The sequence below is a fragment of the Nerophis ophidion genome, linkage group LG09 (assembly GCF_033978795.1).
Source record: "Nerophis ophidion isolate RoL-2023_Sa linkage group LG09, RoL_Noph_v1.0, whole genome shotgun sequence".
Classification (NCBI taxonomy): Eukaryota; Metazoa; Chordata; class Actinopteri; order Syngnathiformes; family Syngnathidae; genus Nerophis; species Nerophis ophidion.
Window position 1 is genome coordinate 3,629,429 of NC_084619.1, and position 121,896 is coordinate 3,751,324.

Sequence of the window (121,896 nt, forward strand, 5' to 3'; positions counted from 1 at the left end):
TTGAGTTAAAATAATACACTTATAACCCAAAAAATTTATTTTTATTCATAAAAATAAATCTAAAATTGAACCCAACACTAGCAACTCATAAATTGGGTTATCAAAAAGTTGAGTTATGCTCACTCAATGTTGGGTGATTGTAAATATTGTTAATGAGATTATTCCATAATAAAATTCCCTTCAAGAAAAAAGTAACTTTTTATTTAAAAAAAAGCCCTTTAGCCAAACATGCGTTACTCGTTGAAAAAGACCTAAAAATGATTCTGAATTTTGAAAACCCAGAAATTGAGTTGAAATAATACCCTTATAACCCAAAAAATGGATTTTTATTCATAAAAACAACTCTAAAATTGAACCCAACAATAGCAACTCATAAATTGGGTTATCAAAAAGTTGAGTTATGCTCACTCAATGTTGGGCGATTGTAAATAATGTTAATGAGATTAATCCATAATAAAATTCCCTTCAAGAAAATACTAACTTTTTAATTTTCAAAAAGCCTTTTACCCAAAAATGTTACTCATTAAAAAAAAAAAGGTTCTTAATTTTAAAAACCCGGAAATTTTGTTAAAATACCCCCCTTATAACTCAAAATTGGATTTTTATTCATAAAAATAACTCTAAAATTGAACCCAAAAATAGCAACTCATAAATTGGCTTATCAAAAAGTTGAGTTATGCTCACTCAATGTTGGGCGATTGTAAATATTGTTAATGAGATTAATCCATAATAAAATTCCCTTCAAGAAAAAAGTAACTTTTTATTTAAAAAAAAGCCCTTTAGCCAAACATGCGTTACTCGTTGAAAAAGACCTAAAAATGATTCTGAATTTTGAAAACCCAGAAATTGAGTTGAAATAATACCCTTATAACCCAAAAAATGGATTTCTATTCATAAAAACAACTCTATAATTGAACCCAACAATAGCAACTCATAAATTAGGTTATCAAAAAGTTGAGTTATGCTCACTCAATGTTGGGTGATTGTAAATATTGTTAATGAGATTAATCCATAATAAAATTCCCTTCAAGAAAATAGTAACTTTTTAATAATAATAAAAAAAGCCTTTTACCCAAAAAAGCGTTACTCGTTTAAAAAAAAACTTCAAATGGTTTTTAATTTTGAAAACCCAGAAATTGAGTTAAAATAATACACTTAAAACCCAAAAAATTGATTTTTTTTCATAAAAATAAATCTTAAATAGAACCCAACAATAACAACTCATAAATTACGTTATCACAAAGTTGAGTTATGCTCACTCAATGTTGGGTGATTGTAAATATTGTTAATGAGATAATTCCATAATAAAATTCCCTTCAAGAAAAGTTACTTTTTAATAAATTAAAAAAAGCCTTTTACCCAAAAATGCGTTACTCGTCGAAATTTTTTTTTAAATGGTTCTTAAATTTGAAAACCCAGAAATTGAGTTAAAATAATACCTTTATTACCCCCAAAAATGGATTTCTATTCATAAATATAACTCCAAAATAGAACCCAACACTTGCAACTCATAAATTGAGTTATCAAAAAGTTGAGTTATGCTCACTCAATGTTGGGTGATTGTAAATATTGTTAATGACATTAATCCATAATAAAATTCCCTTCAAGAAAAAAGTAACTTTTTAATTAAAATAGCCTTTTACCCAAAAATGTGTTACTTTTTGGAAAAAAAAGCTAAAAATGGTTAATATTTTGATCAGGAAACATGGAATTTCTGCGATTTTGACCATGAAAATGATCAAAATATACAGGAACCACACCAAAATCACATAGAAAGCATAAACCAAAAGAGAAATATTAAAACTTATTTTATTTTATTACTTTGTTTTGGAACATCTCGTGGTTAAGCCACCTGATTGATTGATTGATTGATACTTTTATGAGTAGATTGCACAGTACAGTACATATTCCGTACAATTGACCACTAAATGGTAACACCCCAATAAGTTTTTCAACTTGTTTGAATCGGGGTCCACGTTAATCAATTCAGTGCCTCACCTGGCGGCAGGTGAGGCACTGTCTCACTAGCCTCCCCTGACATCACGTCACTGAACATTAATCACATTACAATTGGTGTAGTGTTAATGCAACAGTTTTTTCATAATAAGGGAAGTCATTTATGATGTGATAAATAATATTTTAGTATTTTTTTTTTACTCAAGTTCAAGACATTTACCAGTAATGATTCCTATTTAGTGGAAATTAATAAATCGCGGTCATGAATGGAACCAATTAAGAGCGCTTGACATTGTGGATGGCTAGCAACATTTTTGTATTGGTAAAAAAAAAAAAAAAAAAAATATTGCATTTTTAAAAATCCAGTTATTCAATTACATGAATTTTGTGTGGAATTAATTTGCCAGATGACTCATTCCTCTGTTACATAAAAAAACGGTCCTAGTTTTAGACACATTTTCATGCTGCTGAAAGACAAGGTGCCCTACACCAGTGGTTCTCAAATGGGGGTACGCGTACCCCTGGGGGTACTTGAAGGTATGCCAAGGTGTACGTGAGATTTTTCAAAAATATTCTAAAAATAGCAACAATTAAAAAATCATTTATAACAAGCAGCGTTGGTCGGGCCCGCCTTTGGCTGCTGCCCCCGCGACCCAAACCCGGATAAGCGGTAGAAGCATGGATAGTAGCTACTATTATTATAGGGTATTGTGTGTAGAATTTTGAGGACAAAAAAGATTTAATTCCATTTTACATTGTCATTGTCTACTGTTAGCCATAAGTGTCCCAATACTTTTGCCTAATGTTAGTCCTAAGTGTCCCAATACTTTTATCCAGTGGTAGTAGCCATCTTGAGACAACAGCAGCGCAGCAGCATCAGCGCAGTTGATCTTTGAAGGGTCATAAAATCAAAACCGGAGCAGTAATCAAAACTCTTTCTATAACTTTTAATCAGAAGGGTTTAAACTCTCTCCTGTGCGAGTTTGAAGCCGAAACGACAAACGGGCTCAGAGGAGATAACGTTTGAAGAAAGGTGACGGGTTTTTACAAAACTTTTGTTTTGAAGGGGTATTTGCCAACTTCCTGTTGATTTTTGCTGAAGGATGTTAATTATTAAAATGTAGGTCTAAGTGAGACCTACATAGAAGTTTTTGTTTCATGTCTCTCCAACATTCCTACCGGAAGTTGCAGGCAGTTTTGTTTGTGTTTTCTTCCTAGGAGCAGCAACAATTAAAAAATCATTTATAAATATATTTATTGGATAATATTTCAACAAAATATGAATGTAAGTTCATAAACTGTGAAAATAAAAATATCCAGTGTTGACAGCTAGATTTTTTGTGGACATGTTCCATAAATATTGATGTTAAAGATTTCTTTTTTTGTGAAGAAATGTTTATAATTAAGTTCATGAATCCAGATGGATCTCTATTACAATCCCCAAAGAGGGCACTTTAAGTTGATGATTACTTCTATGTGTAGAAATATTGATTTATAATTGAATCACTTGTTTATTTTTCAACAAGTTTTTAGTTATTTTTAAATCTTTTTTTCCAAATAGTTCAAGGAAGACCACTACAAATGAGCAATATTTTGCACTGTTATACAATTTAATAAATCAGAAACTGATGACATAGTGCTGTATTTTACTTCTTTATCTCTTTTTTTCAACCAAAAATGCTTTGCTCTGATTAGGGGGTACTTGAATTAAAAACATGTTCACTGAAAAAGGTTGAGAACCACTTCCCTACACTGTATATCAATGCATATTGTTTTAATAATAACAACAATACTGCAGTATTTCAGTGTTGACCAAACTTTACATATCAATCGTCGCCATCGTGATGCGTTGTTGGGAGCGGGAAAAACAAAGGGTAATATCCCATCGATTCATAGCCGCTGTCTGCTGGTGCATTTCAGGTTATTCGGGGGGTCATCGGGTTGCAAGAAAATGTTGCTCGGACGTCAACAAAAGGAAAAATCTTAAGTTTATTAAACGGAACAGGCTGGCAGTCCCGACTTTGTTAGGCGCTAAATGAACAGAGTGGTTTTGACAGGCCTAACCTCTTAAGCTTTGGGTCCCACTGAGTTCGGCACAGCTAGAGCTAAATGCCATCTGTCCCAAAATCATGAACGCCCCCCCCCCCACACAAACTGTCTCTTCACACAGTTTAGCATAGAAATCATGTAAAACTAGAATCAAGAAAGTGGAGCACTGGTGGTTTACATCACTGAATAATCTTCTGAGTTGCGCAGACAAAGTCTTATGTGCGGTGAGATTGAACAGTTGGTAGGGGATGAAAACTATCTCGAAAAGTTGGTAAATGTAAAGTTCATTTTTGATTTCACAGCCGCGGCCCGCTTTGTCGCCCATGTGCCACACAAGCTTCAATGACGGTGGATAGTGAAGCGTGATGAGCATGTAACGTCGTCCGAAATACACTTCAAATATTGCGATTGCTCTAAAGCAGGGGTCGGGAACCTTTTTGGCTGAGAGAGCCAAATATTTCAAAATGTATTTCCGTGAGAGCCATATAATATTTTTTAACACTGAATACAACTAAATGTGTGCATTTTTAAGTAAGACCAACATTTTTAGAGTGTAATAAGTCTCTTATTCTTTTTAATAACATTGTTATTATAAAGTTAACCAATAATAAATATAATACTTCTTACCAATAATGCGACACCTTGAACAGGTGTGGTAGAAAACGGATGGTTGGATTAAAATGCATGAGAATGTTTTATAATTTGAACGTTATTTTTAACACTGTGATTACAAGTGGAATTAAAGCTGCAAGCAGCGTTGGTCGGGTCCGCCGTTGGCCGCCGCCGCCGCCGCCGTGTCCCGAGTCCCGATCTTAGTCCGACCAACATAGAGGTCTTTGTTTCATGTCTCTACGACATTCCTAACAGAAGTTACAAGCAGTTTTGTCTGGAAAAAGGTGACGGCTTTTTACAAAACTTTTATTTTGAAGGGGTGATTGCCAACTTCCTGTTGATTTTAACTGAAAGATGCCACCTATCAAAATGTAGGTCTAAATGAGACCTACATAGAGGTTTTTGTTTCATGTCTGTCCGACATTCCTACCAGAAGTTACAAGCAGTTTTATCCGTTTCCTCTTCCTAGGAGCAGTTTTTTCTGTGTTTTTTTCAAAAATTGCAATAGAGCGCAATTTTGAGTTTTAAGGTTTGGTTTTTTCACTAGATCGCAATTTCTGCCAGTCCTGATGTGTGTGCCAAGTTTTGTGAGTTTTGAAGCATTTTAAGGGGGTCAAATTACAGCTCAAAGAGGCAAAAATAGCATTTTTTGCATAAATGTTGCTTTGAATGAGTTTTTGCAAAATTTCTGTTGATTTTGGGTATAGATGTTTTTTATTGGAAATGTAGGTCTAAGTCAGACCTACACAGAAGTTTTTGTTTCATGTCTTTACGACATTCCTAACGGAAGTTACAAGGAGACCAAAGCAATCAGACAGAGCATGTGGTTTAGTATCGTGGCCACTGATTGGCTCAGCCTCAGACAGCATTACGATATTGGATTAGTAGAGTTTAAAAGTGACCAAAGGGTGTGATGCCATGTCTAGACCAGTGGTTCTCAAATGGGGGTACTTGAAGGTATGCCAAGGGGTACGTGAGATTTAAAAAAAAATATATTCTAAAAAGAGCAACAATTCAAAAATCCTTTATAAATATATCCATCCATCCATTTTCTACCGCTTTCTCCCTTACGGGGTCGCGGGGGGCGCTGGCGCCTATCTCAGCTACGATCGGGCGGAAGGCGGGGTACACCCTGGACAAGTCGCCACCTCATCGCAGGGCCAACACAGATAGACAGACAACATTCACACACTAGGGCCAATTTAGTGTTGCCAATCAACCTATCCCCAGGTGCATGTCTTTGGAGGTGGGAGGGGCCTATCCCCAGGTGCATGTCTTTGGAGGTGGGAGGAAGCCGGAGTACCCGGAGGGAACCCACGCAGTCACGGGGAGAACATGCAAACTCCACACAGAAAGATCCCGAGCCTGGATTTGAACCCAGGACTGCAGGACCTTCGTATTGTGAGGCAGACGCACTAACCCCTCTGCCACCGTGAAGCCCCTTTATAAATATATGTATTGAATAATACTTCAACAAAATATGAATGTAAGTTCATAAAGTGTGAAAAGTGTTGACAGCTAGATTTTTTGTGGACATGTTCCATAAATATTGATGTTAAAGATTTCTTTTTTTGTGTGAAGATGTGTAGAAATCTTTATTTATAATCGAATCACTTGTTTATTTTTCAACAAATTTAGTTATTTTTATATCTTTTTTTCCCCAATAGTTCAAGAAAGACCACTACAAATGAGCAATATTTTGCACTGTTATATAATTTAATAAATCAGAAACTGATGACATAGTGCTGTATTTTACTCCTTTATCTCTTTCTTTCAACCAAAAATGCTTTGCTCTGATTAGGGGGTACTTGAATTGATAAAATTTTCACAGGGGGTACATCACTGAAAAAAGGTTGAGAACCACTGGTCTAGACGACAGGTAAAACATGTTTTTCGAAGGTTGTAGGCATTTTCCAAGTTGTAATGATTATTAATGATTCCTTCTTTGCCAATATCGATCATGGGGACCAATTAACAGCAATAAACGAGGGATTATTGTGTACCAAACAGTGGTGTACATTGGGTTCGAACAAAAAGATATGCCTCGGTATAGGGGCGGTATAGCTCGGTTGGTAGAGTGGCCGTGTCAGCAACTTGAGGGTTGCAGGTTCGATTCCCTCTTCTCCCATCCTAGTCACTGCCGTTGTGTCCTTGGGCAAGACACTTTACTCACCTGCTCCCAGTGCTTCCCACACTGGTTTAAATGTAACATTGATATTGGGTTTCACTATGTAAAGCGCTTTGAGTCACTAGAGAAAATCGCTATATAAATATAATTCACTAATTCACTTCATAAGTCAGATGAAACATGAACACCACACCAGAGTACCAGCGATGATAATCATAGAACATAAATACACTTCCAAAGCATTTGAACTGCAGCCATACCTATAAACAAGTTGCTTTTAACTCACCGTTATCTTTCTGTCAAAGCCTGAGTAGTTTTACTATATTGCAGTTTTATTATTATACACCCTGGACCTTTACTTATACTACTGGGAGAAGTGCCATGTTCCTTAAAACACTGGCTGGGACGTTTTATGATGGCGAGAGGTTGAATTGATACGATTGACATCATTTCCTGTGAAATTACTGTTTAAGAAATAGAAATGAAAAAGAGTTCAATGTTAGCTAAAAGAAAAACAAAGCTGTAGCCATAAACCGGGCTCTGGTTGGAATTGTTTTTTTAAGGTCTTAGCTTGTATTTTATTCTGTTTTATAATAGTATATTGATTGATTGTATGGTTTGGTAGATAATGTTATTTATTTAAAAGTTCCACTTGGGATGATAAATAAGCAATAGCTATAAACCAGGCGTGTCAAGCTGTTTTTCATTGAGGGCCACATCGCAGTTGGAGGGCCACTTTTAACAGTGAATAATGTACAGTATGAATATAAATGGGAACGCCTCGGGATCCCCCGGGAAGAGCTAGACGAAGTGGCTGGGGAGAGGGAAGTCTGGGTTTCCCTGCTTAGGCTGTTGCCCCCGTGACCCGACCTTGGATAAGCGGAAGATGATAGATGGATGGATGGATGAATACAAATGTGTATATATAAAACATGTGTATAATTGTGTGTTTTTTTTACGTACGCTGTACAAAACCAAATCTTTAGACAGTCGCCATAATTTTATCGTAATATTTGCAGGTTTTTGGAATTATTATTTTTTCGCAGCATATACAATAAAAAAACATATGGTATTAAAGTAAATGGAATGGATAAACGGTACCGCTGTTTGTTTGTTTTTATGTAAAAATGCATGCAAGTTTTTATACTGTAAAATCTATAGTTATGTTTTATAGCAGTGGTCCCCAACCACCGGGCCGCGGGGCCATGGCCTGATTAGTACCGGGCCGGGGCTCAATTGGTACCGGGCCGCAGAACAATTTTTGATTAAAAAAATAAATAAATAAAAAAATAAATTTTTTACTTTTTTTTATTTTTTATTAAATCAACATAAAAAACACAATATACACTTACAATTAGTGCACCAACCACAAAAACCTCCCTTTTTCATGACAAAAACGTCCCTTTTTCATGACAAAGAAGAAAAAAAAGAAAAAAAAAGGAATAGTATTGTAGTCTGCTAATTACAGTGGTAAGTAAAGTGTTTTTATATTATTTTTTACATTATTTACAGTCATTGAGTGAATAGTATTTTAGTCCGTTAATTACAGTGGTAAGTAAAGTGTTTTTATATTATTTTTTACATTATTTACAGTCATTGAATGAATAGTATTTTAGTCCGCTAATTACAGTGGTAAGGAAAGTGTTTTTATATTATTTTTTACATTATTTACAGTCATTGAATGAGTAGTATTTTAGTCCAGTAATTACAGTAGTAAGTAAAGTGTTTTTATATTAATTTTTACATTATTTACAGTCATTGAATGAATAGTATTTTAGTCCAGTTATTACAGTGGTAAGTAAAGTGTTTTTATATTATTTTTTACATTATTTACAGTCATTGAATGAATAGTATTTTAGTCCGGTAATTACAATGGTAAGTAAAGTGTTTTTATATTATTTTTTTACATTATTTACAGTCATTGAATGAATAGTATTTTAGTCCGCTAATTACAGTGGTAAGTAAAGTGTTTTTATATTATTTTTTACATTATTTACAGTCATTGAATGAATAGTATTTTAGTCCGGTAATTACAGTGGTAAGTAAAGTGTTTTTATATTATTTTTTACATTATTTACAGTCATTGAATGAATAGTATTTAGTCCGGTAATTACAGTGGTAAGTAATGTGTTTTTATATTATTTTTTTACATTATTTACAGTCATTGAATGAATAGTATTTTAGTTCGCTAATTACAGTGGTAAGTAAAGTGTTTTTATATTATTTTTTACATTATTTACAGTCATTGAATGAATAGTATTTTAGTCCGGTAATTACAGTGGTAAGTAAAGTGTTTTTATATTATTTTTTACATTATTTACAGTCATTGAATGAATAGTATTTAGTCCGGTAATTACAGTGGTAAGTAAAGTGTTTTTATATTATTTTTTACATTATTTACAGTCATTGAATGAATAGTATTTTAGTCCGCTAATTACAGTGGTAAGGGAAGTGTTTTTATATTATTTTTTACATTATTTACAGTCATTGAATGAATAGTATTTTAGTCCAGTAATTACAGTGGTAAGTAAAGAGTTTTTATATTATTTTTTACATTATTTACAGTCATTGAATGAATAGTATTTTAGTCCGCTAATTACAGTGGTAAGTAAAGTGTTTTTATATTATTTTTTACATTATTTACAGTCATTGAATGAATAGCATTTTAGTCCGGTAATTACAGTGGTAAGTAAAGTGTTTTTATATTATTTTTTACATTATTTACAGTCATTGAATGAATAGTATTTTAGTCCGGTTATTACAGTGGTAAGTAAAGTGTTTTTATATAATTTTTTACATTATTTACAGTCATTGAATGAATAGTATTTTAGTCCGCTAATTACAGTGGTAAGGAAAGTGTTTTTATATTATTTTTTACATTATTTACACTCATTGAATGAATAGTATTTTAGTCTGCTAATTACAGTGGTAAGTAAAGTGTTTTTATATTATTTTTTACATTATTTACAGTCATTGAATGAGTAGTATTTTAGTCCGCTAATTACAGTGGTAAGTAAAGTGTTTTTATATTATTTACAGTCATTGAATGAGTAGTATTTTAGTCCGCTAATTACAGTGGTAAGTAAAGTGTTTTTATATTATTTTTTACATTATTTACAGTCATTGAATGAATAGCATTTTAGTCCGGTAATTACAGTGGTAAGTAAAGTGTTTTTATATTATTTTTTACATTATTTACAGTCATTGAATGAATAGTATTTTAGTCCGGTTATTACAGTGGTAAGTAAAGTGTTTTTATATAATTTTTTACATTATTTACAGTCATTGAATGAATAGTATTTTAGTCCGCTAATTACAGTGGTAAGGAAAGTGTTTTTATATTATTTTTTACATTATTTACACTCATTGAATGAATAGTATTTTAGTCTGCTAATTACAGTGGTAAGTAAAGTGTTTTTATATTATTTTTTACATTATTTACAGTCATTGAATGAGTAGTATTTTAGTCCGCTAATTACAGTGGTAAGTAAAGTGTTTTTATATTATTTACAGTCATTGAATGAGTAGTATTTTAGTCCGCTAATTACAGTGGTAAGTAAAGTGTTTTTATATTATTTACAGTCATTGAATGAGTAGTATTTTAGTCCGCTAATTACAGTGGTAAGTAAAGTGATCTTGTGCGTGCGGTTTTGTGCAATCGTGATGAGTGTCAATATAGTGATTTCACACATATTCAATTGATGGTTAAGAATTCTGTCAATGGTGTGTGTTATCACCTGTGTTGCTAATAGCAAAATGACTTGCTGCCACCATCAGAGGCCCCGTTATTTAGCCACTTGAGAAGACATGTCAGCTATGTTATTTCTACGTAGTTGCTTGTTAAAACGATTACAATGTCTTGCAAAAAAAATCTCCGTACATCCAATAAATCGTGCATTCCTTCGACCCCCAGTTATTCAAGAAAATGAAAACATCCCTAAAGTAGGGCGAACGCAAGCTATGAATGAACAAGTTCAAGTGTTGTTTGGAGAAGGGTGCAGCTCCTGTAACTCATTCACCGACCCGTTCACATCATTGTCTCTTTCAGTATTTTTGGGACGAGTTCATTTACGCTTTGCTGACCTGGACGTACAGAGCTGAAACAATGCAATAACGATATCATCGTATGACGCGTTCATTCAAGAGCGGTGTCCGATCCGTTAGCTGTCATTTGACGTTAAGAGCAAAAAATGACCCTGGGTGCCCTGTGGGCAATGTGTGTGCTTTTAGCACTTCATTAAGACCTCCGCTGCACAAGCAATTGTCTCGCCCGAACAAAAAGACTGACGCATTGTATCAGCTGGAGGTAGATTTATCAAAGCGGGCCGATACAATGGACAGACCGGCCCGGATTATGAAACAGGTCTGTAAGGGGCCTCCTGGGGAGCCATATTGTGCTGTTTGTTGACGGTCCAGTTGTGGGCCGACATTCAGATGGACGGCTCATGTGAGAATATCCTAGACACTCCACGTCACAATGTATACATGCAGCTCTCGCCCCCCCCCCCCCCCGGACTGAGTGGTGTGGCGTTTTAGCCGGACCCTGCTCAGACTCTGCGAGGTGCACGCTGGCTAAAAACAATCCGGATCTCCGTGAACCGATGTGACATTTGTATTAGCCTCGGACTCTACCGTTACGAGTACTGCTGCAGGAGTGAAAGGAGGAGGGGGGGGGGGAAAGCAGGGCAAACTGAGTCTGACAGAAGAATTCCTCCGTGGGTTCACAAAGTTCCCTCTTCTATGTATGAATGACTGGTGCAAACACCAATTATGCGCACAGGAGCACAGGTAGTCTGATCAGTGGTAGCACTCAACGTCTATATCAGGGACGTCTACACTTTTTCCACCAGGGGCCGCGTACAGAAATTTCAAAGCAGGCTATTTTTTTTTATTTTTGTTTAAAAAAAAAAGACATATGTATTTAAGGACAAAACGTTGTGTCGATGTAGCGTTAAAGACGATAAAGCCCATCCCATCCATCCATTTTCTACCGCTTATTCCCTTTTTTGGGGTCGCTGGCGCCTATCTCAGCTACAATCGGGCGGAAGGCGGGGTACACCCTGGACAAGTCGCCACCTCATCGCAGGGCCAACACAGATAGACAGACAACATTCACACTCACATTCAACCTATCCCCAGGTGCATGTCTTTGGAAGTGGGAGGAACCCACGCAGTCACGGGGAGAACATGCAAACTCCACACAGAAAGATCCCGAGCCTGGATTTGAACCCAGGACTGCAGGACCTTCGTATTGTGAGGCAGACGCACTAACCCCTCTGCCACCGTGAAGCCCAGACGATAAAGCAAATTTTTAATATCAGTATAAAAAAAAAGTAGCTCTGTCTCACACTTTATTGATCCACAAAGAAAATTGTTCCACACAGTACCTCAGTTACAAGTGAATTATATTTATATAGCGCTTTTCTCAAGTGACTCAAAGCGCTTTACATAGTGAAACCCAATATCTAATTTTTACATTTAAACCAGTGTGGGTGGCACTGGGAGCAGGTGGGTAAAGTGTCTTGCCCAAGGACACAACGACAGTAACTAGGATGGCACAAGCGGGAATCGAACCTGCAACCCTCAAGTTGCTGGCACGGCCACTCTACCAACCGAGCTATGCCGCCCCCAAAAGATGGAAAGGGTAAGGATGGAAAGGATAATGCACACAAATGCACAAAAAGAGGGCGAAAACTAAAAGGTATGAAGTAGACTAAAAATGTACCATAGTAGCAATATAAAATATTTACATATTTTATATACAGTATATAATATATACTGATATATTATATTACAATACAGTGGTTCTCAACCTTTTTTCTGTGATGTACCCCCTGTGAACATTTTTTTTTTAATTCAAGTACCCCCTAATCAGAGCAAAGCATTTTTGCTTGAAAAAAAGAGATAAAGAAGTAAAACACAGCACTATGTCATCAGTTTATGATTTATTAAATTGTAAAACAGTGCAAAATATTGCTCATTTGTAGTGGTCTTTCTTCAACTATTTGGAAAAAAAGATATACAAATAACTAAAAACTTGTTGAAAAATAAACAAGTGATTCAATTATAAATCAATATTTCTACACATAATCATCAACTTAAAGTGTCCTCTTTGGGGATTGTAGTAGAGATCCAACTTTAACATCAATATTTATGGAACATGTCCACAAAAAAATCTAGCTGTCAACACTGAATATTGCATTGTTGCATTTCTTTTCAGTTTATGAACTTACTTTCATATTTTGTTGATGTATTATTCAATAAATATATTTATAAAAGGACTTTTGAATTGTTGCTATTTTTAGAATATTAAAAAAAAAAACCTCACGTACCCCCTGGCATACCTTCAAGTACCCCCATTTGAGAAGCACTGTTATAATAAATACAATATATAACAAATCCAAATTAGAATGTACAATATTACAGCTTATGTAACAGCTGCAGCAAAAAAACTAAAGTAAAGAGTAGATCCAACAGCAAATATACATTACAAACAAAGAGGTAGCTAACATAAAAAGGGTCAAGTAATAAACAGAAATCCTCTATTGCTATATGGCGAGTAGACTGTTTATTAGATGACATTGTTCTCTTACATTTTCACTGTTTTGTGTTGGATTTCATTCCAACAATACACTACAGGCCAATAAAACTGGGCCGCAAATGGCCAGCGAGCCACACTTTAGACGCCCGTAAACACACCTGATTGCCGCATGCTCTTTATCCACATTCTCAACTCAAATATGCAGATGTTGACACATTGCCACCTTATTATCTGTAAATATATACTATATCCTACAGTTATGTACATGCAGTTGCACCTGTATATATTCCTACATTTATATATACAGTTATACCTGTACATAGTCTTACATTGCTTGTATGTACAGTTATATCTGTATATACAGTATTCCAAGATTTTTTGTACATAGTTACATCGATACATATTCCTACAATTGTATATAAGTGTTATACCTGTACATATTGCAACATTTGTATATACAGTTAAACCTGTACATATTCTTACAATTGTACATACAGTACCTGTACATATTCTTACATTTGTATATACAGTAATATCTCTACATATTCCTACATTTGTATATACAGTACTACCTCTACATATTCCTACATTTGTATATACAGTAATACCTGTACATATTCTTACAATTTTACATACAGTACCTGTACATATTCCTACATTTGTATATACAGTTAAACCTGTACATATTCCTACATTTGTACATACAGATATACTTGTACATATTCCTACATTTGTATATACAGTAATACCTGTACATATTCCTACATTTGTATATACAGTAATATCTCTACATATTCCTACATTTGTATATACAGTAATACCTGTACATATTCCTACATTTGTATATACAGTAATACCTGTACATATTCTTACATTTGTATATACAGTACTACCTGTACATATTCTTACAATTTTACATACAGTACCTGTACATATTCCTACATTTGTATATACAGTAATACCTGTACATATTCTTACATTTGTACATACAGTAATACCTGTACATATTCCTACATTTGTATATACAGGAGTACCTGTACATATTCTTACATTTGTATATACAGTAATATCTCTACATATTCCTACATGTGTATATACAGTAATACCTGTAAATATTCCTACATTTGTATATACAGTAATACCTGTACATATTCTTACAATTTTGCATACAGTACCTGTACATATTCCTACATTTGTATATATAGTAATACCTGTACATATTCCTACATTTGTATATACAGTAATACCTGTACATATTCTTACAATTTTACATACAGTACCTGTACATATTCCTACATTTGTATATACAGTTAAACCTGTACATATTCCTACATTTGTACATACAGATATACTTGTATATATTCCTACATTTGTATATACAGTAATACCTCTACATATTCTTACAATTTTACATACAGTACCTGTACATATTCCTACATTTGTATATACAGTAATACCTGTACATATTCCTACGTTTGCACCTCTGGTTAGCTGCAAAACGCCTTCCGTTGGCCGTGTATACTGTACACAGACAGAGCACGATGACTCAACTATTACTGTACTTGTGGGCCGGGGTCCAACAAATTATAGTGAACCCCATTCTGGGACTGCTTGTCAGAAATTACATTTGAATATTTAATATACCGGTATGTACAATTATTTTCAAACTAAAATATTTGGATATTTTCCTCCTCAAATATACACAAATATGGGTAAAATATGTATTTTTGCACTTTTAATTAAAAGTGAATTTTACTTACATTTTATGCATGCGGTATTTTATTCACGTTCTTCCTCATTTTCTCAATAATGTGCTGTAAAATGGACATTGTGCATGTAAATATGTGTTTTTAAATGTGGGGCCGTCTTTATTTTGCATCTCAAAAAATAGAGAAAAAGTAAACTTATACTTAAAACAAATGGCTACCGTGCATCCTGTCGTCCGTTTGATTGAAAAGTTAAGAATGCGACGTACACTTTTACTAAAACCGGAGCAGAACTCCAATGAAAAATCTAGTCTGCTGGCATAAGCCAAACTGCGTGGCCTGCAGCAATGACTCGTTAGTTCTCGCACTAATGGACGTGGCGCTGGACAGTGGCGAACATAAAACTTGAAGTAGAAGGACAAAAGTTAATGTGTGGAGTGGCTGCTATTGAGAACTTTGCATGTTTACGTCCCATCTCGGGTATCGACAACACATCATTTTGCGGCGCAATTTTGTATCGCCCGCACGGACGACCGCAATTAAGACTCCGTACGAACCAGTCCATCAGCCAAAGGGGCAATTCTGTGCCGTTTAAAATCAGAATTTATGTACGTCCATGCAAATGAGCGGGGCGTTCGAGTTTGGCCCGTCGGCAGGCTGGCCTTTTGTGTTGAAGGCTTGTGGTCATCTCAAGGTCTCTCTTTCTCAACGACTGCGTGAGGCCTCGCCATACAATCACCAGGAAAATCACAGCGTCTATAAGACTTAGGCTTCCTTTTATTGTCATTCAAATTTGAACTTTACAGTACAGGTAAGAACACAGTTTAGTTGCATTAGCTCACGGTAGGATAAAAGAGAACATTACTGCACACACCGTGATAAGAAGAACAATAAATGTGTATGCATTTCTTAAAAAGGCCGTCAAATGTGAAGTGAAAAAAGTCCCTCTATTTGATGGAAGTCAGCAACAAAAAGCTGAAAATATGACAGAGTATCTAGGAGGGTGTCGCTTCCAGAAGGCCCGCCCGCCTTGGATCGACACCCGGTTAAGAAATTTCACCATCTCAACAGAGAGAAAAAGCGTTCACAAACGTGCGCAAGCGCTTCCAGACAAAGGCAGTCCTATTCCTTCCACGTCTACGCCAGAGAGCACGTGGCTGGCCCGCTGCAGGCTGGGAGGAATCCCCAGCGTCATCGGAGGGCTGAGCGTTGTTTGATATTAACGCGACTTTTATTCCACATTGAATTAGTGCCGTTTGACGGGACCGGTCAATGGCCGTTTTATTGGGCCCCAGCAGTAACTGCGTGACCTTTCCAAAGAGCATTTCTCCACCACAACGCGGGCTATATCACTTCAGCGAGCCGCCATTAAAAGGAGAGGACAACATATTGTCGAGGAAGGTCGACATTTTCCTTCGCATAAAGAGAGAAAAGACTGGCGTTTCTGGTCGGTGCGTTTAGATAGCTTTTTATCACTTTTTGGGCACTTTTCCCACGCTAAACGGAGTAGATAAAGTGAACCTCTCAGCTGCTCAAACTAAGTTGGAAAGACCTTGACCACACCATCCATCACCGAGCGCTCTTATCACGATATCGGCCCCACCTGCCGTTCATCGCACGCCCTCTTCTCGCCTCGCGACATTACGTGACGCCCCGACTCGGCAGCTCTACCTCATTCTCTTCTTATCCAAGGTTTTGACACGCACTTTCAGAACCAGATGGTCTTTACCCATAACGTTTACTGGGGGTGTCCAAAGTGCGGCCCGGGGGCCATTTGCAGCACATCGTTTTTTTTATTTTATTTACTGGCCTCTGGCATATTCTGCTTGGAAAACTAAACCTGGGCTGTATTAGAATGCTATGGAACAGAAAGATTAAAAAAAAAAAATGCATTTTGGGGAAATGCAAAAACTTAAAACCTAGAGGTTTTTCATATGAATAACAATTTTTTGCAGAACAATATATTTTGGACTAATTTGAGCTATAAAACATTACTTATTAGTCAACATTTGAGCTTTCTTCTTACATTGTTCTGCATTTGTTTAGTTGCACACCCCCGTCTTGGGAAATAGGGGCTCAAATCTGCAAACATTCCCTTAAAATGAGCAAACGAAACGGAAAGTTTGATTTGACAAACTTAAGTCATGCTAACTGGCCAAAGTGAGTCAAACTTTCTTGAATTGGTGGAAGATTATTTTGCTTATCTTTACAATTATAGCTCAGATTTGACAACAAATAAATTAAGCATATTAGTCCAAAACATAAAAAAAACATGGCAAGACTAAATATTAATCACTTTGGAGCATAATTTGAGGTATTTAATATATTAAACTGCTTTGCATATACTAACTTATAATGGATTGTTTTAACATGTGTAAAATATAAGGTAAATAAAGTCAAATTGAACCTTAAATCCTCCCATTTTCCTGTAAAAAAGGCTTCAGTGGGGAAAATATTTGGATTTGATTGCCATTACCAATTATGTGACCCCTTCCTTATCCAATTATGAAATGTTTTTATTAACGATGCCCGCCGATTGTGCGACTTATCTGTGTTGCTCTTTGTCTACGATTGAATCACATTTCATCGTTCGGTTTTATCTTTTGTCTTAGGAGTGGAGTCTAAACAAAACGAAAACGCAAGCTTTGCAGGTTAAGTGTGGTTTGAATCCCGCCATGAGAAACTACTTAGGGGGAACGGCGATTTTGTTTGTTTGATTGATGGTCTCTGTCTGCACAAATGCTGACTGGGCAAACACCAACATGCCTTTTTTAAGGCATGGCATACAGTGAGCTCAGCCTCCAAAAGACAGTATGGAGCATCACAAGCCCATTTAAGTGCATGTGGTGCTCACTTGGTGGTGGGCAAACATACCGTTTAGTGATGACATCCCGCGCTGGGGAGTAGGGGGGGGGTGACACTTCCATCTTGGCTCCTCTCCATGTACACACTGTTGAATCACACACAAAAAATCCAAATTAATGCCTAAGAACACGAGATCCGCAACACTTTAACGTCGAATCCCTCGATCTCGTGTTTCTCGTGGTCGAACGCCGGGATGACCGCCGTCGTTCCGGTCTGGCTTTCGGCCACATGGGCAGACGCAGCCAAGCTTAATGCTGACACACCGCTAACAGCGGCCAAGGAGGGGAGACCTCTGGAGACGCTGTAACATCAGCACAACAACACTTTCGGATGGGAGAGAGATATACTGTACTTCTGCAGTAAGAGGAGGCGTGTGTGTTGAAAATGAATCTTAACTGGAGGAAAACTGTACTCAAATAAGGCCCGAGCATTAAAACTAAACAAAATGATTGATACTTTCTTCCACCAGTGTGATCGGAGTTAGGAGCAGCTCATGTTTTTGAGGGGTTCCCTTTCAATGCACCATGCCACTGAAAAAAAAGGTGTGGCTTGTAAGATCTGCAAAAACAATCTCCATGTTGGACGCCTTTGGCGTTTGGCATCATCTCAACGCTATAAGACCATTTTGAACGCATATAAACCCTTTCACGCAGGCCGGACCGGTGCTAAAAGTCAACCCCCGAGCCTTTTTTTTTTTGTCCATATCATAACGTAGTGTTTAGCAAGTCATGCAAACGAGAGGTGCTTCGTCGATATATAAGCAGCAGGGGCCGACTGATTGATGATGCAAACGTTCTCCCTCTACAGCCCTGTTTGTGACCTTTGACTCCCTCGTCCCTCCAGGGGTTAAACTTATTACCCTTTGACTCGCCCGGCTCTCTGCTGTAAAAGAACAAGATTGAAGGATGACCGCAGCTCCGGCCCGTGTCCAGAGGGGGGCTTGACCGTCCAAAACCCAAGAGGGATGTGACCCCGCTGATGCCACACACTCTGTGGATAACACCGTTAGCGGGTCGATACAGAGGGGGGTGTTTTTTTATTCAAGCTAGAATCTTGTTTGATACAGATAATCATCAGCGAAGTTCATGTAAAAAGCTGAACTTTGGAGAAATGGTCAAACTATTCAAGATATAAAGCCGCAGTAACTAATGCGAGAAAAAGACAGGTGGCATGCTGCATTGTAGTAGTAGGCATGTGTAGTAACCCAGTTTCTAATCTGGAGTAAGAGAGGGTGTGTTGGATGCTGGCCAATACAGCACGTTGGAGGCAGCTCAAAAAAAACAAAAAACCCTCAAGCCATTGAAAGTCGTGTTTTTCAGCCAATTTCGGAATTGCAAACATGAAAGTACACTAAGACTGGGGATTATAACAAGTATTTTGTATTACCGAATATCCTGCAGTAAGCCACACATGATGACTATCACTACCATGAAGAAAGTATTTGAGGAATGCAACAAAGCACATATATACATGTAGTACATGTATTAGTACAATACTAGGATGTAGGTTCAAGAAAGTTAACAACCCACACAAACACATCGGCAGCGTTGGCGCATGGATTAGTCGAAGGAAGAAATCCCCAACAATCCCAGAACGGGGGGAGGCAAACTTTAAGGACGGAGTAGAATGGAAATGAGAAAGAGGATAGTACCGTCTTAAAGCATCCAAGAGGGCGGGACACCTGCAGAAGCTGGCGTGCTCTGGTCAGCAGATGCTCCCGCGTGGAGCAGAGCGCATGTGTGAAGGCAGAAAGAGTGGATGTATGTGTGGTCGGCCGGGCTGAGGGAGGGGAATCTGACCCCTCCTCCGTCTTCTTCTTCTTCTCCTCCTTAGGACTGCCTCCTGAGCGGGGTGGAGGGGTAGGTGGGGCCACTGCAATAAAGCAAACACACACACACAATTTTTCAATGCTTCATTTTCCCAATATTTCTTGCCTCTTTCAGGACTTCCTTCCAGACCACCCCCCCCTTCTCTGCAATTTTAACACGCTCTTAATAATCTGGAGTAAGACATATGTCGTTGCGTCTCGTCGGTGTCGTGATTCAGTAAAAGGGGAGTGGGTCGGGTCGGAGGGATGAATAGGGGAAAAAGATGGAAGTGAGATGCCGGGATGTACGGCGGCAAAAGCTTTTAGTAGTTCTGCAAGGGTCACACAGTGCCAACCTTCCCCCCACTGATTTTTTTTCCCCCCTCCACCCCGACATAAATCATTCCCCATATTCCGCGGCTACTCGTTACATTCAAAATATTGATTTTTCCCTCCCCTACCGCAGAGCTGATTGCAAGGAAACCCTTTCACAACGGTCACAAACAGGAAGTAGGTGAGGGGGGGGAACTAACCGCGGGGGTGTTTTTTTTGTCGGACCGCAATAATGGCGGACTTGGAAGCGTTCGGTGACAACATGGAGATGTCAAAGCATCAGCATCTCTGATCAGATTAATCACAGGTTTGCTGCGGATTGATTTTAATTAATCACAAGTATCCATCCATCTTCTTCCGCTTATCCGAGGGCGGGTCGCGGGGGCAGCAGCCTAAGCAGGGAAGCCCAGACTTCCCTCTCCCAGCCACTTCGTCTAGCTCTTCCCGGGGGATCCCGAGGCGTTCCCAAGACATAGTCTTCCCAACGTGTCCTGGGACTTCCCCGTGGCCTCCTACCGGTTGGACGTGCCCTAAACACCTCCCTCGGGAGGCGTTCGGGTGGCATCCTGACCACATGCCCAAACCACCTCATCTGGCTCCTCTCCATGTGGAGGAGCAGCGGCTTTACTTTGAGTTCCTCCCGGATGGCAGAGCTTCTCACCCTATCTCTAAGGGAGAGCCCTGGAAACTCATTTGGGCCGCTTGTACCCGTGATCTTATCCTTTCGGTCATGACCCAAAGCTCATGACCATAGGTGAGGATGGGAACGTAGATCGAGCGGTAAATTGAGAGCTTTGCCTTCCGGCTCAGCTCCTTCTTCACCACAACGGATCGGTACAACGTCCGCATTACTGAAGACGCCGCACCGATCCGCCTGTCGATCTCACAATCCACTCTTCCCTCACTCGTGAACAAGACTCCTAGGTACTTGAAGTCCTCCCCAACCCGGAGATGGCACTCCACCCTTTTCCGGCTGAGAACCATGGACTCGGACTTGGAGGTGCTGATTGTCATTCCGGCCGCTTCACACTCGGCTGCGAACCGATCCAGTGAGAGCTGAAGATCCCGGTCAGATGTGTCAAAGCCAGAACAGGACTCTGAACACAGATGCAGGATTTTAAGAAAATATATTTATTTGGATAAGGGAAAGGGTCCAAAAGGGGAGAAACTAAACAGGCTATCAAAACAGAGCTTACCTAACCTCTAAACTAACAAAAATCTCAATAAACTCAAAGCGCTCCAGCAGCGGAGGGAAAAAAGGTGCTAAGAATACCAAATGCAAAATACAACAAAAAGCGCTCCAACGGAGGCAATGCGAAGAAGCTAATCTTACCTGACAAAAGGTTTACAAACAAACTCCCGTGGATGAAAAGGGTACAAAAACGTGGCAATGGACCGCTGGAGGTACGCACAAAAGATAGGAAAACACTCTGGCACAGGACAAGAGGAGGAAGAGACATTTACACACATGAGGGAGGGCGACACAGGTGGGCACAGGTGGGCAATCAGGAAGGACGTCAGACCAGTGAAACAGGAGGAAGGGCAAGTGATCTGAAACGAGAGGCAGAGTCAGCATTTCAAAATAAAACAGGAAATGAAAAAACATGAAACCAGACGAAACCCAGACAAGACTTCACCCAGGTGTGACAAGATGAAGCCATCAGGACCACATCATCTGCAAAAAGCAGAGACCTAATCCTGCGGCCACCAAACCGGAACCCCTCAACGCCTTGACTGCGCCTAGAAATTCTGTCCATAAAAGTTATGAACAGAATGGGTGACAAAGGACAGCCTTGGCGGAGTCCAACCCTCACTGGAAACGTGTCCGACTTACTGCCGGCAATGCGGACCAAGCTCTGGCACTGATCATACAGGGAGTGGACCGCCACAATAAGACAGTCCGATACCCCATACTCTCTGAGCACTCCCCACAGGACTTCCCGAGGGACACGGTCCAATGCCTTCTCCAAGTCCACAAAGCACATGTAGACTGGTTGGGCAAACTCCCATGCACCCTCAAGAACCCTCACAAGTAGTCTTTTGTTTTAATTTTGCATGACCAAAGAGGGGCTTCACGGTGGCAGAGGGGTTAGTGCGTCTGCCTCACAATACGAAGGTCCTGCAGTCCTGGGTTCAAATCCAGGCTCGGGATCTTTCTGTGTGGAGTTTGCATGTTCTCCCCGTGACTGCGTGGGTTCCCTCCGGGTACTCCGGCTTCCTCCCACTTCCAAAGACATGCACCTGGGGATAGGTTGATTGGCAACACTAAATTGGCCCTAGAGTGTGAATGTTGACTGTCTATCTGTGTTGGCCCTGTGATGAGGTGGCGACTTGTCCAGGGTGTACCCCGCCTTCCGTCCGATTGTAGCTGAGATAGGCGCCAGCGCCCCCCGCGACCCCGAAAGGGAATAAGCGGTAGAAAATGGATGGATGACCAAAGAGACTCGAGAAAATAGGGAATATAAATCCACTTACCAAAACCCTTAATGTTAACAGTGAAGTGAAGTGAATTATATTTATATAGCGCTTTTCTCTAGTGACTCAAAGCGCTTTACATAGTGAAACCCAATATCAATCAATCAATCAATGTTTACTTATATAGCCCTAAATCACTAGTGTCTCAAAGGGCTGCACAAACCACCACGACATCCTCGGTAGGCCCACATAAGGGCAAGGAAAACTCACACCCAGTGGGACGTCGGTGACAATGATGACTATGAGAACCTTGGAGAGGAGGAAAGCAATGGATGTCGAGCGGGTCTAACATGATACTGTGAAAGTTCAATCCACAATGGATCCAACACAGTCGCGAGAGTCCAGTCCAAAGCGGATCCAACATAGCAGCGAGAGTCCCGTTCACAGCAGGAAACCATCCCAAGCGGAGGCGGATCAGCAGCGCAGAGATGTCCCCAGCCGATACACAGGCGAGCAGTACATGGCCACCAGATCGGACCGGACCCCCTTCACAGGGGAGAGTGGGACATAGAAGAAATCTAAGTTACATTTAAACCAGTGTGGGTGGCACTGGGAGCAGGTGGGTAAAGTGTCTTGCCCAAGGACACAACGGCAGTGACTAGGATGGCGGAAGCGGGAATCGAACCTGCAACCCTCAAGTTGCTGGCACGGCCACTCTACCAACCGAGCTATACCGTACGAAAGTAAGTCATCTTCAACTATACGGATGAGTACAATATTTTTGGGGATTAATCACACAAGTTAACACAGTCCAAGACATTTATTTGCCATTTTAAGATGCAAGTGCTTCTCTTGTAAGTGTGCACAACACTTTAGGTCGGGTGACTGTTGCATCGTGGGTTATTTGTACACACATTTCCTATCAAGAGGGAAAATGTGGTGTTTAGCGTCCTCCATAGCCTGTCACTACGGCATCAACTGCCCATTTATGCAAAACACTACTTTTGTCAGGCTTGTGTATTAGTTTTTCCTCGGTGTGTTTAGTATTTCCTGTCCTTAGTTCCTGTCAGCACTCTTATTTTGGTTCTGCTTCCTGTTTGTCTCCCTGAGCGCTTTGTTTCCCCTCGGCTGCGGCTGATTGGCACCTGGCCACACCTGGTGTCAATCAGCCCGCTCCTATTTCTACCTGCTTTGTCTTCCAATCAGTGCTGGATATTTGATTTGTCGATGTCTTATTTTGGTTCTGCTTCCTGTTTGTCTCCCTGAGCGCTTTGTTTCCCCTCGGCTGCGGCTGATTGGCACCTGGCCACACCTGGTGTCAATCAGCCCGCTCCTATTTCTACCTGCTTTGTCTTCCAATCAGTGCTGGATATTTGATTTGTCGATGTCACCTATTGCATGTCGCTTCTGTATTGTCGTTGCAGCGTAGCGGTAAGCTATAATTCATTTGATGTTTTTAGCTTACTGTTTTTTATTCCCTGCTTCCTATTTTGTCTTTGTACAACACATAATGACTTCTGTTCACTGTTTTGGGGCGGTATAACTCGGTTGGTAGAGTGGCCGTGCCAGCAACTTGAGGGTTGCAGGTTCGATTCCCGCTTCCGCCATCCTAGTCACTGCCGTTGTGTCCTTGGGCAAGACACTTTACACACCTGCTCCCAGTGAAGTGAATTGTGAAGTGAATTATATTTATATAGCGCTTTTTCTCTAGTGACTCAAAGCGCTTTACAGAGTGAAACCCAATATCTAAGTTACATTCAAACCAGTGTGGGTGGCACTGGGAGCAGGTGGGTCAAGTGTCTTGCCCAAGGACACAACGGCAGTGACTAGGTTGGCAGAAGCGGGAATTGAACCTGCAACCCTCAAGTTGCTGGCACAGCCGCTCTACCACCCGAGCTAAACCGCCCACACTGGTTTGAATGTAACTTAAATATTGGGTTTCACTATGTAAAGCGCTTTGAGTCACTAGAGAAAAGCGCTATATAAATATAATTCACTTCACTTTTGTCTATGCTAGCCTCCATGCTAAGCCTTTTGTTTTTGCTAGCTTCCATGCTAAGCTCCTTTTGTTTGTTATCCGCCTAGTGCGCGCTTTTTGTTGTACCCCTTTTGTTTGTTTTTGCTTAGTTTTAATTAAATCCTGTTTTCTTACTCAATGCCTGCCTCCTTCTCTTCATCTTGGGGTTCGTCACAAACAAACTTTGACGAACTGGCCGAAAACGTCATTAAAGATGTTTCGATAATTTGCGGTCATTCTGCAGGGTGAAATGCTTTTAAACAAATTAATGATTATTCTGCATTAATGAGTGGATTTTGAAAACTGACCATTAGAGCACATTCTTATGCAACAATTTCAACGTGTAACTTCAGAGCACAGCAAGAGATAGTTTAACAAGAAAATTAAACCTGTGTTTGAAAAAGACAAAAAAAAAGCTGGTCACTGTCCTGAGATCTCAACTGACCATCAGAGTGATGAGCAACCGCTGCCGTTGCCATGACAGCACAGCTGAGGATACTTTGAACTCTGACCTTGGTCCGGCGCATGTGCTCTCAAGCGGTGAGCAAATCAGGGTCAATTAAAACCAAGGTCAGCAGAGGGCAAATGTTAATGACCCCTCTCTCTGGTTACGCAACCAAATGGTATCAAAGTCCCCCAAGACGCAGATCATTCATCCTAATCAGAGCGCTGCACCTTGCAGGAATAAGGGCGGCGCTCTCCTGCGTGCGTGCGATGGGCGAGTGACACTTTAGAAGACGTGGGAAAAGATAAATGGTGGAGGAATTGGAAATGGATTGACAAACTCATCGAGAAGATAGTCCAACGTGGAACAACCGCTTTCAAAGGAGCGGTCTCAGATTCATTTTAACTTGGCATTGACAAAGATGGCTGATGTTTTTTAGGACACATAGGAAGAGATATCAATCATCAATCAATGTTTACTTATATAGCCCTAAATCACTAGTGTCTCAAAGGGCTGCACAAACCACTACGACATCCTCGGTAGGCCCACATAAGGGCAAGGAAAACTCACACCCAGTGGGACGTCGGTGACAATGATGACTATGAGAACCTTGGAGAGGAGGAAAGCAATGGATGTCGAGCGGGTCTAACATGATACTGTGAAAGTTCAATCCACAATGGATCCAACACAGTCGCGAGAGTCCAGTCCAAAGAGGATCCAAGACACAGCAGCGAGAGTCCCGTTCACAGCGGAGCCAGCAGGAAACCATCCCAAGCGGAGGCGGACCAGCAGCGCAGAGATGTCCCCAGCCGATACACAGGCGAGCAGTACATGGCCACCGGATCGGACCGGACCCCCTCCACACGGGAGAGTGGGACATAGAAGAAAAAGAAAAGAAACGGCAGATCAACTGGTCTAAAAAGGGAGTCTATTTAAAGGCTAGAGTATACAAATGAGTTTTAAGGTGAGACTTAAATGCTTCTACTGAGGTGGCATCGCGAACTGTTACCGGGAGGGCATTCCAGAGTACTGGAGCCCGAACGGAAAATGCTCTATAGCCCGCAGACTTTTTTTGGGCTTTGGGAATCACTAATAAGCCGGAGTCCTTTGAAGGCAGATTTCTTGCCGGGACATATGGTACAATACAATCGGCAAGATAGGATGGAGCTAGACCGTGTAGTATTTTATACGTAAGTAGTAAAACCTTAAAGTCACATCTTAAGTGCACAGGAAGCCAGTGCAGGTGAGCCAGTATAGGTATATATGTATGTATATATGTATATAAAGGTATATACAGTATAGGTATATATGTATATAAAGGTATATACAGTATAGGTATATATGTATATAAAGGTATATACAGTATAGGTATATATGTATGTATATACAGTATGTATATAAAGGTATATACAGTATAGGTATATATGTATGTATATATGTATATAAAGGTATATACAGTATAGGTATATATGTATGTATATATGTATATAAAGGTATATACAGTATAGGTATATATGTATGTATATATGTATATAAAGGTATATACAGTACAGGCGTAATGTGATCAAACTTTCTTGTTCTTGTCAAAAGTCTAGCAGCCGCATTTTGTACCAACTGTAATCTTTTAATGCTAGACATGGGGAGATGTCACCTATGACATCACATATAAGGTTTTTCTAATGATAGTTTTTCAACAAATAACATACACAGGCCCATAGAATTCAATTTCTTAAGAGGGAAGTATAAAGAATATAGAATGAGCGAGTTGAATGCCTATGAAAAACTATATTTTGAATTATATTCACGGGCTTCACGGTGGCAGAGGGGTTAGTGCGTCTGCCTCACAATACGAAGGTCCTGCAGTCCTGGGTTCAAATCCAGGCTCGGGATCTTTCTGTGTGGAGTTTGCATGTTCTCCCCGTGAATGCGTGGGTTCCCTCCGGGTACTCCGGCTTCCTCCCACTTCCAAAGACATGCACCTGGGGATAGGTTGATTGGCAACACTAAATTGGCCCTAGTGTGTGAATGTTGTCTGTCTATCTGTGTTGGCCCTGTGATGAGGTGGCGACTTGTCCAGGGTGTACCCCGCCTTCCGCCCGATTGTAGCTGAGATAGGCGCCAGCGCCCCCCGCCACCCCAAAAAAGGGAATAAGCGGTAGAAAATGGATGGAATTATATTCAGCCACTCTCTTACAAAAGCATTTATATCAGTCATACTGTTAAACAACACAACAGGGCGGGAAAAGTAAGTGTCAGGTGTTAAATGTTGATGTCTGATGTAAACGTTGACGTCTTGCCCCAGTTATGGATGCTCAGGTGTGTTTGTGCTCATTATTATGTTGCAGTTCCCCATTGGAGGTAATCATTCTAGTGTTGCCCCAAAACCAATATCTTGGGGCGGCATGGCATAGCGCAGGGGTGCCCACACTTTTTCTGCAGGCGAGCTACTTTTCAATTGACCAACTCGAGGGGATCTACCTCATTTATATATATCATTTATATTTATTTATTTATGAAAGAGACATTTTTGTAAACAAGTTAAATGTGTTTAATGATAATACAAGCATGTGTAACACATATAGATGTCTTTCTTTCACAAAGACAAGAATATAAGTTGGTGTATTACCTGATTCTGATGACTTGCATTGATTGGAATCAGACAGTAATGATGATAACGCCCACATTTTCAAATGGAGAAAAAAAGTTGTCCTTTCTGTACAATACCACATGAGAGTGCTTGGTTTTTGGCATCTAATTCATCCAGCTTCCATACACTTTACAAGAAAAACATTGGCGGCAAATTCCGTAGCTTGCTTGATTGACATTCACGGCACCCGAGGGTCTTGTGAGATGACGCTGGCTGCTGCCAGTTCATTATTATGAAAAAATGACAGAGAGGAAGGCCAGAAACACTTTTTATTTCAACAGACTTTCACACCGTACCTTCCGTCAAAACTCTAAAGGCCGACTGCACATTCCCTATCTTCACAATAAAAGCCCTGCTTCATGTTGCCTGCGCTAACAAAATAAGAGTCTCAGAAAGCTGGCGTGCACAAGTGATGTGCACGCCAGCTTTCTGAGGGATCGCTTGTGCACGCCAGTTTTCCGAGACTCTGTATTTAGTTAGCGCAGGCAGCATGAAGCAGGGCTTTTATTGTGAAGATAGGAAATGTGCAGTCGGCCTTTAGAGTTTTGACGGAAGGTACGGCGCGAGAGTCTGTTGAAATAAAAAGTGTTTCTGGCCTTCCTCTCGGTCATATTTTCATAATAATGATCTTGCAGCAGCCAGCGTCATCTCACAAGACCCTCCGGTACCGTGAATGTCATTTAAGTGACATCTTGGTGAAGATTGATGATCACTCATTTTTAGGTCTATTTTTTTTAAAAGCCTGGCTGGAGATCGACTGACACACCCCCCGCGGTCGACTGGTAGCTCGCGATCGACGTAATGGGCACCCCTGGCGTAGTGGGTAGAGCGGCCGTGCCAGAAACCTGAGGGTTGCAGGTTCGCTTCCCACCTATTGACATCAAAGATGCTGCCGTTGTGTCCTTGGGCAGGACACTTCACCCTTTGCCCCCGGTGCCGCTCACACTGGTGAATGAATGATTGGTGGGTGTCGGCGGGGCCGTTGGCGCAAACTGGCAGCCACGCTTCCGTCAGTTTACCCCAGGGCAGCTGTGGCTACAGATGTAGCTTACCACCACCAGGTGTGAATGAATGATGGGTTCCCACTTCTCTGTGAGCGCTTTGAGTATATAACAATAGAAAAGCGCGATGTAAATCTAATCCATTATTATTATTATTATTATTATTATTAGTTTTTTACCGTACTTTGATACTTTTCTAAATAAAGGGGACCGCAAATTTGCATTGTTGGCTTTATTTCAACAACAACAACAACAAAAATAGTTAACATACAAGACAACTTGCCTTTTAGTAGTAAGTAAGCAAACAAAGACTCCTAATTTAGTCTGCTGACATATGCAGTAACATATTGTGTCATTTTCCATTCTATTATTTTGTCAAAATTATTAAGGACAAGTAGAACAAAATTAATTATTAGTCTACTTGTTCATTTACTGTTAATATCTCCATACTTTCTCTTTTAACATGTTCTATCTTTGTGGTCTTTGATGTTTGATATTTCCCTCTGTGTACTATGACTATGAGTTTTTTTCCCTTGGCCTCAGTCTGGACCCCCTCTCCAGGGCCCAGGCTTTGACCGTTTTTCTTTTATTTTATTTTAATCTATTTTTTTCTCCCATTCCCCCCCACTTGTTTACATGTATTTCACCTTTTTTTGTAAGGGGCGCTGGAAGCCGGCAGACCCGTCAGCCATCCTGTTCTGTCTCCCTGTAACGTCTGTCTGATCTTGAATGGGATTGTGCTGAGAATTTTAATTTTCCTGAAGGAACTGTCCTGACGGAATAAATAAAGTACTAATCTAATCTAATCTAATCCAATCTAATCTATCGACACGTCTGTTAAAAGTAATACAATGTAATAATTAATTACTTAATAACTTATGATGTGGTCCTGATGGCTTCATCTGGCCAGGATCTTCAGCTCTCACTGGATCGGTTCGGAGCCGAGTGTGAAGCGACCGGAATGAGAATCAGCACCTCCAAGTCCGAGTCCATGGTTCTCGCCCGGAAAAGGGTGGAGTGCCATCTCCGGGTTGGGGAGGAGACCCTGCCCCAAGTGGAGGAGTTCAAGTACCTAGGAGTCTTGTTCACGAGTGAGGGAAGAGTGGATCGTGAGATCGACAGGCGGATCGGTGCGGCGTCTTCAGTAATGCGGACGTTGTACCGATCCGTTGTGGTGAAGAAGGAGCTGAGCCGGAAGGCGTAGCTCTCAATTTACCGGTCGTGCTACGTTCCCATCCTCACCTATGGTCATGAGCTTTGGGTCATGACCGAAAGGATAAGATCACGGGTACAAGCGGCCCAAATGAGTTTTGTCTCTCCCTTAGAGATAGGGTGAGAAGCTCTGCCATCCGGGAGGAACTCAAACTAAAGCTGCTGCTCCTCCACATGGAGAGGAGCCAGATGAGGTGGTTCGGGCATCTGGTCAGGATGCCACCCGAACGCCTCCCTAGGGAGGTGTTTAGGGCACGTCCAACCAGTAGGAGGCCACGGGGAAGACCCAGGACACGTTGGGAAGACTATGTCTCCCGGCTGGCCTGGGAACGCCTCGGGATCCCCCGGGAAGAGCTAGACGAAGTGGCTGGGGAGAGGGAAGTCTGGGCTTCCCTGCGACCCGACCTCGGATAAGCAGAAGAAGATAGATGGATGGATTTTGTGATGCTAAAAAATTTTGATGTAATCATAGTAATATCGACTAGATACGCTCATGTACTTGGTATCATTACAGTGGATGTCAAGTGTAGATCCACCAATGGCATGTGTTTACATTGTGACACAGGTGAGCTACGGCCAGGTAGGGAAGCATGTTTAGCTATTCCTCGTCCTGCAGGGAAGATACTTGTAAGAAACTTTGTCGCCATGGAGGCGAGGATTAGTGATTTAGAAGTAGCTAAAACACTGCAGACTGCGGATGGAGTTTAGCCATGAATTGATTTACGTGGACCCCGACTTAAACAAGTTGAAAAACTACCATTTGTTTTCAATTTTATGGATTATCTACCGTACTGTACAATCTACTAATAAAAGAGTCAATCAATCAATCAAAGCAGCTAGCTGGCTAGCCATGTCTTCAAGCACCGTAGGAGTTCCTCTGAACCACAGCTCCACAGTACTGGCAGCACTCGTGTAGCCACAGACCAAGACTCTGCCACCAGGTAAAAGGGGTCACCTGTACTGTGAAGTGAAGTGAAGTGTATTTATATAGCACTTGGTCCTGTAGTTACTCAAAGTGCTTTACATCGAGAAATCCATTTTCTACATTAAGCTACTGACATCAGAGGGTGGCACTGGGGGCAAAGGTGGGTGAAGTGCCTTGCCTAAAGACACAATGGAAGTGATTAGGATTATGGAAGCTGGATTCAAACCTAGAACCCTCAAGTTTCTGGCCAGCCGCTCTATTATCTGAGTCAGGCTGCTCTGTAAAGTATGAACATTTTTTTTTGTGCCATTTAAATATGAAATGTACTTCCAAAAAACTTCATAAACATTAATATAAAATAGATATAGCTGTGAAAGTTGAGTAATAAGGTTGCTTGAATTAAATTAAAAATGTCTAAGGCTAATTTTACCAATCAAAAAAAATGTTAAATAGTTTGTTCCATTTCGCTCAACACCGACATCAAATCTCACCTTTAAATGTTCACACACAGCACGAACATTTAGGAACAAGGAGAGGCGATAGGTAAAAATATAATAAATCCATCATTGTCATCAAAAGAGAAAGATATTTTGCAATTAATTGCCCATAACTGTTGGGCCTTAAAAGACCTTTGATTTAAGTTAGAAACAGAGATGTGGCTCGTTTTTAAAGACATGGGGAGACAACGCCAAAGATATAGATGGATAGTACTTTGATTCCTTCAGGAGAGATCCTTCAGGAAAATACATGCATTAATAATAATAATAATAATCATGATGTATTATGGTATCATATTTCTATTTGACACTTTGAAGTGAAGGAGAACTTGACATATTATAATCATATTTACGGTAGGTGAATAAGGGTAGGTTTAAATTCATATTCTGGCCTTTTGATATTGGATTTTTTGGCAATTTTTGTAAAAAAAAAAATACAATATATATTTTTAAAAAGCCTAAAAAAAAAAATCCGATTTTTTTTTTTTTTAACTTCTTATTTAGGGAGTTTTATCTAGTTATGTTCCAGATATGAAAATTACAAAACTATTTTTACATGTATTTTACATAGCTGCATGATTTCAACTGTGCTATTTCCCTCCACACTTGTGTTGCCAGTCATTTTAGGTGGATAGTAAAACTATACTGCTGTACAAGCTGTACACTGACTAATTTAACTGACTGTCACTTAGGGAAGATATACTGTAATAAAAAGTATTTTATTGAATGTAAATCTTGTATCAACTTCACTGTGCACCTACTCTGTTCACAACTGATTTCATCAACAGAAAAGCACAAAAAAATTGGATTTTTCAAAATCTTATTTAGGGGTTTATCTAGGTATGTTCTAGATATGTTAATAGCATCTTTAAAAATCCTAAACCATTTTTACATAGCTGCATGATTTCAACCAAATCCATGCAATAACTGCTATTTCCTTTCACACATGTGTTGCCAGTTGTTTGCCCAAAAATGGCTGTCATTTTAGGTGGATAGTAAAACTATACTGCTGTACACTGACTAATCTAACTGTCACCTGGGAAGATATACTGTAATAAAAAATATTATTTTATTGGATGTAAATCTTCTATAAAATTCAACATGCACCTACTCCGTTCACAACTGATTTCATCAACAGAAAAGCTTAAGAAATATGGATTTTTAAAAAAAAATCTCATTTAGGGGTTCATCTAAGTATGTTCTAGATATGTTAATACTATCTTTAAAAAGTCCAAAACGTTTTTTACATAGCTGCATGATTTCAACCAACTTTGCTATTTCCCTGCACACTTGTGTTGCCAGTTGTTTGCCCAAAAATGGCTGTCATTTTAGGTGGATAGTAAAACTATACTGCTGTACAAGCTGTACACTGACTAATCTAACTAACTGTCACTTGGGAAGATATACTGTAATAAAAAATATTTTATTGGATGTAAATCTCAGCTACATTCGCGACCCCGAAAGGGAATAAGCGGTAGAAAATGGATGGATGGATGGATGTAAATCTTGTATCAACTCCAACATGCACCTACTCTGTTCACGACTTTAACAGAAAAGCACAATAATTTTATTTTTATTTTTTTATTTTAAATCTTTTATATGGGTTTATCTAGGTATGTTATAGATATGTTAATATCATCTTTAAAAAGTTCAAAACTAATTTTACATAGCTGCATGATTTCAACCAAATCCATGCAATAACTGTGCTATTTCCCTCCACACTTGTGTTGCCAGTTGTTTGCCCAAAAATGGCTGTTATTTTAGGTGGATAGGAAAACTATACTGCTGTACAAGCTGTACACTGACTAATCTAACTGACTGTCAATTGGGAAAATATACTGTAATAAACATTATAATAATTTTATTGGATGTAAATCTTGTATCAAATTCAACATGCACCTACTCTGTTCACAACTGATTTCATCAGCAGAAAAGCACAAAATAAGTTTTTTGTTTTTTTTAATCTTATTTAGGGGTTTATCTAGGTATGTTGTAGATATGTTAATACCATCTTTAAAAAGTCCAAAACTATTTTTACATAGCTGCATGATTTCAACCAAATCCTGTGCTATTTCCCTCCACACTTGTGTTGCCAGTTGTTTGCCCAAAAATGTCTGTCATTTTAGGTGGATAGTAAAACTATACTGCTGTACAAGCTGTACACTGACTAATCTAACTAACTGTCACTTGGGAAGATATACTGTAATAAAAAAAAATGTATTGGATGTAAATCTTGTATCAAATTCAACATGCACCTACTCCGTTCACAACTGATTTCATCAACAGAAAAGCACAACATACGTTTTGTTTTGTTTTTTGATCTTATTTAGGGGTTTATCTAGGTATGTTGTAGATATGTTAATATCATCTTTAAAAAGTTCAAAACTATTTTTACATAGCTGCATGATTTCAACCAAATCCATGCAATAACTGCTATTTCCCTCCACACTTGTGTTGCCAGTTGTTTGCCCAAAAATGTCTGTCATTTTAGGTGAATAGTAAAACTATACTGCTGTACAAGCACTAATCCAACTGTCATTTGGGAAGATATACTGTATTAAAAAATATCATTTTATTGGATGTAAATCTTGTATCAACTTCACTGTGCACCTACTCTGTTCACAACTGATTTCATCAACAGAAAAGCACAAAAAATTAGATTTTTCAAAATCTTATTTAGGGGTTTATCTAGGTATATTCTAGATATGTTAATACCATCTTTAAAAAGTCCAAAACATTTTTTACATAGCTGCATGATTTCAACCAAATCCATGCAATAACTGCTATTTCCTTTCACACATGTGTTGCCAGTTGTTTGCCCAAAAATGGCTGTCATTTTAGGTGGATAGTAAAACTATACTGCTGTACACTGACTAATCTAACTGTCACCTGGGAAGATATACTGTAATAAAAAATATTATTTTATTGGATGTAAATCTTCTATAAAATTCAACATGCACCTACTCCGTTCACAACTGATTTCATCAACAGAAAAGCTTAAGAAATATGGATTTTTAAAAAAAAATCTCATTTAGGGGTTCATCTAAGTATGTTCTAGATATGTTAATACTATCTTTAAAAAGTCCAAAACGTTTTTTACATAGCTGCATGATTTCAACCAACTTTGCTATTTCCCTGCACACTTGTGTTGCCAGTTGTTTGCCCAAAAATGTCTGTCATTTTAGGTGGATAGTAAAACTATACTGCTGTACAAGCTGTACACTGACTAATCTAACTGACTGTGACTTGGGAAGATATACTGTAATAAAAAATATTTTATTGGATGTAAATCTCAGCTACATTCGCGACCCCGAAAGGGAATAAGCGGTAGAAAATGGATGGATGGATGGATGTAAATCTTGTATCAACTCCAACATGCACCTACTCTGTTCACGACTTTAACAGAAAAGCACAATAATTTTATTTTTATTTTTTTATTTTAAATCTTTTATATGGGTTTATCTAGGTATGTTCTAGATATGTTAATATCATCTTTAAAAAGTTCAAAACTAATTTTACATAGCTGCATGATTTCAACCAAATCCATGCAATAACTGTGCTATTTCCCTCCACACTTGTGTTGCCAGTTGTTTGCCCAAAAACGGCTGTTATTTTAGGTGGATAGTAAAACTATACTGCTGTACAAGCTGTACACTGACTAATCTAACTGACTGTCAATTGGGAAAATATACTGTAATAAACATTATAATAATTTTATTGGATGTAAATCTTGTATCAAATTCAACATCCACCTACTCTGTTCACAACTGATTTCATCAACAGAAAAGCACAACATACGTTTTGTTTTGTTTTTTAATCTTATTTAGGGGTTTATCTAGGTATGTTCAAGATATGTTAATACCGTCTTTAAAAAGTCCAAAACTATTGTTACATAGCTGCATGATTTCAACCAAATCCATGCAATAACTGTGTTACTTCCCTCCACACTTGTGTTGCCAGTTGTTTGCCCAAAAATGTCTGTCATTTTAGGTGGATAGTAAAACTATACTGCTGTACAAGCTGTACACTGACTAATCTAACTAACTGTCACTTGGGAAGATATACTGTAAAAAAAAAAAATGTATTGGATGTAAATCTTGTATCAACTTCAACATGCACCTACTCTGTTCACAACTGATTTCATCAACAGAAAAGCACAACATACGTTTTGTTTTGTTTTTTGATCTTATTTAGGGGTTTATCTAGGTATGTTCTAGATATGTTAATACCATCTTTAAAAAGTCCAAAACTATTTTTACATAGCTGCATGATTTCAACCAAATCCATGCAATAACTGCTATTTCCCTGCACACTTGTGTTGCCAGTTGTTTGCCCAAAAACGTCTGTCATTTTAGGTGAATAGTAAAACTATACTGCTGTACAAGCTGTACACTGACTAATCTAACTAACTGTCACTTGGGAAGATATACTGTAACAAACTATTTTATTGAATGTAAATCTTGTATCAAATTCAACATGCACCTACTCCGTTCACAACTGATTTCATCAGCAGAAAAGCTTAAGAAATATGGATTTAAAAAAAAAAAAATCTCATTTAGGGGTTTATTTAGGTATGTTATAGATATGTTAATAGCATCTTTAAAAAGTCCAAAACTATTATAACATAGCTGCATGATTTCAACCAAATCCTGTGCTATTTGCCTCCACACTTGCGTTGCCAGTTGTTTGCCCAAAAACGGCTGTCATTTTAGGTGAATAGTAAAACTATACTGCTGTACAAGGACTTGACTGTCACTTGGGAATATCTACTGTAATAAACGTAATTATTTTATTGGATGTAAATTTTGTATCAACTTCAACATGCACCTACTCCGTTCAACAAAAAAGTAGGACATCTGTGTTTAAAAAAAAGACAAAAATGGATTTGACCGAAACAGGAATGATCCCATGATGAGTAAGACAGGCTGCATTTTTTTAAGAAACGATGACAGCGTCTTGCGAGTAGAGAAACTAGGTTGGGATGGATGGTAGGGGTAAGGACAGATGAAGGGGTGGAGGGAGCGATCAGAGGGGTGCCAGACACAAAGAGGCCAGGCCGTGGCCGGTGGCACGCGATGGGCAGATTAACCAGCGTTTCCGCCCCTAACTGAAGCATTAGGACACCTGACTGAGTCCCGCCAATGGCAGCCAGCCAAGGGTTTGTATGAGTGTGTGAGAGTATGGGGGGGAGCTGGGGTTCGCCTTTCAGCAGCACTCTTCAACAACACAAAGAAGGGTGGGGAAGCTGTAGTCTTCGAGAGTGGGGAGGGGGGAAAAAAAAGGGGTAGCTTGGAGTAGAGAGGTGGGGGCTCCAAGCCTTACCCCCTTCACCATCTGCTGCCCAGGCTAAGTGAGGACAAGGGCAGGGCCCGGCGTGAGTGGCGAAAACACACACCCGTACTGTAGGAGCACCTGTTAGTGTGTCGGTGGGTGGGTGGGTGGGCCTACGCGGCAGATGGACCGGGCGCGGATGGACCTGGCACCCATCAACATCACATATTAAAGAGGGAGTATCCCCACCCCCTTCACCCACATTCCTAACCCGTGCCAACCAATGCCAGCCAATTCTTTACGTTTTGACCCGTTTGATTAAGACGTCCATGATTAGAGACATTAGGGGCTGACTTGGAGGAGGGGGGAGGAAGGGTGTGTGTGTGTGTGTGTGTGTGTGTGTGTGTGTGTGTGGGAGATCACTTATCCATAAGGCTTTTACTGTAAACAAACACCAGCCCTTTTTCACTAATGCCACTTAGCGAGCCAACATGTTATCTAATTCAGACACAACTGATACCATATAATGTACATGCACTTGTCCGCTAGAAAAAAAAAAAAAAATTTGCATACCTGCACAATTTATCAATTAAAAAGATTAACTGTAAGCATGTTATGTGTAATATTAGTAATTATGGAGTTGGGTTTGATATCATATATCAGGGGTCATCAACACAGTGCCCGCAGACACCAGGTTGCCCGTAAGGACCAGATGAGTCGCCCGCAGGCATCTTCTAAAAATAGGTCAAATAGCAGCACTTACCAGTGAGCTGCCTCTATTTTATTTATTTTTTTACGAGCAAGCTGGTCTCGCTTTGCTCCATCCATCCATCCGTTTTCTACCGCTTATTCCCTTTTGGGGTCGCGGGGGGCGCTGGTGCCTATCTCAGCTACAATCGGGCGGAAGGCGGGGTACACCCTGGACAAGTCGCCACCTCATGCTCGACATTTTTAATTCTAAGAGAGACAAAACTCAAAAAGAATTTGAAAATCCAAGAAAATATTTCAAAGACTTGGTTTTCACTTGTTTAAATAAATTCTTTTTTTTTTTTTATCTTTGCTTCTTATAACTTTCAGAAAGACAGTTTTAGAGAAAAAAAATACAACCTTAAAAATGATTTTTAGGATTTTTAAACACATATACCTTCTTATCTTTTCAATTCCTTCCTCTTCTTTCCTGACAATTTAAATCAATGTTCAAGTAAATGTATTGTTTTTGTATTGTAAAGAATAACAAATGCATTTAATTAATTAATTTAAATCTTCATTTTAGCTTCTGTTTTTTCGCCGAAGAATATTTGTGAAATATTTCTTCAAACTTGTGATTATAATTCAAAAAAAGGATTCTGGCATATCTAGAAAACCTTTAGAATCAAATTTAAATCTTATTTCAAAGTCTTTTGAATTTCTTTTTGGGGCGGTTTAGCTCGGTTGGTAGAGTGGCCGTGCCAAGCAACTTGAGGGTTGCAGGTTCGATTCCCGCTTCCGCCATCCTAGTCACTGCCATTGTGTCCTTGGGCAAGACACTTTACCCACCTGCTCCCAGTGCCACCCACACTGGTTTGAATGTAACTTAGATATTGGGTTTCACTATGTAAAGCGCTTTGAGTCACTAGAGAAAAGCGCTATATAAATATACTTCACTTCTTTTGAAATATTTGTTCTGGAAAATCTAGAAGAAATAATGATTTGTCTTTGTTAGAAATAAATCTTGATCCAATTAGTTATATATTCTAACAAAATGCAAATTGGATTTTAACCTTTTTTAAAACATGTCATCAAAATTGTAAAATTAATTTTAATCAGGAAAAATTATTAATGATGTTCCATAAATTCGTTCTTTTAATTTTTTAAAAAAGATTCGAATTAGCTAGTTTTTCTCTTCATTGTTTCGGTTGAATTTTGAATTTTAAAGAGTCGAAATTGAAGAGGAACTATGTTTCAAAGTTAAATTTTCATTGTTTTCCTGTTTTCTCCTCTTTTAAACCGTTCAATTAAGTGGGTTTTTTTTCATCATTTATTCATTACAAAAAACTTTCCGTAAAAGGAAAAAAAATGTACGCCGAAATGACAGACAGAAATACCCATTTTTGTATATATAAATATAGATTTATTTATTAAAAGGTAAATTGAGCAAATTGGCTATTTCTGGCAATTTATTCAAGTGTGTATCAAACTGGTAGCCCTTCGCATTAATCAGTACCCAAGAAGTAGCTTTTGGTTTCAAAAAGGTTGCTGACCCCTGGTATATACTGTTCATGCACTTGTCGGCTAAAAAAAACATTTTTTTTTGCATACCTGCACAACTTATCAATTAAAAAGATGTACTGTAAGCATGTTATGTGTAATATTAGTAATTATGGAGTTGGGTTTGATATCATATATTGATAACTAATTATCTATTTTCCAAACTATCAGTATCTGCTTTGTCTTCTGTGTTGTACTGATACAGTATACTGGTAGGAAGATTTGGGGTTTCATGCATGACTTCTTGAGACCCAAATGAAAAATGTTGCACCCAAACTTACGAAGAGAGGTCATTCATTGGCGCAAAATGAACAAATAGTGTATATAAAGCACGGATGGTAAAGAACAGACTAAAATAACTAAGGATATCACCTGGTCTGGTTTTGGTAAACATGCTGATTGCCAAAATTAATTGGTTTATTGCAGAGGTTCTCAACCTTTTTTCAGTGATGTACCCCCTGTGAAATTTTTTTTAATTCAAGTACCCCCCAATCAGAGCAAAGCATTTTTGGTTGAAAAAAAGACATAAAGAAGTAAAATACAGCACTATGTCATCAGTTTCTGATTTATTAAATTGTATAACAGTGCAAAATATTGCTCATTTGTAGTGGTCTTTTTTGAACTATTTGGAAAAAAAAGATATAAAAATAACTAAGAACTTGTTGAAAAATAAACAAGTGATTCAATTATGAATAAAGATTTCTACACATAATCATCAACTTAAAGTGCCCTCTTTGGGGATTGTAATAGAGATCCATCTGGATTCATTAACTTAATTCCAAACATTTCTTCACAAAAAACGAAATCTTTAACATCAATATTTAAAAAATCTAGCTGTCACCACTGACTATTGCATTGTTGCATTTCTTTTCACAGTTTATGAACTTACATTCATATTTTGTTGGAGTATTATTCAATAAATATATTTATAAAGGATTTTTGAATTGTTGCTGCTCCTAGGAAGAAAACACAAACAAAACTGCCTGTAACTTCCGGTTGGAATGTTGGAGAGACCTGAAACAAAAACTTCTATGTAGGTCTCACTTAGACCTACATTTTAATAATTAACATCCTTCAGCAAAAATCAACAGGAAGTTGGCAATTACCCCTTCAAAACAAAAGTTTTGTAAAAACCCGTCACCTTTCTTCAAACGTTATCTCCTCTGAGCCCGTTTGTCGTTTCGGCTTCAAACTCGCACAGGAGAGAGTTTAAACCCTTCTGATTAAAAGTTATAGAAAGAGTTTTGATTACTGCTCCGGTTTTGATTTTATGACCCTTCAAAGATCAACTGCGCTGATGCTGCTGCGCTGCTGTTGTCTCAAGATGGCTACTACCACTGGACAAAAGTATTGGGACACTTAGGACTAACACTAGGCAAAAGTATTGGGACACTTATGGCTAACAGTAGACAATGACAATGTAAAATGGAATTAAATCTTTTTTGTCCTCAAAATTCTACACACAATACCCTATAATAATAGTAGCTAGTATCATGCTTCTACTGCTTATCCGGGTTTGGGTCGCGGGGGCAGCAGCCAAAGGCGGGCCTGACCAACGCGGGCCCGACCAACACTGCTTGTTAGAATATTTTTTAAAAATCTCACGTACCCCTTGGCATACTTTCAAGTACCCCCAGAGGTACGCGTACCCCCATTTGAGAACCACTGGTTTATTGTGTAACTTCATGTCTTGTGTTACAGTATGTGTGTCGTTGTAATGGCCATACATTTCATATTTTCATTCACCGACCTATTTAGAGTAGACCCAAGCCTGATTTTTGACAACCACCCGCCAAAGGATAATCAGAAGTTTGAGCTCTAGAACTAGGTGTAGTACGGACAAATGGGACGAATTACTGTATTTTCAATGTGTTTTTATTTTTGTACTTGTCTTAATCCTTTTGTATGTGTATTACACTTCTCTCATCTTTTTTTAAAAAGCCTAACCAGGTACAAGGGTTGCAAATTAGTCTGTGGCTAGAAGTCCTGTGTGCTTTGACATCGGCTACCTGTGGATAGCCACGTTTAATTGTACTGTCCCTGTCAAATAAATACAATAAATCAGGGGTAGGGAACCTATGGCTCCAGAGCCAGATGTGGCTCTTTTGATGACTGCACCCGGCTCTCAGATAAATCTTAGCTGACATTGCGTAACACGATAAGTAATGAATAATTCCGCTGGTAATCGCAGTGTCAAAAATAACGGTCAAAATATAAAACATTCTCATGCATTTTAATCCATCCATCTGTCCGGTTTCTACCGCACCTGTTCAAGATTTCGCATTAATGGTAAGAAGTGTTTTATTTATTGTTGGTTAGCTTCAGAATAGCAATGTTATTAAAAATAATAAGAGACTTATTCTCTAAAAATGTTGGTCTTACTTAAAAAATGCAAACATTTAGTTGTATTCAGTCTTAAAAAAATATATGGCTTTCATGGAAATACTTTTTAAAATATTTGGCTTGTATGGCTCCCTCAGACAAAAAGGTTCCCGACCCCTGCAATAAATGTTTTCATTGATATACTTTATCATTATTGTATGACCAGCAAATGTCAATATTATGGCCCAAAAAATACATATTTTCAGTTTGAGATCAAATTTTTTGAAAAATCCTGACTGATGCAACATTATTCTGTGTTTATTAATTCATCCATCCATTTTCTACCGCTTATTCCCTTTTTGGGGGTCTCTGGCGCCTATCTCAGCTACAATCGGGCGGAAGGCGGGGTAGACCCTGGACAAGTCGCAGGGCCAACACAGATAGACAGACAACATTCACACTCACATTCACACACTAGGGCCAATTTAGTGTTGCCAATCAACCTATCCCCAGGTGCATGTCTTTGGAAGTGGGAGGGGCCTATCCCCAGGTGCATGTCTTTGGAAGTGGGAGGAAGCCGGAGTACCCGGAGGGAACCCACGCATTCACGGGGAGAACATGCAAACTCCACACAGAAAGATCCCGAGCCTGGATTTGAACCCAGGACTGCAGGACCTTCGTATTGTGAGGCAGACGCACTAACCCCTCTGCCACCGTGAAGCCCTAATTAATTCATGCAATGTCAATCAATCAATCAATGTTTACTTATATAGCCCTAAATCACTAGTGTCTCAAAGGGCTGCACAAACATTATTTAAATGTTATGGTAACATGATTGCAAACTTATATTTGTGTATGTCTTGGTGCCAAAGTTCAAATTGAAATAAAAAACAAGCAGTAGCTCATTTTGAGTCAGTTTAGGAACCTTTTGTGTACTTTTGTTGTATTATGGTTACCCCGCCTTCTGCCCAAATGCAGCTCCAGCGACCCCGAAAGGGGCAAGCGGTAGAAAATGAATGGATGGATGGTTATATATTTATTTATTTTTGGTAATTGTGAAACCAAGGGGAGAACCACTATCCATTCCGGCCATGAACCCGATAGTAAACCTGGCACCATAAAATGGACATTTACTTAAGCATATTCTGCAGCATTAAAGCAAGATTTGCTTTTTATTAGGGAAGCTATTATGTCTGTCTTTTTCTAAAAAAAAAAAAAAAAAAAAGGGGGTCAGAGCAGCAGACAGTTCAGTCTTGCTGAGCAGTAATCTGAAAATACCAGTAATCCTCCATACACACACACATCCCTTCTGGAGGGTGAGGTGGTACAGTATAGCGTGGAGAGGATCGGCCTGGTCTCCGTTTTAGCAGAGCCATGTGTGTGTGCAGACTTGACACGCAAGCGGAGCCTTACAGCTGCCAGGACTCACACTGAGAGATGAAGCACAGTAAAGCTGCCCCCCGGTCACTCGCTGGAATAATTGCCACTTTTTTTTTTTTCTTTCTTTTTTTGGGCAAGGCGCATACAATGCAGACTTTAGAGTGCAGGTCACTGGGCTATTGTTGATGCTCGAAGGCAGAGGTGGAAAGCAACACATGACTGTACATTTAGTGGAGTTACAGTATTTTTGTGTCTGTATGTGAAGGCCTACTTTTACTGTTTTAAAGTATGTTTTCTTTCAGTTATTGTACTTTACTAACTTTTTCGGGGTGGAATAGGGAACATTTAAAATGGAAGAATGACGTGTAGGACAATAGGCCAGCGATTCACCCAGTAATGGTTACTATAAGTACATTTCAAGTATCCTAGATCCACTGTACATTGAAGCTAGGACATGTGCAGCATGAAACTTGTCTTGAGCTGTGTGGTGTTGGTTACACTTGTTGTAAAGATTTATTAATAGGGATGTCAAAAATAACAGTTAACTAATGTGATTTACCACATTTTCCACTTTGAATCAGTCCATCTTAGGTGGCGTTCCTGGGTGTTGTTGATAAATGGGTTTTGCTTTGCATAGCAGAGTTTTAACTTGCACTTACAGATGTAGCGACCAACTGTAGTTGCTGACAGTGGTTTTATGAAGTGTTCCTGAGCTCATGTGGTGATATCCTTTACACGATGTCGTAATTCCACTGTACATTGAAGCTAGGACATGTGCACCATGAAACTTGTCTTGAGCTGTGTGGTGTTGGTTACACTTATTGTAGAGCTTTAATAATAGGGATGTCAAAAATAACAGTTAACTAATGTGATTTACCACTTTGCATCAGTCCATCTTAGATGAGCTCGGGCCCAGCGAAGCCGGCGGCGTTCCTTGGTGTTGTTGATAAATGGGTTTTGCTTTGCATAGCAGAGTTTTAACTTGCACTTACAGATGTAGCGACCAACTGTAGTTGCTGACAGTGGTTTTATGAAGTGTTCCTGAGCTCATGTGGTGATATCCTTTACACATTGATGTCGTAATTCCACTGTACATTGAAGCTAGGACATGTGCACCATGAAACTTGTCTTGAGCTGTGTGGTGTTGGTTACACTTGTTGTAGAGCTTTATTAATAGGGATGTCAAAAATAACAGTTAACTAATGTGATTTACCACATTTTCCACTTTGAATCAGTCCATCTTAGATGAGCTCGGGCCCAGCGAAGCCGGCGGCGTTCCTTGGTGTTGTTGATAAATGGGTTTTGCTTTGCATAGCAGAGTTTTAACTTGCACTTACAGATGTAGCGACCAACTGTAGTTGCTGACGGTGGTTTAATGAAGTGGTCCTGAGCCCATGTGGTGATATCCTTTACACGTTGATGTCGTAGTTCCACTGTACATTGAAGCTAGGACATGTGCACCATGAAACTTGTCTTGAGCTGTGTGGTGTTGGTTACACTTGTTGTAAAGATTTATTAATAGGGATATCAAAAATAACAGTTAACTAATGTGATTTACCACTTTGCATCAGTCCATCTTAGGTGAGCTCGGGCCCAGCGAAGCCGGCGGCGTTCCTGGGTGTTGTTGATAAATGGGTTTTGCTTTGCATAGCAGAGTTTTAACGTGCACTTACAGATGTAGCGACCAACTGTAGTTGCTGACGGTGGTTTTATGAAGTGGTCCTGAGCTCATGTGGTGATATCCTTTACACATTGATGTCGTAATTCCACTGTACATTGAAGCTAGGAGATGTGCACCATGAAACTTGTCTTGAGCTGTGTGGTGTTGGTTACACTTGTTGTAAAAGCTTTATTAATAGGGATGTCAAAAATAACAGTTAACTAATGTGATTTACCACTTTGCATCAGTCCATCTTAGATGAGCTCGGGCCCAGCGAAGCCGGCGGCGTTCCTGGGTGTTGTTGATAAATGGCTTTTGCTTTGCATAGCAGAGTTTTAACTTGCACTTACAGATGTAGCGACCAACTGTAGTTGCTGACAGTGGTTTTATGAAGTGTTCCTGAGCCCATGTGGTGATATCCTTTACACATTGATGTCGTAATTCCACTGTACATTGAAGCTAGGACATGTGCACCATGAAACTTGTCTTGAGCTGTGTGGTGTTGGTTACACTTGTAAAGATTTATTAATAGGGATGTCAAAAATAACAGTTAACTAATGTGATTTACCACTTTGCATCAGTCCATCTTAGGTGAGCTCGGGCCCAGCGAAGCCAGCAGCGTTCCTTGGTGTTGTGGATAAATGGGTTTTGCTTTGCATAGTAGAGTTTTAACTTGCACCTACAGATGTAGCGACCAACTGTAGTTGCTGACAGTGGTTTTATGAAGTATTCCTGAGCCCATGTGGTGATATCCTTTACACACTGATGTCGGTTTTTGATGCAGTACCGCCTGAGGGGATCAAAGATCTGTAATATCGCTTACGGACCGTAGATGGTAAAATCCCTAAATTCCTTGCAATAGCTCGTTGAGAAATGTTCTAAAGCGGTTCGACTATTTGCTTCCAAATGTATTGTATTATAATGTATAAAACTCATGAGTATGAGTTTATTTGTTTGTCATAATTCCTCCTATTGACACGTTAATTATAGTGCACCTCTAATAAAAACACAAAGTTGACAAATATATTTTTGCCTTAACAAAAATGTTATCACGTTTGCTTTGAAAAGAACATTTAAAAATCAGGCCCCCAAATCTTACAATTTTCCAATTTGCGGCCCTCAGGGGAAAAGGTTTAGACACCCTTGCACTGGAAGGCTATTATGGAGATGATCTTAGATTAGAAGATTTTTTTTTAAAAACAGCATAGCGCTCCTCTGACGAAATAGAACCAAATCAAATGTCTACTGCAGAGGACGCTTTTTCTCTATAATAAAACAAAAAAAATAAGACTAATAGTGATTGGAGAAGTCCGGCACCCCTGTCCTGAGCTCAAACTGGTAATAAATAATTCACCACTATACAATATCCTACTCTAATGTGCAATATTACCCTTGGAGTGCAATACATCTGACACTGATTGTTATTACTTTATTACTCTGATACTCTTGTTGTGTTCTGTAGATTGTATAGTATTTTGTATATTGTACAGGATTGTTTTTATTAGATAGTAGTCTGTTTTTTTCAATTCTTATTTTTTATCTTTTTTAATTCTGGTGTGATTTATTTTTATTCCACTACCGCACCTTAAATTGGTGTCCTTATTCTCGTTATTTGCAAATATGACAATTCTGTTCTTCTTCTATGGAAATGTGGCCCTCAGAACAATTTAGTTGAAATAACGCCACTATAGACGCTTTGGCTCAAGCTGTTTTAAAATGTGTGACTTGTTGTGTGTGTGTGTGTGTGTGTGTGTGTCTATGTTTATATGTAAATCTATTTTTTCATTTGTTACAGATTATCCATGCAATTTATTTGGAGCACACATACTGTACTCCTTCACCTTTACACGGGGCTTCTCGCTTATTTTCTGTTAGACCCCACCCTAGGGAGAAGAAGAAAACATTTTGTGGCCCCCCTCTCTCTCCGCCTCGACTACAAATAAATGATAAATGGGTTGTACTTGTATAGCGCTTTTCTACCTTCAAGGTACTCAAAGCGCTTTGACACTACTTCCACATTTTACCCATTCACACACACATTCACACACTGATGGAGGGAGCTGCCATGCAAGGCGCCAACCAGCACACATCAGGAGCAAGGGTGAAGTGTCTTGCTCAGGACACAACGGACGTGACGAGGTTGGTACTAGGTGGGAATTGAACCAGGGACGCTCGGGTTGCGCACGGCCACTCTCCCCACTGCGCCACGCCGTCCCCAAATAGTATGTTTTGTCTTTAAAATTGTTAAAAGTACACCTCTGCGTAACATTGTATCCTTTTAAACATTTAAGAGAGCAACTTACAACAAATAATTACTAACACTGTTATTAGTGTGAAAATATAAAACATTCTCCATCCATCCATCATCTTCCGCTTATCCGAAGTCGGGTCGCGGGGGCAGCAGCCTAAGTAGGGAAGCCCAGACTTCCCTCTCCCCAGCCACTTCGTCTAGCTCTTCCCGGGGGATCCCGAGGCGTTCCCAGGCCAGCCGGGAGACATAGTCTTCCCAACGTGTCCTGGGTCTTCCCCGTGGCCTCCTACCGACTGGACGTGCCCTAAACACCTTCCAAGGAAGGCGTTCGGGTGGCATCCTGACCAGATGCCCGAGCCACCTCATCTGGCTCCTCTCCATGTGGAGGAGCAGCGGCTTTACTTTGAGTTCCTCCCGGATGGCAGAGCTTCTCACCCTAACTCTAAGGGAGAGACCAGTAATCTTGTCCTTTCGGTCATGACCCAAAGCTCATGACCATGGGTGAGGATGGGAACGTAGATCGACCGGTAAATTGAGAGCTTTGCCTTCCGGCTCAGCTCCTTCTTCACCACAACGGATCGATACAACGTCCGCATTACTGAAGACGCCGCACCGATCCGCCTGTCGATCTCACCATCCACTCTTCCCCCACTCGTGAACAAGACTCCTAGGTACTTGAACTCCTCCACTTGGGGCAGGGTCTCCTCCCCAACCCGGAGATGGCACTCCACCCTTTTCCGGGCGAGAACCATGGACTCGGACTTGGAGGTGCTGATTCTCATTCCGGTCGCTTCACACTCGGCTGCGAACCGACCCAGTGAGAGCTGAAGATCCCGGCCAGATGAAGCCATAAGGACCACATCATCTGCAAAAAGCGGAGACCTAATCCCGTGGCCACCAAACCGGAACCCCTCAACACCTTGACTGCGCCTAGAAATTCTGTCCATAAAAGTTATGAACAGAATGGGTGACAAAGGACAGCCTTGGCGGAGTCCAACCCTCACTGGAAATGTGTCCGACTTACTGCCAAGTTCTGACACTGATCATACAGGGAGTGGACCTCCACAATAAGACAGTCCGATACCCCATACTCTCTGAGCACTCCCCACAGGACTTCCCGAGGGACACGGTCCAATGCCTTCTCCAAGTCCACAAAGCACATGTAGACTGGTTGGGCACACTCCCATGCACCCTCAAGAACCCTGCCCTGATGAAATATTAACATTGCAACAAATGACAGTTCTGCCGGTTTAGTTTACTAAATTACAAACTTTAAATTTCCCGCGGAGTTTTCCTATTGAAAACGTCACGGAATGATGACGCCACGAATTGTAGTGGACATCTTAGCTCTGCTCCACACACGGCTAAAAGTAGTCTCTGTTCATCGCGTAATTCCACAGTATTTTGGACATCTGTGTTGCTGAATCTTTTACAATTTGTCCAATTAATAATGGAGACTACGAAGAAGAAAGTTGTCGGTGGAAAGCGGTGCATTGCAGCGGGCTGTAGCAACAAAAACACTGCCGGTGTTTGTTTACATTCCCCAAAGATGGCGGTGAAGCTTTAAAACCTGTGCACCTCACTACATTTTACAGTAGACAATATAAATGCACCCAAGAATTAAAAAATGGTATACATTTTAATTCACCTTTTTTATTCTACTCAGATTTTTAGACTTTTAGTTAAGTACTGCTCATATAGGCATTATATTATTCCAGACTCCTTTACTTTAAAAAGCAGTAATCAAGACGTTCGAGGTTGACACTTGGTTTGAGAAAGCACGTAAGAACCCTGCCAGGGGATTTCTGTAACAATGAAGTTGCACTGAAGCCCCTGTAATTAAATCACAATAATACAAAGACATGTGCACAATTAAACTTGCCTTGACTCGGTTGCAACATTTTAGGTCAAACTTGCCTTGATTGAAAAGTGGTAAGGACAAGTTTGGGGCATGTTTGTGCAGACCACCGTGCGGACCAGCTCCACATCCAGGAAGTACTTCAAACCAACCACCACCTGCCGGAAAAAAGAACGAGGTATAAAAAGAACAAGCAGCGTTGGTCGGGTCCGCCTTTGGCTGCTGCCCCCGAGACCCACGTTAGAAGACGCCTTGGAGCCACTATTTTGAGAATCTAATGCATTGTGAAAGTAATGCAGTTGTTGTATTGAAGTGAAAATATCAAACTTCCTGTTGATTTTTGCTAAAGTATGTTAATTATTAAAATGTAGGTCTAAGTGAGACCTACATAGTGTTTTTTGTTTCATGTCTCCCTGACATTCCTACCGGAAGTTACAAGCAGTTTTGTCTGTGTGTTCTTCCTAGGAGCAGTTTGTCCGTGTTGTATTCCTAGGGGGGCGGTAGAGCGCAATTTTGAGTTTAGGTTTTTTTTCATCAGATCGCAATTTTTGCCAGACCTGATGTGTGTGTCAAGTTTGGTGAGTTTAGAGGCATTTTAAGGGGGTCAAATAACAGCTCAAAGAGACAAAAATGACATTTTTTAGGAGACTTTGCGCAGGGGTTCTTTGAAGGCGCGTAAAATCAAAACCTGAGAACTTATCATAACTCTGTTCTATACTTTTAATCAGAAGGGTTCAATCTCTCTCCTGTGCGAGTTTGAAGCCAAAACAACAAACGCACTCAGAGGAGATCATGTTTGAAGAAAGGTGACCGGTTTTTACAAAACTTTTGTTTGGAAGGGGGGATTGCAAACTTCCTGTTGATTTTTGTTGGGGGTTGTCAATCTATGAAATGTAGGTCTAAGCGAGACCTACATGGAGGTTTTTGTTTCATGTCTCTCCGACATTTTTACCGGAAGTTACAAGCAATTTTGTCTGTTTTCTTCCTAGGAGCAGTTTTTTCAGTGTTTTATTCAAAAATAGCGCTAGAGCGCAATTTTGAGTTTTGTTTTTTTTCATTAGATCGCAATATTCGCCAGTCCTTATGTGTGCGCCAAGTTTGGTGACTTTTGAAGCATTTTAAAAGCGGTCAAATTACAGCGCAAAGAGGCAAAAATTGCATTTTTTTTGCGAAAATTTTATTTTGAAGGGGTTTTTGCCAACTTCCTGTAGATTTTTGCTGAAAGAAGTGAGTGTATGAAAATTGGGTCTAAGTCAGACCTACATAGGAGTTGTTGTTTCATGTCGCTATGACATTCCTAACAGAAGTTACATGCAGTTTTGTCTGTAATTTTTTCCTAGGGGGCGCTAGAGCGCGATTTTCATTTTGGGGGATTGGTTGCTTAATATGTTGGGAAGGTTTGCTATACCGACGTGTGTGTCAAATTTGGTGAGTTTTGAAGCATGTTAAGGGGGTCAAATTACAGCGCGTAGGTGCGGAATAATAATAAAACACAGCAGTTTCAATAGGGTCCTTGGCCCATGGCAAAGGACTCCATTTCCCAGAATTGCTAGTTTAGAAAGCCACGCCCACCCCGTCATAGAAACAGGCCACAAGCACCTGAAAAGTTACAACTTCACCTCAACACTTTTTACCTGAACTTTGGCCGACGTTATATTGAAAATTCGGTAGAAAAAGTGCTCCTCCGGGTTGACTCTGTTGAATTCTGACACGGCGAAATGAGCCGCCGCCACCACGCCGGGGTCCGTCACCGGAACTCGGCGAGGCTGGCCGGTCATCGCGGCTCCACTGTTGACAATAAAAGTCACCAAATACAAAACACACGCCCAGCCGAACATGGTGCGAACCCAAAGTGTGTCCGTGTCGGCGGAGGCGTGAATATAAGGTAAAAAGATGTTGAAAGAGACTCACCTGTTTGCTATCAGCTCATTTGTGACAAGTTGAAACTGACCGCGCGACCGGAAATGCCGCGTTGCCCGGCAACCGACGTTGCTATGTTGCCATCAAGGTAGCACAAAGTGGCGTAAAAAAGAATTTTTTTTTTTTTTTTACATCCATCCATTCATTTTCTACCGCTTATCCCCTTTTGGGGTCGCTGGCGCTTATCTCAGCTACGGTTGAATAATAAAACAAAACTTTCAAGTTTAATCAAGTTGTTTCCTACTTTTTTTTGGTGATAGTTAGAGCAGTGTTTTTCAACCTTGTTTGAGCCGAGGTACATTTTTTCTGCGTTGAAAAAATGCGGAGGAACGTCGCAGGCAGAAATTATTTAAAATTTAAACTCACTTAACAGTAAAATGTGGTTGTCGCAATTGTTGGATATGACCTTAAAGCAGGTGGCAGAGGGGTTAGTGCGTCTGCCTCACAATACGAAGGTCCTGCAGTCCTGGGTTCAAATCCAGGCTCGGGATCTTTTTGTGTGGAGTTTGCATGTTCTCCCCGTGAATGCGTGGGTTCCCTCCGGGTACTCCGGCTTCCTCCCACTTCCAAAGACATGCACCTGGGGATAGGTTGATTGGCAACACTAAATTGGCCCTAGTGTGTGAATGTTGTCTGTCTATCTGTGTTGGCCCTGTGATGAGGTGGCGACTTGTCCAGGGTGTACCCCGCCTTCCGCCCGATTGTAGCCGAGAAAGGCGCCAGCGCCCCCCGCAACCCCAAAAAGGGATTAAGCGGTAGGAAATGGATGGATGGACCTTAAAGCAGATCAATCTTAGCTGACATTGCTCAACTTTATAAGTAATGAGTACTTCCGCTAATAATCACAGTTTTGATTTATTGATTGATTGATTGAAACTTGTATTAATAGATTGCACAGTACAGCACAAATTCCGTACAATTGACCACCAGAAGGTAACACCCGAATAAGTTTTTCAACTTGTTTAAGTCGGGGTCCACGTTAATCAATTCATGGTACGCGTCAAAACAACGTTGAAAATATAAAACATTCTCCATCCCTCCATCATCTTCCGCTTATCCGAGGTCGGGTCGCGGGGGCAACAGCCTAAGCAGGGAAGCCCAGGCTTCCCTCTCCACAGCCACTTCGTCTAGCTCTTCCCGGGGGATCCCGAGGCGTTCCCAGGCCAGCCGGGAGACATAGTCTTCCCAACGTGTCCTGGGTCTTCCCCGTGGCCTCCTACCGGTTGGACGTGCCCTAAACACCTCCCTAGGGAGGCGTTCGGGTGGCATCCTGACCAGATGCCCGAACCACCTCATCTGGCTCCTCTCCATGTGGAGGAGCAGCGGCTTTACTTTGAGTTCCTCCCGGATGGCAGAGCTTCTCACCCTATCTCTAAGGGAGAGACCTGGAAACTCATTTGGGCCGCTTGTACCCGTGATCTTATCCTTTCGGTCATGACCCAAAGCTCATGACCATAGGTGAGGATGGGAACGTAGATCGACCGGTAAATTGAGAGCTTTGCCTTCCGGCTCAGCTCCTTCTTCACCACAACGGATCGGTACAACGTCCGCATTACTGAAGACGCCGCACCGATCCGCCTGTCGATCTCACCATCCACTCTTCCCCCAAGACTCCTAGGTACTTGAACTCCTCCACTTGGGGCAGGGTCTCCTCCCCAACCCGGAGATGGCATTCCACCCTTTTCCGGGCGAGAACCATGGACTCGGACTTGGAGGTGCTGATTCTCATTCCGGTCACTTCACACTCGGCTGCGAACCGATCCAGTGAGAGCTGAACATCCCGGCCAGATGAAAAACATTCTCATGCATTTTAATCCGTCCATCCGTTTTCTACCCCACCGGTTCAAGAAGTCACATTAAGAAGTCTTTTATTTATTATTGGTTAGCTTCAGAATAACAATGTTATTAAAAAGAATGAGAGACTTATTATACTCTAAATATGTTGGTCGTACTTAAAAATGCACACATTTAATTGTATTCAGTGGTAAAAAAAATATAAGACTCTCGCAGAAAAACATATTAAAATATTTGGCTTTCATGGCTCTCTCCGCCAAAAAGGTTCCCGACCCCTGCTTTAAAGCACTATAGTTCTTGTCTCAAAGTAGGTGTACTGTCACCACCTGTCACATCACACCCTGACTTATTTTCACTGTTTTGCTGTTTTCTTGTGTGTAGTGTTTTACTTCTTGTCTTGCTCTCTTATTTTGGTGGCTTTTCCTCTTTTTTTGTTGGTATTTCACCGTAAACGTTTCATGTCTTCCTTTAAGCGATATTTCCCGATTCTTCTTCAATCGAGAATATTTCAGTTGTTTTCATCCTCCTTTGTGAGGACATTGTTGATTGTCATGTCATGTTCGGATGTACTTTGTGGACGCCGTCTTTGCTCCACAGTAAGTCTTTGCTGTCGTCCAGCATTCTGTATTTGTTTACTTTTGTAGCCTGTGCCTTTTCTTAGGGGGCACCCACCTTTTGTTTAGTTTTGGTTTAAGCATTAGAAACCTTTTTACCTGCACGCTGCCTCCCGCTGTTTCCGACATCTACAATGCAATCAGCTACCGGCTGCCACCTAGTGATATGGAAGAGTATTACACAGTTACTCTGCCCAGTTCTAGACAGCACCGACACTCAACAACAACACATCATTTGCAGACTATAATTACTGGTTTGCAAAAAATATTTTTAACCCAAATAGGTGAAATTAGACAATCTCCCATAGCACACCAGACTGTATCGCGGCACAGTGGTTGAAAAAACTGAGTTAGAGAATCACTTTATATTCTCTACTGCACGCTAGTGTTACCATATCTGAATTATTGTGCAGAAATATGGGGAAATAATTACAATTGTGAGCTACGTTCATTAACTGTGTTACAAAAAAGATCAATTAGAATAATACACAATGTTGGATATAGAGAACATACAAACCCTTTATTTATTGAGTCAAAAATATTAAAGCTCGATAATTTGCTACCAAAGAGGAGAATCAATCATCAATCAATCAATGTTTATTTATATAGCCCCAAATCACAAATGTCTCAAAGGGCTGCACAAATCATTACGACTACAACATCCTCGGAAGAACCCACAAAAGGGCAAGGAAAACTTACACCCAGTGGGCAGGGAGAATTCACATCCAGTGGGACGCCAGTGACAATGCTGACTATGAGAAACCTTGGAGAGGACCTCAGATGTGGGCAACCCCCCCGATTCGAATACAAATCGTGATTCCTAATTTATTATTTTATTTATTTTAAATTGTTTTAATCAATCCAACAAACCACTACACATCAATACCATAACAATGCAATCCAATTCCAAAACCAAACCTGACCCAGCAACACTCAAAACTGCAATAAACAGAGCAATTGAGAGGAGACACAAACACCACACAGAACAAACCAAAAGTAGTGAAACAAAAATGAATATTATCAACAACAGTATCAATATTAGTTATAATTTCAGCATTAAAAATCCCTCATTGACATTATCATTAGACATTTATGAAAATTAATAAAAAAGAACAATAGTGTCACAGTGGCTTACACTTGCATGGCATCTCATAAGCTGGACAACACACTGTGTCCAATGTTTTCACAAAGATAAAATAAGTCATATTTTTGGTTCGTTTAATAGTTAAAACAAATTTACATTATTGCAATCAGTTGATAAAACATTGTCCTTTACAATTATAAAAGCTTTTATTTATTTTTTTACATCTACTACTCTGCTAGCATGTCAGCAGACTGGGGTAGATCCTGATGAAATCTATGTATTGAATGAATACAGAATCCTTTTGATTGGGAAAAATATCGTTTTTGAATCGAGAACCGCATGGAATCGGAAAGAAAAAAAGATATATAATCGAATCTCGACCCCAAGAATCGATATTGAATCGAATCGTGTGACACCCAAAGATTCGCAGCCCTACAAACTATAGTACAGACCTGGGCAAGTTGAGGCCCGGGGGCCACATGCGGCCCTTTAAGCTTTTTAATCCGGTCCGAAGGAGATTCCCAAATAGTTTTTTTTTAGATATTTAAGATGGAAAGTGGCTTCACGGTGGCAGAGGGGTTAGTGCGTCTGCCTCACAATACGAAGTTCCTGCAGTCCTGGGTTCAAATCCAGGCTCGGGATCTTTCTGTGTGGAGTTTGCATGTTCCCCCCGTGACTGCGTGGGTTCCCTCCGGGTACTCCGGCTTCCTCCCACCTCCAAAGACATGCACCTGGGGATAGGCCCCTCCCACTTCCAAAGACATGGACCTGGGGATAGGTTGATTGGCAACACTAAATGGTCCCTAGTGTGTGAATGTGAGTGTGAATGTTGTCTGTCTATCTGTGTTGGCCCTGCGATGAGGTGGCGACTTGTCCAGGGTGTACCCCACCTTCCGCCCGATTGTAGCTGAGATAGGCGCCAGCGCCCCCCGCTACCCAAAAGGGAATAAGCGGTAGAAAATGGATGGATGGAAGATGGACAGAGTAGCTGCCATAATGGCGTGCAATGATGTTTTTTGATGACCGTAAGTCTTCAACTGTATACAAAGTATTTCAATGGTTGGAATCTGCACTTTTGCATGATGTACTAGTTACTATGGTCATCTAATTAGTTACTATGGTCATCTAATTAGTTACTATGGTCATCTAATTAGTTACTATGGTCATCTAATTAGTTACTATGGTCATCTAATTAGTTACTATGGTCATCCAATTAGTTACTATGGTCATCCAATTAGTTACTATGGTCATCCAATTAGTTACTATGGTCATCTAATTAGTTACTATGGTCATCTAATTAGTTACTATGGTCATCTAGTTACTATGGTCATCTAATTAGTTACTATGGTCATCTAATTAGTTACTATGGTCATCTAATTAGTTACTTTGGTCATCTAATTAGTTACTATGGTCATCTAATTAGTTACTATGGTCATCTAATTAGTTACTATGGTCATCTAATTAGTTACTTTGGTCATCTAATTAGTTACTGTGGTCATCTAATTAGTTACTATGGTCATCTAATTAGTTACTATGGTCATCTAATTAGTTACTTTGGTCATCTAATTAGTTACTATGGTCATCTAATTAGTTACTATGGTCATCTAATTAGTTACTATGGTCATCTAATTAGTTACTATGGTCATCTAATTAGTTACTTTGGTCATCTAATTAGTTACTATGGTCATCTAATTAGTTACTATGGTCATCTAATTAGTTACTATGGTCATCTAATTAGTTACTATGGTCATCTAATTAGTTACTTTGGTCATCTAATTAGTTACTATGGTCATCTAATTAGTTACTATGGTCATCTAATTAGTTACTATGGTCATCTAATTAGTTACTATGGTCATCTAATTAGTTACTATGGTCATCTAATTAGTTAGTATGGTCATCTAATTAGTTACTATGGTCATCTAATTAGTTAGTATGGTCATCTAATTAGTTACTATGGTCATCTAATTAGTTACTATGGTCATCTAATTAAGTTACTATGGTCATCTAATTAGTTAGTATGGTCATCTAATTAGTTACTATGGTCATCTAATTAGTTACTATGGTCATCTAATTAGTTACTATGGTCATCTAATTAGTTACTATGGTCATCTAATTAGTTACTATGGTCATCTAATTAAGTTACTATGGTCATCTAATTAGTTACTATGGTCATCTAATTAGTTACTATGGTCATCTAATTAGTTACTATGGTCATCTAATTAGTTACTATGGTCATCTAATTAGTTACTATGGTCATCTAATTAGTTACTTTGGTCATCTAATTAGTTACTATGGTCATCTAATTAGTTACTATGGTCATCTAATTAGTTACTATGGTCATCTAATTAGTTACTACGGTCATCTAATTAGTTACTACGGTCATCTAATTAGTTACTACGGTCATCTAATTAGTTACTTTGGTCATCTAATTAGTTACTATGGTCATCTAATTAGTTACTATGGTCATCTAATTAGTTACTTTGGTCATCTAATTAGTTACTATGGTCATCTAATTAGTTACTATGGTCATCTAATTAGTTACTATGGTCATCTAATTAGTTACTACGGTCATCTAATTAGTTACTACGGTCATCTAATTAGTTACTACGGTCATCTAATTAGTTACTATGGTCATCTAATTAGTTACTTTGGTCATCTAATTAGTTACTATGGTCATCTAATTAGTTACTATGGTCATCTAATTAGTTACTTTGGTCATCTAATTAGTTACTATGGTCATCTAATTAGTTACTATGGTCATCTAATTAGTTACTATGGTCATCTAATTCACAGCAGTTCAGACGAGGCACCAAGCAGTGTGGATGTGGAGCGTTTCCAGCCAGCCTAAAATGAGGGTGTCAGAGACAGACACGGAAGGATATTTTTTACAAAAAAAGTTCTCAAGCTTTGTGATGTATCAGATTGTAGGTGGGTTGTTGTTTTTTTTACCCCCGTGTTCATATTTCCTTGTTTGTTGCATTTTTATTGCGTTTCGCTTGATTGTATGTCAATCAAGAGGGGACGTGACGTTTATATTTGGTCAGTATTCAGTGTTTTATCCTTCATAGTTAATATTGTAAATCCCACATTCTTTATTTTCATGTACATTCTGGGTGTCTCATTCAGTAAAACAAAATACAATTTCATTCCATCATAACTATTTTAGCATTCAATCAGACATTATGAGGTTTTGTATTTGTGTTCCTAAAAATAGATATACCGGCTCCCAGACATTTTTTTCTCTAAATTTGACCCCCTGATTCAAAATAATTGCCCAGGCCTGCTAGTAGAAAGTGTTTCTACAGGAAATATGAATACATTGTGTCAGCTGCCATAAGTTCACTAGCACCCCTAAAGACTGGGAGTATTAAATAACATTTACTGTTTGACAATAATTATTTACCTGGCAAAAGGTGGCTTACTCTGTATTTGTCTACTCATGGATTTTTTTGTGTGTATAAATAAATTACTGTTATTGTGTTTTACAGTAGCTACCAGAAACAAATAGCTCACTTGTGCCCCCTAATATTTGGAGTATTATCGAACTAGCTAATTTACAAAAAATCAAATAGCACATTAAGTGGCTTCATATTAATATTATATACATACTGTGCATCAAAAACAGCAATGTTTAAAGGAGAAATAATAAAACACTTAAAGTTAACTTCACACATTATACAGTATTCAAATTCACCTCTAAAATAGGCTGTAATCGCAACATTTTATCCAAAGGTCTGAATTTTGTACCATGCACTTCAAAAATATCACTTTACAGTTTTTCAACAAGAGAAGTAAGATCATGAGACATTTTAAACAAATCATTTATTTTATTCAAAAGCAAAATACTAACAACACTACACTTAAAAATGTAAGCGTGAACAACTTTTCTTTGTGTGTTTTTTTTTTAAACAAAAAGTGGGCAATCTTCAGAGAGAGTGGAGGCTATATTATTGAAACTAATTTGAAAGTTTGTAGGAGGCAGAGGGACCTTTTTTGGTACATTATCTAAAATGCAAAGCTGCCTGCTACATGCAATGAAGAAGAGAAAACACAAAATATGCAGGGAAAAAACTAACTTAGGGCTAAACCTACATAACGGAAAGGAAAAAAACCTCAATTAGATTTGTAAACAAACATGGTAACTACCGGTAAAAACAATTACTTGGACCATAAAGGAATATAAACGTCGCGCCTTTAAGGGCACATGTCTATTTCCATGACACTTAGGCACATGGATAATATAGAAGAAAAGTTAAAAAATACTTGGACTTACTACAGGAAATTGCTCACTCATCCGACCCAAAGTCAGGACTTTGCATTTCTTACAACTTTAGCTTATTTCCACTTTTTAACAAGACGTTGAAATCTGGTTCCGTTAAATAGCTTTCATGGCAAATGTCCCGAATAACAGATGATCCACATTGAGAGTAGTGTCCATCCAGTTTAACAGAATCATATCAAAATAAGGAGTGTGAGCCTCTTAGTATTGATCAAAGGGGCTATCCACATTTTTTTGGAAACACCCTTTTCTTCCCGGGACTTTTCTGCTTTAAGTGAAGGAATACATCCTCAACAAAGATTTTGATGCAAAATATAATCAGGACCTTGATTTATAATTAGTGTGAATGTTATTCCCCGTTGAAAATAAAACACATGTGCTTATGATTTGAGGTTGAGTCTCCGGTTGGGAAGATGCAGTGTTATAATTAAAATAATAAAAAGAAGGAGAATGAATGAAGCAATGTTGACAGATATGTTGGTTACGGCACACCTCAGTCGCACTCGAGTCCCAGAATATGAAGTCGCTGCTCTTCACTTACAAGGAGTTTTTCTCTGGCTCCAAGAGTACGGCGATCCCCGAAATCTCCTCGCTGCTCAGCACATCCGTTTCTGGCTTCGCCTTCTTAAAAAGCGACGGAAGATTCTTGATATGGACTTCTTTCTTGAACTGGTGGCACAGAGCTTTCTGTTGGCAGGAGAAGAGATTTTAGTTGTTTTGCCGACTGCCATACAATTTGTCCAACAAACCCTTGAATCACTCTGCAGATTAAGCACAGAATGTGAAAGAATGCTTGAGTGTGACAACAGTGACACCCGCTGGCCGTCGTCAGGCATTACCCCAACAGTTCCTGCGATGAGCTTCTTGAACTGGTCTTTCCTCTTTTTCTCGGCCACCTTTTGGGCATTGGGGTCGAGCAGCCGGCGGTCATAAAGCTCCAGAAAGTCGGTGTTAATGTTGGGGATCTGGTTCATCACTAATCTCAGCTCGGCGTAACGAGGGCGCTGAAGAAGGGAGAGGAAGATGTGGGCGTTGTCAGCAGAAAGATGTCTCTGTGTGAGGCTCACCAGGTTGTCGTAGATGTGCATGGCCAGCTGGGAGAGGCTGGCGCTGCAGACCTCGTGCTGCCCGTGAACCTGCAGGGCCTTGAGAACACTGATGTAGAACCAAGAGACTGCCTCGGGAAGAATGTTGCGTCCAATCACCTGCAAAGACAGCAAACAGGCGGATTGAAGACCTGAGAAGAAAACACTTTCAACAATAATAATAATTTGAGCCCGACATTTAAAACATGTTTAATATTGTTCTTGACAAATTGCACTTTAATTTTGTTTCTAATAGTGGCCAGAAACCTTTTATTAACTCAACTGTATAAAGTAACATACACTTATTAAAGAAGGCCTTTGTTTGTGCATTGGTATATATTATAGTATACATTATAAAATATATACCATTATTCATTATATTACATCATACCAGTAGATTTTGATTACCTGCAACATGTTTATTACAATGAGGCCTTTATTTGTATAAATTACTTTTATATTGATTTTAATTGCATCATTATCTTATATACTTACTGTATATAAAGTATTTCAACAATATACAGTATTTTATTACATTTTTTGAGTCAATATTGTGATTTTTTGTACCATAAAATGTTTTTTATTTTTAGAGGCTTTTATTTATTGAAATAATATCCAACTATGAGATGTTTTTATCCACTGTATCATAAAAAAAATGTTTAACGCCGTAGCGCAGTGGAAAAGTGGCCGTGCGCAACCTGAGGGTCCCTGGTTCAATCCCCACCTAGTACCAACCTCGTCAAGGACAAGACACTTCACCCTTGCTCCTGATGGGTGCTGGTTAGCACCTTGCATGGCAGCTCCCTCCATCAGTGTGTGAATGTGTGTGTGAATGGGTGAATGTGGAAGTAGTGTCAAAGCGTTTTGAGTACCTTGAAGGTAGAAAAGCGCTATACAAGTACAACCCATTTATTTATTTATGTACTATTCATTAAAAAAGACTCAAAGGTTTTGATATATACATATAAACACATATATATACTTATATGGGTGTGTATATAAGGGACAACAGGTAGAAATGGATGGATAGATATCTATCTCTATATCGATCGCTCTATAGATCTCTATAGATATATCAATCTGTTGATCTCTCAATCTATATATATATATATATATTGTATTACTAACATCAGTATGAGCCCGTTGACCTTCTAGAAACTTAAAACTGCAGCTCAGCTCACTCGCAGTTCTGGCTTGAGGTGAAGGCTAATTAGCTTTTAGCGTAACGTTAGCTCATTTTGCTGTGTGTATGTGTGTTAGGGACAGCAAAGCCCTGTCTATCTGTTATTTCACATGAACTCCATGGTGTTCAGGGATGAATAGTCTCTCCTATTGCTATTGTACTATTTTTTCAGCTATAGTTATATTAATCATTAGTAATGTAGCAGCCTAGTTTTGAATGGCAGGGTCCCTGCTATCAAATGTTGACAAAAATATAACATTTACATATCAAAAGTCAACTACAGGCTTCCCGATGCTGTAATAAATGAAGCATGATGAGTTGACTTGAAAATGTTTAATGTTGCACTTTTTATATGTAGAAGAAAGGTTTTGTCATTTTATTTCATCAAAGCAACAACTTGAGGCAGTTTAATGTGGATTAACTTCGGCAGAATTATTATAGTGTTCCCAATGTTAAAAGGATAAAGCCATTGTTTACAAATTTGGTAAATAAATAACCGAAAAATGTACATTTACTTTTCTTACTGTACCGAAAATGAACCGAACTGTGACCTCTAAACCGAGGTACGTACCGAACCGAAATTTTTGTGTACCGTTACACCCCTAATATATATATATATATATATATATATACATATATATATTGGTGTTGTCAAATGTATTTTTCTTATATTACATTAATCACCTATTAATTTATATTAATCAAGATTAATCACAGCTTATTACTTGCTTGTATAATTTAAATTTACTTTAAAAAAAGACTCAAATATTTGGACAAAAATGGCATTTTATCTTTAGAATGTCAGACAGGAAAAGGTTTTTAATGTTTTACTTGAATCCATGTAATTTGTTTGCTTATATTTGTATAATATTAAGTCAAGTCAGCATGTATTTTGTCTTTGTATTCTATGCATTGACTGACCGTATAACAAACAACCTGGGTAGTGAAGTGAAGTGAAGTGAATTATATTTATATAGCGCTTTTCTCAAGTGACTCAAAGCGCTTTACATAGTGACACCCAATATCTAAGTTACATTTAAACCAGTGTGGGTGGCACTGGGAGCAGGTGGGTAAAGTGTCTTGCCCAAGGACACAACGGCAGTGACTACGATGGCACAAGCGGGAATCGAACCTGCAACCCTCAAGTTGCTGGCACGGCCACTCTACCAACCGAGGTAAAAGAGCATGTGAGCTCAAAATTAGTTGTTTGATTAATCTGCGCATATACATGATTAATGCAATTAATTTTTGACATTCCCAATACATATAATATGTTCATAATTAAAAATTAGGATAGTTGAAATTCACCACTATATGCAATATTATACCTGTATTAAGTATTTCTATTAAGAGTGATGGGCCACTTTTGAAAGAAAAATGTCAAATATAAGACACGTGTGTCTTAGGACTGCGTTACCTGGCGCAGAAGTGTCCAGCAGATGATGGAAGCCGTGCGGTGACAGTACGTGGCGTCCTTCCATGACAGCGACGTGAAGGAAAAGGACAACAGGCTCATGTAGATATTCTGCGTCAAGAACAAAAACAGTTTAGCGGTTAAAGGTCGAAAAATATTCTCTTTTTTGTGTTTACAGGTAAGGCATAAGCGTGACCTCATCCTTCATCAGGGTTTTTCCCAACTCTGTTAACTCCTCTGTAGCCGATGCAGCAGAAGACACTGGTGTAGCATCCATCATCCCATCTTCCTCTGCACAGCAAGGGAACATTGAAACAAACACACTTAAAATATAGTCCAGTATTTAAAATATATCAATTAAAAGCATTACACATATTTATCTTTTACTATATACAGTAGAACCTCGATTTTACAAACAGGCATATGAGCCTTTTAATTTACAAGTCACAGACCAAATAAAAAAAATACCAGTATGCTGTATTGTACGAACATTTCCTGAGCGTTCAAATTTTTCATCCAAAATGCCTGCAGTGAAACCATTAATGTGCCAAGCAGCACATTTAAAGTTGGAGGGCTTATATATCTCTGTGAGCATTCACTCAGAAGAACCGGGTTGTTGTTTGCTGCTGTGCTAATTGCTACTTTGTGAGCTTCTTAAAGGCCTACTGAAACCTACTACTACTGACCACGCAGTCTGATAGTTTATATATCAATGATGAAATATTAAATGGGAACATTATCACAATTTCAAAAGGGTTAAAAACAATAAAAATCAGTTCCCAGTGGCTTGTTGTATTTTTTGAATTTTTTTTCAAAATTTTACCGGTCTCGGAATATCCCTAAATAAAGCTTTAAAGTGCCTTATTTTCGCTCTCTGCGAAGACACTGGCCATTTCCCTGTGACGTCATACAGCGCTGCCAATATAAACAAACAATGGGAATACCACAGCAAGATATAGCGACATTAGCTCGGATTCAAAGTCGGATTTCAGCAACTTAAGCGATTCAACAGATTACGCATGTATTGAAACAGATGGTTGGAGTATGAAAATATTGAAGAAGAAACTGAAGCTATTGAGCGAATAGCTATTGACGCTATTCATAGCCATAGCATGGCCGAATAGCTGCGTTAGCATCGCCGGTATAATGTGCGGACCAAACGATCAGGACTTTCGCATCTTTTGACACTGGAGCAACTTAAATCCGTCGATTGGTAAGTGTTTTTTTCGCATTAAATGTGGGTGGAAGGAAACGTAATATAGTTGCAAATGCATCTACAGGTTATCCATACATCTCTGTGCCATGTCTGTCTTAACATCGCCGGTCAAATGTGGAGACACTCTGGCACATTCAATGGGGATCTGGCGGCAGACATTTTGGCATCTTGGGGCCAGTGGTGCAACTTGAATCCCTCCCTGTTAGTGTTGTTACACCCTCCGACAACACATCGACGAGGCATGATGTCTCCAAGGTTCCAAAAAATAGTCCAAAAAAACGGCAAATAACAGAGCTGAGACCCGGTGTTTGTAATGTGTTGAAAATGAAAATGGTGGGTGTGTTACCTCGGCGACGTCACATTCTGACGTCATCGCCTCCAGCGCGATAAACAGAGAGCCGTTTAATAAGCCAAAATTCACCCATTTAGAGTTCGGAAATCGGTTAACAAAATAGATGGTCTTTTTTCTGCACCATCAAGGTATATATTGACGCTTACATAGGTCTGCTGATAATGTTCCCCTTTAACATTGCAACACATGCCAATACGGCCTTTTTAGTTTACTAAATTGCAATTTAAAATTTCCCGCGAGGTATCCTGTTGAAAACGTCGCGGAATGATGACGCTTATGTTGACGCGTGCTTGTAAAGTTATTGGTTGGAGCGGACATTTTATCCCAGCACCACTCATGGCTAAAAGTCGTCTGCTTTAATCGCATAATTACACAGTATTTTGGACATCAGTGTTGCTGAATCTTTTGCAATTTGTTCAATTAATAATGGAGACTATAAAGAAGAATGCTGTTGGTGGAAAGCGGGGGATTGAGCTGCCTTTCGCAACCAAAACACAGCCAGTGTTTCTTGTTGTGAAGCTTTAATATGGAACAGAGCGGTCAAGCGAACATGTTTCTCTACCACATGTCAACCGGCAAGTCTTTGGATGAGAAAATTGTGATATTTGCGTCCATTTTTTGTTGTTGTAGTGCTTCACTCTAACTTTCCTCATCCACAAATCTTTAATGCTCGTTTAAATTAATGGGGAAATCGTCGCTTTCTCGGTCCGAATCGCTCTTGCAGCTGGTGGCCATGATTATAAACAATGTTCAGATGTGAGGAGCCCCACAACCCGTGACGTCACGCGCACATCGTCTGCTACTTCCGGTACAGGCAAGGCTTTTTTTATTAGCGACCAAAAGTTTCTAAATTTATCGTCGATGTTCTCTACTAAATCCTTTCAGCAAAAATATGGCAATATCGCCAAATGATCAAGTCTGACACATAGAATGGACCTGCTATCCCTGTTTAAATAAGAAAATCTCATTTCAGTAGGCCTCTAAGTGTTTGTTAGCCTTTTCCCCGCATTCAGTCAAAAAAAGCAGTGTTGGTTTGAAACATTCAGGTAGTATCCACAGTGTTGTCGACATTGACTCCTCCTCCCTCTTTCTTCGGCTGCACAGCAAGAGATTAACCAACAAGGTAAGTGTTTATTTTTCATTAAAATTCATTGTAGTGACCTCGTTATTCAAGTTAAGCAGTTTTGAGATTTCCAACTGAGTGCACCATGGTGCTAGTGACATTTTGTGTGTGTGTGTGTGTGTGTGTGTGTGTGTGTGTGCGTGTGCGTGTACGCCCGAATGCACGTCGGCTGCAAACTGTCAATTTAGCTAGTTAATGTTTAGGCTTTAATATTAAATAGAAAGTTGATCCATCACCCCTTTATAATGCTTGTTTGCTGTACTGCATAATGCTTTATTTTGTTTTCAAAGTGTACACTTTTTTACTGAAATATAGACTTTTGTCAATGCTTGAACCCATTGCTCATCCATCCATCCATTTTCTAACGCTTGTCCCTTTTGGGGTTACGGGGGGTGCTGGACCCTATCTCAGCTGCGTTCTGGCGGAAGGCAGTGTACGCCCTGGACAAGTCGCCACCTCATGGCAGGGCCAAGACAGAGAGAACATGCGAACTCCACACAGAAAGATCCCGAGCCCGGGATTGAACTCAGGACTACTTGGGACCTTTGTATTGTGAGGCATATGCACGAACCTCTGGACCACCGTGCTGCCCTCATTGTTCATACCGTATTTCCTTGAATTGCCGCCGGGGCGCTAATTAATTTAAAACCTCCTCTCACTCCTGCGCTTACCAAAGGCATGCGGTAAAAGTAAGCATGCGCTAATTATTTTAAAACCTCTTCTTACTCCGGCACTTACCAAAGGCATGCAGTAAAAATTTGAGTGTGATGTAAGGATACCATCATGAAAAGCACATTCAATAAAAAAAACTTTATTATGGTCTTACCTTTATGTAACGCACGAGTCAAATACATACATACATTTGTGGAGACTATTTGGCTCTTGCCTTTCTATTTACTCTTTGCGCGCTTCCTAGTCACGTGACTGCCACTGTCCAATCAGCTGTAGTTGTATGCCGGTAGCAGGAAGTGACTGGTATGCTCTTGCTCTATTTACTCTTTGGTAACTGGGTGCTCACGTGAGGAGGGAAAGAGCACCGAGTTCCCACACCGCCAACTCCAGCGTGCCCTGCCTGTCTGTCGGACCGTCGGCTCCACAGGTATATTAATAAAACATTTTAGCATAGCGGTATTCAATAGCTTGGACCTTAAATCCTACTGAATAGCTCTTAATCTTCTTCCCTTTATGCGATTTTAAATTACCGGTATTGAAATCAGCCTCCTCCATTTTGAAAATGATGACAGGGGAAGTGTCACTCGTGACGTCACGAGTTTGACCAGGCGGTAATACTAAGCATGCGCTAATTATTTTGGGAAGCGAGTTTGACCCGGCGGAAATTCAAGGAAATACGGTTTACATTTATTCTTTTGAAGAAAATATTCTTAAATGTACACACCTTTCTATTTAGGAACACGGTTTGCTCAAGCAGCGACCATCAGCATTCCTGTTCTGTTTACTCTGTTACGTATCGCTGCTCTTGAACAAGTCTGTGCTGACAATTTGGATGTACTTTTTAATTGCAATGAAAAGTTATCGATCTGTGGAAGAATCGAGGATCCACTTAAATGTTTTTTGTTTTTTCAATTAACCATATGGAAGAAGCCCAGTCTCTGAAATGTTCTAAACTCCTGTTTCCTATTGAACAGTTGCACCTTGTATGCATAATATAACCAGCAAGGTAAAGTACAATAGTTTCCTGAAACCAGACACCATTCTTACCTTCTATTTCTTCCTTATTTGGAGCAGGTTCGGGCAGTTTTCGTGAAATACAGCTTACAACTGGAAATGACAAAAATCGAAATTTATTACACTCACAAAATATGCAAAAATCGTAGGCATGACAATCGATGGATGAATTGGTTGTGTCAAATTTATGCAAAATGGACTGCAATACTTGCTGGCAATCAGCATAAGCGCTGCTGAGTCAATCTCAACATTTCAATCAGGGTTGTGCGATATAAATTGCATACATTTTTCCAATGACAAAACTTTTAATTAGGGCTGGGCAACGATTACAATTTTTAATCGAAGTTAATCGCACTATTTCTCTGATTAATCGCGATTAACTGCATTGTATACGCAAAGCCCAATAATGAATTCAAAAGTAGTGTGTAGTGCACCTTTATTGGAATATTCTCCCACATGAACAAAAGCGCCAAAACATTTGTTTTGGCACAATTTAAATCAGTCCTTGTTAAATAGCAAATTTTATGAAAATCAACTCAAAAAATGTAAATACAAACATTTAAGCTTATTGCCACTGCCAGGGTATTTAAGTTATCCTGTTTGTTATGGAAAATAAATATAATCTACATACAAATCTCTGAGCCACAATCATAACATCTGAACAGGCAATTTCTGAGGTAACAGCAGAAACATTTTTTTTATCAGGGATCTTATGTTTAAAAAACTTATATTATAGGTAGTGGGCTGTTTTAGGGAATTTTTGATCAAATTATCCGTAGTAGCAATATTAATAATGTTGTGTTTATTCTGCGTAGTGCACTTCAAATAATTATGACAATATCTAGAAATTGATATGATGGGAATTTTCCGATTGTTTGCTTGGTGCTTTGATAAACTGAACGCATCATATACATGGTACTATATTGTGATGTTATGAGCCAGGGAATAAAAGAACTACCCTACCCAGCATGCAACAGGAGTGACGAGCATGCGCGGTAGCCCGGTATAGGTTGTGTCGCCATGACGACATCTTGTATGTTGTGATATGCGTTAAGAACTCAGCCAACACGCCTGGTCTGCATTATTCATAAATAGACAGACAACACATATACTCCGCTGCTTCACAGGCCGCTGGATGTAGCCGGCAAAGTATTCCCATGCTAGCTAGCCGGTCTAGCAAGCACGCCTCATTCAGTCCAAAACGGCCCGATCTATCCACATTCAGAATTGTCTGGCGGTCGTAAGTGATCCCGGAGTGACCACGCTGTAAGCCAGCCAGGAAATTTGCAGAATTGTCCGGTATTTTTGCCAAATGTTCCATCTTTACCAAGAGCCCCTCCACGCCGAAGCGCATCGGGGCGCTGCCATCTTGTTGAGAAAAGGCGTTAACAAAATAAAAGCATGTAAACAACATACGCAAATGTGCGATAAAATAATTGTCGGCGTTAATAGATTGATGAGTTAACTCGTAATTAACGCATTAATTTGCCCACCCCTACTTTTAATACTATCGTTACATTGTGATAACGCATGTTGATGACACATTCTAGCTGTGTCCCCTGTATTTGACAGCCACAAGCAAACAAACGCGTCCTCAACACACTGGAACATTCTAGCTAGCAGCTAATATCCCTCCACAGTGCAAAGCCAATTCTAAGTTAGCCATCCTCGCCTCCATGGCGGCAAATATTATGCGTTTCTTACAAGTATTATCGCTGGAAGACGAGGAATAGCTAAACATGCTACATCAGGATATGCTAACTGCTAAGGTAGAGATCTTGAAAGTAAAAAGAGGTGGACAGATGGTTAAAAATATTGACAGTCAGGATACGAAGTATAGAACTTTGTATATGATCAATACTACAGTGGATAGATCATTTTTCTAGAGATATATACAGCCGATATCAACGTCCGATAAATGCTTTAAAATGTCATATCGGAAATTATCGGTATCAAAAAGTAAAATTCATGACTTTTTAAAACGCTACTGTACACGGACGTAGGGAGAAGTACAGAGCGCCAATAAACCTTAAAAGCACCGTCTTTGCATGCCCCCCCAGTCACATAATACCTACGGCTTGACACACACACAGAAGTGAATGCAAAGCATACTTGGTCCACAGCCATACAGGTCACACTGAGGGTGGCCGTATAAACAACTTTAACACTGTTACAAATATGCGCTACACTGTGAACCCACACCAAACACGAATGGCAACCACATTTCGGGAGAACATCCGCACCATAACACAACAGAACAAATACCCAGAACTCCTTGCAGCACTAACTCTTCCGGAATGCTACAATATACACCCCCGCTACTCCCCAAATCCTCAACCCCGCCCACCGCAACCTCCTAATGCTCTCTCCGGGAGAGCATGTCCCTAATTCCAAGCTGCTGTTTTGAGGCATGTTAAAAAAATAATGCACTTTGTGACTTCAATAATAAATATGGTAGTGCCATGTTGGCACTTTTTGTCAATAACTTGAGTTGATTTATTTTGGGAAAAACTTGTTACATTGTTTAATGCATCCAGCGGGGCATCACAACAAAATTAGGCATAATAATGTGTTAATTCCACGACTATATACCGTATTTTTCGGACTATAAGTCGCAGTTTTTTTTCATACCACTTATACTCAGGAGCGACTTATGTGTGAAATCAACACATCACCGTAAAATATCAAATAATATCATTTAGCTCATTCACGTAAGACACTAGACGTATAAGATTTCATGGGATTTATCGATTAGGAGTGACAGATTGTTTGGTAAACGTATAGCATGTTCTCTTACCATAATATGTTACGTTAACATAGCAGGCACCTTCTCAGTTGGTTATTTATGCCTCATATAACGTACACTTATTCAGCCCGTTGTTCACTATTCTTTATTTATTTTAAATTGCCTTTCAAATGTCTATTCTTGGTGTTGGGTTTTATCAAATACATTTCCCCAAAAAATTAACCTTATACCCCAGTGCGCCTTATATGTTTTTTTCCTTCATTATGCATTTTCGGCAGGTGCGACTTATACTCCGGAGCGACTTATACTCCAAAAAATACGGTATATTGGTATCAGTTGATATCGGTATCGGTAAATAAGAGTTGGACAATATCGGGATATCAGATATAGGCAAAAAAGCCATTATCAGACAACTCTAAATTTTACTTATAAAAAAATATTTGATCATTTTTATTCTTGGTTACAAACTCAGGACATAATTTACTTGCACTGGATACCGAAATACTTTAACAGCAACAATTAAAGGGTAGATAATAAATTAAAGCCAATAGAAGGGCATCATTCAAAAATGTAATGTCCTGTGCTTCTGCTCAATTGTATTTTTGATAAAAAAAAATGTAACCAGTCCATTATCTTAAAAAATTGAAGTATCAGCATTGGTGTGTCTAATACTGCCTCTGTAACTACTTGGTATTTGATGACCCAAAATGAATGTTGCGTATTGAAAAGCCCAAAACTAATGTCACCTACTGATACAGAAGAATAAGTGCTTATTACATTTTAACAGATGTGTAAATAAAACAATGTTAGAGTAGAAAACTGTTTAAATAGAGTAATAATGGTTTTGAGAAAATAATACAACCGTGAATGACGCTATATGTTTCCACACACGACAAATTAGGAGACTTTGTAACACGCGTTGAAATGGTTCCAATATCATTTATATACAAGATATATTGTAATATCTTTCACGATATAGATCTTAGGCCAAATTGCCCAACTATAAGATTTATTTCCTCAAAAAAAAAAAGTCTGAAAAGACAGGTCTTCTTATATTAGGGATGTAAATATTTATACATGAATATTGTAAACTTTTCTTTACATTTCTAAAAAAAATTTGCAAAAAAAAAGTCGTTCTTTAACTGATGTTGAAACCTATATTCAGGTTAGTTTTATATTCAGTCTATACAGTATTTATTCAAACATGTAAATCACAAATAGAGGGGCAGGCCCTACTGGTGTGTGCAGCCCGGGGAACATGCTTTATCTTTATCATGCAGCATTATGCTTCAAACCCCGCTTCCAAAGCTGTCCACAACAAAACAAGCTCCTTGTAACCATTAAGCCTCACTTTCTAAATTCGATTTTAAAAATTTAGCACAAATTGTTTTGTTCATTTTTGTATAGTAGCTGAAAGTGTTGTATATATGGTGCTTCTGAGATAATATTGCTGATCAATTACAATTTTGTATTTATTGAGTTTATTTAATTGTATTTTTAGTATTAAATTGTTCAATTCTGTTACTTTTTAGAAGGATTTTTTTTTTTGATTTCAGGCAAAGTGTTGTACTTTAAATATTTTCTGTTGCACTTAAGAACAACAATCTATCCATCCATCCATTTTTTACCACTTGTCCCTTTTGCGCTCACGGGGGGTGCTGGAGCCTATCTCAGCTGCATTCGGGTGAAAGGCGGGGTACACCCTGGATGGACAAGTCGCCACCTCATCACAGGGCCAACAAAGATAGACAGACATTTCTCCCGTCCAAAGGCAAAACCTGGTAACTCACTTCTAGCTGATTTTGAGAAAACAAAGGAAAACCAATCTATTTTGATGCTGTCTTACAAAGACCTACAAAGTCATCAAACGTATAGAAGTTTTCTTGAGCTTTTATTTTCTTGCCGATTGAGCCATGGATTGAATCTGCTCTCATGAACGTGTGCCCTTTCTCCAGATATTTTATCACAATCTCGAATGGGCCCCATTCTGCGTTTGCACATTGGGCAGCGTCCAGTTTTTATTTTGACCCTCACAGTTATCTGCCCAAAAGAGTATGCAAGGAGAAGAATCAAGAAGAATACATTTAATGAAGGTGCTTGAAACGTCCTGGGCCGATCTTCCAAATATCCCCTCGTGCCATAATATCACATAATCAGCTTGACCGTCGGCCCCCATTCGTGCAAATGTCTCATTAAAGACAATAAGGCGACTGACAAAGAAGCTCCGATTGGTCCCTTGAGATACTAGGTTTTTCTGTTGTATCTACGCGGTTATGTGGTAGTTGCTAGGTCCTGCCATGCGCGCAACAGCTTACTCACGGAACAAATTACAATATCGCATACACTAATGTAAACCATATCACCTAGGAACTCCAAAATTATTATCAGCTCAGTTTTGACCAACATTGAGTTACTGGGTTTTGCCTTTGGACAGGAGATTTACAATCACATTCACACACTAGGGCCAATTTAGTGTTGCCAATCAACCTATCCCCAGGTGCACGTCTTTGGAAGTGGGAGGAAGCCACGCAGTCGCCGGGACAACATGCAAACTCCACACGGAAAGATCCAGAGCGCAAGATCGAATCCAGGACTACTCAGGACCTTCGTATTGTGAGGCACATGCACTAACCCCTGACCCACCGTGCAGAATGATTTTTTGTTGTAATTTGACCTATATTCTTTGCTTTCTTTAATGTTCATAAAGATACAAGGTTATGCAGAGGTGTACTAATAATTTTAGAGACAAATTATACTATTTATAGTTGCGGCCAAGAGTGCGCAAAATGATTTCTTCTTTCTAGGGGCGTAACAGAAAATAATTGAGAATCACTGATGTTATCCAAGCAAAAAAAAAAAAAAAAAAAAAAAAGAAGGGAAGTAGAGAAACGTACTGATGAAATCCAGCACCTCCCTGGTGAGAAGGCGTACCAGCTGCTCCTCCAGCAACTCCTGAGTCTCCTGACTCTCCTGACACACCACCTCCTCATTTTCCTCGCCACTAAACAAAAAGGATCATGTAACCACCATGTGTGCTGCCTACATTATTGAGTAAGTAGCACACACACACACTTACTTGACAGCAGTCCTCTGGTTAATGACCTGCCACTTCATGTTTAAACTCTGGACAAACGAACAGGTCATGAGAAGGAGCAAGCTTAAAAATGCAGTGATGAGTCAATGCAAAAGGGCAATACCTGAAAGACGTAGCTGAACAGGGGGCCGAGCAGGGGGCAGAGGAGATTGTCGTGATATTCCACGGGACACGACAGTACCATCTGTTTTAGGAACATGCGTACAATGCATTAAGGAAATGTGTTCACAACCTTTTCAGGATAAATTATTAGATTTAATATTAGGTGCACATACACAAGGTAACACAATTGTAGATCTTTGTCAAGTTTTAAATGGAGAGGCAACAACTTAATCACCGATTCATCATTTGAAAGACCTACTAACCTATACTCATTTAAATATGCACATTAAGATCGTTTTTGTGAAATTAAATTGCTGCAAAATTAACTCCATGTAGCCTGCTTTATATACACATATATATATATATGTATATATATATATACACACACACACACACACACACCGTATTTTTCGGACTATAAATCGCAGTTTTTTTCATAATTTGGCCGCGGGTGCGACATACAATCTGGGGCGATTTATGTGTGAAATTATTAACACATTACCGTAAAATATCAAATATTATTTATCTCATTCGCGGAAGAGACCAAGAAAATGTCAGCAATCGTCACACAAACGTCAACCAATAAGAATTTGGCAGGGGAGGGTCATGTCAGAAGTGCATTGTGGGTCATGGAATGCTAACTGCTACATGCTACAGCCGTAGCTATTAAAATGGATCATTTCATCGTTGGCGGTAACTTATAAAAACTGAGAAGGGCTTAACAAAAATGGCACCGAAAAGGAAATCATGTACTGCAGATAACACAATATCAAATAATATTATTTACGGTATCTCATTCGTGGAATAGACTAAGAAAATGTCAGCAATCGTCACACACACATCAACCAATAAGATTTTGGCGGGGGAGGGTCATGGGATGCTAACTGCTATATGCTACTGCCGTAGCTATTAAAATGGATCATTTCAACGTTGGCGGTAACTTATAAAAACTGAACGAAAATGTCACCGAAAAGGAAATCATGTACTGCAGATTACAGATTATATATATATATATATATATATATATATATATATATATATATATATATATATATATATATATATATATATATATATATATATATATACACACACACACACACATATATATACATACCGTATTTTTCCGATTATAAATCGCTCCGGAGTATACGTCGCACTGGAGTATAAATCGCATTTTTGGGGGAAATTTATTTGATAAAATCTAACACAAATAACAGACATTTGAAAGGCAATTTAAAATAAATAAAGAATAGTGAACAACAGGCTGAATAAGTGTACGTTATATGACATAATTTTTATGGTATTTAAAAAAAAAAACATTGCAATATATATATATATATATATATATATATATATATAGGTTGCAATCTCTTTTTAAATATCATAAAAAGTAGGTATTACAATTATAATTAGACTTAACTTAAAAACAACAAAATACATGTACATACATACATACATATACATATAAGTATATGTATGTGAAGTATATATATATATATATATACACATATACATATGTATATATATATATATACACATACATATATATATATCTATATGTATATATATACATACACACATATATATATATATATATATATAATATACACACAGACACATTTATAAATATATATTTTTTTATACTATACTAAATAAAAACTAATAAAGAGCTTCAATTTTTACAGCTTCACCCCAATTCAGATTTTTTTAAGCATATTCTATAAATTTTTGGGTCCCAAATTAAGGACTTTCAAACGTAAAAATGGCTAAATAAACTAAAAATACAAATACTACAGTAGTATCGGCCATTAGAGAAGACCAAACCAATCAAAGGACACTGATTGGATTAGCTTCAGGCAGATAAATAAAGGGTGTTATTGTGTCCTGAGGGCTTATATAACAGCGATATACGAGGGACAATTCTAATAAAACAATCTAATGAATAAATTAAAGAACTTGACTATAAAGTTAAATACACCCTTATATATCTAGTATATCTCCCGTCCAAAGGCAAAACCTAGTAACTCACTTCTAGCTGATTTTGAAAAAACAAGGGAAAACCAATCTATCTTGATGCGGTCTTACAAATATCTACAAAGTCATCAAACGTATAGAAGTTTTCTTGAGCTTTCATTTTCTTGCCGATTGAGCCATGGATTGAATCTGCTCTCATGAACGGATATTTTATCACAATCTCGGGTGGGCCCCATTCTGCGTTTGCACATTGGGCAAGAGCCGTGTACAGCGTCCAGTTTTTATTCTGACCTCCACAGTTATCTGCCCAAAAGAGTATGCAAGGGGAAGAATCAAGAACAATACATTTAATGAAGGTGCTTGCAACGTCCTGGGGTGATCTTCCAAATATGCCCTCGTGCCATAATATCACATAATCAGCTTGACCGTCGGCCCCCATTCGTGCAAATGTCTCATTAAAGACAATAAGGCGACTGACAAAGAAGCTCCGATTGGTCCCTTGAGATACTAGGTTTTTCTGTTGTACCTACGCGGTTATGTGGTAGTTGCTAGGTCCTGCCATGCGCGGAACAGCTTACTTACGGAACAAATTACAATATCGCATACACTAATGTAAAGCATATCACCTAGGAACTCCAAAATTATTATCAGCTCAGTTTTGACCAACATTGAGTTACTGGGTTTTGCCTTTGGACGGGAGATATGGCCGGACTAAAAAGTCTGTCATCATATAGACAGTGTCCTCCCAAGCAAAACTACCGTTTATCTTGTTGATACAGCTCTTGCTTTGGCTCTCTTCAGATTGTGCAGGTGCAAATGAATCATCAGCCTTTCACAAGCTTGAACAAAGCAAAAAAAAAAGGATATGAATCACAGGGCGAAGTCTGTGATCTGGCACATGTTCGAGGGAGAAGAAAGCAGAGGCAGCTATTTTTTCTGAAAGCCCGTCGATGTTGTAGAAGTCCTGCTGTAGGGAAAGCGCTGCATTTCCCAGCAGGTGGAAGCTGCAAAAGTGAAATATGTTCAAATGAAGTCACAGATGGAATAAAAAATGGAGGATTAGAAGGGAAAGTTGTCGTCACCAGGTGTCATAAGTTTGGCTGAAAAATCCCTGCATTCGTTCTAGGTTTGTTTTCAATGGGTGTGCATCATAAGTATCAGTTGGAGGCTGGGCCAGACCTGAAGAACATAATACATGGAGAAGTTTGGTCATGATTGCTTCATGGATGGGAATTACAGTTTTTCACTTAAGGCATTAAGAACACGCCTCACATTTAGCAACCAGTGTTTTTTATGATAGTATACCTTCTCAAAGGACAATACTATAGAAAGGAAACTTGGACACACTTCATACTTAAAAGTGGTCAGCATACAGCTTGTTGAGCAGTGTAGATTTACTATTTACTGAGAATGGTTCAACACATTGTCTAAATAGCTGGCGATTCAAGTAGTAGCAAAATACTTGTGTCCAGCCTAATGCCATTCATGGTGGCAATGGCAGCATCATAGTCTGGGGCTGTATGAGTGCTGCGGTTCATTGAAGGGAAGCAAGAATTGTGACATTCTCTCAATGGTTACTGTCCTGATTGGCAGTGTTTCAGCATAATAAAAGGAAAGCAAACAATTTAACAATACATTGCTGAGGAAGACGTAGAATATATCATCTACTCCAGACCTGAACCCGATTGTGTATCTGTTGGGCACCCTCAAGTAATGCAACATACTTTTTACCTTAAATATTTTTGCTAAATTTACTCATTCAGATCACTACATTTATTGATACATTAATTTACAATCTATTGATCACGTATTATTTTTGGCTCGTTAGAGATACTTCTTCCAGCGGGCATGGTCACATGACCATTTCACCAATCCAACGTAAGCACTCGGGACGTTTGACTCCATTTCACCCAATAAAACGGCGCCTTGTCGGTCAACTATGACCTTGGGTCCGTCACTCAAAGACGTCTGTGTGCAACATTAACAGAAGTAAAAATTCCTATGGTTACATGGCAAATGGGTTGTACTTGTATAGCGCTTTTCTACCCCTTTTTAAGGAGCCCAAAGCGCTTTGACAGTATTTCCACATTCGCCCATTCACACACACATTCACACACTGAAGGCGTTCACCAGGACCCATCAGGAGCAAGGGTGAAGTGTCTTGCCCAAGGACACAACGGACATGACAAGGCTGGTAGAAGGTGGGGATTGAACCAGTAGCCCTCAGATTGCTAGCACAGCCACGCGGTCAAGGAGGCAGCCAGAAGGAAAAAAAGGCCCGCCTCTTAAGGTAAAGGCGGTTCACTAGAACATTATGTCATAAAACTACTGTAGATGTTTGTAGTACCGGTACATTCTATGGCATGGGTGTCAAACTCTGGCCCGCCGTGTAATTTAATTTGGCCCTTGAGACAATATCAATTTAGCATTAGAGCTGGCCCGCCGGTGTTATACAGCGTCGGTGCCGCTGTAACACCGCATTCACCGCAAATACTCATACTTGCCAACTCTCCTAATTTTCCCGGTAGACTCCCGAAGTTCAGTACCCCTCCCAAAAATCCCCCGGGGCAACCATTCTCCCGAATTTCAACCGATTTCCAGCTGGGCAACTAGATTGGGGGCGTGCATTTAAGGCACTGCCTTTAGCGTTCTCTACAACCTGTCGTCACGTCCGCTTTTCCTCCATACTAACAGCGTCTCACATAATATTTGTGGCTTTTACACACACACACACACACACACACACACACACACACACACACACACACACACACACACACACACACACACACACACACGCACAAGTGAATGCAAGGCATACTTGGTCAACAGCCATACAGGTCACACTGAGGGTGGCCGTATAAACAACTTGAGCACTGTTACAAATATGCGCCACACTGTGAACCCACACCAAACAAGAATGACAAACACATTTCGGGTGAACATCCGCACCGTAACACAACAGAACAAATACCCAGAAGCCCTTGCCGCACTAACTCTTCCGGGAAACTTCCAGCAAACTGACCAATAATTAACGTTTTATTCATGCATTTTCTCTTGCTACTTCAAGGCTTGAATGTTTGGTTCATTCATTATTGTTATTTTATTTTCAAATTTATTATTAGCCTGTTGATATTTACCTCAGAAAATTGCAAATAGATATGCCATTAATATTTTTTTAATTATTATTATTATTATTTGAAATTGGATTTTGCATGTCACTAAAGTTATATAAGCCTTGCTTGTTCAATATTTAATGCAAAACTTGTTTGGGTCCCTATTAAAAGGTTCATTTGTTCAACCTTGGCCCGCGGCTTTGTTCCGTTTAAAATTTTGGCCCACTCTGTATTTGAGTTTGACACCCCTGTTCTATGGTATCGTTTTAATAAAGAATATTTATTATCTAAAAGTTATTATTATTTTTTTTAATGGCAATGTTACATGTTGAAATTGTGCTGTTTTTTTGGGGGCGCAAGCAACGATTACCGCATTTCCTTGAATTGCCACCGGGTATATAGTATGCGCCTGCCTAGAATTACTGCCGGGTCAAACTCGTTTCGCAAAATAATTAGCGCATGCTTAGCATTACTGCCGGGTCAAACTCGTTTCGCAAAATATTATTCTTATTAGTGCATGTCTAGAATTTCCGGCGGGTCAAACTCGTTTTGCAAAAATAATTGGCATATGCCAAAAATTTCCGCCGGGTCAAACTCGTCACGCCACGAGTGACACTTCATCTGTCATCATTTTCAAAATTTTCAATAATTTGAAATCGCATAAAGGGATGAAAATTAAGAGCTATTCAATAGGATTTAAGGTCCAAGCTATTGAATATGCTAAAAAGAACAGTAAGCAGCTATGTTTTATTAATATACCGTAGCTGCGTGTGTCAAATATGACTCATTAAATGACTCCCGCCTCCTGGTGGTAGAGGGCGCTAGTGATCCTTCTTGCGACTACTCGGCTGCAGAAGAAGTGACAACAAGCAGCAAGAGTGAGCAGCGATCGTTTTTTTTTTCATCTCGCTTGCACTTTTAACATGGAGGATTACATATCTAAAATAAAACCGTTTTCTAAACTGGACTTTCAATCGAAAATCTCCATCAAGACATGGAGACTTTTAAAACTGAAGAAAGATAAGGAAGACTTCTCTAAACAAGTTATCGATGCTTTTGATCAGAAGGAGCTGCGCATGGACTTAATTTATAAGTAAGACCATAATAACCTTTTTTTTTATTAAATGTGCTTTTCATGATGGTTTCCTTACATTACACACAAATCTATAAGCGCATGCTTGCCTTTACCGCATGCCTTTGGTTAGCGCCGGAGTAAAAAGAGGTTTTAAATTAATTAGCGCCCCGGCGGCAATTCAAGGAAATACGGTATATTAATTTCAAAAGGTGACAAAGATTTGAGATAGGAGTGTTTTGAACTTGGTCATGGAACCAATTGAGCTTGCAAGTTGCTGTACCAACGTGTCTTTTTTTAAGAGCTTTGCGGAAGTCTACTGCATTCCTGATATTGCAGCTCTTATGTGTATATCACTGATTTGGCAGTATTGTCGTATCTCTGGATTGGTGTTTTGTTGCTGAGGGAAGCATTGCAGTGTGTCCTGAGTGCTTTTCTGTCTCGTCTTGACTTCTATGAGCGGCAGTTAAGCCTGCGTGGACACACACGCGGAATATTGGCTGTGGAATTCAAATGAAAGGAAGCGGCCGCGCATCTTCTTGGGGCGAGCAATCAATCAATCAATCAATCAATCAATCAATGATTATTTATATAGCCCTAAATCACTTGTGTCTTAAAGGGCTGCACAAACCACTACGACATCCTCGGTAGGCCCACATAAGGGCAAGGAAAACTCACACCCAGTGGTACATCGGTGACAGTGATGACTATGAGAAACCTTGGAGAGGACCGCATATGTGGGCAACCCCCCCCCCCCCTCTAGGAGACCGAAAGCAATGGATGTCGAGCGGGTCTAACATGATACTGTGAAAGTTCAATCCATAGTGGATCCAACACAGCCGCGAGAGTCCAGTCCAAATCGGATCAAACACAGCAGCGAAAGTCCCGTCCACAGTGGAGCCAGCAGGAAACCATCCCAAGCGGAGGCGGATCAGCAGCGCAGACATGTCCCCAGCCGATACACAGGCGGGCGGCCCATCCTGGGTCCCGTCTCTGGATGAGCAGTTCATCCTGTGTCCCGACTCTGGATAGCCAGTACTTCATCCATGGCCAACGGACCGGACCCCCTCCACAAGGGAGAGTGGGACAGAGGAAAAAAAGAAAAGAAACGGCAAATCAACTGTTCTAAAAAGGGGGTCTATTTAAAGGCTAGAGTATACAAATGAGTTTTAAGGTGAGACTTAAATGCTTCTACTGAGGTGGCATCTCGAACTGTTACCGGGAGGGCATTCCAGAGTACTGGAGCCCGAACGGAAAACGCTCTATAGCCCGCAGACTTTTTTTGGGCTTTGGGAATCACTAATAAGTCGGAGTCCTTTGAACGCAGATTTCTTGCTGGGACATATGGTACAATACAATCGGCAAGATAGGATGGAGCTAGACCGTGTAGTATTTTATGAGTAAGTAGTAAAACCTTAAAGTCACATCTTAAGTGCACAGGAAGGCAGTACAGACGAGCCAGTACAGGTATATATGTATGTATATATGTATATAAATGTATATACAGTATAGGTATATATGTATGTATATATGTATATAAAGGTATATACAGTACAGGCGTAATGTGATCAAACTTTCTTGTTCTTGTCAAAAGTCTAGCAGCCGTATTTTGTACCAACTGTAATCTTTTAATGCTAGACATGGGGAGACCTGAAAATAATACGTTACAGTAATCGAGACGATACGTAACAAACGCATGGATAATGATCCCAGCGTCGTTAGTGGACAAAATGGAGCGAATATTAGCGATATTACGGATATGATAGAAGGCCGTTTTAGTAACGCTTTTAATGTGTGACTCAAAGGAGAGAGTTGGGTCGAAGATAACACCCAGATTCTTTACCGTGTCGCCTTGTTTAATTGTTTGGTTGTCGAATGTTAGAGTTGTATTATTAAATAGAGGTCGGTGTCTAGCAGGACCGATAATCAGCATTTCCGTTTTTTTGGCGTTGAGTTGCAAAAAGTTAGCGGACATCCATTGTTTAATTTCATTAAGACACGCCTCCAGCTGACTACAATCCGGCGTGTTGGTCAGCTTTAGTGGCATGTAGAGTTGGGTGTCATCAGCATAACAGTGAAAGTTAACACTGTATTTGCGTATGATGTCACCTAGCGGCAGCATGTAGATGCTGAAGAGTGCAGGGCCAAGGACCGAACCCTGGGGAACTCCACACGTTACCTTAACGTAGTCCGAGGTCACATTGTTATGGGAGACACACTGCATCCTGTCAGTAAGATAAGAGTTAAACCAAGATAGGGTTAAGTTTGACATACCAATTCGTGTTTTGATACGCTCTAATAAAATATTATGATCGACGGTATCGAAAGCAGCGCTAAGATCGAGGAGCAGCAACATAGATGACGCATCAGAATCCATCGTTAGCAATAGATCATTAGTCATTTTTGCGAAGGCTGTCTTCGTAGAGTGATTTGCCCTGAACCCGGATTGAAAGGTTTCACATAGATTGTTAGACGCTAAGTGTTCATTTAGCTGCTCTGCAACAATTTTTTGAGGATTTTTGAAATAAAGGGAAGGTGAGACACCGGTCGGGAGTTTACCATGAGGTCAGGATCGAGGTTAGGTCTTTTAAGGAGGGGATGAATAACCGCTTTTTTGAATGCTAGGGGAACAGTGAAAGAGGAAAGTGATAAGTTTATAATATTTAGCACTGATGGACCTAATAATACAAAGAGCTCCTTGATCAGTTTCCCAGGAAGTCGGTCAAGTAAACATGTTTGTTTTATTCCATTTACACATTGTAACAATTCTTCAAATGTTATTTCATCAAAACGAGAGAAACTATTTTGGATATTTGCAGTATCCGCCGTATATAAAGTCGTATCTGTGTTAATAGAACCCAGTTGTAGCTGCGACGTATTGTCTTTAATCTCCTTTCTAATGACTTCACTTTTCCTATTAAAGAATATCATAAAGTCATCTGTTGAGTGGGTGGAGCTACTGGAAGGAGTCCGTTGTTGGGTTAGCGATGCTACCGTATTAAACAAAAATTTAGGATCGTTTTTATTAAGGTGGATGAGATTTGAGTAATTTTTAGCTTTAGCTAAGGTAAGCATGCGTTTATAAGTTATTAAACAATAACTCCATGCTTGATGGTGCACCTCAAGTTTAGTCGTGCACCATTTGCGTTGCAGCTTTCTACATAATAATTTCTGAGCTCTAGTTTCTTCTATAAACCATGAGGTACGCCTTTTTGGAGCCTTTTTTAACTTCAGCGGTGCTATACTCTCAATGGTTTCGTGCAGGGCGTCGTTAATGTTGTTAGTGAGGCTATCAATAGAGCCCACATACTTTGGGAATGGTGCCATTACCGAGGGCAGTAGGTCCGCAAGAGTTGTCGTTGTGGCAGCATTAATGTTGTGGCTGCTATAGCAGTTATTATTATTATTAGCTTGCCGAACATGAGTCTGAACCTCGAATTTTATAAGGTAATGATCAGACATTACTTTAGTATATGGGAGTATCATAACTTTGGAAACGGTGATACCCCTGACAAGCAGTAGGTCTATCGTATTACCGTTGCGATGCGTGGGTTCACTTATTATTTGTGTAAGACCACAGCTATCAATTATAGTCTGGAGCGCCAAGCATGGTGGGTTATTCATATGAATATTAAAGTCCTCCATTATAATTATAATATCGACGTGGATCACTAGATCAGCAACAAACTCTGAAAATTCACTGATAAAGTCCGAATAGGGCCCTGGGGGGCGGTAGATGATAGCCAGGTATAGAGGCAGCGGTGTGACAAACCTCATAGTAAGCACCTTAAACGATTTACATTTATTATTTATGCTAGGACTAAGGTTAATGTTTTCGTTGTATATTAGTGTGACACCCCCCACACCTTTTGAGGGGACAGGCAATATGCGCATACGTACTGTATAGTTAGGAGGACATGCCTCATTTAGTGCAAAGAAGTCGTCCGGTTTAAGCCAGGTTTCACTGAGACTGACCACGTTAAGATTGTTGTCTCTGATGATCTCATTAACTAATAAAGTTTTGGGAGACAATGATCTTATGTTTAAAAAGCCTATATTATAGGTAGTGGGCTGTTTTAAGGAGTTTTTGATGAAATTATCCGTAGTAGCAATATTAATAATGTTGCGTTTATTATGCGTAGTGCACTTAAAATAATTACTACCATATCTAGGAATTGATATGACAGGAATTTTCTGATTGTTTGCATGGTGCTTTGATAAACTGAACGCATCATAATTTGCCACCTCAGTAGAACGCATGTCCAACTCTAACACAGTCACAGCAGAAAAAACTTGTTCTAACTTAACTGACTCCTTACCCAGACCAGTAGGCTCGTGTCTTCCATTTGAATCCAGCTTCAGGTTGGAGGGAAGCGGTGTTCTTTGGGGATTAGCCTTTTGCTTTGCTGCTAGTCCCGCTCGGCATCCGCGTTTCCGCTTCCGATCACGCCGCTTGCGTGTGTTGCTTAGACGTTCTCCGCTGGTACTACACTCCGCTGCTTCACAGGCCGCTGGAGGTAGCCGCCGATGTATTCCCATGCTGGCTAGTAGGTCCAGCAAACACGCGTCTTTCAGTCCAAAACGGCCCGATTTATCCACATCCAGAATTGTCAATGCTGAGGCTAGCTATGTTTGCTTACTAGGGCTATATTGGTCCATATCAATAATTATTACGACCTATCAAAAATAGGGACTAAGAGAAAATATATTGAATGTAAAAAAAAAAAAAAAAAAAATTAAATGTAACCTTACACTGATCATAATCTATTCAGTCATCAAAAGAAAAGAAAGGAATTGTCAAACCACTATGGAAAACACTCAATTTAAAAAAATTCTAAAATCACATTGAACGCACTAACCTCTTAAAATGAAGTTGAAAAAATAAGTAATATGTAAATTATTTTGAACAAAGTGTAACAAAATAGTGCAAACCGTGGAAATGTAAACAGAGAAACCTGAAGATAACAATTTTTTGCAGGATTAGCGCCATAAAATTGTGAATGTGTAACCTTTAATTTGGTCTGTTATTGTTATTTAAGTATGCAAAGGGATTTATGTTATGGAGTAATTATTGGATAATAATAAAAGTAATAATTGGACCAAATTACTATGATTTCAAAGTAGCACATTTTTTATATTTAGTTCCACTTTAGTTCCTACTTGCTTCCGTATACCTTGCTTCCGTTTTTAAAATTTCCAAAAAACTGCCATCCTGTCGAGGTGACATTTGCTGTTTTATCAACAATTTATTCCTTCTCCGCAGCACTCCTTTTTAGTTTCTCTTCTCACTCCATGCAGAAAATTAACAGCAAGCTGGCGCTACCCAACTAGATACTGCTACGTGATTAATTGCTACCCGCGTTGCACAGTGATCACTTTCTGTTTTGCTTAGTTACCAGAGCACGAGTGCCTTTCTTCATGCTACCAACCTTGCTTCGTAACTTCTGGTTTCTTTAGATCAAAAAATATATATACAGTACAGTACAGGCCAAAAGTTTGGACACACCTTCTCCTCATTCAATGAGTTTTCTTTATTTTCATGACTATCACTGAAGGCATCACATCTATGAATGAACACGTGGAGTTATGTACTTAACAAAAAAAGGTGAAATAACTAAAAACATGTTTGATATTCTACTTTCTTCAAAATAGCCACCCTTTGCTCTGATTACTGCTTTGCATACTCTTGGCATTCTCTTGATGAGCTTCAAGCACACCTGTGAAGTGAAAACCATTTCAGGTGACTACCTCTTGAAGCTCATTGAGAGAATGCCAAGACTGTCCAAAGCAGTAATCGGAGCTAAGGCTGGCTATTTTGAAGGAACTAGAATATAAAACATGTTTTCGGTATTTCACCTTTTTTCCTAAGTACATAATTCCACATGGGTTCATAGTTTTGATGCCTTCAGTGACAATCTACAATGTTAATAGTCATGGAAATAAAAAATAAAAAAGCATAAAATGACAAGGTGTGTCTAAACTTTTGGCCTGTACTGTACATATTCGTTTTATCGAACACATTTTTTAATGGTATTGATGACATGTCTATGGCGATATATATTGATATTGTTTAATTGGATCTAGCCCTTTTGCGCACACTCGATTTGTAGTATATCCTGAGCACAAAATGACAGTTTCAATTCTTCACTCACAACCAGACAAATATGCTTCTATTAAAAAATAATGACTCTGTTATGCCTGCAAGACACCTTTTTCATAAGGGAGAAATATAATTACATTGTGATCTCGCAAACTCTTGTGCCACAAAATCTCGTCCCTAATACCGAGTCATTCTCAGTCGGTTGTAAAACTATTTTGCTGTCTCTAAAGTACTTTGTATCCAAGTTTCATTTCTATGGTCGCATTGTCTATGGAGATTGTCATTCATCCAGGTCATTGCGTTCTCAGGGCATTTAATCTATTGCAACTGGACTGTTGTGTTTGTCTTACAAAATGTTTTGCCTTTCATCCAAGCAGGCTGACATTTCTATAGTATTGTCCCTTAAGTAGTAGTAAAAATAGAAAACGCTTACCAAGAACCAGATTTCTCTCTGCGTCCATCAGGTCATGCACTCTGGTGAACGTCTCACTGAGACGAGCTCTGTTCTCTGGCATAAACAAACTGTTTAGAGTTCTGTGGAGAGATGGAAGCAAAAGAAAATAATGAGCAAGCAAAAAAAACTAGGTCAACAAGGGAAGTAAAGTGTGCCATTCGCATACCTGACAAGAGCCAGCAGGTTAGGCAGGAAGGCTAAAAACTGGGCAGCACAAGCGTTTCTAAAAATGGGGGCTGCTGATGAAGTGTAAGCCACTACAAAGCCTCCAGATTTGGCGGCCTCCAGGTCTGCAGGCCAGCGCGCCCGCTTCGCCACACCCAACACAGCGTTCAAACAGAAGCCCAGCTGAGAGAATGATGGCAAAAACTCAATCAATGCTCTTGTTGGGATGGAGTATTTATTTTCTGTCCCGTATGCTCACCCTCCCCCTGTTGAGGCCGGCTGTGTCGACCTCTGTGCGCTGCTCACTGACCACCTGATCCGCTCCAACAAAGGACATGAATGCAGCGGGGTCGCAAACCACCCTTTAAGGCGAAATACATGTCAAGTCGTGGCGTTACATTGAATGCTAAAAAACAAGCTATCAACTTACTCCTTCGTCGCGTCTGAGGTCCATTCTCCCATCACAGGGGCCAACAGTTCGTCTATAAAAGCCTTCTGCTTCTCAAAGTCCTTAAACTCGTTACTGATGAGCACCAGAGACTCCATCAGTGCACTTTTCTCCATGAAAGTCAGAAGGCCGTCGCTGGCAAACATCTCCTTTATGCGATTATAAAACATGTCGAAACTAGGCTGCAAGAAGGGCAGGAATACAAATAAATAAACATATTTGTCCTTATAGTTGCCATAAACTGTGATGCTTCCAATAGCATCCATTACCGAAAAAAATTGTGGGTAATCTCGGCAAATCTTGATGATGGAAGAACAGGCGTGCCTCCTCAGGTTATTTACAGCTCGGGTGCGTGGCGCCTGTGTAGGAAGAAGACAAAACAAAATGTTTGGTCTTGGTTGTGGAAGTACAGAGAAAAAAATTGATTTTCTGTTGGAGACCTGCCTTATTTTCCTGCACAGGCTCAAATGTAACAGTTTCAAACAGCTGCAGAAACACAAGGATGGGAAAAGGTTAAACTCTTACATAAATTATATCCAATACTCAAAGTTTATATTTGTTAGTGGGATAATACATATTTCACTTCCAAAGCCTCCATTCTATTTGATAAATGCATCACAAACGCCGCGCCTTAAATAAAGTCACGTCCTACAAAACAAAAAACATGATACCTCAATCTGGCTCTTGTCAACTTCCCTATGTGACCATATGTGTTATACATTATTTATTACACTAAATAATAAATCATCAATATTGCGAGGTTGCATATGACGTCACATGCGTTTTTCTTCTTCGCAGCTTAATTCACACGATGGTCAACCAGCTTGAGCGTTGCATCAAAACAAGTGACAGTGAGTGTAAAGTTTGAGCAGAAAATGCCGTTTTCCTTATCTGTTCTTGGGTGTTCCAATCGTTAGAATAGAGAGATAGAAAATACCTTTCATAGAGTCCCGATATAAAAATGTAATAAAGTCAGGGAAAAAAACGAAAGTGCGTGGAAGGAAATGGCTCTTAAAAATATCTCTTTCATCGTCTTGTGAAATACAATCGGACCTTGCACGCGTCTGCAACCATCACTATCTGAAATGTTTGTTTAAAACTTTGAACATTTGATTTGTGTTTCTCTGCTCAGTTAGTGTTTGACAGCAAAACTAAACATTAAAAAGGACAATAGTTCCCATTAGTTTGTGCTCCTTTGTAGTTTGCTATGCCTAAATATGACTACAAAGACCTGGTTGTGCAAATAAACTAACGTCACGTTAAGTCTAAGTAATAAATATTGTGATTTTTGTTCCAATCCACCGTATTTTTGTTGTTAAATAAAATTAGAGTTTTATTGTCATTACTACAGTGAAAAGGTTAAAAGAACAACGAAATTGGAGCAGATCCCTTAAGGTGCATACACAATTGTATAGTAATATAAATAGTAAAAAAGACAAAAAAGAAGATATAAAAGTGAAAAGTATAATAGTGACAGAGATTCGACAGTTGATTTTCATAACAGAAACTAAAAGCTTAATTGTTTATGTGCAGGAAAGACTCAACCTTGATATAGCAAGCAAACATTGCTGAACAACAGGGACATTTATAGCTAAATAATGAAATAAAATATGAACGTCATACCATAAAACAACTGCAGACAGAAATTATAGATTAGGCTGATATTTGTAGCAAAAATGAACAGCACAAAAATGTCACCTGTTTCCCAAAAGCGTCACAGCACTCGTTAAATACGGTTCTTAACGATGCACAAATGACTACAACATTGTGTCTTATGGATTAATGCTTCATTTATGGACCCCTCCAGATGTAAAGACATAATGATGTGCCTCCTATCTTTTCTTCTTTAAGTCCTTGTATGTGAGGCTGAGTCAAGCAGTAACGTCTTAGTGATGATGAATGGTTTAAATCTTTCAAAAATTATTTTTCTTAAGCGTGTATAAATCCACTCAGTCCCCTTTTATTTATTTTTTAATGGTCGCTTGTGTATTTGCCTGTAAACCTTTCAAAATATGCCCAATATGCGGCATAGCTCGGTTGGTAGAGTGGCCGTGTCAGCAACTTGAGGGTTGCAGGTTCGATTCCCGCTTCTGCCATCCTAGTTACTGCCGTTGTGTCCTTGGGCAAGACACTTTACCCACCTGCTCCCAGTGCCCCCCACACTGGTTTAAATGTAACTTAGATATTGGGTGTCACTATGTAAGGGCTTCACGGTGGCAGAGGGGTTAGTGTGTCTGCCTCACAATACGAAGTTCCTGCAGTCCTGGGTTCAAATCCAGGCTCGGGATCTTTCTGTGTGGAGTTTGCATGTTCTCCCCGTGAATGCGTGGGTTCCCTCCGGGTACTCCGGCTTCCTCCCACTTCCAAAGACACGCACCTGGGGATAGGTTGATTGGCAACACTAAATTGGCCCTAGTGTGTGAATGTTGTCTGTCTATCTGTGTTGGCCCTGCGATGAGGTGGCGACTTGTCCAGGGTGTACCCCGACTTCCGCCCGATTGTAGCTGAGATAGGCGCCAGCGCCCCCCGCGACCCCGAAAGGGAATAAGCGGTAGAAAATGGATGGATGGATGGATATGTAAGGCGCTTTGAGTCACATGAGAAAAGTGCTACATAAATATAATTCACTTCACTAATTCACAAATCTGTACCAATGCATATTTTTTTATTTAATTTTTATTTTTTTTCCCCAAGATGGCGCTGCTGTAGTGGCTGCTGTTGGCAGGAGCTCTGTGCTCTTGTGTCATCCTTTTGTGTTTCGTCTTGTTTTCATGTGTTATTATATTTTTTTGCCTTTTGGTCCAGGACCTTTTGGGACTGTGTGACAAGGGGTGGCACTTTCGTGACCTCTGTGGTGCTTTTTTTGTGGACTTTTGGATCTGCCTCCCGGGAGCCTTTTGGCCATGGAGACAAGCTGCTGGGTCTCTGCCACACCAGAGTAGGTTTGGAAGGACTGGAGGAGATGCGGATGAGGGGACAGGACTGCGGAGCTAGCACTGAGTGCTGGGACGGAGAGGCTTCGTGGTGTCTTGGCTGGGTGAGCAGGTGTCGGACACCTCAGTCACCTTGGACGTATCCTCGCTCATCCACGCGGACTGGACACTGGCCGAGATTGGAGTCGGCTGTCTTGGTTGCTTTGTTGGGTCTGCTCCTGTCTCTGGCCGTGCTCCCTCCTCCCCAGCGGACGATGGCGTGGAACACCGCAGAGGCCACCGCAGTGGATATGTTACTTTTACTTTTTATTCAGAGCTGTATGTAGAAGTGGCTGTTTGTATCTGCTGCTTTAATGTCCTCTGTGTTCTTTGATGTTTCCCTCTAACACACATGTAAGAGGGATGTGTACTATGGCTATGAGTTGTTTTTTCCCCTCGGCCTCAGTCTGCACCCCCTCTCCAGGGCCCAGGCTAAGACCGATTTTTTTATTTTATTTTAATCTTCTATTTTTTTCTCCCATTCCCCCAACCCCTTGTTCACCTGTATCTCATCTTTTTTGTAAGGGGCGCTGGAAGCCGGCAGACCCGTCAGCGAACCTGTTCTGTCTCCCTGTAATGTTTGTCTGATCTTGAATGGGATTGTGCTGAAAATTGTAATTTTCCTGAAGGAACTCTCCTGACGGAATAAATAAAGTACTATCTATCTATCTCTCTATCTATCTAACCTATTAGACTCTAAACCAGGGGTGGCCACACTTTTTCTGCAGGCGAGCTACTTTTCAATTGACCAAAACGAGGGGATCTACCTCATTCATATATATCATTTATATTTATTTATTTATGAAAGAGAAATTTTTGTTAAGTTAAATGTGTTTAATGATAATACAAGCATGTGTAACACATATAGAGTCATTTCTTTCATGAAGACAATAATATAAGTTGGTGTAGTTGGATAAGCGATCGCTTGTGCACGCCAGCTTTCCGAGACTCTATTTTGTTAGCGCAGGCAGCATGAAGCAGGGCTCTTATTGTGAAGACAGGAAATGTGCAGTCGGTCTTTAGGCTTTTGACGGCAGGTACGGCGCGATCGAGAGTCTGTTGAAATAAAAAGTTTTTCTCGCCTTCCTCTCGGTCATTTTTTCTTTATAATGATCTCGCAGCAGCCAGCGTCATCTCACAACACCCTCGGGTGCCGTGAATGTCAATCAAGTGACGTCTTGGTGAAGATTGATGATCGCTAATTTTTAGGTCTATTTTTTTAAAAGCCTGGCTGGCGATCGACTGACACACCCCCAGCGGTCGACCGGTAGCTCGCGATCGACGTAATGGGCACCCCTGCTCTAAACCATTGCCTGAAACCCGAAAGTGCCCATTGGTCACGTGATTGCAAACCAGCAATTTAAAAGGTTCATGTCATTATGCATTATTGTTAAAAAATATATATATATGCTTTCACGTAAATAAAAGCTTCCTCCCTTAATAAAAACCTGGTACTGTCTTCAGTTGAGTGTATTTGAAAACGTTTTTTTTTTTTCCCCATTCGTTAATTTTCTATACCGCTTATCCACATTTTTGTAATGTGGGAGGGAACTTAAGTGACCATGGAAAAACCACATAAGTGTGGGGAAAAAATGCCTCACAGAGAGATGTCTTCTATGATTACATCCATCCATCATCTTCCGCTTATCCGGGGTCAGGTCGCGGGGGCAACAACCTAAGCAGGGAAACCCAGACTTCCCTCTCCCCAGACACTTCGTCTAGCTCTTCCCGGGGGATCCCGAGGCGTTCCCAGGCCAGCCGGGAGACATAGTCTTCCCAACGTGTCCTGGGTCTTCCCCGTGGCCTCCTACCGGTTGGACGTGCCCTAAACACCTCCCTAGGGAGGCGTTCGGGTGGCATCCTGACCAGATGCCCGAACCACCTCATCTGGCTCCTCTCCATGTGGAGGAGCAGCGGCTTTACTTTGAGTTCCTCCCGGATGGCAGAGCTTCTCACCCTATCTCTAAGGGAGAGCCTCGCCACACGGCGGAGGAAACTCATTTGGGTCGCTTGTACCCGTGATCTTATCCTTTCGGTCATGACCCAAAGCTCATGACCATAGGTGAGGATGGGAACGTAGATCGACCGGTAACTTGAGAGCTTTGCCTTCCGGCTCAGCTCCTTCTTCACCACAAGGGATCGGTACAACGTCCGCATTACTGAAGACGCCGCACCGATCCGCCTGTCGATCTCACAATCCACTCTTCCCCCACTCGTGAACAAGACTCCTAGGTACTTGAACTCCTCCACTTGGGGCAGGGGCTCCTCCCCAACCCGGAGATGGCACTCCACCCTTTTCCGGGCGAGAACCATGGACTCTGACTTGGAGGTGCTGATTCTCATTCCGGTCGATTCACACTCGGCTGCAAACCGATCCAGTGAGAGCTGAAGATCCTTGTCAGATGAAGCCATCAGGACCACATCATCTGCAAAAAGCAGAGACCTAGTCCTGCGGTCACCAAACCGGAACCCCTCAACGCCTTGACTGCGCCTAGAAATTCTGTCCATAAAAGTTATGAACAGAATCGGTGACAAAGGACAGCCTTGGCGGAGTCCAACCCTCACTATGATTCAAGGATCTTTATTGCCCTAAGGACTATGCGTGCATTTTATTGGCTGTTTGGTCTGTGAGGAATAAGGTTAAACAGCTTTGCTTGCCTTGTGAAGCACTACAGCAAGGTCCTAGTCTGATGGCTCATCTGTCTAAATTATTGTGGAGCACTACTATCATCCATCATGCTGGTTTGACACCACACTGAGCAGAGGTACACACACAGCAAGGGGGCTAAGGCTTTGATGCCTTGAATAAATGTGTGCTTCCTGATACATTTTATATCATATTCTTTGAGCTTAGCCTTCAAAATATCTCCCACAGGGATCAGATTGTACAGCATAATCACACCATAAATATTAATCGTATGCTACGTCAATTAAATAGCCACGACTGACCTTGCAAAGGACCCCAGGCAGTAATTGCAGTCTGTTTTTGATGAACGGGAAGAGAGCTGACACGTTAGTGAGCACGCAGGACATGATGACAGGATCTTTGGTTTTGTAGTTGAGCAAGCCCTGCAGCAGCTCCATGCTCTGATCCACAGGTAACTTCTACACAGGAAGAGAAGACACCAAGGTTAACATAGAGCTCTATTATCTATTCTTTGGTAGGTACCGTAGGTTAAATGGGAAATGGTCTGTATTTATATAGCAGATATATATCAATATACCATATTCACACAATGATGGCGGAAGCTGCCATGCAAGGCACTAACCACGACCCATCAGGGTGAAGTGTCTTGCCCAAGGACACAACGGCTGTGACTAGGAGGGTGGAAGCTGGATACAAAACGTGGAACCCTCAAGTTGCTGGCATGGCCGCTATACCAGAACAGAATAAAAAGTACTTTATTTATCCCTGGGGGAAATTCAGCATGGGCGGTATAGCTCGGTCGGTAGAGTGGCCGTGCCAGCAACTTGAGGGATCCAGGTTCGATCCCCGCTTCTGGCATCCTAGTCACTGCCGCTGTGTCCTCGGGCAAGACACTTTACCCACCTGCTCCCAGTGCATCCCACACTGGTTTAAAAATGTAACTTAGATATTGGGTTTCACAATGTAAAGCGCTTTGAGTCACTTGAGAAAAGCGCTATATAAATATAATTCTCTTCGCTTCTCTCCGAGCCACGATGATCTTATAATCCTTGGGGTTTGCATGTTCTCTCTCTGTTTTTTTAAGCTCCCCTATTCTGCCCCTAATATCTGTTAAATAACCATTCAAAAAGCACCAACAATACTCAATTTACATTTTGTGACTTGAATATTAACCAAGTAGTAGTGATATTATTATCATAAGCACTAACGCAGACAAACTATTTAAAGCGGCGCTGTGTTCACTTCCGGGTGTGCCTATGTTTACATCATAGACTGATCAGCAGCTTCCTCACTTCCTTGCTCCCTGTAAGTGTTATTCAACACATAAATCATGCATCTCACCAGGACAGAAGACGTTTGAGTAGGTATTCCAACAAGTTAGGACACTTTTGGCAGCCATATGTTTAATGTACCTTAACATTTTCTGTTAAAATAAAGCCAATAATGACATTTTTTGTGGTCCCCTTTATTTTAAAAAGTATCTAAAAATATATACGTTTGTACCGGTACCAAAATATTAGTATCAGGACAACCCCTACTAAAGTCTGCCTAGACATGATTTGGTGCTTCTAAGTTGGCCCCCGCTCAAACAAATTCGGAAACATGCTTCATATGCACCTGCTTTGCGGAAGACTAAGACGCAGCAGAAGGGGTCTGCGGTTCTAATTTGGCAAATTTGACGCTATATTTAGCGAGTAGAGGCATGCATTACAAGTCAAAGAGAACACTGTGCATTCATACGGTATTTAAATATAGTACAAGCGGTCACGAAAGGCAAAGTATTCGACCACTTGAGCGGAGATCTGCCTCCATAAGCCTAAAGAACATGCATACAACGTGAAGAATGTTATGTTTTTTTCTTACTTCAATAACTCATGAACAACAATTTTAAGCAACACAGGACCTCTTTATTCATAACTCTGCAGGATACCCTTACTCCCTTCTCACCATTATTTCTGCTAGTACTACAGTCTAAACCAAGAGTCTTCAATGTTTTCCAGGCCAAGGACCACAAACTGATAGAGATGGAGCGGGGACCCCCTTGCTATACATCCTAAATTAAAGCAAACTTGTCCTAAAGGTAACTTGCTATTTTGCAATACTAAGATACTAAAATAATACTTTATAGAGGGTTGCTAAACACTACCTATCTAAAATGCTAACATGAATATAATGTTATTATTTTAAACCTGCAAGATTCATTGAGTAGGGTGAACATACTACTGTCATTTATGAGCTAAACTACAGTGTGTCTGATATATGTTAATGAGTTTTTAAAGACATTTAAATTTGAGGAAATGATATATGTTAATGAGTTTTTAAAGACATTTAAATTTGAGGAAAAACTGTGGAGGAGAACACAAAACATTGATTCTTACAATATATTATTTAGTATAAAAATGATCATAATAATCATAACTTTATTAATCCGAAGGGAAATTCAGAAGTCAAAAAGTTTGGGGGCGCCTGATCTAGAACCTCAATTCATAAAACAATCCATCAAACTATCAACTAATGTTATATTCATACTTAATAGGGCTGAAAATGGTTTAAATTGCCTGTTACCTCCTCCTCAACGCTCCTCAAGATCTGTGAAATTACACAATCCATGAAGATGGTCACAGCTTCCCACTGGAGCGCTGGGGGAAATTGCTGGGAGCCCAGGCCATCGCCGGTCTCAGCTGGAAAAAGATGAGCGTAAAATAAGCCGGCATCAGGACATGTAAGTTTATGTTATCTAACTGGAGCTTCCCAACAGTAGGGAAATTCAAGTACTTTTGCAAAAGGCTATTTGTAAAAAGAAAGGAAGACGCTATGAGAATATAACTGGAACAAAAAGGAACAGAAAGCAATTTTCAAAATAGAACTTGCAATTTTACAAGACAGATGTCACCATTTTATGAAAAGAGTATAACATATATAAAAAATGTAATATTATAATACAATTTTATTTTTGTAACATATCGATTTTTTGGACAATTTACTTTTTTTTTTTTCCTTTTTCCAGTTCAAAAAACAACTTTATTTTGTTCTAATTAAGAAGAATGTTTTGACAGTGGAACGGTTGAAATGCGTTGAAAAATGTGGAAGGAGTAGTCGCCAGAATAAAGGGTGGAAATAGGGCTTTGGAAAATCCTGGAATTTTTTTTAACTTGGAAAAAAAAGTTGTATAAATTTCCAGGATGGTGGAATGTGTTGAAGGTGGAATGGTTTGAATCCGTTGAAAAATGTGGAAATGGTGGAAGTTTGAAAAAATGGCCAATTCATTTTGAATGGGAAAAATGTCCCGGAAAACCTGGAGTTCTGAGAAATCTGGGAATTTGTCGATTCAATTGTCAAGGGAAAGCCTGCGACAATCGAATGAAAAATGTGTAAGGTAGAGCTCGCCAAAATAGAACAGAGTTTTATTGTCGTTATTACAGTGAAAAGGTTGAAAGAACAACAAAATTGGAGCAGATCCCCGAAGGTGCATACACCATAATTTAGTAATATAAATAGTAAAAAAAGATATCTATCTATATATATATATATATATATATAATATATATATATCCACACACATGCACATATCAATAAATATGCATATAAATACACATATACACATAATATTGCACATTATAGTTCGAAAAAATAAAAAGACATGACCCATGAGGACATGATGGACACATAGTGCTCACTCAGTGCCTGTTTAATGCTACTATGGCTCTTGGGGAAAAACTGTTTTTTAGTCTATTTGTGCCCGCTTGTAGCACCCTATAGCGCAGGGGTCGGGAACCTTTTTGGCTGAGAGAGCCATGAAAGCCAAATATTTTCAAATGGAGCCATATCATATTTTTTTAACACTGAATACAACTAAATGTGTGCATTTTTAAGCAAGACCAACATTTTTAGAGTAATTTAAGTCCGTCTTTTTTTTTTTTATAACATTGTTATTTTGAAGCTAACCAATAATAAATAAAACACTTCTTTAGTGTGTGAATGTGAGTGTGAATGTTGTCTGTCTGTCTGTGATGGCCCTGTGATGAGCTGGTGACTTGTCCAAGATGTATCCCGCCTTCCGTTTGAATGCAGCTAAGATAGGCTCCAGCGACTCCCCCCCGCGTCCCCGTACGGGACAAGCGGTAGGAAATGGATGGATGGATTGACCATTAATGCGACTTCTTGAACAGGCGCGGTAGAAAACGAATGGATGAATTAAAATGCATGACAATTTTTTGTATTTTGAACTCTATTTTTAACACCGTGATTACCAGCGGAATTGTTCATTACTTATCGTGTTAAGCAATGTCGCCTTAGATTTATCTGAGAGCCAGAGTCGCATCTGGCTCGAGAGCCATAGGTTCCCTACCCCTGCTATAGCGTCTGCCCGTCTGGAGAACAGAAGTTTTGCTTTAGAGCATTCACACAATTAAAATAATTAAATTTTTAAATCAACAAAATATTTATTAACTATTTTTTAATGTCACCTGTGTGTAAGCAGACTTTTTAAGCACTTTATTAAAAAATTCACACATGTTCAACAGGAACCATACAGTATGATTTGAAAGTCTTCTATGGGCACTGCGACATTAAGCTCACAAAGAGGGACAAGGAGTGATACGTACTTGTGGTATTGCTGTCGTTCAGCTGGTATTTTAACCACATGGCTGCCATCAGAAAAGCCTCAGATGGAACTAGTTTACACGCACATCTCACGCCCTCTCCCAGCCGCGCCCGGAAAGCTGCAGGGGTTTGCAGGACCAAAACATTTAATGAAACTAATAGAGGGATACAATTAGGAACATTTTAAGAGAAAAACTGCTAACAGTTAAAGGAAGGGTTGAAATCCTCATCATTGTCAAAATCCACCCGGGAGTACTGACAGCTTGGGTTATCATTTCTGGATGGAAAGCCCGTCTGTGCAGAAAGACAACGTGAATAGACATCCTGTTTGCCTTTTAAGTTCTAATGCAATGACAAAGCTCACCTTGAAGAGGATGGTAGTGGATGTTTTGAGGTATTTGACGGCCGCCTCCAAAATGACGGGGTCGCGGGAGAGCGTCTCATGTCTGAAGATGGACGCCCAAGTGGCCAGAGTGGACGTCTTAAGAAACTGTGAAGAGGAACAAGAAGAACATTGAGCTAGTAGGCTCACACTGGTTTAGCATAAAGAAGCTGCTCTAGTGCTAAAAAATAGACATGCTAACAACTACAAAGGTCACTGCCTTGCTAAAAAAAAAAAAACAGAGGTTGTCAATAGTTCTTACCAAGCTGGAATGTGTGGTGAAGGCCAGCAAAGCTTCCAAATACTTGTTCAGGTTTGGAGGAACCTCCACTTTGACTTCAGAACCCTGTGGGGAAAATTTATAACGTATATGCTTTGGATACCATATTTGAGCATTAAAAAGCCTCTCTTTCAGCAAGTGGCTGTATCACTTTGTTATTAGCGTTGTTTTCCATACCAGAATGAATGAGACAATGTGGGTATTCAGCATTATGTGACAGTACAAAAATGACAGAGCTCAGTTGAGCCTAGTGGACTTTTGTATGCTACCTTTTTCCCCATTAGCCTATTGCAGGGTATCTGCAGGTTTCAGCAAGTCAAAGTTAAGACTTTTTAAAGACCTTTTTAATGCCACCTTGAATGAAATTTAAGACCGAAAAAAATAATAAAAAATCTATAAATATAAGCAATGGTTGGGGATCCCACTGTACTACAACCTCAATGACAATCAGTCAAGTTTACTTTTTGTATGTTTATTAATGAACAAACTGATAAGCACCACTCTGCCAAACAGCTTATCAAAAATCTTGAGAGATCCAAAAACTTTGACATCCAAAACAAACAAACCAACACCAACGCCAGTAAAAACATAATAACCGAGGTGAGGGTAAAAATAAATTACATTTGGTCAATAATAGTGCAATAATAGTGCAAAACAGTATTATAACAACAACAAAACACTTAACACACACTCAAATGAGCCTCAGTTGAGCTTCAGCTGGCTGTTCTCATTCACGAGTTCTGCCTCTATTTTTTTTTAGTTCACTCATTTTTTATGACAACAGGACATCTGCTGATTAGAGTAAGCGTTGTATCTTCAAGAGATACAAAGAAAAAATGAGTGAGCTGTAATCACTCACTTTTACTCAAGGACGTGCCGTAACTTTTACTCAAAGACAAGCCCCGAAAAGAAAAAAAAAAAAAAAACTGGCCCGACAATTTAAGACCATTGAGTACTGAATTTAAGACCATTTTGGGAAATTCTAATAAATGTAATACTTTTTAAGGCCTTAATTTTAGATGCATGAATTTAAGACTTTTTAAGGATCCGCGGATACCCTGTTTGGGCTGTTATGCCAGTCACTAAACGAACGGTACCGGAAGACCTGATCAGTCTAAGCATGCGAGAAGACTACGTCACTTCTTTTCGAGCAGTTTTTTTACGACATCACGCACTGTGTTTATTTTTGTATTAAAAAAATAGCTTACCCAGTAGTAAAAAAGAACAAGACTATACAAATGAACAAGGGATAGATTTAAAAAATTAAAAGATATTAGCGTATTTTTCGGGCTATAAGTCGCAGTTTTTTTTTTGTCTGGCTGGGGGTGCGACTTATACTCAGGGGCGACTTATGTGTGAAATTATTGACACATTACCGTAAAATATCAAATATTATTATTTAGCTCATTCACGTAAAAGACTAGACGTATAGGATTTCATCGGATTTAGCGATTAGGAGTGAAAAATGGTAAACGTATAGCATGTTCTATATGTTATAGTTATTTGAATGACTCTTACCATAATATTTTATGTCCAGGCACATTCTCAGTTGGTTATTTAAGCTTCATATAACATACACTTATTCAGCCTGTTGTTCACTATTATTTATTTTAAATTGCCTTTCAAATGTCTGTTCTTGGTGTTGAGTTTTATTATATAAATTTCCCCCAAAAATGTGAGTTTTACTCCAGTGCGACGTACGTTTTTTTCTTCTTTATTATGCATTATCGGCAGGTGCGACTTATATTCCGAAAAATACGCTACTGCCGCAATTTTAACCACTTTAACTCTCTTTTGAACTGCTAATGATTACCACCATTGTGTAATTCATCTTTTAAAATTTAGATTTTTTTTAATATATATATATATATATATATATATATATATATATATATATATAGTAGGGGTGTAACGGTACGTGTATTTGTATTGAACCGTTTCGGTATGGGAGTTTCGGTTCGGTACGAGGGTGTGTCGAACGAGTTTGTAATCTAAAGTTTTAACAAGCTGCTCTGCTTTCTGCCTCTGTCTGAGCAGTGAGCACCCAGCATTGTCCCGCCCACACAACCATCTGATTGGTTACATACAAAGCCAATCAGCAGTGCGTATTCAGAGCGATTTAACAGCCAATCAGCAGTGCGTATTCCGAACGCATGTTTTAAATGCTTCGTTGTCGAAGCAGATATGTGCGTTTAGCAGCGGACATCGTACACTCCCCAAATTATACAAAACACTTTCCAGTCACAACTATTACAAACATCACTGTGAGCCCGTAGACATTCTAGAAACTTAAACTGCAGCTCAGCTTGTTCACAGTTCTGGCTTGAGGTGATGTGAAGGCTAATTATCTTTTGGCATTACGTTAGCTCATTTCGCTGTGTGTGTGCGTGTGTGTATTAGGGGCAGCAGAGCCCTGTCTGTCTGTTATTTCACATGAACTAACATGAACTCCATAGATATCAGGAATGAGTAGTCTCTCCTATTGTAGTTGTACTATTTTTCAGCAATATTTACATTAATCAGTAATGTAGCAGCCTAGTTTTGAATGGCAGCGAGCCTGCAATCACAAAGGATTAAAAGATAAAGCCATTGTTTACAAATTTACAAATTTGGTAAATAAATAAATAATGACCCACTGGGTCATTATTGTCACCGATGTCCCACTGGGTGTGAGTTTTCCTTGCCCTTATGTGGGCCTACCGAGGATGTCGTAGTGGTTTGTGCAGCCCTTTGAGACACTAGTGATTTAGGGCTATATAAGTAAACATTGATTGATTGATTAACCAAAACATTTATATTTGGTTGTTTTCTTACCGTACCAAAAATGAACCGAACCGTGACCTCTAAACCGAAGTACGTACCGAACCGAAATTTTTGTGTACCGTTACACCCCTAATATATATATATATATATATATATATATATATATATATATATATATATACACATACATACACACACACACATCACACTTAACTTAAATTTATATCTTAGACTTAGACAAACTTTAATGAGCCACAAGGGAAATTTTTCCACACAGTAGTTTAGTTACAAAGGGTGGAAAGGATTGTGCATACAAGGGCACAAAAAGGTATAAAGTAGACAGAAAATGTACCATAGTAGCAATATGAAATATAACATATGTAATATTTACATATTATGTATACTGATATATTATTTGATTATACAATATACACAATATATAACAAATTCCAGTAGTAAAAGTAGTAAAAGCCAACTACGGACAGATATAAGCTGGCTTCTACATCAGCACGAAACACATTTGAGTTTGTAATGCACAACACAATGCAATACAACAATCTGTACTGACTGAAAAACATGAACAATCATATTACTTAGACAAGCTTTATTGCCTACTCAGTGGCCTAGTGGTTAGTGTGTCCGCCCTGAGATCGGGTAGGTTGGGAGTTCAAACCCGGCCGAGTCGTACCAAAGACTATAAAAATGGGAGCCATTACCTCCCTGCTTGGCCCTCAGCCTCAAGGGTTGGAATGGGGGGTTAAATCACCACAAATGATTCCCGGGTGCGGCACCGCTGCTGCCCACTGCTCCCCTCACCTCCCAGGGGGGGAACAAGGGGATGGGTTAAATGCAGAGGACAAATTTCGCCACACCTAGTGTGTGTGTGACAATCATTGGTACTTGGTACCAATCATTGGTAAGGGAAATTGGTCCACACAGTAGCTCAGTTTCAAAGGATGGAAAGGGTAAGGATAGAAAGGATAATGCAGTCTACTTAATACCTGCATTATCCTTACCCTTTCCATCCTTGGAAACTGAGCTACTGTGTGGAACAATTTCCCTTGTTGATCAACAAAGCTTGATTAGTAATATGATTGTTCATGTTTTTCAGTCAGTTTAATGATCCACAAGGGAAATTGTTCTACACAGTAACTTAGTTTCAAAGGATGAAAAGGGTAAGGATGGCAAGGATAGTGCAGGTATTAAATAGACTGCATTAACCACTAGGCAACAAGGGAAATTGTTCTACACAGTAGCTCAGTTTCAAAGGATGAAAAGGGTAAGGATGGCAAGGATAATGCAGTCTACTTAATACCTGCATTATCCTTACCCTTTCTATCCTTTGAAACTGAGCTACTGTGTGGAACAATTTCCCTTGATCAACAAAGCTTGATTAGTAATATGATTTTTCATGTTTTTCAGTCAGTTTGTTGATCCACAAGGGAAATTGTTCTACACAGTAAATTAGTTTCAAAATATGAAAAGGGTAAGGATGGCAAGGATAGTGCAGGTATTAAGTAGACTGCATTAACCACTAGGCAACAAGGGAAATTGTTCTACACAGTAGCTCAGTTTCAAAGGATGAAAAGGGTAAGGATGGCAAGGATAATGCAGGTATTAAGTAGACTGCATTATCCTTGCCATCCTTACCCTTTTCATCCTTTGAAACTGAGCTTCTATGTGGAACAATTTCCCTTGGAAAGGATGGCAAGGATAATGCAGGTATTAAGTAGACTGCATTATCCTTGCCATCCTTACCCTTTTCATCCTTTGAAACTGAGCTTCTGTGTGGAACTATTTCCCTTGTGGATCAATAGTGTGTCTAAGTCTATTAAGGTACCTGTAAAGTATTAGCCCACATTTCATGTTGTTTGTACCTAAACCCTGAGTGTATGTTCTGTAGTTCTAATAACAAGCATGATGTGCTGCGTGTATCATGATCAATATAAAGTGTGACTCACCCGATGGACAGTTTGGTCCAGCAGGCCTGAGACATTTTTTCTAGTGAATTATGGGTAAGGACGCCATTTATGTAGGAATAGCTTAGCTTAAAGTTCAATATTGCTTTGTGGTAGTTTTGATTCAATTTCACCTCACTCTCTCGGCTTCCGTCTCCTCCAATGTCTCACTCTTGCTTTGTGCTCGCTTCTAGAAGCAGTAGTTCATCCTCCATTAATTCAGATTAAAAAAGATAGGGTTGTGACTCCTCATTTGTCCAAAAATAATTGTCTTCGTTGTTTGTTAGCAAATCTGCCATGATTAGAACACACTCGCGTGTTTGAATCCGGAAGGCGTTGTTGCCAGAAGTCAAACGTGCATATTAAAAGCATTATTTATGTACAAGAAATAATACAAGAATTAGTGTGTATACAAAAAGTTGGAGGGTTTTGAAGGTAGCTTGGAGGGCTTTGAAGGCTACGATGACTCCCATTACCTGCATCTTCCAAGCGTTTTTATTTATCATCTTTAAAATATATATTTTCTTAAAAAGGACTTGTCTTTTTTTGTCTGTCAAAATGATTGTGAACAATAGGAAAAAAAATCTAAAAAAAGTGCAGGTCCGCTTTACACGTGTTCAATATCTAACTCTTCATGTCTGTGGGGAACACCAATGCCTCACATGTCTTCGGTCTGTGAATTTTGATGTAGTATAGAAAATAGGCCATCAGGATGCAAAAAAAGCATCGTAGATACTTTGAGAAAATACTTTGCTCTAGCTCACTCAGTAGATTATGAAGACTGTTTAAGCTGTCTCCATGACTTTTTAGTCTTTTTTTTCATAAATACCATCTCCTATGTACTCTTCTCTATTGCCTGTGTATTCTTCTCTATTGCCTGTGTAGTCTTCTCTATTGCCTGTGTATTCTTCTCTATTGCCTGTGTACTCTTCTCTATTGCCTGTTTTTCCACTGGTTGCTACAGCAGTTGGTTAAGAAGCTTCTTCTTTGATATTGATAGAACACCAGCGTGGGTGATACTGTAAATTATCATTAGTCTGTAAATACAGAGCTAGTATCGCCAATACTGATACCAATCACTGAATAATTTTGTAAAAACACAGGAAAAATATATTCTTCAAATAAAAATATTATAAAACCCTTCCATCCATCCATTTTCAACCGCTTGTCCCTTTCAGTGGTTGCAGGGGGTGCTGGAGCCTATCTCAGCTGCATTAGGGCGGAAGGCGGGGTGCAATGTAAAATGTAAATAAAACCACTAAAATTACTGACATGACAAGCAGATATGTGGAAAAAAACGCAGTTGGCATCAACAGGACCAGACGAGGCCGCACAGTTGCAAAAACTGAGGATAATAAAGTCAGTTGCTGGACGTAAAAAAAGAGAAATTAAGATAGAAGTATGGATCCCACCATACTAGTATGGATCCAATACCAATACCCACTTTGGTATCAATACTATCTATATTTACAACGCCCACCCTTTTAGTTCACATTTTTTTCACGCGAGATTTCAGACTTGGAGGACTACTCTGTCGACGTGTGTGCTGTGCTGTGTAGATATTATCCTAGCACACCACACAAATAAAGATAAAAACTGCTCAATGCCTGCTTTTTGCCTTTATATGTAGGGTCTGTAACAGATAAAATAGATAGATAGATAGATAGATAGATAGATAGATAGATAGATAGATAGATAGATAGATAGATAGATAGATAGATAGTACTTTTTTGATTCCTTCAGGAGAGTTCCTTCAGGAAAATTAAAATTCCAGCAGCAGTGTACAGGGTTGAGATCAATTTAAATAAAAGTAAAAAGTAAATAATGGGGGTTCAAATGGAAACAAAATAGAGAAATATTACAATAGGAATAAAAACTAAAAAGCAACAATGGGAATTAAAATATACCAGTAAAATGAGAATATAACAAGACAAAGTAGGCAGTAGTGACCATGTTATGAAAACGTATTGCACTATTATTGTTTTGCATCCCCTGTCATCCTAGTAAACATCACTCTTTGTGTGTACCAGCCTTAAAAAGCATGACTCAACATTAAAGACTTGCAAACTTACCACCAGAGAAACGAACTGACTTCCCAGAGCACACAGCACCTGACAAAGCCTCTTCAGGAACAAGTAGCGCCGCTCCACGACCTGAACTGTTCTACAAATGCAAAAACATTAACTGATGTATTGACACCTCACCAAGGCCAACATCTGTCCTTGTGACATCTACTTACTGGCTTTCAGAGGATGTGGGCCCATCTGCTGACCTGTAAGAAGACATATTGAAACATTCCTAGGCATGACGGAGGGATGATGTTTGATGAAAGTACTCACTGGGCTGCAGAAAGAATGTAATTGATGGCGACGTCATCAAAAAGCAGCATGAAAGGCTTCCTCTCCTCCAGCTTGCCCTGTGGAACCAATGACACACACACAGACAAACACAATCAGAATGATCAGCTCCAACTACACTAAACATCTCATAAGATCTAATACAGGAGCTGCATCAAGAGGACGCAACTGTGACACACCTTGCGGCTGATGGCGATGAGGAGGCACTCGGCGGCCTCCAGCTGCAGCTCAGGCAGGCCCAGCAGCAGACACAAGCTCTCCAGCAGACGGCAGTTTCCCGAGGTGATGTACACCAGGGACACCCAGTCGATGTAGCCGGCCAGCGTGTTCAAGGTCGCCACGGCAACTTTGCAGTGGGCTCTGGCCTGACATAAGATGAGATGGGGACAGTCGTTTGACATTTTTTACACACGACACCATTTTGACAGACAGGAGATCATCTAAAAATAAAGTACAAACATGCTTGAAATTTCAATAAGACAAAACTATGCAATAAGTGTTACTTTGCAGTACTGTAATTTCCGGACTATAAGGTGCACTTAAAATCCTTTTTTTTCCTCAAAACTCAACAGTGCGCTTTATTACCCGGTATGGCATAATTTGGGTTTTGCTTACTGACCTCGGATCAATTTTATTTGGTACATTGTGTAATAATAGGACTAGGAGATGGCAGTCAAACATAAGAGATACGTGTAGACTGCACTATGATGGCAATATGACTCAAGTAAACAACACCAACATTTTATATGTTCCATTGAATATATAGAACTTTACACACGGCGCTCAATAATCTATAAAAATGTTTGAGTATGACTTTGGTAACCTATGAAGCCGTACCGCTTGATGAATTGTACTGTGCTTCAACATAAGCGTATGCTTATGGTGTGTGTATAAGGTAAGACCTCATCTGGCGTTTTGTTTCGCAATATTATGCGAAAGAAACTTTTCTTACCGTTTGGTACCTGCTGATCTGTATTTGGGATCTGCATAAATCCTGTAAAATTACGCGAGTCCGCCTCTGACACTGTAGTCGATAAGCTTCTTCTTTTTCTCTATGTTCTTGTTATGGGGCATTCGCCTTCCGCTGTTGCCATTTCTAATATAAAGTAGTGTCAAGTTCTTACTTATATCTCAAGGTTCATGGTTCAGTTCAAGTTTGTCACATGCAGACTACACCACAGTGAAGTGCTTTTTTCCATGCTCTTCAGATATTGCGTACAGTGGGATACAAACACTAGTTGCAGAATCTAATACACTAAATACAAAAAAATACAAAAAATTGAATAGCTCTGATGTACATTAATTACAAGACAATTAAGTTGCACAATAAGTCACAGAAGTTATGGTAGAAGAATCAGTACAAGTAGAAGTACGGCAGTCAAATACAGTACCCGTGCAATATCTAATAGTGTAACAGTATATACAGTATAGGAAGGAACAAATATGAAAGGTGTCAACAGTTATTTGGCAGTTGAGTAGTGACGGTAGTATATCTGTCAGTAAACTTGTCATGAAAGTGCTAAAACATACCCGTGTAGTGAGTTTACGTTATTCAGCCAAGGAACTTTAGTCATTAGAGAGTTCCGGCCGGACAGTTTTTCACTAGACACATTTCCGGCCTTGTTTTTGTTTCCGGATGAGGAGATGCTGCTCCGTTATTGATTTAAGTAAAGTCTGAATGTCATTAAAACAGTTAACGCCATCTTTTAACACTTCTTCCACTCCCGTCCTTGCACGCTACACCGCTACAACAAAGATGACGGGGAGAAGACGCTGTCGAAGGTGATCCACGTAAATAAGACCGCGCACAAAACCACGGATCCAGGAGCGACTGTCAGAAAGCGGCTTGAAGATGGTCTGTAAAACATAATCTACGCAACATTTTGACCAAAGAACCACAATTATATGTTATGTAGACCATAAGAAAGTGTTTTCAATTTAGAAAAAAAAAGTCTTACTCCTTTGATGCGCCCTATAATCCGGTGTGCCTTGTATATGAAATAGACTATAAATCGGCAGTGCACCATATAATCCGGTGTGCCCTATGGTCTAGAAAATATGGTAAATTAGTATTCACATACTAATATTATTTAGTCAAGTGTACAATATAATTTACCCTACATCATAAATTGTACCAGTACCATTAAAGATACACATATGCAAGTCTAAGGTTTGTTCTAATTACAAATAAGTTGGTAAATAATGATTAAATTATAGAATAACGTGCCGAAAATTAAACAAATAATATTATAAATGACCCTACCTTAATGTCGGTAAACTAATAACATTATCATTAGCAACAGTATGTCAGTGTTAAATTATATATCCATTCATGTGATTAATCACAGAACAATTATCACATTAATCATGCATAAACAGATAAGTAAAAATGTGCGGGTAAATTGTGGGCTTTAGACAAAATTGCGGCGCAACGCATAATTCACCGGGATGGTTAATGCGCCATAAATTGGCCAAACGTGACAGAAATGTACTCACCTTCATTTCATGTTCTGGCGACCCTTTCTGCAAAAAAATTAAATAAAATTATATAGATACACACACACTCACATATTTATACACATTATGCCTTGTTTTGTTCATCCATCACCCATCCATCATCTTCCTTGTTTTGTTGTTATATACAAATATGATTTAAATACCAGTGCTTGGTAATCGTCAATGTTAAGTTGGAGAATGGCCATCAGGAAGCTGAAGATGCTCTCCATGTTCTGTGAGAGTGTCTGCTGGATGTCTCGTCGCCGTTGATGGGGAAGCGTATGGAAGGTGATCACGTCCTCCGCCAGCCTCAGCAAAATCAGCATGACCAATTCCGTCTGTGTCGCCTGTGGTTGAATCCAACAACAATAACTATACAGTACTTTCATTGTGCATTTGACAACTGGAAGTATTTGGTCAATTCCATTGTAATTCAGTGTGCATGCTCAAAATAAGGTAATTCTATGACCTAGGCACACATGGTAACACTTCTAATAGGGAGTGTTATTCGCTTTTTCTTTGGCTGTCCATGTTTTTTTGCAGCATGTGATCCCACAGATTGGCTTGTCATCATGGAATTAGATATCTGACATCAGTAATCGCATCAAAGGACTAATTTCTGCTTTTCACAATATAATAAGGCGTTTTAAGATAAAAACAGGACAATTTATTGTTTCTATAATAATTTACCTTAAAAACTAGGGCTGTTCCGATCAGGGGTTTACGCTGGTGATTCAATATCAATCATCCATGAGTAAAACTGGCCGATACCATTACTGATCACATGTATTAATTGTAAATAATTAAATGTATTCATGAGTGCTACTGACATTCTGACAATATCAGCATAATATTTAAACTAGTCCCTTATTCTCTTTTATTACATACAATTGTTTGAGCAAAAAACAAATGAATAGTACAAAGTAACTGAAGAAAAGCAAAAACTACTATGTAGTACTCACTTAAATCTTTTTTGCACTCAAAGTTCTCCTGTGTCCAAGAATTCATTCAATGAATTTTTAAACATTACTGAAAACAAATAAATATTGAGGAAAAGAAAAGATTGGTCCAATCCCTCTAGTATTGATCAAATAGTAATACTAACCTTGGTGTTGATACCACAAATTTAGGGATGGATCCACACTCTTACGTGTTGTGTACTGACTGTGACTGTGATATTATCCTCTTTCTAACTTGTATTAATCTACTTGTACATTACATACATACATCATGTACATAAAACCCGAATGGGAGGATTTTGAATGTTCTTTGTGGCTTTATAGCCAGAATTGACCAGCTACCATAAGCTCCATGATAAGCGGACTTTTGATCGAATGTATTTAATATTTAGAATGCATTAAAAGATATCCATCCCTTGTCATGATTGTTGAACGATAAGCAAAATTCCAAACAAGGTATAGTTCCCCTTTAAAGACCTGACTGTTTTGGTTGTTTGTACGTTGTACTAGTGGTTAACTTACTTTTGCACTTGAATGACAATTCAGGATATTAGAATAGAATAGAATAGAGTTTTATTGTCATTACTGCAGTGAACAGGTTCAAAGAACAACAAAATTGGAGCAGATATTGACTGTACAGTTGATCAAGGTTTTATGACGACCACAGATTGACACTGAAATTGAATAATTCGGTTTCCATTTTTTTCTGTTTCAAAATACACACCAATCAGAGTTTGACCAGGTTTCCAGTAACATTCTAATAAAAGGTAAAGGCACCCAACATATAGACAGAACATAACAGCATGAATAGTAACGGACTCACCCCTTCGCCAGACAGACTTTCCATCTCTTCGAGCATGTTTGACCAATTCTGAGGCCATTCTCTCTTGATCATTTCCACAACCACTCGTGAGAGGACATCTTTAATGTAGCTTTCCTCCTCCAGAATAGAATGTGTACCCTGAGAACAAACAGGAGTCAGACCAAATCCTATGGAGCATGTACTGACAGTGAAAGTGCTTCCCATACATTCATATATTAATTGATTTTGTGCTACTTCTTCTATACATATTTATTTTCATGCATTTTCACTCACTTGTTCAAATGTTTTATTGGCCAATTATGTATATTTGACACTTCAACATTCGCCTCCCAACAAGCCGTTGTTTTTTTCCTCGTCCGTTTTTGCATTAAAGCCACGTGCGATTGGTCAAAATGTGTGGTGCCGTACAAGAGAGAGTGAGAGAAGGTTGCTACATAATTTGAGACGACAAGGTGGAAAGGTGAAGAAAATAAGCTACAGGAAACAAAAGCAGAGAAAGTTTGTTTCTGAATGCCAATCTTTGCTAGAGACTATCAAAACTGTAACCTCAATAATGCTTTTTCTTCCAGTTTTGCACATTTTGATTTACATCGTTGTAGGGCTGGGTGATATGACTAAAAAATGTATCACGATATAATTGTTTCATATCAGTCGATATCGATAATTATTGATTAAAAAAAATAATTATATTCTAAATAAAGACCAGGAGAAAAAAGGCTGAATTTAAACACTTTTATTTTAAAGAAAACCTTTAACCTTTAAAACGAGGTCAGCATTAAGAGAAACAGTCAAATAAATGAAAATACTGGTCGATGTGCAAATATTGACATTAAATAAATGCTTAACCAGACTTCTCAACGATGCTGAGCGGTAGCATGTCCTTCGCTAATTGATGCACCACTGCATCCCTTATTTCTTTATAACGTTTTGAATTTTTGTCGCATGGCACTGCTGCCGAGTGCCTCTCGATGGTGGTCTGTTGTTGCCGCTTCGGTGCTGTTCCACTTGTTGTGGCTGTTTGCTGCTGTACTCCAGCGGGTGAGAGCGGCTCAGCTGGTAAAATAAGTTTGTCGTGTTCCAAGACTTGGTCGGGACGACGACCTTGCAAAGTTTGCAGACAGTATTACTCTGATTCGTATCGGACTTAAAAAATCCAAAATACTGCCAAACTGGTGTGACGTTTCCTTTTTTATTTACAATTTCCTCTCGTGCTGCCGCACTCATATTCCCGTTTCGTTGATTAACGTGGACCCCGACTTAAACAAGTTGAAAAACTTATTGGGGTGTTACCATTTAGTGGTCAATTGTACGGAATATGTACTGAAATTTACAATCTACTAATAAAAGTATCAATCAATCGTTGCTTTTTTTTTTTTTTTTTCCTGTTAGCATTTCCCAGAATGTCTTGCGGTTCAGACTCGGCCGTGATAGGTCGAGAGGCTAAAGCCCTTCCTTTGCCTACACCCCCCAGAATGACGTGCGGTTCCGGCTCTGAGTTTCTTACTATTTTTTTCTAACAGAACTCAGTGAAATTATCAAACGTTCTATCAACCCCATTTTCTATTGATATCGATCACATGTCTATCGCGATATATATTGTTATTGTTTTATCGCCCAGCCCTACATCGTTGTGTAACGTGTTGTTGACGTTGCAGAGTTTCACTGTAAATAGTTGGATATTTACAAATACACAAAATTAAATTTGACATATTGCTTTAATAGCAATCTGCATGTTGAGTACATAAATAAAACCATGTAATGATATAATTGGATATAGCCTATTTATATTTTAACATGAAAAATTACTTGACACATTCTGATAATAGAGTCAGCTCTATGAACCCTTTATATTAGAAATGGCAACAGCGCATTATGAATGACCCATAACAAGAAGATAGAGAAAAAGAAAAAGCTTATCGACCATGGACTACAAAGGCGGACAAGCGCAATTTTTCAGGATTTATGCAGATCCCAAATACGGATCAGCAGGTACCAGAAGGTAAGAAAAGTTGCTTTTGCATAATATTGCAAAACAAAACGCCAGATAAGGTGTCTATCCTTATACACACACCATAATAATACTCGTATGTTGAAGCACAGTACAATCAATCAAGCGGTGCGGTTCATAGCTTACCAAAGTCGTACTAAAATATTTTTGAGTGCCGTGTGTAATGTTCTATATTTTTAATAGAACATATGAAATGTTGGTGTTGTTTACTTGAGTCCTATTGCCATCATAGTGCAGCCTACACATATCTATTATGTTTGACTGCCATCTACTTGTCACACTTATCATTACACCATGTACCAAATAAAATAGCTTCGAGGTCAGTAAGCAAAGCCAGTTATTTCTCACATTAGGCACACCGAGTTATAAGGCGCACTGTCGACTTTTGAAGAAAAGTCCGGAAAATACGGTAAATGTTTTTATCCATCACAAAAGTATCAGTTAATTTTCCACACTAAAGCACTTTTTCCGAGTTATCTTTTTTCTTGACATTATGATAATAATATCCTACCGTGGCCTTAATACCGCGGTCATATTGTACTGTGAGATTTTGACATTGTTACGTCCCTACTGATAACCATGGCACCGAGTATCATACTTACATTTAGTAACAGCTGCATGGTGCAGTCTTTTACTTGGACTTTTTCTTGTTGCTGCATGTCATTCCATCGGTACCTGCAAGGAGTAATAATGACCAGGTGAGTAAGTAGTTATCTCATCACATAAATATTAACACACTTACTTGATGACATGCTCCAATATTTGCAACCCGAGGTGCCTGATGACAGCGGCGTGAGCTTTGTCTGCTAAATTCAAGCCACAGGGGACACACAGGTCGCTTTTCTCTTTAAATTCCTCAAAAAACTACAAAAGGAGACAACACAGTTACAGTGAATATACATTACGTTGGACACCTGAGTGTAGAAAAACAGCTAAATGACATATGACAACCAGTTATTTATATGAACGAGGTAGATCCCCTCGATTTGGTCAATTGAAAAGTAGCTCGCCTGCAGAAAAAGTGTGGGCACCCCTGTTCTACAGAAACCATATAAACAAAAAAATATTTTTCACCCCATTTTTTTTTTCATTTCCATACATTTTTGAAACAGCTCCATGGAGCCACCAGAGCGCCGCTAAAGAGCCGCATTTTTGCAACTCAACGCCAAAAAAACGGAAATGCTGATTATCGGCCCTGCTAGACACCGACCTCTATTTAATAATACAACTTTAACATTTGACAACCAAACAATTAAACAAGGCGACTCGGTAAAGAATCTGGGTATTATCTTCGACCCAACTCTCTCCTTTGAGTCACACATTAAAAGCGTTACTAAAACGGCCTTCTTTCATCTCCGTATTATCGCTAAAATTCGCTCCATTTTGTCCACTAACGACGCCGAGATCATTATCCATGCGTTTGTTACGTCTCGTCTTGATTACTGCAACGTATTATTTTCGGGTCTCCCCATGTCTAGCATTAAGATTACAGTTGGTACAAAATGCGGCTGCTAGACTTTTGACAAGAACAAGAAAGTTTGATCACATTACGCCTGTACTGGCTCACCTGCACTGGCTTCCTGTGCACTTAAGATGTGACTTTAAGGTTTTACTACTTACATATAAAATACCACACGGTCTAGCTCCAGCCTATCTTGCCGATTGTATTGTACCGTATGTCCAGGCAAGAAATCTGTGTTCAACCTTGGAGAGGACCGCATATGCCAACATATGCGGTCCTCTCCAAGGTTTCTCATAGTCAATCAATCAATCAATCAATGTTTACTTATATAGCCCTAAATCACTAGTGTCTCAAAGGGCTGCATAAACCACAATACAAACCACTACCACATCCTCGGTAGGCCCACATACGGGCAACGAAAACTCACACCCAGTGGGACGTTGGTGACAATGATGACTATGAGAACCTTGGAGAGGACCACATATGTAGGCAACCCCCCACCCCTAGGAGAACCGAAAGCAATGGATGTCGAGCGGGTCTAACATGATCCTGTGAAAGTTCAATCCATAGTGGATCCGACACAGTTGCAAGAGTCCAGTCCAAAGCAGATCCAACACAGCAGCGAGAGTCCCGTCCACAGCGGAGCCAGCAGGAAACCATCCCAAGCGGAGGCGGATCAGCAACACTGAGAGGTCCCCAGCCGATACACAGGCGAGCGGTCCATCCTGGGTCCCGAATCTGGACGAGCGGTCCATCCTGGGTCCCGACTCTGGACAGCTAGTACTTCATCCATGGCCATCGGACCGGACCCCCTCCACAAGGGAGAGTGGGACAGAAGAGAAAAAGAAAAGAAACAGCAGATCAACTGTTCTAAAAAGGGAGTCTATTTAAAGGCTAGAGCAGGGGTCAGCAATTTTTTTGAAACCAAGAACTACTTCTTGGGTACTGATGAATGTGAAGGGCTACCAGTTTAATACACACTTAAATAAATTGCCAGAAATAGCCAATATATATATATATATATATACATATATATAAAAAATGGGTGTTTCTGTCTGTCATTCCGTCGTACATTTTTTTTCCTTTTACGGAAGGTTTTTTGTAGAGAATAAATGATGAAAAAAATACACCTAATTTTTAACGGTTTAAAAGAGGAGAAAACACGAAAAAAATTAAAATACAATTTTGAAACAGTTTATCTTCAATTTCGACTTTTTAAAATTCAAAATTCAACCGAAAAAAATTGAGAAAAACTAGCTAATTCGAATCTTTTTGAAAAAATAAAAAATAGAATTTATGGAACATCATTAGTAATTTTTCTTGATTAAGATTATTTTTAGAATTTTGATGACAAAATCCACTTTTGAAATAAGATTTAAATTTGATTCTACAGATTTTCTACATTTGCCAGAATTTTCTTTTTTTAATTTTAATCATAAGTTTGAAGAAATATTTCACAAATATTCTTCGTCGAAAAAACAGAAGCTAAAATGAAGAATTAAATCAAAATGTATATTTATTCTTTACAATAAAAAAAAAATACTTGAACATTGATTTAAATTGTCAGGAAAGAAGAGGAAAGAATTTAAAAGGTAAAAAGGCATATGTGTTAAAAAGTCCTAAAAATCATTTTTAAGGTTTTATTTTTTCTCTAAAATTGTCTTCGGAAAGTTATAAAACGCAACGTAAATAAATAAATGATTTTATTTAAACAAGTGAAGACCAAGTCTTTAAAATATTTTCTTGGATTTTCAAATTCTATTTGAGAATTGTCTCTCTTAGAATTAGAAATGTCGAGCAAAACGAGACCAGCTTGCTAGTAATGAAATAAAATGTAAAAAAAATAGAGGCAGCACACTGTTAAGTGCTGCTATTTGAGCTATTTTTAGAACAGGCCAGCGGGCGACTCTTCTGGTCCTTATGGGCTACCTGGTGCCCGCGGGCACCGCGTTAGTGACCCCTGGGCTAGAGTATACAAATGAGTTTTAAGGTGAGACTTAAATGCTTCTACTGAGGTAGCATCTCGGACTGTTACCGGGAGGGCATTCCAGAGTACTGGAGCCCGAACGGAAAACGCTCTATAGCCCGCAGACTTTTTTTGGGCTTTGGAATCACTAATAAGCCGGAGTCCCTTGAACGCAGATTTCTTGCCGGGACATATGGTACAATACACTCGGCAAGATAGGATGGAGCTAGACCATGGGTGTCAAACTCTGGCCCGCCGTGTAATTTCATTTGGCCCTTGAGGCACTATGAAATTAACATTAGAGCTGGTCCGCCGGTTTTATACAGCGGCAGTGCCGCTGTAACACCGCATTCACCACTAATACTCATACTTGCCAACCCTCCCGATTTTCCCGGACTCCCAAATTTCAGTGCCCCTCCCGAAAATCTCCCGGTGGATAAACATTCTCCCGAATTTCTCCCCATTTCTACCCGGACGACTATATTGGGGGCGTGCATTAACGGCACTGCCTATAGCGTCCTCTACAACAGTGGTCCCCAACCATCGGGCCGTGGCCCGATTGATACCGGGCCGCAGAATCATTTTTTATTAATTTTTATTTTAAAAAATTAAAATAAAACAATAAAAAATGTGTTTTTTTTTTGTTTTTTTGTTAAATCAACATAAAAAACACAATATACACTTATAATTAGTGCACCAACCACAAAAACCTCCCTTTTTCATGACCAAAACGTCCCTTTTTCATGACAAAGAGAAAAAAAAAAAAAAAAAAAAAGGACATCCCCCCACCCGGGCCGCGGGACAAATTATTAAGCGTTGACTGGTCCGCGGATACAAAACGCTTGGGGACCACTGCTCTACAACCTGTCGTCACATCCGCTTTTCCTACATAGAAATAGCGTGCCAACCTAGTCACATAATATATGCGGCTTTTACACACACACGCACATAAGTGAATGCCAGGCATACTTGTTCAACAGCCATACAGGTCACGCTGAGGGTGGCCGTATAAACAACTTTAACAATCTTACAAATGTGCACCACACTGTGAATCCACACCAAACAAGAATAATCAATCAATCAATCAATGTTTACTTATATAGCCCTAAATCACTATTGTCTCAAAGGGCTGCACAAACCACAACACAAACCACTACCACATCCTCGGTAGGCCCACATAAGGGCAAGGAAAACTCACACCCAGTGGGACGTCGGTGACAATGATGACTATGAGAACCTTGGAGAGAAGGAAAGCAATGGATGTCGAACGGGTCTAACATGATACTGTGAAAGTTCAATCCTTATTGGATCCAACACAGTCGCGAGAGTCCAGTCCAAAGCGGATCCAACACAGCAGCGAGAGTCCCGTTCACAGCGGAGCCAGCAGGAAACCATCCCAAGCGGAGGCGGATCAGCAGCGCAGAGATGTCCCCAGCCGATACACAGGCAAGCAGTACATGGCCACCGGATCGGACCGGACCCCCTCCACAAGGGAGGGGGGGACAGAGGAGAAAAAGAAAACAAACGGCAGATCAACTGGTCTAAAAAGGGAGTCTATTTAAAGGCTAGAGTATACAAATGAGTTTTAAGGTGAGACTTAAATGCTTCTACTGAGGTAACATCTCAAACTGTTACCGGGAGGGCATTCCAGAGTACTGGAGCCCGAAATGAAAACGCTCTATAGCCCGCAGACTTTTTTTGGGCTTTGGGAATAACAAACACATTTCGGGAGAACATCTGCACCGTAACACAACAGAACACATACCCAGAACCCCTTGCAGCACTAACTCTTCCGGGACGCTACAATATACCCCCCCCCCCAAGCAATAATTAATGTTTTACTCATGCACTTTCTCTTGCTACTTCAAGGCTTGAATGTTTGATTAATTTGTTATTGTTATTTTATTTGCAAATGTATTATTAGCCTGTGGAAAAAGTTTATTTTGATATTTACCTCAGAGGGCTGCATATAAAAAAGGGGCATTCAATTTTTATTTAAATTTTATTTTACATGCCATTGATATTTTTTAATGATAATTATTTAAAACTGTTTTTTGCCTGTCACTCTAATGGTATATAAGCCTTGCTTGTTCAATATTCAATGCAAAACTTGTTTTGGGTTCATTTGTTCAACCTTGTCCCGTGGCTCTGTTCAGTTTTACATTTTGGCCCACTCTGTATTTGAGTTTGACACCCCTGAGCTAGACCATCATTGTCGATGTCCCACTGGGGCAGGGGTAGGGAACCTATGGCTCTAGAGCCAGATGTGGCTCTTTTGATGACTGCATCTGGCTCTCTGATAAATCTTAGCTGACATTGCTTAACGCGATAAGTAATTAATAATTTCGCTGGTAATCACAGTGCTAAAAATAACGTGCAAAATTAAAAAAATTCTCATGCATTTAAATCCACCCATCCGTTTTCTACCGCACCTGTTCAAGAAGTCGCATAAATGGTAAGAAGTATTTTATGTCACGATGGGGGGTCGTTCTCCCAGGAAGGCAGACAGACTACTCGGGACATGGCATTTAGGTAAAAACATGATTTAATTTTAACAAAAAAATATACAAACAAAAATCGCTCACAGCGGAGGAGCAACTTGGGCTAAAAAACGAAGCTAACGCATAAACAGACTATGAACATAAATCAAACAAAACTTACTCGGCATGGCATGAAGCACGAAACTATGGCAAGGCATGAAACAAGTCAGCACAGGGCGACTGACTGGCAAAGACGAGCTTAAATACTGCCTCTGATTAGTGCTCGGGAAGCAGGTGAGCGGGCATTTTGTCCACCAGAGACAGGTGGACAAAATGAGTAACCAGGGAAACCAGACAAGGGAGTGGAAAAAAACAGGAACTTAAAGAGTCCAAAGGACAAACAGCACATGGCCGAACAAAAACATGATCAACAGACATGACAATTTATCTATTATTGGTTAGCTTCAGAATAACAAAGTTATTAAAAAGAATGAGACTTACTATACTCTAAAAATGTTGGTCTTACTTAAGTGAAGTGAAGTGAAGTGAATTATATTTATATAGCGCTTTTCTCTAGTGACTCAAAGCGCTTTACATAGTGAACCCCAATATCTAAGTTACATTTAAACCAGTGTGGGTGGCACTGGAAGCAGGTGGGTAAAGTGTCTTGCCCAAGGACACAACGGCAGTGACTAGGATGGCGGAAGCGGGAATCGAACCTGCAACCCTCAAGTTGCTGGCACGGCCGCTCTACCAACCGAGCTATGCCGCTTAAAAATGCACGCATTTAGTTGTATTCAGTCTTAAAAAAAATATGATATGGCTTTCACGGAAATACATTTTGAAATATTTGGCTTTCATGGCTCTCTCAGCCAAAAAGGTTCCCGAACCTTTAAATAGCCATTAAATAGACTCCCTTTTTAGACCAGTTGATCTGCCGTTTCTTTTCTTTTTCTCCTATGTCCCACTCTCCCTTGTGGAGGGGGTCCGGTCCGATCCGGTGGCCATGTACTGCTCGCCTGTGTATCGGCTGGAGACATCTCTGCGCTGCTGATCCGCCTCCGCTTGGGATGGTTTCCTGCTGGCTCCGCTGTGAACGGGACTCTCGCTGCTGTGTTGGATCCGCTTTGGACTGGACTCTTGCGACTGTGTTGGATCCATTATGGATTGAACTTTCACAGTATCATGTTAGACCCGCTCGACATCCATTGCTTTCCTCCTCTCCAAGGTTTCTCATAGTCATCATTGTCACCGACGTCCCACTGGGTGTGAGTTTTCCTTGCCCTTATGTGGGCCTACCGAGGATGTCGTAGTGGTTTGTGCAGCCCTTTGAGACACTAGTGATTTAGGGCTATATAAGTAAACATTGATTGATTGATTGATTGATTGATTGATTGACCCCTGCACTAGGGTGAGTTTTTCCTTGCCCTTTTATGAGGCTCTACCAAGGATGTCGTTTGAGATTTAGTGCTATATTAATAATGATAGATTGATTGATTGATTGATTGATTGATGTGGCCTTAGAGACCCGAACGAGGTGGACATAACGCTAGCGTTTGAATGAATGCAAAGCAGCGGTGCGAGCTAACACGCTAACACCTGCACACAACACTGCTCATTTAGCCGAGATTAAACAGCCGATAAAGTAACATTACGAAGCTCCTACTAAAACTCAGACACTATTTTTATTCGTCTAAAACATAATTTTGTGGTATAATTAACGAGTCTCGCAATAAATGCCAAGTTGAGCCTGCTAGCGCGGCAGCTAGCATGGGAATAAGGACGCTACCTTGAGGGCCTCCAGTCGGTAAATTTGCGTGGATTCTGCGTCCATGGTCACATTCAGAGCCTTGATGAGCTGCTCGCACATCGCCGCTATATGGTCAGCCATGATTCAACGGAGCGTCGGGCACCCTCAGGTAACAATACAAGCCGCAACGAACCACCTGCTTGTCGGATATTTCGTCCAACCTCAAAGGCTTTAGCCAACGTGCACCGAATCTGTCTTTTTTTTGGGCCCTTCGGCTTGCCGTAGAATGTTGCATGCTGGGAATTGTAGTTCTGTGTAAAGATCGTCTATAACAGGGGTGGCCACACTTTTTCTGCAATTGACCAACTCGAGGGGATCTACCTCATTTATATATATCATTTATATTTATTTATTTATGAAAGAGACATTTTTGTAAACAAGTGGAGGAGTTCAAGTACCTAGGAGTCTTGTTCACGAGTGGGGGAAGAGTGGATCGTGAGATCGACAGGCGGATCGGTGCGGCGTCTTCAGTAATGCGGACGTTGTATCGATCCGTTGTGGTGAAGAAGGAGCTGAGCCGGAAGGCAAAGCTCTCAATTTACCGGTCGATCTACGTTCCCATCCTCACCTATGGTCATGAGCTTTGGGTCATGACCGAAAGGATAAGATCACGGGTACAAGCGGCCGAAATGAGTTTCCTCCGCCGGGTGGCGGGGCTCTCCCTTAGAGATAGGGTGAGAAGCTCTGCCATCCGGGAGGAGCTCAACGTAAAGCCGCTGCTCCTCCACATCGAGAGGAGCCAGATGAGGTGGTTCGGGCATCTGGTCAGGATGCCATCCGAACGCCTCCCTAGGGATGTGTTTAGGGCACGTCCAGCTGGTAGGAGGCCACGGGGAAGACCCAGGATACGTTGGAAAGACTATGTCTCCCGGCTGGCCTGGGAACGCCTCGGGATCCCCCGGGAAGAGCTAGACGAAGTGGCTGGAGATAGGGAAGTCTGGGCTTCCCTGCTTAGGCTGCTGCCCCCGCGACCCGACCTCGGATAAGCGGAAGATGATGGATGGATGGCATTTTTGTAAACAAGTTAAATGCGTTTAATGATAATACAAGCATGTGTAACACATATAGATGTCTTTCTTTCACAAAGACAAGAATATAAGTTGGTGTATTACCTGATTCTGATGACTTGCATTGATTGGAATCAGACAGTAATGATGATAACGCCCACATTTTCAAATGGAGGAGAAAAAAAGTTGTCCTTTCTGTACAATACCACATGAAAGTGGTTGGTTTTTGGCATCTAATTCATCCAGCTTCCATACACTTTACAAGAAAAACATTGGCGGCAAATTCCGTAGCTTGCTTGATTGACATTCACGGCACCCGAGGGTCTTGTGAGATGACGCTGGCTGCTGCCAGTTCATTATTATGAAAAAATGACAGAGAGGAAGGCGAGAAACACTTTTTATTTCAACAGACTTTCGCGCCGTCCCTTCCGTCAAAACTCTAAAGGCCGACTGCACATTTCCTATCTTCACAATAAAAGCCCTGCTTCATGCTGCCTGCGCTAACAAAATAAGAGTCTCAGAAAGCTGGCGTGCACAAGTGATGTGCACGCCAGCTTTCTGAGGGATCGCTTGTGCACGCCAGTTTTCCCAGACTCTGTATTTAGTTAGCGCAGGCAGCATGAAGCAGGGCTTTTATTGTGAAGGTAGGAAATGTGCAGTCGGCCTTTAGAGTTTTGACGGAAGGTACGGCGCGAGAGTCTGTTGAAATAAAAAGTGTTTCTGGCCTTCCTCTCGGTCATATTTTCATAATAATGACCTTGCAGCAGCCAGCGTCATCTCACAAGACCCTCCGGTACCGTGAATGTCATTTAAGTGACGTCTTGGTGAAGATTGATGATCACTCATTTTTAGGTCTATTTTTTTTAAAAGCCTGGCTGGAGATGGACTGACACACCCCCCGCGGTCGACTGGTAGCTCGCCATCGACGTAATGGGCACCCCTGTTCTATAATGACGAAAGCACACTCGTGAATAGACTCCTGGTGTGACTCGACACCACCGCAGTTAGGGAAAAAGGGGGTTAGTTGTCACACCTTTTTACTTTTAATATGAATTGTTCATCTTTAAAACCTGTTTAAAGTCATTCCTACATATAATCGAGGTTGTTGGCTTGAAACACTGCCTATTGCCTTCTTACAATAAACTATCAAACACACGCCAGTGGTTCTCAAATGGGGGTACGTGTACCCCTGGGGGTACTTGAAGGTATGCAAAGGGGTACGTGAGATTTTTCAAAAATATTCTAAAAATAGCAACAATTCAGAAATCCTTTATGAATATATTTATTGAATAATACTTCAACAAAATATGAATGTAAGTTCATAAACTGTGAAAAGAAATGCAACAATGCAATATTCAGTGTTGACAGCTAGATTTTTTGTGGACATGTTCCATAAATATTGATAGAGAGATAGATAGATAAAATCAGCACCTCCAAGTCCGAGTCCATGGTTCTCGCCCGGAAAAGGGTGGAATGCCATCTCTGGGTTGGGGAGGAGACCCTGCCCCAAGTGGAGGAGTTCAAGTACCTAGGAGTCTTGTTCACGAGTGGGGGAAGAGTGGATCGTGAGATCGACAGGCGGATCGGTGCGGCGTCTTCAGTAATGCGGACGTTGTACCGATCCGTTGTGGTGAAGAAGGAGCTGAGCCGGAAGGCAAAGCTCTCAATTTACCGGTCGTTCTACGTTCCCATCCTCACCTATGGTCATGAGCTTTGGGTCATGACCGAAAGGATAAGATCACGGGTACAAGCGGCCCAAATGAGTTTCCTCTCCCTTAGAGATAGGGTGAGAAGCTCTGCCATCCGGGAGGAACTCAAAGTAAAGCCGCTCCTCCTCCACATCGATAGAAGCCAGATGAGGTGGTTCGGGTATCTGGTCAGGATGCCACCTGAACGCCTCCCTAGGGAGGTGTTTAGGGCACGTTGGGAAGACTATGTCTCCCGGCTGGCCTGGGAACTTCTCGGGATCCCCCGGGAAGAGCTGGATGAAGTGGCTGGGGAGAGGAAAGTTTGGGCTTCCCTGCTTAGGCTGCTGCCCCGGCGACCCGACCTCGGATAAGCGGAAGAAGATGGATGGATGGGACTTGTTTAAGTCAGGGTCCACGTTAATCAATTCATGGGGACATAAATGATGGTATTTTGAGAGGTAATAATTGAAGTCGGACATCACTGAAAGCCTAAGTAGGAAACGCACGGCCCTCCACTGTAAAACGTGTATGGCTTATGTTGAGAATATTTCCGTATGTAGAGGCCGGTATAGCTCGGTTGGTAGAGCGGCCGTGCCAGCAACTTGAGGGTTGCAGGTTTGATCCCCGCTTCCGCCTTCCTAGTCAATGCTGTTGTGTCCTTGGGCAAGACACTCCCAGTGCCACCCACATTGGTTTAATTGTAACTTAGATATTGGGTTTCAGTATGTAAAGCTCTTTTTCTTAGTTTATTTCAAAAATGACATACATACAACATTATACATCAGTTAATTTCATCATTTCGCAATACACAATACATCATGTCCGAAAAGGAGTAGGAAGAAGCAAAGCTTATTCAATCCTACCCCTTTTCCACTTCAGAGCGCCCACAAATATATACATTCATTCACTGACCTTCTTTACAGCAAAATGACATCTGTGAGTGAGTAACACAGCAGTTTTCTAACATGTACTTAATTATTTCAGTCATTATTAACATACCAAGATGAAGAATATCTTATTTTCAATAAGTTTGAAAGTGTTTCTCATAATACTTCTTCTTTGTACTTTGTAAGCACTATTAATTTGAACATCCTCTTAAACTGGGTCATATCAGTACAATGTTGAACTTCTTTACTTAATCCATTCCATCATTTAATTCCACATACTGATATGCTAAAAGTTTTAAGTGTTGTACGGGCATACAAATGTTTTAAGTTAGATTTTCCTCTAAGGTTATATTTCTCCTCTTTATCAATCAATCAATCAATGTTTACTTATATAGCCCTAAATCACTAGTGTCTCAAAGGGCTGCACAAACCACTACCACATCCTCGGTAGGCCCACATAAGGGCAAGGAAAACTCACACCCAGTGGGACGTCGGTGACAATGATGACTATGAGAACCTTGGAGAGGAGGAAAGCAATGGATGTCGAGCGGGTCTAACATAATACTGTGAAAGTTCAATCCATAATGGATCCAACACAGTCGCGAGAGTCCAGTCCAAAGCGGATCCAACACAGCAGCGAGAGTCCCGTTCACAGCGGAGCCAGCAGGAAACCATCCCAAGCGGAGGCGGATCAGCAGCGCAGAGATGTCCCCAGCCGATACACAGGCAAGCAGTACATGGCCACCGGATCGGACCGGACCCCCTCCACAAGGGAGAGTGGGACATAGGAGAAAAAGAAAAGAAACGGCAGATCAACTGGTCTAAAAAGGGAGTCTATTTAAAGGCTAGAGTATACAAATGAGTTTTAAGGTGAGACTTAAATGCTTCTACTGAGGTGGCATCTCGAACTTTTACCGGGAGGGCATTCCAGAGTACTGGAGCCCGAAATGAAAAAGCTCTATAGCCCGCAGACTTTTTTGGGGCTTTGGGAATCACTAATAAGTCGGAGTCCTTTGAACGCAGATTTAGTTGAGAAGAATTGTTGTACATTCTTTGGTAGCAGGTTATAATTGACTTTGTACATCAATTTAGCTGTTTGCAATTTTATCAAGTCATCGAGCTTTCATATTTTTGACTCAATAAATAAAGGGTTTGTATGTTCTCTATATCCAACATTGTG

At 39.8% G+C, this 121,896-nt stretch overlaps 2 protein-coding genes across 4 annotated transcripts; both read right to left on the reverse strand.

Annotated features, from left to right (window-relative positions):
- Positions 1 to 47,902: 47,902 nt before the first annotated feature.
- On the reverse strand, positions 47,903 to 50,193 carry LOC133558746 (cystatin-C-like). Of its 2 annotated transcripts, XM_061909904.1 has the most exons (4): positions 50,057 to 50,193; positions 49,780 to 49,933; positions 48,205 to 48,303; positions 47,903 to 48,120 (listed from the first exon to the last, which is right to left on the reverse strand). In XM_061909904.1, exons 2-4 carry the CDS (start codon positions 49,921 to 49,923, stop codon positions 48,031 to 48,033), a joined length of 333 nt encoding a protein of 110 aa, XP_061765888.1. In that variant the 5' UTR covers positions 49,924 to 49,933; positions 50,057 to 50,193; the 3' UTR covers positions 47,903 to 48,030. The 2 variants fall into 2 exon arrangements, with proteins under 2 accessions (XP_061765888.1, XP_061765887.1); XM_061909903.1 differs by lacking the exon at positions 50,057 to 50,193 and having other exon boundaries at positions 47,904 to 48,120; positions 49,780 to 50,033.
- Positions 50,194 to 57,364: 7,171 nt separating this feature from the next.
- On the reverse strand, positions 57,365 to 117,369 carry LOC133558912 (exportin-5-like). Of its 2 annotated transcripts, XM_061910072.1 has the most exons (34): positions 117,114 to 117,369; positions 110,159 to 110,280; positions 110,019 to 110,091; positions 107,409 to 107,546; positions 105,791 to 105,973; positions 105,627 to 105,653; positions 103,310 to 103,495; positions 103,113 to 103,189; positions 103,013 to 103,045; positions 102,846 to 102,936; positions 96,035 to 96,118; positions 95,755 to 95,880; positions 95,594 to 95,684; positions 95,393 to 95,509; positions 93,354 to 93,469; positions 91,091 to 91,246; positions 85,614 to 85,655; positions 85,439 to 85,528; positions 85,152 to 85,351; positions 84,981 to 85,083; positions 84,723 to 84,904; positions 84,536 to 84,636; positions 82,322 to 82,546; positions 74,897 to 74,993; positions 74,682 to 74,818; positions 71,839 to 71,936; positions 71,718 to 71,764; positions 71,536 to 71,642; positions 65,929 to 65,988; positions 61,715 to 61,809; positions 61,522 to 61,629; positions 58,904 to 59,041; positions 58,676 to 58,840; positions 57,365 to 58,523 (listed from the first exon to the last, which is right to left on the reverse strand). In XM_061910072.1, the coding sequence occupies exons 1-34, from the start codon at positions 117,213 to 117,215 to the stop codon at positions 58,374 to 58,376; spliced, it is 3,867 nt and encodes a 1,288-aa protein (XP_061766056.1). In that variant the 5' UTR covers positions 117,216 to 117,369; the 3' UTR covers positions 57,365 to 58,373. The 2 variants fall into 2 exon arrangements, with proteins under 2 accessions (XP_061766056.1, XP_061766057.1); XM_061910073.1 differs by lacking the exon at positions 82,322 to 82,546 and having other exon boundaries at positions 117,114 to 117,368.
- Between the last annotated feature and the right edge of the window lie 4,527 nt (positions 117,370 to 121,896).

Excerpts from the sequence above, each read along its gene's own strand:
- LOC133558912 (XM_061910072.1), bottom strand. The coding sequence starts at position 117,215 with ATGGCTGACCATATAGCGGCGATGTGCGAGCAGCTCATCAAGGCTCTG. Across the intron at positions 74,819-74,896 it reads AGCCAAACTTATGACACCTG|CTTCCACCTGCTGGGAAATG; the intron begins GTGACGACAACT and ends TCACTTTTGCAG. Across the intron at positions 71,643-71,717 it reads AACCAGAGGACTGCTGTCAA|TGGCGAGGAAAATGAGGAGG; the intron begins GTAAGTGTGTGT and ends CTTTTTGTTTAG.
- LOC133558746 (XM_061909903.1), bottom strand. The coding sequence starts at position 49,983 with ATGTTCGGCTGGGCGTGTGTTTTGTATTTGGTGACTTTTATTGTCAAC. Across the intron at positions 48,304-49,779 it reads TAACGTCGGCCAAAGTTCAG|GTGGTGGTTGGTTTGAAGTA; the intron begins GTAAAAAGTGTT and ends TTTTTCCGGCAG. Across the intron at positions 48,121-48,204 it reads CTTACCACTTTTCAATCAAG|GGGCTTCAGTGCAACTTCAT; the intron begins GCAAGTTTGACC and ends ATTTAATTACAG.